This window comes from Pelecanus crispus, chromosome 1 (genome assembly GCF_030463565.1).
Source record: "Pelecanus crispus isolate bPelCri1 chromosome 1, bPelCri1.pri, whole genome shotgun sequence".
Taxonomy (NCBI): domain Eukaryota; kingdom Metazoa; phylum Chordata; class Aves; order Pelecaniformes; family Pelecanidae; genus Pelecanus; species Pelecanus crispus.
Genome location: NC_134643.1, coordinates 76,639,790 through 76,783,968, shown reverse-complemented (window position 1 = coordinate 76,783,968; position 144,179 = coordinate 76,639,790). Strand labels below are relative to the sequence as shown.

Genomic DNA, 144,179 nt, shown 5'->3' with positions numbered 1-144,179 from the left:
CTTCTATAAAGCATTATGTCACTTTAAATAGTTTATATGCTGTTAGAGAGTGATAAACATGTCCCTGTGTTTAACTTAGTATTCCTGGAAGGCCATTGCAAGTTGCAAAATATCCTAACTGTTACTGGGAACTTTTGTACCTTAGTTAAGACAAAGCGTGTTTAGTTGTTGGCTTCCACATACAAAGACAAGAAAAATGCAAGAAAGGAAATTTCAGTTTAAGGAGATGGTAAAAAAATTCAGATTCTGGAGTAGGAAACCAGGCTGTTGGAGAGCACCAGGAGGTAGGCCAGGCTTCAGTGGGAAAAGAGAGGGGTAAGTCACTTCATAAACCGGAGAGTGGTTTTATGTGGACATAAACGCGGCACAATGACTGATTTTGAGGCTTTTCAAGCATAGGGCCATCACAATGCGAGATCAGTTCAGTGGCAGGGTGGGATAGCCCTGCGCACAAGTGCTCTCAGCTCCTCAGTCCCTCTGCCAGCCCCTCACTGTCCTCTGTTCCTGGGGGTTGGGTGTCTCCAGGCAGGCAGGAATCTGCCTTATCTCTTGCCCCAGCAATCACTCCCCTGTCTGTCCTCAATTAATGGGGAGTGGCAGCAGTGCTGCTTTCTGGGCCAGCATCCTTAACCCTTTCCTTTGCTGCGAGCTGCACACCCAGTGGAGGCAGGCAGAGGCAACGGCAGTGGACATGGACATAAAACCACACAACATGTGAAAATGTTAACTTAGTTTGGAAGAAGCAGCAGCAATAAGAAAGGAGATCAATAAGAACTGGAAGGGTGAAGAACCCCAAGAGTCCCTTATTCGGTTGTACAATGTCCTCCATTAGTTTTATGTTCTGTTTGTAATTTAGGAAGGGTTTTGTGTGTTAATTATAAACTGAAATTTAAATCACACTTTGTGCACGTGTGAAACAATGTGGATTTTAAAGAAAATAGAGTTCTATCTCGTATAAGCTGTCTGGTGCCACGCAAAGCAATTCAATAGTTGGTCATGACTTGTATTAATGCCTGTTAACCCCAGCTCTTTTGTAAAATACGGATGGTGAAGCTCCCTTTCCTGCTTTTTGAAGCAAAAAGGGTATTAGCAAAGCAATAGGGACCACATCAGCAAATGAAGCCTTTACAAAACCAGACTGTGTTTTTCTATCAATGCACCAAACAGAAACCTAACATCTTTCTGTATGTGCTCCTGAAAAGGTTAGAAGAAAGGGAAATAGGCTGTTTGTCAAAAACTCTTCTATCTGCTAGTGGTAGATTGTTTTGCCCTTCAGAAGTAGATTATTAAAGCACCACTAACCTGGGGGCTGTTTTGTACCCTTGACCACTCAAGAGCTGTGGGAGACATTTTATTAACCAAGATTCACAAATGCATCCTTCTCACAATCCCAAAGTGGCTTTGCAGGTAAGAGAGGCCTCGGAAAGACATACACTTGCTAATGATTCCCTCATCAAATAAAAGGCCATACCAGTCGCATGGCTTTGTTTATTCAATGGTTGAATATTAGCTAAACTGCAGATAGGAAAGAGTGACTGTCTAGACCAGCAGTCCTTGGTCCAAACTCTTGTCCCCCCTTGAACCTTCCCCCTCTCCCCTGACAGCCAAGGAAAATTCTGGTGACCATTTCAACCCACCATCACTTGCGCCTGAGCAGGTTCATTTTCCACTGATTTGAAGGGCTGTGCCCTACCCTGCCTCTTCGCTTACTCACAGTTTCTTAACAGAGGAAATAGCAATCAGTCTATTTGGTTTTAAATACATGAAGGATGGATGAGAGGATTGAGCTGAACACTCACCACAGAGATTTTTCCTCTTATTACTTATTTGTTGATAATTACTGACTCTTTACAATTAAGGGCTTTATAGTCACATGGACAGTTTGCATTCATTAAACCAGAATTTTCTGCTGCTGTTACCGCTTCCATTCTCTGTGAGTGGTTGCCTTTCTGTTACCTTCTGCACTCATATGAACAGTCTTTGAAGCACCCTGGATGACACACCCCCCCTCCAAAAAAAAAAAAAAAAAAAAGAAAAGAAAAAAAAAAAAAAGAAGGGCCCTGAAAAGCCCGCCTTTGGTTTTCTTACATGCTTCCTGTTCTCCCTTAAATTACACTGCTACTATGCTATTAAGAGCTGAGTTAGAAATAAAGGAGTCAGAGGGGCTTGCTAATAATACACAGCTGTTCCCCTTAACCTCAGAAAGACTTGCACCAGCCTTTGGCCTCCTCCTGAGGGAAGGGGAGAAGAGGGGTACCCCTTTCCCAGTCTCTTGGCTCCGTTTCTTTTATTTACTGCAGTTTTACTGCCACTGGTTGGCTTATTTCAGTTGTGCATTTGTGGCTGCACATACTAATAACTCTTGACTTTGACTTTCACTTCGCATGGGTTATGCCAAGTGTTTTGGGCTCTGTAGTGCATGGTCTAGCAGCAGGAAATCCTTCATTCAGAGTCCCTCAAGGGTGGGACTTATACCTCCAGAGCTTCAGGACAGCCACGTCTCTCGGGAGGCCTGGGCTCTCCTCATGAGCTGCAGTTGTGGCATTCACGTTTCAGGCTGCTGTGGAGCTGGAGAAATGACCAACCGGTTCTCACTGCAGACTGTCATTTCCCCTGCCTGAAATGAGTACCGAATGAGTCATTCATCTAAAATTTCCTTTCTTGCAGATTTTTCTTTCATATTCATGCTGGTCTCAGAAGTATGATCAGTTCCTGCCCAGGCTCCTCTTTCACCCACCGTTAAACAACCTTCTCATTTCCTTGTCATTTTCTGAAAACTTTCTTTCATAACTTCTCCACTTTATATTCCAGTAGTTGTTGTCTTTTAATTGTCATCATTTTTGCCCACCAGTGTCCTAATGTTAAAGTTATTCAGAATAATTATGGTGTTGGGACAGAACGGAGCGTTGTTCCTATTTCTGCCTTTGCTACTGGCAAGCACGGTGACCTTGTCCTTGCAAGCTTGTCTTTGCATTTCCTCCTCTGTGACGTGTTGGTCTTGAAGGTATAAATCGCAAGGAAGTAACTCCAGTGGCCTGTCAAAGCCAATCCAGCCTGGGCTTTCTGCCAGGGCGCTGTGCATTTCCTTATCAGCACTCTGCAAGCAGATTCAGGAGATGTGTCAACCCTGGGCCTGCTGCTGCCGCTGGCTACTGCGGGGAAGCCTTCATCTCCTCCCGTGAGCCGCTGGAGCGGGGCAGGCGCAAGCTCAGCTTTTCTGCCTCAGTAAGGACCGTTTTTGGATGTGACCATCCTCAGTTCTGCGGGAGTTTTAAAAGTACTCAGCAAAGCATTTTTCCTTTCATAAACTGCTTTAGCTCCAGCCATGAGCTATGAAATTAGCTCCATGAAAGATCTGCACCAAGAGTCATTATCAAAATATCAGCTCTGCATTACTCGTGCCAGTAAAGTACAATGGGGCAAGTGGTAAGAATTTAAAAGATTGAGAAGAGGAACACTTTTATTTTAACCAGACGGTTTACACTGGTTTTGTCTCCTTTTATCATCATCTAGTATGTCATACATTTCTATGGCATGATGTACATATAGAGACACATAATTCCATTGGTACTACTCAAAATGGGGGAGCAGATGTAGTATAAAACTCTTGTATTAGCTGAGTTTGTAAGATGTGAAGAAGACTGAAGCATACCACGGCAAGCACCTTTTTACAGGTATGACTGCAATGCCTTTAACTGAGTGGCATCTCTAACTAAAACAGATTAACTAGGGCCTTAGGTGAAGTTCACACACTGAACTGGAGGATGCAGACACTAGGAATGTATTCCTTATGAGAATGTTGGCCCCAGCTCATCCCATCTGAGTTTTGGTTTGTTCCTTGGAGGAGCTTCTCTCTCCATTGCCTGTGCTCCTAATTGGGCATCTCAGTTTTGGGGGCACAAATGTGTCTTTTTGCCCTAATAACTACCAGTCTTCTAATCTTTGATGTACCTTGATAATCCACCTGCAACACGGTACTCTCTGATTCTCCTAAGGGAGCAGTAGCCACTTTTAGCTCTTCTTAATTAAGTGCTTTTCTGGATAACTCTCTCTAGTAGTCTTTTTAGCTGTTTTGTGACTCATATGAGCTATGGCTATTGAGTTTGTTATCAGAGCCTCTATTCTGATGCTCCTAATGGCATTTGTGATGGAAAATACATGCTTAGCCTTCCCATTACGCTACTATCCCAAGGATGATGAGCTCTGACAGCAGCTATCCAGATATAACCAGAGCAGAGGTCTCCAATCTTTTCCAGTATTTTCCCCATGGCACAGACTGTGTTGAAGCTTTTGGTGAACTGATTTTAAGAGCCAAGATCTCATTTGTGAACTGAGTCAGCTCCATTCAATGAAAATAAAGGACATGCTGAACTTTATGGAGCTATAATTATTCAATTCTGTGACCAACAAAGGAGTAATTGTGTCTGGAGTGAAATCAAAGACAAGGTGCATAAAGCTTTGTCCTCACATGAAAAAGAGTACAGGTAACCCAAGAACCAATGATGCCAACTCCTGTGATTTTACCAGAAGTTTCAGGATATAAATAGAAACACATATGTATATAAGTTTTCTTAAAGTCCATGACACCTGGGATTGTGTGACTGTATGAGGAAATCATCTCTTCTAACTTGAGGTTTGAGGAAAGAAAATGGTCCCATTGTACTCTTAAAGAAGCCATCTGGAAGGCAAATAGCAGTTTAATGTTTAAAATTGAGAGGCAAAAACTTACTATGATTTTTTCATGGCAGAGTGAGAATGGAGCAGCTCACCCAAACTTTCATCCTGGGACACAGTAGTGGAAATAGCTGCCATTCCTGTAAGGGATCTATTGCTTTTGCTATTTCTATTTGCTATTGCCCCAGGTACCCCGAGGCTGGCAGAGGCACCTCGCATCTTGCAGTGGTTCTTTCCCGCCTGTCAAGCTGGCAGCTGCATCCTCCTCACATGCAGACAAGATTTAAGAAAAAGGAAATGCTTCAAAAATATATTCTTGGTCCTCAAGGAGCTCTTGTGTACATGGAAGGGGATTTCCAGCAGTGTTGCCAGGAGATTTGGATATCTTCAGTTTGTGGAATGAATTCAGCTGTGCCTGGAGTCGTGGTTAAGGTGGGAATTGAGGGGAGGGTAATCACGCAGGAGCCAAGCAGTAGACCGCAGGGGCAGTGTGACAAGCTAGATAGCAAGGACAGGCAGAGAATGGACTATGGATAAAGACAAGAGAGTGACATTTTCAGATGCATGTCATTTGACTGCTCAGTGTGACAGTGCCTGTGGATTTTGGACCTGGTCTGGTAAAAGAATTGGCAGCCTTAACCTCGGCTCTGGGACTTCCTGTAAAACTTGCAGGAAGAGTTAAGTGGATCCTTGAGTGCCAGCAATCAGGATGGGAAGTTGATGGGAGTAACTCTGGAGTGTGCCAAATCCCTCTGCTCCTTGGGACTTCCCAGGCTTGCTCAAAGGATGCCTGCTTTCATCCAGGGCTCTCAGCCTCAATGCAAATTTTGGTCTTTGTGTAAGAATTCAAATCGCTCTGTAAGTAGTGGAGTACGAAGATGCCAAACATTTTTTCAGTGAACTTTTAAGGTAAAATACTAGCACGTGTTTTGGTGCAGGCACTCTAATCTTGCTTCCTCCTTCCTATATCGAGCGAGTGCCCTAATCAGCAGTGCTGGGGACCGGTCTTTCTCCCTCTCTCCGTTGTCTCTCTCTCTAAAATACCAGAGACACAGCATGACTCAAATTTCATTCAAACTCTCAGAACACAACTCATGTGCTCACTACTTTAAAAATGTTGATAAATATATAGCTGGCATTTGTAACAAACTCAAAGCAGAGCTGCAGTTAATATAGACACTTCCCTGCTGGGAGCAAGGGAGACTTCAATTTAAATCAGAACATTGCTTTTCTTGCATACTGTCCATTGCAGAACAGTTCAGACTCTCCAAGTTGCAAAGTCTTCATGGTAATTAGCCAATTTATGAAGCAATTATGTTTCTTTGTCTTCTTAATTGGCATGTTCTAACCCACTACAGTCAAACTGGTCTGTTACAAAACCTACTAAACAATGAATGACTTTGCATAATTACCCAAAAAGAGTATTTTGTGAAATGTTAAGACATCCACCAGTATATATATATACGTGTGTATGTATATTTTCCTTTTAAAGTATTAAGTTTTATACGCGTACAACAAATTTAAAGAGCACAGAGAACAGTGTGTGCACAGAAACGTGGCACATTTACTCATATCTGTTGCATTTTAGTCCAATGCAGAAACTCGTTTCAGTCCTAGTGAATTTTATCACCCTTTTTATCATACAAAGAAAGGCTAATTCTGATCTTCTGTATGCCAGCTGCTTACAATAAAGGTATGCTAAATTAAATAACAAGTTAACCTTCTGCAGTCTCTTGGTGTTATTAGAATGACATTTTGATATGTGAAGGAGGCTCTGCCTGACTGAGACCAGCGCTGAGAGCACAGCCTTGCACTCAGGATCTTTGAGAGACGACCCTGATTTCTGTCATCAGTCCAAGACAGGGCACGGGGAAGCCAGTCGGTTGGGCACTCACAACAAGGCCAATGGCAGTGAGATTGCTTGCTTGAAGAGTCTTGATGTGGGTTCAGGTGGGCTTTGTGCCTACTTTAAGATCTCATTTGTGGGGGTTAAAAAAAAGGAGACACTAAGTGCTGGGATAAACTGAAGAGCTCTTTCTGATGAGTCGTTCTGATGCAATGTGTGGTACTTTTAAAAAGCATGCTGCTGTTCTCAGGGGACTGCTCAACAGGACACAAAGACATGTTTTCATTCAAAACTTAAGCAAACTTAATTTTGCATCTGCTTCCAAAAATGCCCAAGCTCAGACCAAGAATGAGAAAGCAGAAAAATTGTCTGTGGGTTTTTTTTTTAATCCTCCCAGAAAGTGTCAAACATCTAAGGAAAGGTTAATTATATCAGCTCTGCCTGGCTCATGTTGAAGAGCATCCCCTGTGCACCCTGCCTCTACCTGAGCATACACTGTTCTGTGGCTCAAGCAGGCTGCCAATATTCAGCAACTGCATGCGGTCTCCTTTTGAGGGAAAAACAGATGACAGAGTCAAATATTTCTTTGATACAGTTCAGTTCATTTATAGAGACCATATAGCAAAGGGCTGTTTGCCTGGGCACGAAAGAAACTGGGGAGAAAGACACCTTTTTTTCCCCTCATTGTTTTGAACCTTAGCTTAGAAGTTTCCCAGGGTCGTCCAGCAAGTGTCCACCTAGTATTTTTGCTGTCTCCTGTGGCTTTTCTATTGCTTCCCTTCTGTTGGTCAAAGACTGTCTAGCTGCTTGTAGTTTCATTGACCCTGAACAGCAGCCATGTTTTATGTCCCCCAGCTTCAATGCGGGATGCCCAACTTACTGAGGAGCATGCAGAGAAACGTATCATTCCCCACTTCCCATTCTCCTGTTGTATCTGACCTTGGCAGTATTTTCTTGCAGGGATGCCAGCAAAAGCTTGGAAAAAGGTTAAGACCACAGGGTGACATAACTTGTACTGTCTGATGCTGTCTCCTTGTTTCCTCCTATTTTCCATTTGACCTGCATCCATCTGTTGCGTCCTGCGTGAAATAACAAGCTGCCTGGGCCACCACTGTCTTTGTTCTGCCTGTGGATAGTTCTTGAGGCAACAGGGTCCTAATCCCCATGGGGGCTTATAGGTGCTCTGGGCATACATGGAAATAACAGTGGGGATATTTAAGATCCACTTGGGGCCAGGTGAGCCGTCAGAGTGGCTGCTTCTGACGTTTTGAGAGTGGAAGGTTACACTGTCATTCGAGCACCTGCTGCTCCGTACAGCCCATTATGGCTGATAAAGCCTCCGTGTGCAAACACGTGTCAGATTGCCACTCCAAAGAGGGCATGCGCCTTGTAGAGCTGGCTGCTCTGTGATATAATAAGCAACTATTGGCATGCCATTATACAGAAATTACTGCTTCCAGAGCCAAGCTGTTGTGTAGATCCTAGCTCTGCTGGTAGTCAGGGGTGACACTTTCCCACCGGCTTTCAGTCAAGTGCCTTGGAGTGCTTTACAAACAGAGATTACTTGTGCCTCACAGCACCTCCTGAGGCACGTCATATTACCTATTGCCAGATAAGCAAAGCAATGACACAAACAGGAGAAAAAAAAAATCAGTTGGTGCTATTAGCTGCCCAATCCGGAGTAGGAAAAGTCTGGTTTTCACTGCTGTGCTGAATTTATTTGGGCTGGGGCTGCTCACCACATCTACAGTGTCCCCAAACAGAGGCACCACAAATGAGCAGCTGTTTCTGCAAGAGCTAGGGGGTCTTGCCTCATTCTACATAAAGTCAATCACCTGCTGAAAAAAGAGCCCAAAGCCCTTGCTCAGCTCCCAGCCTCCATCGAGCTTCTGAATGGTGCCTGGGTGTTATGTTCTCATAGCTCCATGTGGGTGCTGAGACATCTGTTACAATTTATTTCTGTAGCAACAAAGCTAGGGCAATTTCCAGCAAACAAGAAAAAGTAAAAAAACCATCTCTCTCTTAAACTTTAGGATGACTGTCAAAAGAGAATAAGATACATATAAGTTACATTCTTTTATGGGAAATTTTTTATTAAGATTTCAGTTGGCAGCAATAGATAAAGAAGGGCTCAGATGAGAAAGGGAATGGGCTGAAAATTTGTCTGGAAACTGGTATGAACAATGAAGTGAGTGAACACAAGGTTTTTTCAATAGTTACATGGAGAATTATATGTAAACCAGAGCTGGACAGCTTTCATCTCATGATATTTACAGCAGGATCTGATGTTTCCATCTGCCCGGACTCCAGGAGGGTCATTTTACCTTAATGCCATTTCATGACTGGATTAGTGTCTGGGGCAGTCTTGTTTAGAGCAGGTTTTGTGGGCCTGGATGGAGGAGGACAACTTGCTTCCTCAGGGAAGGCAACCTCACCCATGGTCATGCCAGAGGCTCCTGTCCTTTCAGCATCCTCCTTTCCATACCCTAGTGGGTCATCCCCTTCCTCCTACAGCTACGCAAGCATTGCAAGAAAGGTTCGACAAATGTCTTAAGCAACGCTCTCTCCTCAGAAACTTTTGGACCAGGTTTGCCTCACACAGCATCCTAGAGGCTTACAGCTTACAACTGCAGTTCCTGGAGATGTCCTGCTGTGCCCTGGAGTGTGGAGAGGTATATTGGATAAGCACAAGTCCAACTGTCTGCAGCCTTATCTCCTTTGTAGCGAACACAAGAAAAATCTAGCCCAGAGGCAGCCATCAGTTGAAACTGACTGCTACCAACGCTGACTTCAAAGGTTGTAATTTTGGAAGATGGCATAAGGCTTTGCAATACAATATTCAGAGGAGGATTTGGCAAAGCATTGTTCTTCTCACTGTCATAATCTATCCATCTCCGAGATGGCAAGATATTTATGTACTAAAAAAAATATAAGACGCAGATTTTTTTCTCTGTCTGCTCATTCTGCATTTTTTTGCGGGGGTAAACCCCAACAAAACACCACAGAAGTTAACATAACATTTCTAAACTGCTTTGGATTGGTCTCTGTTCAGTCCCTCAGTCCTTTGCACAACCAGGTAACTTTTCCTGTGAACACGGGGCATGGCTCTGCTTGGTCTGAATACCATAATCACAAATGGACTGGGCCATTCACAGCAAATTTAGCTGCTCAGGCCTGAGAAATGCACATGCTTTATAACAATTCAGTCACCCATGTGCAGAAAGAAAACAAAATTCATTACCCACATGGCTGATTGCACAGCATAAATAGCAAAGGGCAAATGTTGTAAAAAAAATGCTGAAGTATATATACCATTGGTATGGTACTATCAGCATAGAAATGCTTACAAAGTTAGTTAGCTTACAAACAGAGTTAAGGACAAAAGCATTGGATTAATTGCTGCTGCAGTTAGCTGCATCAGGCAAATGCAACATTAATCATGAAGGTAAAGCACTGCAGGAGTCAAATAGTTTTGGGGGAAAAAAAAGCCGCGCCTTTCAATTTGATGGGTCTATTTTACTAACAGCAAAGATCCTGATCCCTTATGGATCTTCTGTTTAGCAGTATACAATTGATATGGAATATCTGCAAAAAATACTCAAGAGAGGCAGAAAATATATAGTAGTAGAATAAGCAGTTTCCAGAAAAGGTTTCTAGTTCTATTTTTGTTTGCTTTCCCATTTTGTCCTCTTTCTTGCACCCTCAGTTGCGTAAGAGTTTCTCAGAAACAATAACAAGAAAATGGTGTCTAAACACTTCAAGTAATCATGTAATATACAGCAGTAATTCAATCCTGTATTTTAAACAGCCGACACACAGCAATCATCTTGTCTTGTGCCCCCCCGCCCCCCAACACCTGCGTGGGCTGAGCAAAAATATACGACTGACATGAAGGTCAGGTTACTGTCCTGGCATTGCAAAATACCAGAGAAGGAAAAGAAAAGAGGAATCCACTTAAGATGAAGCCATAACCAATCCACACAAGGGGATAAGGATTTTTGTAGAACCCCCCCTTTTTTTTTCTTTCTTTTGAATTATCCAGATACACAGGACAGCCCCAGCTTTCATTCTGAAGAGGGGGTTTCTAGTCTCAGAGTCACTCCCTCCTTCTGCAGGGGAAAGGAAACAAAACTAACAAATGCCCAGATAAATCTTATCAAGAGTCAAACCAAGGGAGACAACAGAAAACAGCCTTAACAAAATTGCAGTGTTTCAAGAACACCGGATTGTTTAACGACTTCAAACAGCAGGACCTGATCACACTACCAAGATTAAAAATAAGAAGTCCCACTGGGTTGTTATGTCCCAACTTACAGCACCTTCCCTGCTCATATACCAGTTGTTCCATAACCCTACTGAAAACACTCCCCATCCTTATTTTCCTTAAAACCTTTTACATCAAGCCTGCGCATCCTCTGGGATGACTCAGCTGCCTGCAGTTCTGCAAGGCTGCTGCTTAAACTTGGGTGCTATGAGAAGAAATCCCTTTAAAAAGGAAAAATTCCCTTATTTTAGAAAAAAAGCAAGGGTATAAAAGTTTGACTCATAAGCGCTTCACCTTATTGGTCTGTGCTATAGTTAGAAAGGAAGATAGGTTTTAGAGAGGCTAGCTCTTAAAAATAGACAGGAGAGTAGGCTTGAACATCGTCTGACAACACAGCTCTGCAGAGAGCTTGCAGCATGAGTGTTGCAAGGGCACTGCCATCTCCTTTGTTCCCCATCTCTGTATATTCCTTTCATGGTTTAACAGATTTATTTTCTTTCATCTAAAGAAAGCATTTCCAAGGTGTTTCCAAGTTAGGTGCACAAATGAAGAAGCAGGCAAATGAAAACTCACAGAAAGGGCCACTGTTGGTCTGCATGGAGGCAGCCTGTGGGTTGCTGCTTTTTGGTACCGCAATGTTTAAACAAGGTCAGGATGCAAGAGGAGGTTGAAAAGGACTTGGCATACGTGACTGATATCTACCTTGACACTATACCAGATAAACGGTTATGAGAAATATATATTCTTATTGGTAAGAGTGAGTCATTTTCTAACTGCCTCAGATTAGTAAGAAGCTTCCTTGATTGACATGTGTCTTCAAAGTCACCTTTTTTATACTTCTGAAATGTTTGGCAATGACTGCCTTCAGAGAAAGCCTTCAGGAAAATCGGTTTGCAAATGGGGATCTGTGGCTCTATGTCTGGATGTGCACATATGTATGTGGGTGTATCGACAACTGGAAAAAGCAGGCACAGGAGGGCTGTTTTGTTGGCTTATTCACAAAGAGTCAATACTTTCACTGACTCTTTTTACTGGTTTGCATATTGAAAAAGTTTGCAAGTTGCAGGGCTCTAAGCCAGTCTGATCTTCCTTTAGAGTTCCCAGGTGGGCCAGGATTTTAGAAAAAAAATTGGAAAGACAATTTGTGGAAAGGTCCCCTAGGAATAAAGCCAGAGCAGGAAGAGCTAATGGAGACGTATGCAGACAGCTGGCAGCATAGTGGGTTCGTATTCTGCCCATCAGATATTCAGTGCTGAGGGCAAGGGTTTTAAAGTACCTTTTATTCCTAGCCAGACATCTGAGGTCTGCACGGTGCCAGTTCATAACCATGTTTTTCCCCTGATGCCAATTCCTCCAATGGTACCAATCCATAAGCACACATGCTTCCCGTGAGGGGCGCTTGGGCTATTGAGGAACTTCAGGAAGAGAGAGAGTCATGTGTGGAAGGCAAAGACGAACCAAAAAACAAGTATTGCACTTACATAGCAAGTTGACATCAACTTTGTCTTTCCTCTTGATTAGCGTATTCATAGCTTGGAAGTATTTAACACAAAAGTAGTGCAAATGAATTGATAGTAATCCCCTGCATACCATGGGAAGCCTTTTGTATATTTTAATGCTGACACCAGAAATACCCTGTGGAGCACCACTTTGCATACTAGGCTTGCAGTGAGTGCTACTCTCTTTTATTAAATTACCCGAGGAAAAAAAAAAGTTTTCAGGCATCAGGGCTTCAACAACAATTGCTGGGTTAAATGCATGTTAAGAACTCTGTCTTTAGGGTTTGTGTGCTTTATATAACTAACAGACATAGTTACCTGAAACACAGGCAGCCAAGGTAGTAATATAGAAAAGATGTGTAACAATTCCTAAAAACAAATATCAATTTACAGTGGATCATAATAAAATATTCACTTCCCCTGCTTGGTATTCATGGCAGATGAGTGGTAGGTGGTGTTGCCAGGACCGTTCCCCCTCTTTGACTTACTCTCTTTGCCCAAGGGGGTCATGAATAACAAAAGCAAGTGAGAAATAATAACCAAGCAATACTAGGTTCTCCTGCTTTACGCAGCTACAGTTGTGTGTGAATGCCAGTGTTTTTAGAAAGAACAGTCATTCCCTAAATGTTTGTGTGAAAAACATTTATGTTGGAAGGGATCTCTGGAGCTCCTCTAGTCCAGCCTCCTGCCTAGCCCAGGGTGACTTTCACAGTTAAAGCCGGATGCTCATGGCCATGTCCAGTCAAATTCTGAACAGCTCCAAGGATGGAGATTTCACAGCCTCTCTGGGCACCTCCGAGAACCTGACTCTGCCTTCTCACTCATGAAGTACTGGAGGATACAGACAGATCTCCCCAGAGACGTCTACAGGCTGAACAAACCCGGCTCCCTCAGCCCCTCCTCATGCATGGTGCACTCCAGGCCTCTAACCACCTTGATGTCCCTCCACTGGTCTCTGGCGAGTTGGTCAATGACTTGTCAATCCATTTATGTCAAACAGGAGGAGTGCAAACCTGGCCACAGGTCTGGATCATTCAGAGCAGGTGTATGAAGCTTTGTAGTCAGGAGAGGATTAACCTTCCTGCAAATCTTTCAAGTGTCCTCATTTGAGGTGTTACAGGTGCTATGCTCAGCTGGCTGCATTCAGACAGCTGTGCTAAACCTATGTGGTCACACCAGGGCATTCACAGGATCTAAACTGATTTTAATTTGTGCCTCTGCTATGCGTATTGCATGATGAAGTTGTGGTTAGAGGTGTAGCATTCGTATACCCATCTAAACTTGGGGTAGGACCTACAATTGAGTTTTAGGTCAAAGATAGTTCAGATAGTGATTATCTCACAAACTTCCTTTGCATCGACCAAATTAAAAAAACCAACACCCTCTAATAATTCCCTCTTTGATCTATATGCATTATACTTTTATTCATAATGCATAATTTCCCCCTTATTATCTTCACTTGCTGGAAACCTTTGCCTAGTCTTGGGCTTGGGTGTCTCCCAGCATTAGCTCAAAATGCTTCTACCTCCATTTCATGGAAGCGCAAGGGAGGAGCGTGTTTGGGTGCAGGAGAGAGATTCAGTGCTGATGGACTTGCAGCTGCAGTCATTGGGGAGGTAAGGGCTCTCAGCGAGATGTCAAGGTGTTGTGCTTTGGCATTTTGCACATTCATTGGTATCTGGTGCTTCACTTTGCACAAAAGGGGATGACAAATGATTCATTTAGGACTTTCTGGGCTGGCCTGCTGATAATTGGAAAGTTTTGTAGCACTGTGCAGCAATTCAGCAAGCTGTGAAGCTGTGAAGGTTCTGGAGGCTTAAAAAGCCACACTGTATTTATTCTTGAATGAGATGTTCAGTTTTGCCTGCCTGTTTTACTATGCTAGTAAAATAAACCATGCTATTAATAAACTATAGTATAAACTGGGCTGAAATGTAATGAGTCGGTACTTAACTAGTTTTCAGTAGATAAAGGTTTATTATTAGCCTAACAATTTAAACATAATATACTTTTTAACTGTATAGCCTTGCAGGGGGCACTAGTCTGAAAAGAGAAGGTGAGAATCCTGAAATTGTCACTACCCAGTTTTGCTGTTTCATCATATTCACAGGTAGGACAGAGGAATCTCAGATGTTTTTCCAGAACATTTTTCCTCTGAGATACATTCACTTCTCCCCTTTTCCACCAGCTGCATCTTGTCCCCAGGGAGAAAAAAGAGTGCTGTCTTATTTTCTTGAAGCCTTCAGGTTTCAAAATTTGTCCATGTGTGAGTGTGCATATGTATCGCTGACACCTACTGACCAAATTAAAAAGTACAGCCTTATCAGATGGGAACTGCGTTCAGCTGTGTATTTTAATGGTAAAAGCAACTGTTGATAACAAAATTTGGAGCTTCCTCTTGTTCGGTGACCCTGAATCTAGAGCCATAGTGTGGTGTTAGGGCATTTCTTCCAAGAAAGCCAAGCAGAAATTCCACTGCTGCCATCACCCAGGCGTTGCTGCCTAGTTCACCCTGTTCATCCCAGTACCTCTGTACTTTATTTTCCAGACCTCTGAGGCTACAGGTCCCTGTAGATGAGCTGTGGCCACTGCAGGGGTGCAAGTTTATGCCAGGGACAGCATGAAAAGCCAGGCTGTGTCCCTGTGGAGCTGTGTGGGAGCAGGTGTGACCTGGGAGGAAATTCAGTCCCAAGGCTGCACTGGCAAAACTTGCATGAGCAAAACTTGCATGAGCTGACATCAGCAGGCTAAGTATCTGATCCAGTTTTAGGCAGACACGTCTCATTCTTGTGTGTTGGTCAATAAATAGGTTACGGAGGAAGTTAGATATGCAGGTAGCAAAACTCTCTCCCAGGTTCCCTGGTTAAAGACCTGTGAAAGTCAGTAATACCACAACATTGGTCATCAAAGCCCATTAACCCTTCTCTGACTGAAGAGTGTACCAAATATTTCAGAAGAAGAGTTAAGAAAACATGTAGTAAACCAGTGGGCCTGTAACATGCCTGTCTGTTAATGAGTTTCACCTCTTCCAAAGCACAAATGTTTAAGTTTTTTCTTTTAAAGCGTCTCTGGAAGCTGTGAAAGTTCCTACAGGAGTCTAATACTTTGTTTAATTATCTGCTCAGTACATAATTAAACAAGGTATTTGACACCTGTATAAACGTCTGTCTTTTTTATAATTTTAAGTCTACTGCCTGTCACTTCATTGCATTATAAGAAACAAGAAAAACAAGCGCCCAACCCCACTTTGCGATATCATCTATTATTTTGAATAGCTTGAATCCTCTGATTGCTGTTTCTGTCAAAAGTCTTCCAGACCTCTCTATTCATAATGCCCGCTATTCATTTATTACTTCTATTTCCTTAAAGGAAAGTCCTGGAGGCATAAATAAATACATTCTAGTCCTTGTTAAAACCAATGGGCTGCTATCCTTATGCCAGGCTCAACCAAAGCACTTGCCAAAGCACAAAGACCGCAAGCCATAAAGACCCATCCCTAGGTACACAGTGCAGGAGAGCTAAGTCCTGTTTGCTGTGTGTTTTCACTGTTGCAGAGGTGCAGAGCTGCTCTGCAGCTTGTGCTGGTGCTTGAGGCAGAAGTATGGCATCGGTCAGGCTGAAAGAAGTGCATACAGAAAAGGACCTTGGGCCCTGAGCTTCCTGGAGTCGAGTAAGGGAGACATTCCCCATGTATGTATGCCTACGTACCTATTTTGAAATGAACAAGTTTAGGTCAAAGTATAAATATTTCTTGCTACACTGTCAGACTACTCCAGCAAAAAAACAATAAGTCCCATGATACCTTGTCTTTGACTCCCTCTAATATTTAGAGATAAGATCACCAGACCAAAAACATCTGGAAAGATGAGGAAAAGGCTTGTACCGTTATGAGACATCGTATTTTCAAAACTATTTCTAGACTCAATCTGTATAAGCAATACAATTTAGTTTGTATTTTATGACTGTGATTGCACAGTGCTTTGAGGTTGGGTTTGGGGTTTTCTTGGGGAAGAGGGCAAAGGGATTGAACATGGCTTCCAGAAAGGGGGAAGGAGAGCACCATGCTTGGGAAAATGGCTCCAGGCAAGGATGAGAAACCCTCTTGTCGGGGAAGTCCAGATCGATGGTGCAATGCTTCTGTGGATGTCACAGAGCAACCTTAAACTCCAGACCTCTGTTTCTCATTTAATTTGCACAATAAATGTATGGTTTGCATCCTCCATGTCATTCTACCAGTAGGAAAGGGAGCGCTTCACTCTGTAGAGTGATGAGTAAACCCAACCCCTGGCCGACCTGAGTTGCACAGAAAATCTTCTCCTCCCATTTAAAAGGATTTCAGCCCCATCTGTGCCCAGCACGACTAATTTGTGTCCCTGAAGGGTGGGCGTTCAGGGTCGGGGATGCCCAGGACCTTCCCCCTTAATTTAGATTATAGTAGCTAGGAATAGCTGCTACTTAATGAGGTGTACGCTGACCTCTGGTGGCAAAAAAACCCCATATAAACTTACGTATACTTCACTACATGTTAGAAACCTAAACTTTTCTCTTACACGGAAGTGACGGCAAACCAGCAGAACAGGGAGCAGAGGACTGGGCAGAAATTTCTGCTCCAAACAATCCCTAAAAAGTGAACCTGATAATTTGTTTGTGGAAGGCTGGCCAGCTGCTATGAAGAAAAATACAATGAGCAGTTCTGTACGTAGTAATTCCCCTACCAAACCTTTATTTTGCTTGTCCTTACAGTGATAGTGATGGATTATAATGATGTCACCTACCGTAAAATGCAACTGTGGATATAATTATTGGAGATATTGAATTACAAGGGCTCTTGGTCAATGCCCTCATCTTCATGGAAGTGACTGCTGATTCATTGACTTTTTTCCTGCCAACAGCTTGACTGTGAGACATTTGGAGATGAAGTAATAAAGGAGCAACCTAGTGTCTTTCACAGAGGGACTGCTCCCAGCCGTGGCTCTATCAGTCTCTGATATGACAGCGCAATAGCGTGTGAATGAACCAGGTTTCAAGGAAGCAAGCGTCTGTATCCTGTCAACATATTCATCTTGTGCTCTGCGCCAGCGCTCGTCCCCGGGTGCGCATCCCCTGTCCTGCTGGCTGGAAGATCCCGGTCCTGGTCAGTATGAACCTGACTTCAGGTCTCCATCTCTGAATTTTTATTTACTTGTACATATGTTGCACAACAGGTTATATTTAAATTACATAGTTACATTTTTCATTTATTATAAAATTATTAACTTAATATTTAATATTATAAAGAAATTGGGGCATGAGCAGGTTCATGGAACAGGAGAGGTGAGAGTGCTTCCCCTGGGATTTCCTGGTACCAAGTTTCCAGACAGAGGAGCGGGCTCTTCTGCTGTGGGCTGTGCTGGGAGAGGGCACGGTGGAGGGGCAGCACACACCTCAGCTCCCTTTGCTCCAGGAGCTGCTGGTGGCAGACATGGCTGGTCAGGGGCTACTGGGAGGCACAGTCCAAGCAGGCCAGCACTGAGGGCAGGACATCATGGGGAGCAGCACAGCATCCCCTGCCCACTTTCCCAGGCCTCTGGGGAAGCTGAGCCCATAGGGGGAGGTCAGCATAAATGGACTGTCTAAACCAGAGACTAGGTGGGCTGTCTATCCCGACTCTGGTCTGTGTAACGAATATTACCAGATTTTACCAGGGTGCGACAATAGTTACATATAATATCAAATGCCATTCTTTGGAGTCCTTGACACCAGATCACTCCACTGCACAGGACACTATAGCCCCTCACTTTTGGGCTGCAGGTGTGGGAGCTTGTGCAGCAGCACTCCTGCTAGGTCCAGGTCTGCTTCAGTCAATGATCAGAACCTGCCCTTCCACAGATCTGCTCAAATCTGTGCAAAATTGACTGCATTAAAATGGCTAATCCAGCTCCAGAATGACATTTAACGAGGTGGATCATTGCCTAGTATGTATAGACAATACACAGGTATTGCCTAGTATATCTTAGCCATATGTTATTCATTTTGTCCACAAATACGAATTTCTTGCTAAGGTCGGAGCACTTCTTGTCAGAAGTAGTCAAGGCCACAGGATTTTCCCGCCTCCACGCAGTAGAGTGCCCTCACTGTTTCCTTGGTTCATAACCAAGGGAAGACATCCTCTGTCCATGGGCACATCTTAAAGCCAGTCTCCACTGGTATTGTTCTTCCTCTGATGGCTCTTCCAGGAGCTTGTTCCTGTTAGCTTCAATCATGCTGGTGAGATAAGTGTCAGTGCTGTTCCTCAAGGCCTTAAGGTCCTGGACCCTAAGAAGGCTGGCGGTTTCTGTGCTGCTGAAAGCTGACCATGGTGTTATGACCATTGACCATGCTTATTTAATGGACTTCATTATTTGTTATATCTTTTTCTCAAAATTCCCAGTAATCCTCAGTGAAGCTGTTTTCAGGCTTTACCTGCCCATATTCGTTGCCTTGTGTTTGATGCAAGCTTCTCCTCTAAAAAAAGTGTAGACTTAACACCTACCCAGAGGGGATCTGAGGAGTCTGCTGAAAAACAAACATTTCCTACAAACCTATTCAGCTGCATACTGCATGCTCTTTAACCCTAACTGTTTTTCTGGAGTCCCACTGCATCCCAGCCTGGTGGATAGGCTATGCTGTACTTGCTGTCCTAGAAGTTGCCGGGAGCGCTGGAAGGATGCTGATAATAAGTGAGGTCAGGACAATTTCTAGGAGAGTCAGGACTGTGGCCAGCTTCTTCCATATGGAGAAAATTATTTCTGTTTGCTGGGGTTTACAAATGAGTTGGCGCTCAGTCTTTGAGACTCCATTCATTTTCATCAAGGGTGCGCCGGCTACTGAAAACCACCATGAAGGGGCAGACATTAAAGTATGCGGTAAAGACTGTGGAAGTTCGTGCACTATCAGTTGGCTTCTTAACAGCTTCAACTTTAAATTTTTCAAAAGACGCTTTTAAGTAATTTACTGAGAACATCCTGAATTATTAAGAACAAGTTAAAAGCAGCATAAGTGGAAAAATACGTCAGCCTTTTGTATCCACACCAAAGAGCCACAAATCTAAAGAAAGGTCATATAAATCATGTGCACAGAGCCTTTTTCTGAAGTAGTTTTTATGCAATGAAAGTGCTTGCTGCAAGTCTACCGAGACCCACCACTAGGTGGTGGTAACAACGCAATTTCCTGTGTGCGTGGGTTTTTTTCCCTTTGAGGAAAGGATTGACGATATTACGTGTTCATGACACGGCGTGAACAGTTTGTTAGATGATGATGAAACAACCGTCAGGCTTCAGATGTGAAACGGAAACCACAGGCTCATAGTCCTAGCAGTGGAAAAGAATGTGGATCCCCCAGACACAGCCACAAACAGCTCGGTTACAGAAACTGGAGGTAGAGTAGATAGTGCTAATTACAGAGCAGCTGACTGTAAAGGGAAACGGTTGTTTTCCTTGCTTGCTACAGATTTACTTTTTAAACGCCTTCTGTATTTAAAGGCTGGAAGATTTAGATTCATGGTTAAATTCCCACTCTTGCACTAGTACCCACTTTCATGTTAGCACCCGCGTGTTGCAAGATTCACGCTGCAGCAGCTTCAGCTGGTGTAAGGTTTAAAACCTGAAAGCCCAACCAAATTCCATCTTTTTTAAAAATACAATTAAATAAAAAATATTATAGAGGCTAAGATAAGGATCTCTCTCACTGCTTGCTTGAGTATTTCTTTGCAGCTTTGGGCCATGAGACTGCTGCTAGGCATTGGTTCAGTTCCAGTGGAACAAAATTTAAGCTAATGCATGCTCAAATGTATCTTGACCAACCCCCTGTTCTTGCATTCCCCAACAGTTAAGGTTTTTCAAACTGAAAACTCACCAAATCAAGAAAATGAATCTGTATTCATTAGACCAATGTCCAAACATTGTACTGCACGAATATTTTCTTCACCTTTGCAGCCTAGTCCTTGCACAGGCAGCGCACTAACAACCATAGTGCAACCAAGGTCTACATACACAAAAAATCATACTGGGATGTAAAACTTGAATTCCCTCTGTGTCTGAATTAGCATATATATCTGCTGGTGTAAGCACTTCAGCTGGTGTAACTACTTACATGTTCATTCCACTTAACAGTGTATTTGATGTTGTAGCTAAAAGTGGAGGAAAATAAAGGGAATTACACTGATACATGCTTAATTGTAATCTGCGATGAAGACTTACTTGATTATTGCACTTACAAAATGAATCCTGATTAAAGAAGCATTTCCATATTCTGTGATCTTTACTGCTCCAGTTCTTAAATTTATGAAGCCTTCTGAGACTCACTTGGTGAGGTGAGTGCATTTCTCCCACAATATGAAAGCTATATTCTATTTTATAGTATCAGACAAAATATCTGACAAAAGAAATAACCTTATATAACAAATGCAGTTTTAAAAAGCAGGAGGCTTTTTTTCCAGTTTCAGGCAAATTGTTCCATGCCCCATGTACTTCATATTTCTGTAATCGTAGGATATGTTGCATTAGAATTCAATTTTTTTTTTATTATCATGAATCTTGCATTACTGTGTGTGCAATGATTACTCAATGTTGTGATTTATTGGACCCAGGTGGCCTGCCACCACAGCTAATCACCAACTAGACAAAAGTTACATGCTAGGAAAATATCAGTCTTCTCAGGTGTTCCCTTCTTGCCCTTTTCCTCCATTTTTTGTCCAGCCTGGTTCCAGTGAAACCAAGCTTTAAAAAAATGAGCGTAAGTCAGGGCTAAGTTTGAGACCTGAAAAATCTGAGCTGCTGGTCAGAAACAGAGTTGAAGCAGCAATGAGTCAGGCCCTTATTTTGTATGCTTGATAGCAAAGCCCAAGCAGCCATGCTGTTTGGAGACATGACTAAGAACAGCTGTGCAAATTGGTCACTGCGTTGCACTGAGGCACCGGGATATTCCATTTAATCCTTCCCATTAGTAAAAAATCCACCCAGAAGAGGTCAAGAAGCTGTAAAAGACGCAAAGCCTCTCCCCTCTGATGCATTCTTTGTGGTCTATTTTTACAGAAATCTCTGTTAGTTCAAACTGTCCTGAGATTAATGGTTCAGGGAGGGTTAGCCAGCCTTCCTGGCCATGGAAAAGTAATCACACCACTCAGTCAGCACAACAAATTGATAAGGTGCCGTGCAAAGTGCTCTTTCATCTTCTGGCAGCCTGGGCCCCAAGCCTGTGTCAAATGTGCTTGGAGGATGCTACAGGAATTCAGCTGAGTGTAAATATCTGCCACAGAATGTCTCCCAATAGCGTCAAAGCAAACTTACTCAAAGGAAATGAGCCCTTCCTATAAATACCACCGAAAAAGCCATTTTACTAGCTGATGGTGGTATTAAAAGTTGTTTTCCTAGGTCATTTACACCACAGCTAGTAACAAATAAGCCAGAGTACACTGAAGCTTTATCATTTGTCATTGCATTTGCCAGGTAAATTAGGGTTTTGCTCAACAACAGCAGCTCTACAAGCTGACAGAGAGTTTGCAGGTTCAGCAACCATGGAGGGCCATCCCCATGCTGCAAGTCCATAGGAGATAAGAGGTTGTGGGGGCACAGCACCTGGGTACGGGCAGGCAGAGTGGGACCCCTTAGCAGGGTCCCTGCACACTTTGGGGGATGAAGTCAGGCAGCACAGCTGGGCCGATCCCCCTTGCTTGTGCCGATCTTGCTCTGTTGTGCCCATCCTGGAGCTGCTCAGGCCCACAAACTGGGCAGAAAATTCCCCCTTTCTCTTTTAGAGAAAGTGCCCCTTCCTCTCTTAGCTCACTGTGCTGTCCGATGAGCTGATGCAGGAAGCGATTCATTCAGTTCAAACCACCGTGTGTCACTCTGCCCTGACACCGACTAGCATGGGAAGTAGAAAGCATGGGTTTCATTACCTTGTCTCTGTAGATTTTATTCAAAACCATCAGATCCAGGCTTTAACTCTTTGAGCACCTAATGATGTTGATAGGCAAGTAGTGCTGCTTTATGAGGGAATCTGAACCTGAACTCAGGTTTTCAAAGACGAAAGAGAGTTTGAATTTCCTGTTAATCAGTTCACACAGCTGCTACTCAAACTGTTGATGGAAAAGGGTACGTATTACTTGCAAAATCCTCACTCCTTGTTTCTGGCATTTCAGGAACACGGATTGCAGCGTCCTTCCTGGAGACCTCTGCTCTAGATGCTTGCTGGCACCTGGATGTTGGGAATCATTAGGAAAGGAAAACTAAAGAGCACAGAGAGCATCATGATGTCCCTGTATGGGTTCATGGTGTACCTTGAACAGTGTACTGTTCTGGTCCTCTCAGTTCAGAAAAGACATGGTAGAACTGAAAGAGTCAGAAACACAACAAGGATGATCAATAAAGTGGAAGGACTATATGAATTAGGACCCCTGAGCCTGGAAAAGCGGTGCCCAAAGGAGCATATGACAGATGTTTAGAAGATGTGTGTTGGCTGGGTAAGAAACCGCTTCTCACTGTCTCTTTACATCACCTCAAAGTGTCAGAAGAGGTTCAGAACAAACAAAGAGATGTGAGAAAGGCAGAGAGAGCTGGTACTGTTCAGCCTAGAGAAGAGAAAGCTCAGGGCGGGGAACTTAGCAATGTATATAAATACCTGAAGGGAGGGTGCAAAGAGGATGGAGTCAGGCTTTTTTCAGTGGTGCCCAGTGACAGGACCAGGGGCAATGCACCCACACTGAAACACAGGATGTCCTGTCTGAACATCAGGAAACACTTTTTCACTGTGAGGGTGACCAAGCATGAGAACAGGTTGCCCAGGGAGGTTGTGGAGTCTCCATCCTTGGAGATGTTCATAAGCTATCTGGACCCAAACCTGGGCAACTGGCTCTAGGTGGTCCTGCTTGAGCAGTGGGGCTGGCCAAGATGATTTCCAGAGGCTACTTCCAACCTCAACCATTCTGTGATAATGTGATCCTTCACAAAAAATATACTTAAGCTGTCATTCCTGGCTCAGCATCTGGTGGATGCTATCAATGTATACATATTCAAAAAGTGATTTGACAAATTCAGAGGACAAAAATCCATCAAAGGCTGGCGTTGTGAGACTACACCTCTGCCTCAGAAGGCCTTTGGAAAGCAAAATGTAGATGCTAGTAGAGCTTCCTGAGGGAGTATACCATTACCTGCTCGCTACACACCCTTTATTGGCCACTTCGGGACATTTTTCTGTGGAAAAGGGCCAGTGTACTTCTGGGTAATAAATAGACAGTGTGTGGACCCATCTCCCAGCTCAACAAAACCTTTTAATAGTAAGTCCTCACAGCAAGCATTGTTGTATTAAGCCATTAAGAAGAGATACCACATTTGATCATAACTAAACCTCCTCTAACCTACCAAGTTAGAGGAACATTTGGTCTGATTGAGTACGTATGCCCTTTTGTTCTTATACGGTGTTCCTGTGTTTTGTTACTCAAAGCACCTGGCTACCCAAGCTATACCCAAACTCACAGCAGGAAAGGATAAACTGAAAAGCAGATTGGGGAAACACTGCAAGCCCTTGCCAAATGCTGAGGTCAGTGGGGACAAAACCTGAATGCCGTCTGACACCATGGTGTCAGGACAAACAGTGATCCACAGACATAGGAATAGAGGTGCAGTAAATAGCAGCAAGGAGCTACAGTTGTATTGGTATGTGACAGTCATGAGCCTGACATGGGCATAAGTCAGAGATTTGTAGTGTTTGCTCTTTAAAAAGAAAGCTGAAAAAATGGGATGATTGAACAAGTGTCACAAAAACTGATGCAGTGCTAAAGAAAATGGGGAGCTTGAGGAAAACTTAAATCCGTTCAGTTTATTGAGGTGTGATTTTAAAAGGCATACAAGTAGTTTCTGAGAGAAAAATAGTCAAAGATTACATTAAAGTGCTCCTTAATCTGACAAAGTCAGAACAAGAGCTGGTAGCTAGCATTGAAGAAATACACATTGAAGTGAGAAATAGAACCAGGATGCCTAATGATGACAGTGATTACCCGCAGAAGCAAACTCCCTCAACAGCTGTGGTACTCATGCCTGTAGACTGGAGGTCCCAGGAAGGAGATTTGGCCTAAGCATTCTTCCACTTTGTCACTGTAAGGGACCCTGTAGTCCTTCCTCATAGGCTTGGGAAAGCAGGCTAGAGATATCTTCACCCTTACTATGGTCTGACACATTTGCCTCTTCCTAGGTATATTGTTTCTGTTACTTGTAACTAATATTTTTGTTTGTGTTACTTTAGCCCAAGATCGCTGCGTCCTCCCAAAGATGAAACTAATTGTTTACCTTTCTACCACTTCTCTCCCCAGATCAAAAAAAAAAAAAAAGGTACAAATATTACTGCTTTTCGTGCTCTGAAACTATGCTACAGAGTTTTTGCAGATGAAAACGTGAATACAACCACAGTGCCTATGTGTGTGTGTCCCTTTCTTCCTTCTCTCTCCTTTGTAATCTTTGAATCCTTTGGCTACCGTCAACCGCAAAGAGCAGAGGTTTCAAGGATAATTAAGTTGCTACAAGTTTTGTGAAAATAAGTATCCAAGTAAAAAAGCTAGGCTTTGTTAGTATTTTTACTGAGGAAAGGGTTGTAGTGTAAGCCTACATTTTTTAAGTCAGTAGAGAACCTGCATAAGAGAGTGTCTTTATAAATAAATGCCCAATTATACACAATATCACCTGGAAATCTTACATCCTTGGACACCAAAGTCAAGTAACTAAAAATATAAAATCCTTATGAATTAGTGTCATTAGTTTGGCTGCTCAGGGAATTGCTTGTTTGTCTTTGAAATCCTGTCTCTCAAAAATGGCAAAAATCTAGATTATTGTTACAATCTCTGATCACATCAAGAAGTCTTCTTCTATGTACTCATTCATATTTGATGTATATATAAAAATAGATCTTCTGTAAAGTAGTAGAGAACATGGCTTTCTGATTAAGTGTGAGTTTTTACATACTTTATTCTAAACTCCATGCCTTTATAAGCAGATTTGTTGACTAGCACTTCTGCAATGTTTTCTGCTTCCCAACCGGAAGAATAGACTTTCTAGTCGCCTTTCTTTGTGGCAAAGGACTCAAGCAATGCAAAAGTATCCTCAAAGCCCCAGGACCACCTGCACTGGGATTTATTTAGTGCAGGAGACAGGGGGAGCAGACTCTTACCAGCATGTATGGTATGCCAGTTGAACCAGCTCAAGGCCTGGTGTCTATGAGAAGGTCAGCTACTGAGCCCATGCATAGCTTAGGCTAAACTGAGGGTCTTTGTCTTAATAAGGGAAATCTGCACTTACAAGATCAAAGAATTGGGCAAGGCTGTGCAGTCTTAACCATTTTTTATAGGATCTGAATTGGGCAGTTGAAACATACCACAAAAATTCCCTGTATCAGGCTAAATAATCTTTTTTTTTAAAATGCGTATCTCCTTCCCTGAGCTGCTCTACTGCAGACTGCTCACCAATTTCTGTCCAAGAAGTGTCACTGGCTTTGATCTAGTGGTTTACCCGCTCCAATATCTGTTTTCCTGGGGTTATAGGACATACAAGAACTGGTCTCTCAGAACTGGCCAGGACAGCTCCAGAGAGCCCCTTCCTTCAGACCCATCCATCATGCATACTGCAGAGCCTATTTTCAGAGACTCCTCTAGCATGGTACATCCTGGAAGAAAATATTTGTGTGTGTATTTTGAATTAGTTAAAGTTGGCACATAAATTGCTTTTGGAACATTAGTTTGTGATTACCATTGTTTTTTAAAATAAAGCTAGCTAGCTTGCTTGCTTGCTTTTTTTTTTTTTTCTTTTTTTTTTTTAAAGCCTGGATGTGTTTAACAGGCAAGTCAACTTTGAAACTGCACTTAGCAACGTTATCTTTTTGTTGTTTGGAAAGAACTGTGCCTCCATCCTGAATAGATGTAAAACCGTGTTTTCTTTTACGTTCTCCCTGTCTCCACTGCTCTTTAAACAAAGTGTGGCCAAATGATTGTGCTAGTGCAGTGTTTCATAACAAAATAGAGCCTTTCACATGGTGTTGGCTATTTCTAGGGCAAAATGTGAGAAATCACTCCTTTCCTTTTATTTCTGTTGGAATCAGATTGAGCCCCTATTACCAAGTGACTTCATACCTCCAGTACCAGGAATATGAGTAGCCATAAAAAATAACACAGATTTGGGTTAATCAAGCTTAGGGCAGGTACTAGGAAGTTGCTTAATTCTCAGCCAGATCCTTCCTTTTTTCACCCATTTTTTAAGGGGTCACTGGTTTCCATCTAAGACAAATAACAGGCAGACCTGGTTTAGAAAGACAAGTGATCCAAACAACAAACTATAGACATGTTGGATTTAATCTGTCCTTGTTAAGGCAAAGTTCTGCATTATTTCTACAAGGACATAAAAAGAAAAACAGAGTTTATTTAACTGATGTTTTGATGACATATTGAACAAATTTATGGCTTGATCATTTCAGCCAATGGCTCTGGAGTGCAGAGAATCATTTTTGTTCATAGACATTGTACACAGCAAAACCCATAAAAAACTTGAAGCTTTAGTGGTGCAACAGAAGGGGAACGGGAGATGTGGCAAGAAGCTGAAGTTATAGAGTTCAAGTCTAAATACCCTTAAATATAGGGAGGCTCTATTGCTGTGTTATTTCTGTACCTTGATTTAAGAGCCTCAGTCTGACCATGAGCTACCAGTTCATTAATATGAACTCTGGGACTCAGACCCAAACTTACAACTGGCCTGTTTATGGTCAATGGCTCCAGCTTTAATTTGCTGAAACAAGGACTATTAGCTGGGGCTTTTTACCTCTTTTTACTTCCTCTTCTCCTTCCCCTTCCCCTTCCCTTTGCCTTTGCCTTCTCTGTCTCCTTTGCCTCCTCCGTCTCCTTTGCCTTCTCCTTTTCTTTTTCCTTCTAGATGTAACATTTTTTTTAACCAGATCAACCCACATTGTGTTGTCATTTGCGTGCTTTGTGAAATCTTCCCACACACATTTACCTTACCACTTCCTTGAGTACATGGAGCCACTAAGAGAAAAAACAAGCTTCAGCATCTGCCAGGTTACAATTTTTCTTTCTCCCAGTCCTATTTTCTTGTTAATGAGTTAGTCTACTCCTTGATATGTTTTAAAACTCTCAAGGATCCAGCTGTTGAAATGCATGTTAACTTAATCAAAAAACAAATAAACAGCAAAGATGTGTGGGAAAGGAACCAACCGTACTCACTGTGAACACAGCAGTGTGCAGGATGGACATCTTTTTCCTTTAGTTCCTCTTGTGATTCAAAGTTTTTTTACCCATGAACCAGTGTAACATTTGATCTCAGTTTGACTTCTGAAATAGGTCACTGTCTGGTTGGGGAGCAGAGATACACACAGATGATGCGTCTGCTTGGAGATCAGCTTCTTGTGGCTAACGGGGAGCAGATAGGAAAGCATAAATCAAAATAAATATCTTTGTCCCTACTGTGGCTGAAATGGGCTCCCGTGGTATCCAGGGACAGCAGAGGATTTGGAAAGAAAGGTTGCATTGTGATAGTATTTTTCCCTTGGTGGGTTACTCAGAATCTCGCATGGGAAGATGAAAGACAGCTCTGAGCACAGACTAATTGGGATGAATCAGTGTTTCAAATTCCACATAGAATAGCTTCTGTGAGAACCGGAGAGGTTAGTGTCAAAACAGGGAGCGCTGGTGTTAGAAACATTGCTGTGTTTTTCAAGAGGAGCGAGAGTAAATAATGCACACAAACAGACAGGCTCTGGGCTCTCATTACGAGCAAAAAAAAGCACAAAGAACAACATTAAAATGGTTTAATCTCCTGTTCTTTATGTTTTAGAAACTAGAGTACCTTGAGGAATGAAGCAGAGAGTGAAGACTGCAGTGTGGAAGAACTGAAGTCTCTAACTTCTGACTCCATTAATGGGATGATGGGTGGATATAAAACTTTGCAAACTGTGAGATGACAAGTTCAGCACCAGTGTTTCTAGAAGTAAAACAGAGAAATGAGTCAAAACCCAATGAAAACAAATAAGTAAATGTCAGTATTTTCCTTCCCTAAGGTGAAGTTAAATACAAGTGTATTTAAACAAACTGGACATACACAAGTCTGATGCATGGGGCCTGATGCATTGCTCCCACAAGAGCTGGCCAATGTCATTGTGAGGCCACTCTCGATTATCTTTGAAAAGTTGTGGCAATCAGCAGAGGTTCCTTAGGACTGGAAAAAAGCAAATATCATCTCTATCTTCAGGAAGGGCAAGAAGGACTATCTGGGGAACTACAGGCCAGCCAGCCTCACCTTGATCCCTGGGCAACTAATCCTGGAAATAATTTCCAGACATATTAAGGACGACAACGTGATTAGGAATCGTCAGCACAGGTTTACAAAGGGGAAATCATGCCTGACCAATCTTACAACCTTTTGTGATGAGATGACCAGCTTGGTGGATGGGGGATCAGTGGATTTTGATTATCTTGACTTCAGCAAAACATTTGACACTGTCTCCCATAACAGCCTCATAGACAAACTGATAAAGTATGGTTTAGATAGGTGGACAGTGAGGTGAACTGAAAACTGGCTGACCTGTCAGGATCAAACAGTTCTGATCAGTGACATGAAGTCCAGTGGAGGCCTGTCACTAGTGGTATACCCCAGGAATTGATACTGGGGCCAATACTGTTTAAAAGTTCTATTAATGATCTGTATGATGGGGCACAGTGGCATCACCCTCAGCAAGTTTGCAGACAATGCAGAACTGGTAGGAGTGGTTGTAGAACAGATAGTTGTGCTGCCATTCAGAGGGACATCAGTAGGCTGGAGAATTGGTCTGAGAGGAATCTCATGAAGTTCAACAAAGGCAGATGCAAAGTCCTGCCCCTGGGGAGGAATAACCCCGTGCACCAGTACACTCTGGGGACTGACTGGCTGGAGAGCAGCTCTGTAGAAAAGGACCTGAGGGTGGTGGTGGTGGACAAGTTGGCCAGGAGCCACCAGCATGCCCTTGTGGCAAAGAAGGCCCACAGCATCCTGGGCTGCATTAGGCAGACCATTGCCAGCAGGTTGAGGGAGGTGGCCCTTCCCCTCTACTCAGCCCTGGTGAGACACATCTTGAGTGCTGGGTCCAGGTCTGCGCTTCCCAGTGTAAGAGAGTCATGGACATATACTGAAGCAAGTCTAGTGAAGGGCCATGAATATAGTTAACAGACTGGAGCATCTTTCATATGAGGAAAGGCTGAGAGAGCTGGGACTGTTCAGCCTGGAGAAGAGAAGGCTTGGGGGTTCTTAACCATGTGTATAAATACCTGATGGGAGGGGATGAAGAAGAGGGAGCCAGACTCTTTGCAGTGATGCCCTGTGACAGGACAAGAGGCAATGGGCACAAATGGAAGTACAAGAAATTCCACTTAAGCATAAGAAAAAACATTTTTTACTGGGTTGCCCAGACAGGTTGTGGAGCCTGCATCCTTGGAGATATTCAAAACCCAACAGGACATGGTCCTGGGCAATCTGCTGTATGTAGTTCACCCTGCTTTAAACAAAAGGTTTAGACTAGGTGATCTCCAGAGGTGACTTCCAACCTCAACCCTTCAGTGATTCTGTATCTTGTCTTATATTGTAGGATTTTGAGAGGGCCATGATATAGTGCAAGTATTTAGTTTTTCATTGGCCAGTGAAAAAATTCCAAATAAGTTTGAGGGAAAGAAGGATAGCAAAGGAGAGTCAAAGAACTAATGAAAGTATCACTTGTCTACAGAAATGTTTGCAGTTCCTGTTTGTGATAGATTTGGTAATCCTGAGGTGTGGCGTGCTATAAAAGTGCTGATAATTTGATTTCTTTCTTATGTTTTTATTGGAAATAATAAATGATCATGGATCCTGTTTTACTTTCAATTGCAAAAGTCTCCATGAAGATTCAATGGATCAAGGACTGAACCAAATGTACCATATCCAAAAAAGTCCATATTGGCAGATATTATTACACTCCAGAAGAAAATTTTCCCCTCAGCATTGAAAAGTAGTGGGAATTGCTTGAATTCTCATAAGCCAGAGGATTATACGTACTTTGAGTGTTTGTTTCTTAACTACTCTAAAAAAAAAAAATCCTAGAAAAGTTGAAACAGAACAAATGTAAGGAAAATTACTCTGCAAAACAGCACTGTGGGATTTGTTCTCTCAGTATAAACTATACCAAGCTCACAGGAAAAGAAAATTCTTCAGTAATTGCTCTTGCAGTAAACCCAGCCTGAGCTGCAGTAATCAGGCTGATATTTTGTATCTATCCAACCATGGGAAACAATACTAAAAAATGTTGAACTGCAGTGTGGTTGGTTTGGTTTTTTAGCACAACAATTTCAGATCTTTTGTAGGTGTCTACCTGCTCCAATTTCAGGGTGCTCGTAGACCTCTGCTCCTCCATCACCTCACCAGCCGGGAGGGGCAGAATGACTGCTCCTGTCTCAGCACCTTCCAGCTCTTGCCTGGCAGGAAATTCACCATGGTACAAATCAGGTAGCTCTGTGCTGCTGGGAAGGTCTGCACCGGTGGGTTCCAGGAGAATGGGAGCATGTTGGCCTGGGCCCATGCCTCTGTAGGCTGCTGGCTGAGGACATACCGCCTTCTCCATGCCAGGAGAAAGCTGGCTAGCTCTGGTCTACAGTGAGCTGAAAGGTGGGGATATCTGCGAGACCAGGTGCTTAGGGAAAAATAGAAAGTGGGGCAAACTGAGAGTAGAGGTGCACCCATACTTTTGTACTTTTGTGAATGCTTGCCTGGCCTTCTGAAGTCAGGAACAGCTGGAAACATCCTGCAGCACCGTGAGGGTTTAGAAGAACTTGGACTTCGGCTGCCTGATGGTGGTCAGTTAGTCACTCACACATCTGTGGGGCTCTCAGCCATGCGATTGTAGCATTTTCATTGCAAAACTGTGGTAGGGAAGACGTCTCACCACCCCGAGAGTTCTGTGGCCTCGCTCCCATTCCTACGGATTAATGGGGCTTCTCTTGGTCCTAGCTAGAAAAAACAGGGATTTTTTTCTAGTTCTTGCTGTGTCAGTGAGTGGCCTGGCACACCTGAGCATGAGAAGGCCATTTTAATGGTTGGAAAAAACAGTAGTCCATGCTGGATGTCTCTGAGAAGGCTCTACTGGAAGGTAACTAGCCAGCACCCTCTGGCAGATGGGGGGACCGAGACTGCCCAAGGAGCTAGTGTGTGACAGAAAAGTCCCTTGCTGTACAAATAGGTGAGGAGATGCTGGTCTGATTGCTCCATGTCATGCTGGAGGAAGAAGCAGCTGAGATGCAGAAGGAGGCTGTAAGCCAGACCACAGGTGTACAGTGAGCCTGCAGCTGTGCAAACAACACCAGCCTGTGTTCAGTGACTTTCATGAGCATAGTCTGCATAGATACGCAAAACCTTTGATTCAAGGCTTCAGGCCAGCCAGGATGTGATACAGTTTACATTTGGGCAGGGCCAGATTCAGAGCTGGTCTAAGCAGAGATGTTCTATGGGCTTAGACAGGCCACCTTGCACAATCTGAAGAACTAGGCCCTGCTAAATAAAAATTTAATCAGGTCTTGCGGTGTTTTTGTGTAGCTTTTTCTGGCTTTCCATCTTAAAATAGGCTACAAATTCTGTGTTAAGAAGCTCCATGATTTAAGTTATGCAGCTGAAGCTGAGTCCTTATGAGTTTATCTGATGGGGACAGAGATTTTTTCATACCCGCATTAGAAAGTGGCACAGATTGACTTCAGAAATACAGTTCTTCCCTGGCCCTTTCCGGGCACTACTTGTGTGAATCCCATTGCCAAGGCAAACCTCTGTGTGTCTGTGTGTGTTCACCTGCATGACAGACCAGCCACCAGAGGCTGCCATCTGCCCAGCTCTGCACTGGTGCAAATCCGGAATAATTTTTGTAACTTCAGCAGAGTTGTTCGGCAGAGACACATGCAGTCAGGGCCATGATCTGTTCCACGTAATTAAATAAATAAAAGTTAAATAACCTGGAAGATCCATTTTCCAGCGTCCTTAACCTTGTCTTTGCTGGTGACCTCCTTATTTATTTATTTACTTATTTTCAAACTGAGCTTTTCATGGCCACTGACATAAATTTTCCAGCTTTTCTAATACGGAACATCTGTGGTCCCTATGCAGTGTCCTCTATAGGTCATGGGAAAGCTTTATCTTACTAATAAGCTCCATTCCTCTATATATTCAAGCCTAATTGACGGGGCCAAGTGTGTTTATAAATAAATATTGTCTTGTAATGACTGTTTCCATATGTCCCAGAGGAATAGAGATTTAGTCCTTTTGAGCTGGCCAGCTGCCTCCTTTGTAAGAGTGAGAACAGTTTTACCCTGTCTGGTTAACATTTGATTTATGTGGAAATGAACTCCCCAAGGTGACAGGCCAGTGATACTGAAGAATGCAATGCTCCCAGCTACCCTTAGTAGTTGGGGAAGATTGTTCATCCAACCACCATTTTTCTCTTCATCAAACAAAATGATGGGTGTGTTTATTGAATATCTCTATTTGTTCCTGACCAGCTCTGTCTGCCTCAGCCAAAACAGGGGCAAAGGCATGAGGAAGGCAAGTGAGTTTCATTTGAATGCTATCCCATATCTTCCAGTAAGAGAAATGACCGTTCATGTAGGACATTGCTAAGTTATGGAACAATATATTTGCTGGGAAATTCAGAGAATGAATTGCAAAAATACCTGGTGAATGATTGGCCCTTCTTACTGGTGAGTGCAACAAGAAATATGCTGCAATGTGCCTTCTCTTCTGAATCTAATATTTCCTTGTCACTGAAGGATGACATACTGTCTCAGTGGCTTATTTCTTAATACTGTTCTATCAGACAGAATATGTTGTATTTCTTACATGAGTCTTGATCTGCTCTGCATCCTCTTCCATCCAGGCAGGAGTGCAGCAGAGGTCAGGATCCATCTTTTAAATGCTTTCAGAAGAAATCCATTGCAGATTTTAGAAGATCAACATACAGGACTAATGTAGCATATCTGTTAATCTTCACTGCTTAAATTGTTCCTTTAGCTACATATATGCATGTGTTTATGTAGATATATATACACACAGAGTAAAGAATGTTTATTCTAATTTTCCACTCTCCCAAAGAGTTGTAGTGCGTGGAAAGGAATGAATGTCTGTAGATTTCTATGCTTTGGTTTCTTGTAAAGCCAGTCTGATAAACAGCCTCCAGGCTTGACCATTAATAAGAATTCATTCCTATAGCTATAATTCCCTCCTATCTTATAGTCTGCCAGAAATAGTTTGGCTGTTTCAGTTGGTGTGATAAACATATTTCCAGCAAGACTTGGCTTGAATCCAATGAAAGATACCATTAAGAGAAAGACAAATGTAAAGTATCTCTGTCTGAACTTCTGTGATTCCTTGATTTCAGACTGAAACAAAAGTATGAAGTTTCACAGTAGTGTCTTACCATGACGTTAAAATCTGGGTTGTCTTTAGATTAAAAAAAACCAGTCTACCATCTTCAGTCAAATTTCAGGCCACAAATATTTAAGAATAAATAGCATTCTGGGAGTGATCAGATATTCCTATCCCAGCGAGAAATAAACCCCAAACCCCTGATCCTGGAAACCTGAACAGTGAAAGAGATAAGACATGGAAACTAAACCTTACCTCCCCTGTCTTCTCACAGCCTCTGACTTTTCAATAGTATTTTATTTTTAATATTTCTTGGAATTTAATTACATCTCTGATTTTTTTTGCCAGGCTGATCACCAGAGAAGACTGCCAATGCTGGGTCACCGTGTGGCACCATGGTCACGTTGCTTCCAGAAGAACTGAGCCAGGCTGTGGCTCCAGACCAGGAGCTCCATGCCGGTCCTGAGCTGCCCACACAGGGACAAGAAGCAGGAGAGGAGAGGGCTGATAGTCAGAGGAAAAGAGGGGGTGTGCATGTGTATGTGGGGGTAACCAAAACTTAGGACTAGACCGAGGAAAGAAAAGTAATTTTCCAGCACTTCCTTTTATTATACAAAGAAAACAAAGAATTATCCTTCTCCTTAGCATGTTGGGATTTAGCACTCAGTAAAGAAATGTAATATCAAAATAGGGCATCTATTTTGGGTGTTCAAGTGTTTCTTCATTTTTGTGACAAATCCAATTTTGGCTGATGCATGAGAGACTAGACAGACCCTCCCTTTCCTGCACACTGGGACACATTCTAGGGGAGAATTCAGCAGTAAACCAACTCCTGTGAATTAAGTTATTACAACCTTATCATGTTTTCCACTTTCTTTCATATAATATAACAATGTATGTCAGAAGGGGATGTGTCCACTGCAGTTTGGTTTTGATACTGATGAGATTTTGCATTGCAATCCTGGCTCTTCTGTTTTAAATGGCAAAGAGAAAGCCATATCACCAGGAAAATAATATAAAATACTGTTTGTAAATATTTATTTTCAGGTTTATGAACTAGATAAAAACAAAGCAAAACAATCACACACACACAAAGCTCAATTGATCTACTACTACTGGGATCTGTTCAATTTTTTGCTGTGTAAACTGTGCGATGGCCTTGCTTTCTGTCAGTGGGAAAGTCTCCTGAGAAGAAATGTGTGTCTCGCTTCCTCTGGGAATGCTCAGTACCCTGGTGATGCTTCTTGCTTGACATTTTGTTTCTCAAGTGGTTACTGGGCCTGAAATTACTGAGAGAAGTAATTTTTCTTTCCCTGACTTCAAGTAGTACATGTAATTATGTAATTGTAAGGCTCTTTTCTTTATGCTTAAGGCTAAACTGGCTTCTGACAGTGGATATACAGGCATTTGTCCTCCCAGTGCTTTTCTGAGCAAGACTGAGCTGAGCTGGGCTGGGCTACTTTGGCTACATTTTGGTGGCAGGTAGCATGGCGAGCTCAGGAAATCCCAGTTCAGTACTGGGCCATTGTCCATCCCTGCTTTCATACATTCTCCCACAGGGCATTTGGGGGCCAGAACCAACAGACTTGAGTGCAAACCAGGGCAGCACACGTGGCATAAGGTGTCAGTGATGATTTGTGCCTGCTGTAACTACAGTGTACTTATTACATCGTTGATCCAGAAACAAACTCTGCTTTGTTTATAAAATGAACACACATATTTGTTCTATCTTCTGGAAATACAGCATAGTTAGTGCGAATAATGCATGTAAAATATGTTGAAATTACATCTGGAAAACCTGAAGTCCTCCACAGAAGACCACATTGTGCCAGTTAGGAGTTAGGATTAGAAAGATTCAGATTATGTTCAGTTTATGTCAGAACTAATCACAAATTTTAGCTAACCTGAACCTCTATTTTCTACCTGATACTCTTTTCTGATACGAGCTGCTTGCAGTCACAGCATTTGGAAGGCACTTTGCAGACTCACAGGAAGGACAGATATAATAAATGCACAGAAGTGATCCAAACAGTGTACCTAAATTTATTTTTATTGTACAGTTTTCACATCTGTCATTTCAAACAGCATCAGTCTGCCCTGCAGGGTCTGGAGTTCTGTCTCTATTGATAAGGACACTGTACTTTCAAAACCAGTACTGAACCATGAGGTATAAAATAGGGAAAAACAAATCTTGTTCACTTACATGATTACTGATGTATTTTTTTTTTCATTATTAATTGAGGTCCTGTTGCTACATAATCTTCATTTTTTTTACCAGAAACCTATGAAACAAAAGTACACTGCTGCTGTATGGAAAGGGCAGCTAGAACCTTACTGCCGTTTTCTTTTCCAGCAGAGGTTGCATTGAAATGCCTAAACAAAGATGCTTGTGTTTGTATGTAAGTTTAGGGTTAAATAACTCCCTGGGGCTGGAAGACACACACCCACGCTGCCTGGGAAGGGCTGCTTCAGGATTAGGAAAACTCCCCTGCTAGACAGATTTATGCTCTGGAGATCCTGCCACTTTTCACTTTGAGTGCTCTTCCTGCCTGGACTCTGGACTCCTAAGCATATATTTAACTTTAGAGGTTTCCTTGAGAATCCTCCTAATTAGGAGGGGACTTAAAGCAAGTGTACAGAGATTGCTGAACTGGTTTGGATTTCAGAGGAGCTCAGGTGCTCGGGTAACAGCATCCTCAGTGTTTTAATTATGTTCACATTTATTCATATTAGCAGACGATACTCTATAGTTCACACTTTAATAGGTACCTATGTCTTATCATGTCCTAGCCAGCACAGCAACTGGAATCCAGTGTTTGCAGACCTCCCTTTCAGAAGTCTTTGGTCTGAAATAAACCAAAATAACATTTACTTTAGTAAAAAGAATAGTACATTTAGTAAGAAATGTTTTTAAAACTGTGAACAGCTGACATTCATTTCTGCTTTCTTTAAAAGCCAGCCGTCCCTTGACTTTTTCAGTGCATTCCCACATTAGCCTGGTTCCCTGGAGGAGCTGTCTTCTCCTCCCTTGGATGATGTGTTCCTTCAAGTCTGCTGCAGTAGTTTGGTCTCTGGTATCCCTGGACTCCTTCTTGCCCAGTCATTGTCTCTTTACAGTACTCCATGTGTGCTGAAGATGGCTTGTCCCACCATTCTTGGTTTTCTCTTTCTTTTGCCCAGCAGCCCTTTGTTGAGCTGATTCACCATAGTGGCACAGGTGACACCGTAGGAACTGTTTCAGTGTTCACTATCCACTATTTATTAGAGAGAATCCAGGTTGTTAATGCTCAGTCAGAGGGCAAAAGGGGCTATTCCATTTCAGAGTGTGTGCAAGATCCTTACATGCAATAATCAATTGTTTGGCAAGAGGAAAAGCAAAAGCCATGGAAGGGAATCAGGAATCTGGTTTGTCTTTCACAGTCCTTTGAACTGTGCTCCGGCAGCTCCGAGCGAGCCTTCCCCAGGGGGACGTTAGGCACATGTTCTTTTGAGAGCAAGAAAATCCGGGGCTGATCCTCGCTGTTGCTGTGAAGTTCGCATGGCCATGGCATGCGACCCAGCTGGAAGCGAGTCCCTGCCTGATGTGAACGGGGAGGCACGCAGCTGCGTGGTCGCTACTGCTTTTCATGACTGAGAGCGCGTGTCCTGCACTGTGTGTGCAGTTCCCCACACAGCATGATCTGTGGCTGCGAGCACTTGTGGAGCTCTCCGGGGCCATAAGTGGGTACTGAGAGTAGGTGTTAGCCTTTAAAAACTCAGATCTCTGAATGCAACCATTTGGTAAGCCTGCCGTGTCTTTGCTAATAAATATTTCAACCCCTTGGAAAGTACATTTGTACCCTCTTTTGTGTGCGTGTCATGACTGATGCTGTTGGGCAGATGGGTCCATATGTATGGCAATTTTACTGAGTTGAACCGCCACAGCCTCTTGATGATTTCATGTGCCAAATTACTATGGGCAAGTTTTTCAAAGGGAGGTGAGAAATTTGCTTCTACTAAAATAACCCTTCCTTTTTCACAAAAAAAGTTCAGGAACAAAACATAAATGATCTTTGCATGTGTACTCGCACACACACACTTGTACATGCACACATTTTTCCATTACAGTTTATTTCCCCTGTGTAATACTCCAAATGACATTTCTGAAGTACTCATATGAAATGCCTGGAAATCCTAATGGGGCAAGAAAAATAACTTTGTAACTGTCCTGCTCTGTTTTCTGTCCAGATGGCACACTGGCATGTACTAGCCTTTCTCCACCACTGCATACATATGTAAGTCAAGTTGAAAACTTCAAAGACGAAAGTGGTCATGTGAAACTCTCTGAGACACTTGACAGAAATCTAAACCAACACATTGCAAAGAGTTACAAACAAAAATCTCTCTCAAAACCAGTGCTTCTCCTGTGACATCATGTCACATTAATCACTGCTACGTTGCCCTAATAAGGATGCAAATTCCCCCTTCACAGCCTATTCTCCCAAACAAAAAAATGCGTCTTCTGCTGTGTCGGACCTTCCTTAATGTCTGCCAAAACAGATGGAGCTGGTAGCTTTGCCCAAAGGTCAATGCAGTTAGTTGAGGCCTTGGATGGGAGAGAAGTTCATCACAGTGACGGTCGTTTCCTCTCCAAAGCACATGAGTGGGTCTCTGAGACATGAGGATTCATGACAGATATATATATAATTCATGTGTGTGTGGCCAGAGACTAAGCTTTAAATGGAAACTTTTGGCTGGAAAACCAAAGTAACAATAACCTGGAGAATTCCTACCATCAAATCTGGCAGTGCAAGCACTTATCTCTTTATATAAATTCATATATATACACACCTATTTATATAAATACCAAGTTAAACAAGCTTTTCTCCTTGGATTTGATAATGTACACAAGGAGAATTTAAATTTAAGGATTCATTTACTGATGAATTAATAGACCTGTGCTTGAAGTGGAATAGGAAAGAATGTATTAATATACACAGATGTATTATGTTGGAAAGGAGTTATCACTCGTTGCTAGCTGTGTGATTTGCAGTGAATTGCAAGCACTGTGCAAGGTGTGGCTACCTACTTAAGGTAATCTTTCTATTTGTGGACATCACTATCAGCCTCTCAGTGAGTGAGTATTCAGATGTTGACATTTGAAATGAGGATATGGTTGACTTAAGTCTTTATGTTTCGATGCTAAATTATTATGCTTGTACATGTCTGTGTATGGTCTCACTTTAAACAACTCCATCAGTAAAGTCTCTGCCACCTCTGCTTTGAAGACTGCTTCATCTTTTAGTCATCTTAACTTCTAATTTCTCTGGTTTTGTGCCTTTAATCTACTAATTGATATGACTGAAGTACATTAGCCCTGGACCTTCTCCAGCTGCCCCTGAAAGCAATGTACAGCATAGCCCTTTGCATTTCAAACGTAGGATTTTCCATTATGTATAAACGTGAGAGGTTTTAAACTATTGTGATGAAATGTTTCAGGGGTTTGTGTATGATTTGGGTTGCACTGTTTCCAAGTTTAGTTAAACAGGGGTGAAACATTTGTTAGGACTGAAGCAAGGGAAAAAAAACCCCAGAAGATGGCCCATTTTGCCTGGAGCTTTCATTGACAGAAGGGTCATTGTGGCTCCACTGGCGGCAGCTGCTTTTACTACCCCTGGTTTAATTTTGTGAGTGTCTTATGGGTGACATATGTAGGTTTTCTCTACCATCCTGGCATTCTAACTTAGGCTGTGACTGAACAAAGCACTCAAGCGTTAACCTGAAGTCCTGTGTGAGTTAACCCTAGCCTACAGACAGCAAGGGTGTAGATATACAACATGCAGTTGAGTCAATGTTATCACACCCATGCCCCTAAAAGAAGGATGGCAACCTCTTACTCCACATCAATGCTTTTGCAGGGATTGTCTGGCCTCAGTGGAACCAGTGAAACTTTGTTATTCAAGCAAAAAATAAACACAGTTTTGATATTGGACATAACTTTACATGCTCAGTGATGGGACAGCTGTCCTTCAAAAGTTGAAGTGTAGTACTGAGCTGGACCTCAGCAGTAAATGTAGTCATGCCCAACTATATGTTTTCCTGGAATCATTCCTCAAGATGTACCATAATAAATTGGATTGTGGAAGGCTTTTTTTTTTTTTTAATCCCTGAAAAAGGACAGGCTGAAAAACTTGGCCTCAGTCACACAGCTTACTACAAACCTTCACAGAAACATGATGCAATATCATAAGCAATTTTGTTGTATTCAAGCAGTTGATCAAAATGTAAACTTACTCTTTGCTTATTGCCTGTTACTTTTTATATTTAACCAGAATATCTGAATTGATATTTGAACAGATTACTGTCCCTGAAGGAAAAAAACCCATGACTGATAATGACATACTTAATACCAATATAAACTGAAGCATACTCATGTCTTTAAGATTAGGTTAAATTAAATATTTCAAGAAGCACATTCAGACTTGTATTGCATTTTTCATGTTGATGTATAGACAGTACAAATGGGATGACTATAAGGAGAGCTTCAGTTCAGAAATCTTATTACTCTCTTAATTTAACACAAAAGATTTAGAGAAGATGGTGAGATTTCACATATGGAAAAAATAGCACATCACAAACAATTTAATCTGATCGGCCAGGACTAGTATCTGTTTATAATATCATTTAAACCATTAGCTAAGGCTGAGCATAGAACATCTTTTATTCATTCATACATTTTTGAAATGCTGAGAGATGCAAAGCTGACCACCCAAGGGGCTAAAAATTATCACTTGCTCTTGCTCAAACTCAGCAGAGTTTCTTTTAATGGGTGTTGCAAACCTTCAGTTTTGCTTTATGTACTGGTCTTGACTGAATCTGAAAACTGTGACAGTCAGCAGAAGCAACCCCTTTTTGACAGACCAACCCGGATCACTCAGAATCAATGACATAACATCAGAATATATACCCTGAAGGATAACAAGGCTGGGCCATGTAAGGATGCAATTAATTTTCGTGGCTATTGTGGTTACAAAAATAGCGCTTGAGGAGAACAGTGACATTCCCTGGGTGAGGAAGACACTGAGTCCGAAACCACGACAGCCCTTTGCAGCCACTCCAGTGCCATTCCTCAGTTTAATGATCTTTGCAGTGGACCTCAGACCATAAAACCAAGAAATATAATTTCACTTTGGCCCACACAGAAGCTGGCTTTCTCATCCTTGCTACTAAGCCAAAACTTAACAGTAGGAAGCAAAGTAAATTCCTGTAATGATCAGATACCCTAATTTTTACAAATTATCCCCAGGGACATTTGTCAGTACTGTTTTAAGGATCCGTGATTAGCACTGAAATGCATTTGTCAAAATAAATCAACAATTTGGGGATGCCTAACCCCCTTTTTTTTTTTCTTTTTTCTTCCCATGATTGTTTGTTTCCTCAGTGGGAGCTTAATTTAAGACTTTTGAATGGGAGGAACCCTTTCTTTTGACCAAAACTCATCAGCCCTCCCTATTCATAAATGTGGAGTGTAGAAGGGACCATTAGATCATCCCATCTGACCTCCTAAGCAGCACAGGCCATGACATCATGCACAGCTACTCCTGCACTGAGCCCAGAAAAGTGTGCTGAGACTAACACATATCCTCCAGAAAACTACAGCATGTTTGTGGGTAGAAGTAATGTCTTCAGTTGGATCAACTCTTTTTTAGAGTAGAAGGAAAAAAAAAGTGTTAAACCTTTGTTAAAGGTGAGGAGAGAATCCATCACTTTTTTGTTTGCCTCTCTGAATTTTTAACAACCTAAATGTTAAAATTATTGCTAGCAATAACTAAAGTATGGACAACGTTTCCCTTGAATGCATGGTTTTCATCTTTCTTATGTTGTAATATGTCTTGATGGTCATAGCATATTCCCTTCACTATTAACTGATAACTCATCAGTGGTCTGAAAGGAGAGTCCTCAGCCAGAAACCTACTGAATACTTAGTACTTTTAAATATTTCGCTTAATCCAAGCCCCTTGGTGATGTGTCCTGACTGTGAGTTCCTCGAACTCAGTGGCTGTTTCTCTTGGACAGCACTGATCTCATCTCTGCGGGCTAAATCTCTCTACACTGTCCAATAAGGGAATGTGGGAACATATTTTATCTTTACTGTCTAGTTATCACATGAGAAATCTTTTTTTTTTTTTTTTTAAAGTTCAAAGAATTCTTAAGGGGAAGTAGGAAACATAATTCAGAGAGATAGGGCCAAGAAGCATTATTAATATGCTAGGGGTATTAGAAATTCTTGCCTATCAGCTTAGATTAGTCTGGATGTGATGTAAACACACATGTATGGAAGATATATTTTAACATAAGCATTTGGGGGAGAAAAAGTTAACTCTCGCCTAGCTATGCAAGCAACCCAGACCAGGAAATCAGGTTTAGAGAAGTGGGAATTTACTGCATCATTTTGTATTTCACTGCCAGCCATCACACACAGCAAAAGTGTCCCCCATCAGCTTGACATGAAGAACGATACCTTCCTGTGAAGGACACTGTCCAAAGCACCTGGGGAGCCACACCGTTTCCCAGTCTGCTCCTGGGGATAAGTCACCAACCCAGGAGGCTGACACCAGGGTCCTTGCTGCCTCCAGCCCCAACCCCGCATCCACGAGCCCCAGCATCACTCCCCATAGAGTCTGGTGACCACAGCTGCTGGAGTCAGCCACCACCCAGCTCACCGCGAATCCCAGCATCACGTTCAGTGACTGCAACCATCCGGACACCAGGCTGCTGCACACTTGTAGGATGCCGTACTGGGGCTACAAAACCCTGTTGCTAATAGCAGCATAGCACAAAATCAGAGTCTAGCAGGACATGATTTATTGCTTGATGGTGCCTTCCAAACGCCCACCAGTGTTTTGAAAATATCAGGCTCCACGTAGAATATAATTTTTTTAAAAATAATGGAAGCTTTGTTCCTTTCATCATATAATATCTAATGTTTTTTCCTCCAGTCAAAGTTCCTTTCTGGTCTTGGACTTTTTCAGCTTGCAGCAACGAGCATTTGATAATAATAATCACTGGAGAGCTTGGAACCTGGTTTCACAAAATGTCCTCAATCTTAGTTTGTGAAGGAAGAAAAGATATGCAGAATTAGCCATGTTTTTTCAGTCAGCAAGGATGGTGTGTGCATACTGCTTTCCAGATGGAAAAGCAAAAGCATGATTCCTTGCCTGAACTTTATACAATATAGATAAAGGCGAGTGCTTTCATGAAATACATTCAAGATGACTGTGAGGTAATTTGAGTCCTGTGCCTCTGAAATGACTTGATGGACTACAGTAAGGTGTGGCATTAGGGTGAAGGCCTATTGCATACACAAGGGATTAACTAAATCTGAATATACTTCTTGCTCTCTTGCTGTATGATGTCTTGAGTATCCCAGAAAGCTTGGGTTAACCCTTCTGTGGATGGAGCCAAGCAGTTGTATTCACAAGGGCAAACTGCTGTGGTGCAACATGTGCCCATGAAGCGATACTCAGGAGGGAGATCATTTTACAAGGCCACACTGATGCCAAGTACTGCAGAGAGGTTCCAAGTGTGGCTTGCAGCAGGCTTTAGGCAGGCTTGGTACGCAGAGCAGGGTGCAGCTGGGTGCTCTGTAGGGTGCCCAGGAAAGGTGCTTTGAGCGGGCCAGAGTGTCATGGCCCTGACGGGAGACAAGTGGCTGTCTGAGCAGCTGTGGGGGCCAGACAGGGTGCCCCAGGGCACCCAAAATACACCCAGTTACTGCTTGTTGAGTCATTACCCCACTTCCATTAGCTTTTAATGCTTAGGTGCCTATCCTGTTTGTATCTTCAGCAGCCCTGCTCCAGCCTAGGCTTGAAGGGCAACCCTGCTGCCTTGCCTGTGGTGCAGACCACCCTGGCAGCCCTGTTTAGCCAAGTTGCCCCTCCAGCAGGCAGCCCCAAACCCCACATAGAGCCCTGTGTGGTTCAGCAGCACTTTCCTCCATGCCACGGGCGCTGAGGGCTCCTCCCTGGAGCCAGACTTTTTGGGCTCTGGGCGGCACTCAATGACCGTACGTTGCACATCCTGGCAAGGCTTGGCTGCAGCTGGGGGTCTCTAGTGGCTGGCTTCACTGTGGGGTTTGATGGCATCGCTCTGGGTGAGAGGAAAGGAAGAGCCCTTGCGTTTCCAGTCTGCCAGCCCTCCTGCAGAGACCTGATTTACCCACCTGACTCAGGGTGCGCTTGCGCCAGGGTCCTGCCTCTGTCCCTGGCTCGCAGCAGATGTTTTGAAAGAGAGTGCAAGAAATCCTGAAGGTGACAGCTACAGAATAACCTGCCAACAGACAAAATTTCCTCCACATCCTATTACTCAGAGGTTGGCTTCGACCCTGGAGCATTAAGCTTTATATCCCCTGTAAGTGCTGTCTGTGTTTGTTTGCTCTCTACATCCCCACCACGGTAACCCTGAATCTTCTGGATATTCAAGGAGAGGACAAAGGGCCTCACTGCCTTTTTTTTTTTTTTTTTTTTTAAATAGAGACATTCTTTAAGTTAAGCCTAGAAAGAAAAAATAAAGTCCAGTCCCAGATGTTACGCCTCTCCTGGAAGGACTTTATAATTACTTTTCTACTCTAAGGAAATAGTTTTGCTCCCCACAAAAGGCTACACCAGCAACATCTGCCTGGTAGGCTGTTCAAAGAGCCAAAGCGTATTAAATGCACGGAATAAACGATGTTGAATAATGCCATTCCAGTTACATCATATTACAGGGGGATGGGAATGGTAGGGACACAAATAAGTGTGAAGGGATGGCAGTCAGATGATGCTTATACATTATTGCTTCTAATTTTCTAAATTATAATCAATGAGAGAGATGGACGGGTAAATGCCAGCATGAACTGTCAGCAGTACTTCATAGAAATCTCAACTATCATTCTTAACTTGACAGTGTACTTCAAACACAGAAAACTTCAAATTTAAAATAAAGCCCTTTTCATCTGATAAAGTTGCCAGGAAGAACAAATAATTAAACATATTGAACCATGGTGCTGGCAGCTCATCCCCTCTTGGCAGGCATGATGCTGCAAAGCTGGGTCTGAAACCTGTCCTTCTGTGAGGAATGCAACCCCCAGCCCCAAAACATCCCCACCTCTCTCCACAGCTGACCTGATGGCTCACCCCACCTGCTTCTGCTGCCAGCTTCTTCCAAGACTGCAAAACTTGCTCAAGGAAGGGGCTTTGCACCAAGGGATTTTCTGCAAAGAGCAGGAGCACAGCACACATGAACATGACATTCACGACACAAGGGTCTGTCTTGCGTATCTGTTCAGGATCCTTGCATATGACTGAGGCGCCTTAGTGTTACCTCAAAATACTGATATCTCTATAATAGCATTACAGGAAAGAGAGTACATTAGGTATAAAGCAGAGAGAAACATGAAGGCAAAATAAAAATTGGAAGGAAGAATGTACTTAAGGAGAAAATGAGAAAAATGGTTGTGGGTAAAAAAAAAATCTCAGCTGAAATACTGAGAGAGTTTTGAGATAATATCAAATTATTATTCAAAAGGACCATGGAAAAGACTGGGATACAAGAAAGACTAAGAGTATAGAAGAATGAATGGAGAATACAAAGAAAAGAAGGGAAAGAAATAATTATTATTGCCACTTTTTTATTTTGTAGAAAGTTTGCTTTTGTACAGCATCTGACAACCATTTATCAAACAGAGAGCCTCAAAGAAATTCACAGCCCTGGAAATGGAGGCCAGAGACAAATTGTATATGCTTCACTGTGACGACTCTTGGAAGCTATAGATGTTCATTGTTTGGACACACAATGGACAGATTAATATCTCCAGATGTTCACCATCCATCCTCCCAGAACATTAATGGGCAGGCCAGGGAATGAATGCTTTTAGCAGAAACTTCATTTTCCGCTACTGCTTCAGATGAAGTATTTTGTGTTTATTTTCTGGAGAGCACCTGCTCCAAATGTAGGGAGCCTACACAACAGAGCTACTCTGTGCCACCACCCAACGTCACACAAAGCCTGCAAACTGTCCATACAAGTGCTGGTGAACTGACTTCCAAAGAGAATGAGAATCCAGCATTGCTTTTGACTATTTTACCTGATAGGAATAAACAAATATTTAAAATTATAAAAGTATTGAAGTGGTTAGGTGGTTTGGAGATCAGCACAGGGATAGTACTTCTCTTAAGCCACAGACTTAATAAGGCAACTCCTGTAAGAAATTTGAACTGGAATTTGTCCATAATTATACTACAATTGTACTACTTATTCACAGAGGAAAAAAGTACATCAATTTAGCATTATCAAATGTGATACAATTAGTAGTCAAACGTTTATTTATTTTTGTAGAAAAACCTGTGATGACATTTTTGGAAAGGCTCTAGATAACAAATGCCCATTTGAATTTTAACAGAAAAGCTGTTTACCACCAATTCTCAATGCCATGTGAAACACTGCTGAAAAATAGTAATTCAGCAGCAGCACCCAAGTCCCCTTGAAAATTGTTCAGATAGATAGTTTTGAAAATACTATCTTTAATATTATTGGCATGGTCCCCTCTCATTCCCATTCATGAATTCCCACTGGCAAAAACTAACCTTCTGCTGAAGCAGACAGACTTAATCCTACAAAAAATACTGTAAGTGAAGGAAGTACACTTGTTCCCTTCAGTGTACGAATCTGTAAGAGAAAACAAAACAGGATTTGGTCTTCCACCGATATGAAGAGGATGTTAAAGAGGCGTGTGCTTTTTCCAACTTGAGTAATTTCAGTGAAATGGATGCTCAGGTGGCAGCTGGGAGGACTCGAGTTTCTCAGCTTGGGCTACAGCTATGTTACAGACGCACACTGTCCCACAGAGGAGATTCGCACCCTGAGAAGAAGAGCAGTGCTCTGCAAGAGGCCGTGCTGTTTCTCTGGCTCTTCTGCTGGTGCTGTGCTGAGCGGCACCAGTTTTCCTGTGGGATGGTCAGGTCACTTTAGCTGACCTGAATTTGCTCTCAAAATGCCTTTGCCATAAACCAACGGGAAGAAAAGATCTGAAAAACTGAAGGTAAAATCCTGGCTCTTCTCCAGTGAAATCATTGAAGAATTTAGCTACTCCTTTCAAGAGAACAAGGAATTCACCCACAAAGGATCGATATCCAAATATCCTGTACAAAATCTGTGGGTGCTGTTGTATGCAGCAGTTTTGAAAAGCACTCAGTTCTTCCTGTAGGTGGGTAACCCACTTATATAGAAAAAAACCCACATTTTGTGACAGCCAGCAGAAAAGATAAGAAAGAGACACTGGATAGGAAAAATAAGATTAAAAAAATTAGCATGCCATTAAAGCAAGTATAAATACACATTATATTACATGAGTGAACTGTGTTTTCTTTAGTGTACGTGCCATTTTTAATTAATTCATACACTAAGTGCTAAAGTGTTTCCTAATGCCATTAGGTGGTGCTTTTTTAAGTAGTAGAATAAATAGTTCTTGCACGGTTCTTTTCTGCATCTGATTCTCATTTTCTTAAGTAAAAGAAAATTTAAACAAAACACCACGGGTGCCTTCTCCTTCCAAAGCCCACTGACCTCACACAGAGCTTTGTATCATGTTTCTGAGGCACTCTGGCTCCCCTCAGGTGTGATAAACTGCACTTTGGGCACGATGAGGGAGGGATTCGTTCTCCGCATGGAGTTGCTCCTCCGAATGGAGTTGTTTCTCCTCATGGAGTTGCGTTTCCGCAGGGAGTTTTGGTGGGACAGCTCGCTCTTCTGCAGGGTCTGGATGAGAATGGATGGCTTCTCGTCAAGCTCTCGAGCACTGCAACGTGGCGCTGCTACTTTGACGGTGTTGCCAAACTTGGAGTAGTCGACTGCGTACACACCTTCCTCTTCGGTGACGATGGGAACAAAGCGGTGACCCCACAGGATCTCCTCTGCTATGTAGGAGGTTCTCGCCTGCGTCGTGATGCCAGTCGTTTCTACGACTCCTTCAAGTATCACGATGAGCTCCAGGTCCTGGAGCACCAGATCAGCAGCAGAGATATCGTAAAGAGGACTCCGCTTGTCTATGACATGACAAATGATTAAGGGAGCCACGAGGAAAATATTGTTGCTTTCAATGGGGTTATCCACAGGGATATCTACTTGATGAATGGGTATGACTTCTCCTTCAGGGGTTGTAGTCTTCCTCACAACCTGGATTCTTACTGAGGCGCTAATGATCATGCTCTTCCTCAGGTCTCCCACTCGAAACATGAAGCAAAGTTTGCCATTTCGAACTGCAATGACCGCCTGCCGGCTGAAAATCAAAGTCTCAGCCCGCCTGTGAGCCTGTGCGGTTTTCATGAATATGCAGCCCAGCATGACTGCATTGATGATCAGACCCACAATGTTCTGCAGGATCAAGACCGTGATGGCCAAGGGACATTCCTCTGTCATCATCCTGCCCCCAAAACCAATGGTCACCTGAACTTCAATGGAGAAGAGGAAAGCGGAGGTGAAAGACCTGGAGAATAAGATTGCACAAAGTTACCTCTAAGGACATCAAACACAAACTGAGAAGCTATTAACATATACTTTCTAGAAACAAACTTAAGGACCTGTTTGTACAGTCCTGGTACTCTTAAGCCTTCTGTTAACAACAGCAGAAGCATTACATGCTCAGTGACCCTGTTTTTTTGTGATCGGTGTAGTGTCTAATGGTGACAGGGAAGACGTCAGAACCTGAACTCCTAAAAGACTGTCTGTAACACTAGGTGACCCTGCGAAGCTCACTAGATCCTCTCTGCAGGAACACATGCTACCCACTGTGTTAGTCGACAGTGCTGTAACACCTGGGCTTTCCCCACCTTCTCCATCCCATGAAGCTCTTGGTGGAGAGCAGTGGTTTTAGCAATAGTGAGCAACCGGCTGGCACACCAGCCTGTGCAGGGAATGGAAATTAGGGAAAATTGCAGCATTCCACTCATACTACCTGTCATGATCCCCTTTAGCAGGATTTCCTGGAGGGAAAGGGAACACACCCAGATCCGTGACACTTCCCAAACCCTTGCTTGCCTTGTGACTGAGCCTGCAGGATCAGGCTGCAGAGAGAGGCCAGTGGCCTCCACAGTCCTCTCTGCACATCCTGGCAGGAGGACAACACTGTCGCCCACTGTTTGGGTTTAGCTCACTGCCATGGCCAGACTAGCTGGAAAATTCCAATACAGGAGTGGGTTGTAGAAGTGTGAATTAAGTTAAACTTCCCTAATACGCTATAGTGCTGGACATCAGAGGATGCTGTCCACAAACTTTCCAAATACATTATTTATAGTAGTCCACAATGCTATATTCCCTGTATACACCAGGGTCTTTCATTTCCTTTTGTAACCAGACACATCCTTCACCAATGTCTCTTATGTCCCAAATCAGTACCCGGGGTTTATCTGGTACACATGCAGCGCATTGGGTCTCATATGAACTAATATCATGGTCACCCTTCTAACACAGTGCAATCCACCAACATTTGAAGCATTATCATGCTCAGCATGGTTTTTCCTATGCAAAATATATGCCCTGTCTATGAGGATAGTTCTAAACCATTCACTGGTTTCGGTTTGCTTTTCAATTAATCTGCTTTTAAATAACTTCTTCTTTTTTTTTTTTCCTAACCATATTTTCAGTGAACCTGAGGTCATGAGGAGACATTAAAATAGCATAGGCAATATCAGGGATAATTTTCTGTAGGATGAAAAAGTTCATCTTTCAGAAAACCAGCCAGTCTCTGCAAAGATATCTTTGAAAGAACTTTGTCCTTTTTTTGCGTTTTCTCTTTTTTTAATCTTTGGCATATTCCCTTGTATTGAGGGGTTTATTTTTGCATTTCATGCTGAAGAAATCAGGGATGAAGGAGTTAGTTAATAGAATTCACAGAATGATTTCTTATGTTCCTGAATATTCAGCTACATGCAGAATGAAGCTTCTGGCTTAAACTTAATTCAGCTTAATTCAACTTAAAGCTCTGTGGAGTAAATATTCTGATTTCCCTTCACAGTACTCCTTTAAAAAAAAAAAAAAAAGAAAAGACAATCCACCTTTCTACAGTGGAAGTAACTGAAGCCGCAAGTTTGTACAGCATTTTGACCATGTGAAAAGGGAGCCAGAAACTCCAAATCACACTATTCCCAGGTCCTTTGCTTTAGAGCTGTGTAACAGTTTTCCTCTTTGGATAACATTTACTTGGTGTGACAAAGAGCTGTGAGACTTAGAAATTTCTGCAGTACTTTGAAAAATTAAAGTGCTGCGCAAGTTCTAGGCACTGGTTAAAATTTCCAAAACCACGTTTCCCTTAAATCTATAATGGCACCTACCCAAGAAAGCTCTCCTGAAATATCTGTGGGCCTAAATCTCAGGAAAGTAGGTTAAAAAATATTTGCCATTATTTTGGCATACATATCATTGCAATTTTAAATATGTTATACTTCCATTAACTCACCATTCTTAAAAATGTCAGCAATCATATTGCTATTTCATGACTTCATCCAAAGCGGTAGCCAGATTTAACAAGATGAAGTATTTCGCTATGAAAGGAAAAGTTTTTCCATGGCTTGGACATGGACACTTGAGCAGCTGTTGGCTGAACCACCCCAGGTACTTGCACGAGGGAGCGATGCGTGTTCTTTGTCATGGGCTAAACCAGAAAGTTACACGGATTCATTTGCTCTGCTTTTTCACACCCCTCCAGGCTGTCCTTGCAGTGCAGGTTAGCAGCCATCCTGGAAGAGCCACCTGCATGGGGCTGCCGCAGCCGGGGCTACGGGGAGGGAGCGAGGGGCAGAGCCGCGGCTGTGGGGCTGCCTCGCCCCAGTGGCACGAAGCCCTTGGCAGCCGGCTCAGGCTCTGCGGGGTGGCCCAGGAGCCCCGTGGGGAGCCCCATGGGGTGGGTCAAGCCGAGGGAGCTGCCAGCCAAGTGGAGGAATGTCCCCCTGGTTGACCCTGAAGAGCCGGCAGGGTGTAGCTACTCGCTAATTCGGGTTGGACAAATCCCACAAATCCCAGAAACGCCAGGGGTGACACCCCAGCGGGTGCAAGCTGGGTCATGACGTCTCATTTAAGAGGCAACTGCTTGTGGTCAGTTATTGGAAAAGAAGTAAGACGGCAACCCCCACCGCCGACCCCAAACCCCCAACCTAATGAAGGTTAGCTTGGAAAAACCCCCATTTCCTTTAGCTTGGACATGGACACTCGAGCAGCTGTTGGCTGAACAGCTTAATGGCTTAATCCCCATTTAGCAAAAAAGTGTCAAAACAAAGGGCGAATGAAATCTCCACTCCTTCAATAGAGTGTCCCTTCAAACTTGGTGAGGTGCCTCAAACCTATGTGCAGGAGAAAGGAGAAAAGGGAAGCGGATACTCTGATGTCTCAGCGGACCCTGCAGCCCCCCCAGTCCCTCACAGCACTGCAATGTGTAACGGCAGCTGATCTGGGGCAGTCTGGTGATAGCGAATCGGGATTTTTCTGCTTAAAAACCTAGTGCTGTAAAAAGAGATTTTACTGATGAGATGATGAAGCGATCTTATTGCTGACCCCCACCCCCGATTAACAAACGCTCTTCTATTCCGTGTATGTATGTGTAAGTTTATCAGTGCCTTGAAAATTGTCATGGCTTTGGGGATGGAAGGTGAAGTACTTTAATGGGTGACATTTAACCTAGTGGTCCCTTAAGCTTTCACTGTCTGACACATCATGCATGTCATGGAAACTGTTCCTCTGTCAAACTGCTGGCCCATGGCTTCATCAAGGTATTTTGGAGCACCCCATATTTAGCTGTCTCATGAGACTCATCTTGAAAGACACCTAGTTTTGCCCTAAGTGGCACTTTTTTTGCTAGCCCTGCCTGACACCCACGGCCAATGCCCTGCGTCTCAGGCACCGCTCTTGGGGCGGCCACCTTCTGCCAGTACAGCGAGTGGCTCGCACCACGCTGGGGATGCTCCCGCTGCCGTAGACAACGTTACAATACATATAACACATACCCACTCTTGTAGCAGGCTCTTATCTCGACAGGCAAGGTATGTTACCCACAGAGTGTGGAGACACATGAAAAGCAGCAGGTCTCCCTCTCTTTCAGATCCTGTAAGGAATCAAAGAAATCTACAGTACAGTATTTTCCAAGCCTGGAGGGCCTGCTGAATTTATGTAATCTAGAGGAAAACACTGCACTTTTCAACTGTCTCAACCAGACACAATGGTTCACGTAAACCAAAAGCTGCATTTTAGGCATCAGCAGGACAGCAGGCAGCTCCATTCCCGCCCCTTCTTCGTCCCACCGACCGTACTTTACCTGACACACGTCACGCATGGTGTCCACTTCGTGCTGTTTGTAGCGCTTTCTGTGCTTGGGTCCATGTCGCCGTGGGCAAAAGCCACCAGCCACCACATCATGGCAAAGAGCAGCCAGCTGCACAGGAAGGACATGGTAAAGATGACCAGCGTGTGACGCCACTTCAGGTCCACCAAGGTGGTGAAAATATCTTGCAGGAATCGCCCCTGCTCACGGATGTTCTTGTGTGCCAGGTTGCATGCCCCGTTCTTGGCGATGAAGCGGGCTTTGCGTGGCCGGTCTCGGATGCGCGGCTTGCGCAGGTTCTCGGCAGCGATCCGTGCCAACACATACTCTTCAGGGATGATACTCTTCCGAGCCAACATCCTTCTGCCACCATAGTCCACTCAGCGAGATGCGAAATGGGGGGTGGCCCCTCTAGTGCGTCTCCGCAGGGCTCACTCTACCCTGCAAAACGAGAGAACCTGGTCAGATGTGTCACCTACGCGCTACAGCGAGAAGCCCCGCTTAGGTGCCACGCACCAACAACCATTACATCAAATGTCACTGTGTGACTACTTATTCTACGGTGCCCTTCCCTCTTTCAGACCATCATCTGCATATGAGCAAGTGGTATCGGTTCGCAAGAGAAACGAAAGATGCTACTTTGACACTCCTTGCAGGAAAGGAAGCTGCAGAACGGTTTTGCAAAGTTGGTGCAAAGTAACGTGACGTACGGCAGGTCGGTTCCTCAGGCTGTTCCTCCAGCAGGTAGCCGTGCCCAGGTGGGTACCGCAACACGGAGCACTAAGTTATTCTCATCCTTCGGGACCTGAAGAATCAGACTTGTCTGGTTTGAACCAAGGTTAGTCTGCCGAGAGACCGTGGAGACTCATTTCTTGCGGCTACAGCCGCGCGGCGCAGCCAGCAGCCCTGCCGAAAGCCCCTGCCCAGCGCCCCGCAAGCATCAGGAGGAGGAGCTGAGCTGGAGGTGCGGGAGGCAGGGAACGGGACTCCACGGAGCAGGCGGTCGCGTTTCCCCTTCGCGGCTCTCCTTCCTTTCCGGGATTAGGCGGGGAAACCCTCCCTTTATTCCCAAACTTCGTCCCCAAACGCGTGACAGAACAAACCTCCGCAAAGCCCGGCTGCCGGCAGCTGCCCGCCGGCTGGCCCGCCCCACCGGGGGAGGGCAGGGGCTGCCGGACCCCCCGCCGCCTCGCAGGGACCCCCCCCCGGCCCCGCCTCGGGGCTCAACCGGCTGCCCCCCGCCCCCCGCCACTTGCCGCGGCTCGGCGGGGCGGGCCGGGCCCGGCCGGGCGGGGCGGAGCGGGGCGGGGGGCGCGGGGCGGGGCGGGGCGGGGGGCCCGGGCGGTTCAGCCCCGCAGCCCCGGGCCGGGGTCGGGCTGAGCGGCGGGCGGGGCGGCCCGGCCCGGCGGGGCTGGGTGCGGTACCTGCGGCGGGTGGGGTGCTGGGGCATTTTAGGCTGGGTCGGGCAAATTTAGCGGAGGAGCGGGGTGCTTACACTGGCTGCCGGTGGCTTTTCGGTGGGGAGCCGGCTCTGCCTGGCTACGCCAAGCCAGCCCCCGGCTGCAGCAGGGCAGCGGCACGCTTGCTTGCTTCCTCTGGTAAGCCAAAAGTTGTGCCTTTTTAACTCTCTCTTACCTGGAATCTGGCGGAGACGGCTTGCAGGCAGAAGGCGAAACATGTGCGTAAGTGTTTGGAGGACCAAAGCCAGAATCTCATGGCCTTTGCTGCTTTTGACAAACTTAATTACCTGTTTCTGCAAGGAAAAAAAAAAAAAAAAAAACCTACCCAAAAAAAACATTCCTTTTTATGGTTCACAGCTCTTGTTGGGCACAGTCAGGCCCGTTATAATGTTCAGCTGGTGTAATGGGCATTGGCAGATGGGTATTCGTAAATGGGACGGGTATAGGAGAAATTACGCACAATGGCAAAAAACAAACAGTGAAATCGCAGAAGTTCTTTCTTTTTCCCACAGGTCGAGGTTTACAGTTTTGGCTCTTGTGTTTAATGGAAACTTGCATTCTTGGAAATCGCAGCTTTTTTTTTCCGAAGTCTTAGGGTTTGTAGGAGGAAGAATAAACAGTAAATCAACTTTAGGAAAAGATCTAAATTTACATTTTAATGAAGCAAAGCACAGAGATGTCACTGTGTTGGATTAACTCCTCCGTGCCCAAGGAATGTGTGTGTGTACAGTAGGGAGGTTTCTAAAGTTTTCTGTGTATCACTCAAGTGAATGACCTATACAGTATAAAGTTTATACAGAACCTAATTCCTTACTTGTCTCTGTAAACTAGAGAAAGAAAGAAACGCCTGACAGGCCTGCTGCAGTCAGGAAGGTTTTAAGTGTATTCAGGCTTGGAAAATTGGAGAAGGTACATTTGACAGGCAGTGTAATCCTCAGCTTGAAGATATCCACCCTGTTGAACGCATGCACGTGCTCGACTTTAAATAGATGAGTGATTCCTGGAAACTTTTCTAGCACTATCCTTTTCTAATACCAGATATCCAGTAGTCAGAAATGACACAGACTCAAAGCCCCAGTCGTAATAGGCAATTAGCTAAAGATTTGTGTATGAAATTAATGTTAGGCAGATGACCAGCTCCAGCCTGAAAAATCAGGATCTAAAACAATTACCTTTAGATTCTAATCAGACTCTGAGTAAAATACGTGATGTCACTTGGGTGGGTATTTGCAGGATAAGCGTCATTGGTGCCAGCTATGGCACTACGTAGCCTGGGCTCGGAGAACCCAGGGTGTTACCCTGCTACAAATGGGGTGGCAGAGACTGGTCTTGGGGGGCTGATTCATTTGTTTGATGCAGCCTCCAAACGTGCATCTCACTCGGGTGTAACTATTCAAAATAATGGATGTAATACACATGCAAAAAAGTTTCTTTTCCTTTTTTCCTTTACCTTCTCCTCTTCCTCTTCATTTTCCCTCTCCTTTCTTCCTTTTAGCTCCTATGAAGTATTTGTTCCATGCTAGGGCTAGAAAGAAGATTGAAGTTCCCCAGTATGGCTGCTAGCTGCATCTCAAAAAAATAAAGAAACAGCTGGGAACTGCCTGGACCCCCCCCCCCCCCCCCCCCCTTTTTCATAAGATCCTTGAATTGCATTCTTTTGCTTCTGACACAAATTTACTCACCTTACATGCCCAATTGCACAGTTTCCTCTGAAGTTATTACTGAAATCCACAGCTTTATAAACAGGGACACGGCGACACCGAGAAATGTTACTTTTACTTACTTGCCACCTTAAAGCATAACCCACTGCCGCGGCTGTGTTCAGCCTCAGCCCCTTCTCGCTCTGCCAAGGCCCCTCAGCTGCTGGTGTGCTCCTTGCCCTGCCTCTCTGCTGGCAGCGGCTGGGACTGTGTGACACAAAAGTTAGTGTGTGGGTTAGCAGCTCGTTTGGCAAAATGGATGAAAATTGTCTTCAGAGGCAGCAAGGAAGGACCTGCCTCAAGCTGGTCAGGTGGAACAGAAACTGCTGCCAGCACTGGTGCTGTCAGAGGCTCCTACGACCTCGCAGCCCCACTTACTCCCCGCTAACCTGCTGGAGGTTTCCTCCCCCTTCACTGGGCACCAGGCAGAGGCCTGATTTTTTGTAGCTGAGATAGGAAGGGGTCCCGCCACCAAACACACACAAATAATCTTGGCACAACCCCAGTGTGGCTAAATAAAAGCTATTGATCGTTTTCCCCGTCGTCACACATTGGAAGAAAAGTGCTCAGAAAATCCCGTCTTTCCATCTCCACCTGTTCCGTACTGAAAGAGCTTCCCCCTCACAGGAAGGGATGCCTTCCTCCTCTCTTACGCTTGAGATGAGCTTCGAGGAAGCCTGCTGGGCCACGACCACCGGGATGTGAAGATCAGGAGCACCAGAACTATTCCCTTTTCCTGGTTAAACATTATGAGACATGATTTTGAGCACAGAGTCCGCTTCCCCAAGTTACAGCGTATGAATATGCTCTGGAGAGTGACAGCAACTAAAAATGTTCCCCTTTGCCCTTTTAAATACTTGCTTGGTTGCCACATGCACATTTAAGTCTAAGATTTAAGTAATAGCTGGGAAAATCTCCCAAAATGTCTCCTAACCCTTTTTGTAAGGAACATAGTGTCTGAGTGCTGTGAACACAGCCTTTTCAGGCAAAAAATGATCAGAATTGATGGCAGGTTTGGGTCCAGTTTTATCACGGCCCGTCATGCGTCTCCCTTCTTGCTGTTTCATTTCCCCTCCACCCACAAGAGTTACTGATATTCACTTTACAATTATGCCTATCTAAAAAAGGATTATATAAAGTGCTTAGACATGAATCTGAAATTTCCACATTATAGCTGTGTCCAGCCCTTTCAGAAAATCCTGCTTCGTAATAAGTTTTGTTTGAAATTCTAATCTTAGCTTAGAGATAGGATGACTTTGCAGGCATCCAGAGATGTCATGCACTCAGCACGAGGCTTCCACAAAGACACAAAGCTGATAAGCCATATTCGGATAGCATGGATGAACTCTTCCCCAGCTGAACTGGCAGTAGATCCATCAAACATGAAAGAGCAGAAACTGCAGACTAAGGGCATCTGTTACCCTGAACCAGCTTTTTTTTTTTCTGTTTCATGCAAGAGCAGCAGGACAAAAATAGTCTTCATCATCAAAATACATGTAACTAGTGCCCCTTGTCCAATATTACTAAGTTGCATAATGAAATTTGTAGATGTTCTGTGGGTTTGCTGGCAGAGGGATTGTTTCCCATTAAAACTATCTGGTTTGGAAATGATACAGCTGCCTTGTTCGACAAAATTTGGTGCTCTGACTTCTCTGTGCGTGTCAGGGTATGGGGTGCAGGCTGTCAACCCTCTGCAAAGCTAGCAATATGTCGGCAGTTCTGTAGATCTCTGTTATGGTACTTCCAGTACTGACAAAGGGGGTCTGGTGCATTTGTCACTGGGAGTTTAGTATTTTCTATCCCCCCGCACGTAGTCACCAGGTAGCAGATGGGGTGATACGTTGTGGTTTATCTTCTGCAGCTCAGTGAGCTGATGGGCACTGCTGGCCATTGCCAAGGTATCCCCTACTTTTGTATCTGGTCTCTGCGTAGCATGGGGAAGAAAGAGACCCACACCATCTTGGGTGAACTGTCTTAAATGGCAGCAGCCGCATCCCCTAGAGCACATCCTTAGCTCTTCAAGCAGGTCTGAGCTTGCTATAGTTTGAACAGCATTAGCCTGACTTTAGACTGTCTCTGCTCACAGCTGGCTCCATGGGCTTGGTGGGCAGCGATGCTCCAGCCAAACCTGCTCAAAGCTGGGCCCTTGCTGCTGCTTGCAGTGCAGCACACGCTCCCTCTCCGGCTCCTGTGGCCTCTCCTAGGAAATGCTGCTGTCCTTTGAGGGCTCCCCTGGTTCTGCAGAGGGTCGGCTCGTGGGCCACTAGCACGTGTCAGTGAGAGAGGGCACGGTCCTAGAGAAATGGATTCAGCCCTGTTGCGTGCGAGAGCAGGCAGGGAACTATTTTGGACTGGGGCTGCAGCCTCTGGCCTCCAGCACAGTCAGCACTGTGGGGGAGGAGGGGGGAGAAGAGAGGAAAGATCATCACACCCAAATGACATAGTTCCTGCAGTCATCCGATTTATGAAATCCAACATCATTTAGCCTCTGTTTCCCTAACTCCACCTCTGCTCCAGGGACATGCCTGAGCCAGGAAAGGGGTAGTTGAAAGAAATGCCTCATGCTCCGGGAAATACCTTACACTCACTCTCTGCCATAAGCCCTAGCCTCATTTCCCTCTAGAGATGACCACATCATATTAAATCCTTGTGCAAAACCCACCAAGATTTCTTGCAGCCCCACACTACTTACCAATCTTCCTATCTTTCCCTTTAATTTTAGCTGTGTGTTTGTTTCTTCCCAGATCTCTCACTTACAGTGCAGGCCGAAAACCAAAGCTGCACTTTGCTGAGCCTTAGTACTACAGAGACTCAGCCTGTCACAACACCTCCATATCAGGAACTCTGGCACCACCTTTACCCAGTCCACTTTGATAGGTCATGGTATCCCCGACTGGCAAAGCTAGGTAATCCTCTCATTTTTTCAGTTCACCGCAGATAGTAGCTCCCACATCCTTCAGTTTAAACCTTTAGCTCAACGTACAGAAATACTGTCCTGTCACATCTGGGACTTACCTAAGTCAGTATCTGCTACAGGGTGAGATGGCAATAGTCAAAGTGGTACAGCCTTTTTCTGATACCTGATGCTCTGAAGTACATCTGTCACGTTACGTGCCCCTTCCTGGAGCAGGAATTTCTTCTAAGGCTCTGGGAAGAGACCAGTTTGGGATTGTTTCTTTGCCTCCCCATGCCATAATTTATGGAAATCAGTTTCCAGGTAGGTTGAACATGGTTACAATAAGTCTCTAGCTGTGTTGCTAATTAGAGTGTTCTTTGCCTTAGGCGCTTCTCCCCTCTGGCTCATTGGCTGTTTCCCTGATGACATTTTTTCTGTGGAAAAACTGGCTGCTGATCCATCTCTCTGTGATGATTCTCATTTCTGAGTTTATGGGCCAGACCAGCCTCTGAATACACTGAGTAGAGATGTGAACTCTTTGCCTCCTGTAGCTGGTGGAGATGTGGATGCTCCTCTTCCCACTTTTTGCCAAACTCTAATGATCCATCATCAGATGGAGGCATCAAATGGTTTAAGTTCACGCACTGGTGAAACCACAGTGTAGGATGACTTCCTACAAGCTCCTAACCTGCTGCACAGTGCCAAGCTGCCTCCCTGAAGCTGGGGTAGAAAAGCTGGTGGGAAGCTTCAGTACTGTACTTCATATCACCAGGGCATTGGGGAAAAGGTAAACGAGGGTTTGGACTCCTTAGCATCTTCCTCTTGCATTCCTCCATTTTTTTGCCACAGGTCTGCCCATAGCAGGCTATACTCAAAACAGCAGAGCTCTCTGAATGTCTGAGCTGTTCCCAAACTCAAGAGAGTCTCAGAGCAAGGTCTGCTAACATGCTCCTCAGTGATCAGGCACGGCTCTGCACTTTCCTTGGTGTCGTTGCCCTCTTCCCTCTGCTCAGTCTCATCTCGGATTTCCATACAACATTTGGAATTTAAGTCTTGTGGGGCAGGGATTTCCTCACTACATGATACCTCAAAGTGTCTAATACCTGAATTTTTTAAAACATCTTCCACTGCAATGTTGTTTCTCAATTCCTCCATGGCAGGGTTTTGGCTTGTGTTGAGTGGCACCCTCCCACCTACTAACCAGGCACAGCTTGGATGTGGGATGCCCCAAGCATGGTCCAGAGACTGTTCTAAATGTGCTGGATGAACAAGGCAACCTTATTTTGGGATAGCTGTGGTTTCAGACACATGGATGCTCTCACAAGTGGGCTGTGCCACTTTTCCCATTTTATTTAGCAGTGTAGGTAGAGCCTAAGAGTTGGCTCTAGGGACAGGTAAAGCTGCCTCTGGCAAAGTGCTGGCAGCAGCAAAACCCCAGAAACTAAGAGAGGGTATGTACTCCTACTGCTGGGACAAATGATAACTTCCGTTTCTCTTCTCCTTTTCTTCTGGTGGTATCTGAAGCAACAAAGCCAGGTATTGAGGGTATCGAGGGCTTTTCATTCCATCTCCTTGTCCAAACAGTGCTTATTCCTTTTGTGCAGCAGGAGCCAGAAGGCTTATGGCTGGCTTCAGCCTCAGAGTAGTACAATAGAATTTTGTCTCCTCTTCTGAGAATTCCAGAGGTGACTCAGAGGGCCATACCACCAGCTGAAGGAGGTTTTTCTTCTGATTTGTGAAATGGAAATTTTTTGTATCTCCATGTTTGTGCTTCCAGCTCCCCTTGCCTGCAGTGATTGATATCTCTGCTGACTGCAGAGTGAGGGTTAAATTAAGTTTATGCCATTGATGGAAGAGAGATGGCATCTCTCATCTTAAGATCACATCACAGAACAACTGGCAAGTCCAAGCCCTCTGATCTTGGATGCTGTGGTGAGACCTGAAGAAGTAGATGGCCCCAAACCTGAATGACTCAGCCATGAAAATCTGTGGTACTCAGAGCCTCTTAGAACCTCATGTTCCTGCCTCTGATGGAGAGGTCTAATGGTCATAGCTGGTATTGCTGAAAGAGTGAGGGCCTAATCTACTAGTATGATAAAAACACATATAACCATTAGATATGGATGTCTAACTTTCTGCTTTTCAAAGAATATGCTGCTTTGGGGCATCTGTAACTGTGATACTGAAGGGTGGTGGTTCTGGACCATGTCATTTACACTAAGCTGCATTAGTTCCTTAGTTACATGGTTAAATATTTTACTGGACATTTGAGTGATATTTATGGATGTAAGCTGGTACAGCCAGGAAACCCTGAAGTAAATTAAAGGGAGAGTTAAGAAATGTCATGGGAATAGCTATGAGACACTCTTATGGGCAGTGCTAGGTGGCACTGTTCATTACTTACTTATACCTTTTATCCAAAGGATGTATAACCATGTAAAGTATTTATATATAAAACAGACTAATATACATACATGGGAGCGAATGCACTGGGCAGTGAAGTGTGCAACATGGTAACATGTGAGCTGAATGCTGCATTATTATATAGTAATTAATAGGATGAAAATCTCTGTGTTCAATGAAAATTAAAGAAGGCATCTTGCATGTGATGAATGTCAATTACATTAAATAAGGTTGGGCTTTTTTTTAATATATCTGTATTTTAGATGGTTGCTTGTTTATAGTCTCTTCAGGATGTGGCTTATTATATTAGAGAAGTAAACAGCTCCTGCCAGGAATGTCTGTTACATCTGCATGGGTAGTGTCTAGCAGCAGACAGATGCTATCAATAGTTAATAATATTACTAGCTAATAATTAATAATAACTATGTAGCAAATAGATTAAGACTCTTCTAAAAATCTCTATTGTCTTGAAGGATTACATTTGGAAGCTTCTCTGAACTCCGTGGCTTTGTACAAGCCAACACTCTAAGCTGTCCTGCCAAAACGGCATCAGCACATTGCTGATTTCTAAGAGTCAGAGAACTTACACTTCATAACAATTTTTTGTTAATTTGAAAACCTGATGATCTTTCCACACAATTCCACACAGAGGTCAGTTCTGGTGGAGAAAAACCAGAGCAGTAAAAAAAAACAATGTGGAAATGATTGGGATGTTTGCATGGCAATGAAGAATTTGATTTACAGTTTTGTTTTCAGACTTTTTTTAGTACTCTCTTAGTTTTGCCTTTGAAAGAATTTATTTCCAAAGAAACTAAAGAGCTTTTTACGTGTCATCATTGAATTCATGTCAGAGGATTTACATAACATATTTTGATTTTAAATTAGGCTTTCAAAAGATACTACTTGAAGATATAAAATAGCAAATGTGCTGAATTAGTTTTTGCTTTTAAATACATGTTATGGGATAATCATTGCTCCAGAGAGATTTTAACGAGTAGCAGTGTGGTTTCACTAGACATTCTAGAACTGATTTCTGTTGGCAGTGTCACACTGGGGACGCTGGGCCAAAGTACTTGCAAGGGAAACACACTCCAACTTTTGCCACTAGATAATAGAAACATGATAATGAAAATATGGCCCTTGTCCACAGCTTTTTTATAAAGGTAGCTGTTTGCCTCAAATACGTTATATCTCCATTTGTGATAAAATGTCTACATAGCTTGTGTAAAATGTACATGTGATGTTTCCTTCAGCTTCTCATGACAGAATGGGATGTGAATATATCGGCATCTTTACACAACAAAGCAAGAAAGCCCATGGCTTTAGGAAGCAAAAAGAAAGGAATTAATTAAATCAAACAATTTATTGAATAAGAAGTTTGAAGACACCTATCTGATCACAATCAAAAGTGATGTCATCTGTATTTTAAGGAAACACAATTCAGTACAATTACTTTTTGCTGACAGAGGTTTTGCATATAATGAGATGCCAGATCCTTTGGGCCATATTCATGTTGGTACTGACTGAATTCAGTGGAGATGTATTAATTTTTAGCAGAGGTATTCTGCTAGTTTACACTAACCTAAAAGGAGCTTATCCAAGCACTGGAGAAGTCTTTGATAATATATTCTTTCAGCTAAATGATACAGTTGGAAAAAGCAGGCAAGCTCTTGCAGATAAAGAGCTTTTTCAGGTCTGCAGTGAAACTGGAACTGAGAACACTTGAGATACCTCTTTTGCATGTCAATTTGCCTAACAAGACAATGATGTCTCTTTGCAAACTTGGCCTTACTTTATGCCCCTGGCTTATCAGAGCTGTTCCAGACTTCTATAGGGCTGTCTGCCTTGCAGGAAATGCTGCTGGATCAGTGTGTCCTCTTTGGTTTATATATGGCTAAAAATCTCACTGATTGTCTGTCTTTACCTCTCAGAGGCTCCCTGAGGCTATGAAGTTAGCGATCAAAAAGGCAGACATCTAGTTCAAGCTCATTGCCTCGACTTCTGCAGGCATTGGTGAGAGTCGGACACCTCCAGTGGGTGAATCATCCTGTTGACTGATGTGACGTGGATCTTTGCCTGGCATTGAAAAAAGCATACTTTTTTTCTTAGAAACCTTTCTTCTGAACAGAAAGGAAATCAACCTTGAGTTACTCGTACCATATGCTGCTTTAGAATAAAAGTTCTCACGTGTGTGTAAACACACACACATACAGACAACTTATGCTATGTCAAATGGCAAACTTATCCAGGTCATTTTAAGAGGTCTTCATAACAAAACAGAAGGAGTATGAATAGTTAGTTATAAGAGACCCTTTGAAATGTCATATAATATTAATCTAAACCAAGTTTGAAGTTACAAAAAATTACAAAAGATCAGTAATAAACTCAGCTCAGAATTCGGAGTCCTCGCAGCCACTAACTTGATTTATTTCCTTTAAAAAAAAAAAAAAGCAACTTTCCTATTCGGTAATGGTATTGTTTAAAATGTCCATTCCAAATAATTGTCACGCTCCCAAAATCCCTGAAGCATAAATAACAATTAGCAGAGCACAAGTGTTTCAGGCAAAGCTATTCTTAAGGAGATTCTCATCATTTTTCAAGCTGCGATTGCCCAGAAAACATCATAAAAATAATTCACCTTAGATGAATCCCAGCATCCACTGTGCTGATGTAGATCCCCAGCAAAACGAATAGATGGAAAGATCTGTTTTAAGCGCTGGATTTTAAGAAGACAAAAGTCTCCCCTTGCTACCTGTCAACAGCATGGCTTTATGGCAGAGGCTTGTGGACCTGCTTAAAGAACTACTTAAAACCCCTACAGTGGGTTTCCCAGCACATTAAAGCTTCAACTCAGTAATAAACACAAAGGTTGTATGGGGTATTTCTGTTTTAGAAGAAGCAGTAATGAGCAGCTAGCTGTTACGAGTCTGATGAAAGCCACGTACAGGATGGGAGCAGTCTCATCCATACCAGCCATTAGACCTGGCTCAAGGAGCGGGAAAGATAACCGGCTGGTTGCAAGTTAAAGGCTGAGAAACACTGTTGTGGATCCACAAGCAGTTGCATTGGCAGCAAGGGACTATTTTGCTGCTTCTGTCTCAGAAACACTTAGCAGAAGAAGAAATGCAGGTGAGATGAGAAACATAATTTAGGACCTCTCACAGGGACGATTTTCCTTCATCCATAGTTAAAAGAAATGTACACACGACCAGTGTTTGCATTCAAAGCTTCTTTGTAAAAGGAAGAACTTAATACTTCTAGCGCATAATATTGCAATAATGAAAGCTTGTTTAGTTTAATGCTTGGGAAAAAAAAGACAACCCCAAACATGATGACACTCGAGTAAGTGTCCCCCTGAAGAGGAGGGGTGTTATCATAGAAAGCTAGAGAAAGCCAGGGGGAGAGGAGAGTGAGTGCAGAGCTGTGTCAGAGAGGAAATAGAGCAGAGGGTACGGAGCCATATCAGGAAGGAGTGGGAGGCCACAGGCAGAATAAGAAGCATTCAGGGATACAAGCATGAGCCTCAAAGAGGGCATGATATAATGAGATGGTGAAGGAAAAAAGAGGCAGGAAGGCTGTGGCAAGAGAGTAAGGGCTGACCAGCAGAAGGGGAGTGTGACGAGTCAAAGAAGCAAAATCTCCAGGCTGATGTTTCCTTTACCTGTATGCACCACAGCCTAAGGAAACTGCTCCTAAAGTGGACACACTTAAGACCTTTACGTGAAATTAAGAGAAATCTGTTTCAAAGACTTTGTCCCCTCTGCACCCTTCTTAATAACAAAACAGCTGCGCGACTGTTGGGCACACCCTCCTCCATTAGAGGAAAACACAAAAAAGCAAAGTTCAGCCTAAGCCCTTGGTGAGATATAACATCATATGCACAGTGGCTGTAATGCAAAGAGATCTGGTATGTCTATAGCAGTTGGTTTATGTTTGCTGTCTCTCTTGGGATTTGTGTATGTTCAATAGGATTAATTGCTTCAGGAATCAAATTGTGCTTTTAAACCCGCTAGGCAGCTGTGGGATATGCTACAGCAATCATCAAACGCTTTGACTACTGTTAACATAATACTGGGGCCAATATTCCGGCACACTTCCATCAAAATGAATAAAGCATGCTGGTAGGTTTTTCTCAGCCCATAATGTATTTTCTTTTCTACGTGTTTCAACAGCAGTGTTAAGTTCTATAGCTCTGGAAGGAGGGATGAGCAAAGAAGGTGCTTCTTACTCCTGTAATGGCTCTGGGACATATGTAAGAGGAAAGAGGTACTAATTATTGGCCCCTCTTAAGTACTACAAGATACCTGATACAATCCCAGGCCCACAGCCAACATTTAATGTAGTGGGAACCGGGATCTCACTGAACTAGTTGGCACCACTTAAATCGGGATTGCATCATCATCAAAGATACACAGATAAACAAGGTTATGTGTACTTCATCTTCATACTGACTGATTCTGACAGCAATGAATCCAATTAGCTTTTCACTGAAGACAATGAAATTAAATCAAGAATGATTTTGGCCTTTTGGCTCTGAAATCTGTGTCACACCATGCGCTTCCGCTGTAAACATCTGCTTTATTTTTTTATTTTCTTTGTATGACAAAGTTCAACACAGGGAATTAATCCAGAAAAGAGCAAAAACTTTTCACAGCAGTAGACGGGGAAATCACAGAAGTACTTCCCCTCATAAAATGTTCAAGACTGAGTTTTTTGCTTGGTTGTGTCACACAGCTTTTATTTCCAATAGTTAAGATGGAAAAAAAAAAAAATAAACCAATGTATCATTTTTACACTACTAGACTAAATGTAATCCAAATTCTAAGCCCTACAGCTTCTCCAAAATTCATGGCATTCTTTTTGCCAGGTACTGTGCCTTATGTTCTTTTCATTACACTAGAAATAGGCTTAAGTGCACCTCGTGTTCTTCCTAAATCTTCTAACAATACATGAATAAGAATCACATTGAATACTACTAGTGAAGCTGATGTCTCAAGCTCTGCCTTTGAAAGTGCCTGTGAAACTCTTTCTGGAGTCAGTGCCCATTGTGCAGTTGTCATGGTTCAGAATCTAGCCATATGCATTTCAAGTGCAGGCAACATTTTCAAAGCTGTATGATGTAAATATGTATCTAAATTCACCTAAATTCTTGAAGATATAGAAATAATTTGAAAATTGTACCTTCTTGGACTAGATCTGATTTAGAGATATGCCAGAAATGTGTAAAGGAAAAGAAAGGTTGTCCCAGAATAAAAAATAATGTGAAGGACTAATGACATACAAAACAATTAGTGGTTGGCTAATTACAGGCCATTTTAAGTAGAGTATTTTAGTGGTCATGTTTAAAAGACTGGCTAATATCAAGTTTATGAATTCAGATTATTTTTAATACAAAGTCTTAAGATACTGTACAAAATTCTTCTATAAGCCTATTAAAACATGCATAATTATAGGGTGATTTGCATCTTTGACTGAAGAAAGTCTGCAGAACTAATATGGTTTTAGGAACTGGCTGTAGGGATAAGCCACCATTGCACTGAAAAATAGTACTGTGCCAACTATCGTGCAAACTAAAGTGAAGGACAGGAAGAATTTCCTTATTTCTGATGACATTCCTTTCCCTCATTCACTGCTCCTCTGCTACAGCTTGAAGAGCAAAGTTTATGCCTTTGGAATGCAGTAGAGTGCCGCAGTGTTACGAGTTTGGATTTTTTTTTTTGCGTTTTTTTTTAAATTTTTCCCCTCTGGGGGCACAATGCTTCTGGGGATCTCTCATTTCCTTGACAAACTGCACGATTTGATTGCCGGTTCCAGCATAGCATATGCAGTTTATAAGAGCAGTGCATTCTTTTGCTCTCTATAAAAGAAAATAAAGTCACTAAAAAGTCTAAGGAAAATGCCAAATTCCCAGGAAATAAAAATGTCTGCCTTGTGTGTGTGTGTGCATGTGTGTGTGTGTGAAGTTTAATAGCTTTTGAATGAAGTGACATTTTTATTGCTTTGAGGCATACATGTATTGCAATAGGTTTTATTATTTTGGAAGATGGAAGTGTGAAGAAAAACACTCTAAAAAAAAAAAAGGTAAAAGTGATGTTACATTGAATAGAAAATATTTGCATTTCATTTGTTTAAAAATAAGCTGTTAAAATGCATCATGCGATTCTTCACATGTCAGCCCGGACAAATGAAGCAAAGATGCCGTCTTCTTGAGAAAGTAGGTTCTCAGGCGTATCATATTCTAAAATGTTCCCTCGCTTCATGACAATGACCAGGTCTGCCGTTAGGATGGTGTGAACGCGATGCTGCCATAAAGAAAAGCATACAGAAGTTTTTATTACAATAATTCTCACTGCAGTTCATTAATGGGCCTAATGCAAGGCATACCAAGCTGGTGGAAGGCTGTCCTTGTTTATAGTGGTATTTGGAGTAGGTCCTTGTACTATATCTTTAATCTGAAGAGATCTCCAATTACTTTACAGCCTCTGGCGCCAAGCCTGAAAATACTTAAGCATGCACTTCACTTTTTGGTCCGCTAATTGCCATTATGGAGAGCACAGCTGTTGGAATAAATCCTATGGCATCACTGAAATACATAGAATCATAGAATCATAGAATCATCTAGGTTGGAAAAGACCTTTAAGATCATCCAGTCCAACCATTAACCTACACTACCAAGCCCACTCTAGACTAATCAAGGGTAGACCAGACTAAACCATATCCCGAAGTGCCACATCTACCCGTTTTTTAAACGCCTCCAGGGATGGTGACTCCACCACCTCTCTGGGCAGCCTGTTCCAATGCCTGACCACCCTTTCCGTAAAGAAATTCTTCCTAATCTCCAGTCTAAACCTCCCCTGGCGCAGCTTAAGCCCATTTCCTCTTGTCCTATCGCTAGCTACTTGGGAGAAGAGACCAACACCCACCTCACTACAACCTCCTTTCAGGTAGTTGTAGAGAGCGATAAGGTCTCCCCTCAGCCTCCTCTTTTCCAGGCTAAACAACCCCAGTTCCCTCAGCCGCTCCTCATAAGACTTGTTCTCCTTTAGAAAATATGGGCGAGAATCATGCTGGGTATGCCTGCACTGTCAGGTGGCTTAGCATCCTGCTCCGCTCCTTGGTCTCTGTACCCTGACTGTCTGCTCTGCATCTGTCTTAGGGCACTCCTGGGCTGTCTCCTTCTGTAAATCAGTTAGCTCCCTCTAAGATTAAATTTGTGGGTGCTACAAGCAATACTTTAGCCCCATAGGCAACAGGAATGAAACGATGTGAATACAGCCAGTCAGGTATAGACACAATGAACTCTAAAAGTGTGATATTTCACTATAAAGGCTGAAGGTCAGGGATTACTTCATGGAGTGGATTCCTCTAACATTATAGATTCAATGCTAGCTGCCTGTCTAAGCTTTAGTTAAATATGATGAGCATAAATAGTCATGAAATTAAACAAACCCAGGAACGATACAATAAACACCTTCTTGCACTGTCATCTCGGAAGTTGTGCAGTAGAAAGAAAGCAGAGTGAAAGGAAACTAAAGAGGTAAAAATAACTACCAAAGAGCCAGAAGTCTTGTGAACAGGGTGGTCTGAGAGAGTCTACTTGTGAGTCTTCACCAAAGTGGTGAACAGGCCGTCCTCTTTGAGGAGTAAGTTTGAGGCAGTGTCACATTCAACTAGAAAGCCCTCAGAAAGGACTAGGACAATATTGGCATCCAAGATGTGAGACACGCGATGCTGGAAAAAAGAAAAGAAAAACAGGTGGGTGAAGGAAGGATCAGCCATGAAGAGAGGAAGGAAATTAAGCCAACTCTGTGAAGAAAGCTAAATATTAACCTGTGCCATTTTGCTTGAGACACCAACTTTGGAAAGGCAAAGCAAAAGAAAAGTGAGATTTCAGTCAGAAGGACAATACTGAAAATTTGAATGGCATGTAACTGAAGGAGAATATGGTTACTGCTAGCATCTTCAGCATTTATACATCCAAGAACCTTAGAGCCTATTGTAAATGAGCTAGGTTAAGTGGTTTGCTTGACACAAACTAGTCACTGACAGACTTGAAACCAGAGTCCAGGAGGCATAACTCTAATCTTTAACAGCAGGACTGGATTCCAGACAAAGCAAATGAAACAGCTGTTGAAACATGTATTTATCTTGTGGATAAAACATCTGTTTGTTGAGTAAGCCTGCCGTCACAAGGTGGAACACTCTGTGTGTGTGTGTGTGTGTGTGTGTACGTGTACGTATGCATGTATATGTACGAACATACATGTGCATACCTGCACAGATATATGGAACTTTTGGGCACTAGAAATGGCAGGAAAACAGGAAAAAATATCATACACCCTTAGCTGAACAGATATTAATTTTTGAGCAGTTCCCATTCATTCCAATTTTTAAAACCTTTATTATAAACCCAACTTCTTATTCTGAAAGAAAACCCAACTTGAGAAACCACACCAACAAGCTTTTGAAATCTCAGCTCTGTTTATAAATTCGTGCCATGACTGTAGACACTACATATGCATAGACTTCAGAGGTAAAATTCAAATCTACATTTCAATAATGGTTTCACCCATGGGTTCATATTAAATTTTTTAGTGAGAATGACTTCAAATTTTCTTGGAGACAGTGTAGGTGCTGAGGTTCCCTGTAAAGTCCTTCTTCAGATCTAAGTGTTTTAGTTTGGCCCACTAGCAAGATAAGAGTTTACTGCAAAATTTCAGGTTGAGAGTATGTGTCTTGACTTGTTCTAGTATCTCGGAATATTCTGACCCTGTGTTTTAGTTTTACGTTTTGATGTTTTTAGTTTTATATGGTGATGTTTAGCTGGTGAAAGGCAAGATTAAGTGCCTGAGGAATGAGGAAAGAGAGCATTTGCTGGCGTCAATACTTACCGCTATTGTTACAACTGTGCGGTCTGCAAAGGCAGTCATCACAACCTTCTGCAAAATGTTTTCCTGTCAAAGGAAAAGGCTTACTTCAGTTATTTCATCCTTTTACATTTTAATTCATGTGTCTTCAAGCACATCATATTCCATACTATCTCTGCTCTGTGCACCAGATTCGCAGTAATAAAATGCCACACGGGATTTGCTAAAACATTTCATCTTTTTTCCCCTCACCATGGGCATCAATCCCCAAAACACATCAACAGCAATGGCTGAAACCACACACAAGAGAAAGGCAAAAAAGCTGTCCATTTTTTCTGCTAAAGAGATCTCATGGCTGACATTTAGGGCAGATGATGCCATCTCTCCTAGTAGATCCATGCATCGATGGTGCTAATTGCTATACTCACTGTGGCCATGTCAATAGATGCTGTGGCTTCATCCATGATGAGAATGCTACTCTTGCGGACAAAGGCTCGGGCCAGACAGAAGAGCTGCCTTTGCCCTACACTGAAGTTCTCTCCTCCTTCTGTTACCGTTGCATCTGGAATAAAATCAGTTACTTTGAATGTCACACCACTGAAATGCTGTATGTTCATACAGTCAGGACCCAGTGATTTTGAGTGCGCACCATGAAATCTCTGGCTGTGCACTATTCCAGGGTCAAGCAAAATCCCCGTAAAAGCCAATAAGCATAATCTTGACTGAACACTGTAATGGAATGATAACCAAGAAAAGTGGGCACAGCTTCCTGGGAAAGGAGCGATATATCATTAAGCAAATAGTTGGCAGAAATAGTTATCAAATCTGGTAGGCTGCAGGATAATGTCTTAGTAATGTGAAATACATTTAATATGGAAGGAAATACATGAGTTTCCTTCGTGAACCAGATCTGAAATGGTAAGGAAGATGCTCTGTCAGTGTTCTAGACAAGAGCTACAGCTCTGCTGGCAGAGCCAGATTCTGCTGAGGTAAAACTGCTGTTTTTTAACTCTTTGTTGATGAGCCACCCCACTATGATGCTGAGGTGCTGCAGGATTTTTCTGTAATGAGTGGAAAACCAGACTACTCTTCAGCTTTTTAGTAAGAATATTCTCTCTAGCATAGAGACAGAATATTCATTAGGTGCCTGTCAACTCTTACATGATGGTTCAGAGTGTAAGTGTAAGAACCCATGTATCTGTTTATATATGTGCATTCTCATGCATGCATAATTTTGTTATTGGACTATGTTCCCAGGGACTTGGTTCAGACATACCAAGGCCTCCTGGCAATGACTTGACCATGTTCTTCAACTGAGCAATCTCCAAAGCTTCCCAGAGTCTATCATCAGTACACTTGCATTCTGGATCCAAATTAAAGCTGCAAAGAAAACCATAACAGGAGCCTTGTTACTGCAATTACAGTTCATTAAGGTCTTCTGCAAAGGAACATTTTGGCATTGTGTATGTCACTTGACTTCCCTTGGACAGACTGTGTGGACAGACTGTGTAGACATATCGGAGTGAGCCAGGAAGGTTCCTTTTACATCCCTTCCTGTTCCACAGCCTCCATCACAAACATGCCATGCAATGCTGCTTGTCACCCCCTGATGGCATATGCCTACCGGATGGAGCCACTGAACAATATTGGATCCTGAAGAATAATGGAGAGTCGGGAACGGAGAGTATGAAGAGGCAATTTGCTGATGTCTATTCCGTCAATCACTATCCTCCCTGTTTAAAACAACATGCAGAAGACATGTGAGGGAATTGCACAAAGCATGTGATCTGCAGGTAGCAGACAGAAAGAGAAAACAGCTAGTTTGGGCTGGACTCCAGACGATGAGGCAGCGTGCCTCTGCGATCTCTCAGCACCATTATATAAACATGGGGAAGGTGAATGTATGTAGTAATGCAAGCCAGAGGGAACCCAGCTTATTAGTGATGTTGTTGCCTTGCTCTCTTTCTCCCCTCCTTCCCCCCTTCCCTTAAAGGAAGTACATAGCTTCTATCCTATGTGATTAACGATAACACCAGAAGGATAGTTTATTATGGGGCAACCTGAGCTTTACAGCCAAACAGAGTGAGAACAAGAGCAACTTATGTAATTAGCCATGTCCTGTGCCTTTCTCTGTTCCCCTTGACTTTAACAGCTGCAGAAGATACTTAATTTGAGATTGTGCACAATTTCTCTTGCATAATATATGTATGTATCTGCAATCCATACATCAGGAGCCAAAACTATCCTTCAAACTGTAGAAGAAATGTGGTAGCATTAACTTTTCAACAAGAGGCAGATCAGAAAAACAAAAAGGATGTCCTACTCCAGGGCATTTTAATACCATTCATGCTGGTTCCTACAGCTCAGTTTCATTTGAGTATTTGGTTGTGAATTAGCCACATACTGTTCTGCTAGCATAAGATTACTGGAAGCAGTCACATTAATCACTCCTTAACCTAGTAGTTCATTCCTTGACAAGAAGTTGCTGCAACAGGTGGGATACTTGGTAAAGTAAGAGGATTTTTCCTTTTCTAGGCACTACTTCGGGTCAATGAGCATACAGATCTCATTTGAAGATCTGTTTTATGATGTGTTGGGTGTGGCAACTGCTGATACTCAGGCAGGGAGATGGGGGAAACATACGAGAGAAAATGGTTGGCTGCTCTGTAAGTAGAAGAGGGTGAGAAGGGCAGAAGGAATCTCTTTGCTTGAATCCTCAAACAAAAGCCAGGAACTACTGACCCCACTGACTTTCCCGGGACACAGAAACTTCCTCTGGGTTATGGGGAAGGGATGGGTCAGGGCAAACTGAATGAGGATATGGTAAGGGGTATTTTCACCAGGCTCACTTCTGCAGTTTCCCTGTGGATTACTTCACCCTAGGAACCCTAGGAAGTACCTAACAGTAAGTTCATCAGTTCTCTCTCCAACAGTGAGACACTAACTGTGGACTGGCAAATACATGGATATTCAAAGCTGTGCAGGTATGCCTCTTCTGTCATTCCCAGTTGTCATGATACTGCATTTTGTAGGTTACTCTAAGTGGCCCTATTCTGATGAAAGACTTAATCTCCACCTAGTTGGACTACCATTAGTCTTAAGCTTTTATTAGAAGTTCAGAGGAACCAAGATTTCATCTGTAGGGTGCAAAGTCCAATTGTTTTCAGACTTCCAGAAAGTCTGAATCAGGTCATAAGCATGAGACATCAGTGGCTGCATAAACTTAAGCAATACCTTTTCTTCACAAATGAGGACATGAGAGAAGGTTAGCAGAAGATGAGGTAGACTAATGAGAGAAAAATTAATATGGCATGCGTTGGGAATACGGGAATGCATTTTTGATAGCAGCCAGGGTGTTCAAGAAAAAGAGAAGAGCAGATGAGGAGACCTAAGGGAAAAAGTAACTTAGAGAGGAGATGGGAAACCAGCAAAGTAATGAGGGGTGGCCAAGCAAGACAGAAGAGAAATGAGAGGTGGTTTGAACAGAAGGCAAGGAAAGGGAAACACTGAAGACAAAAGAAAGAAGTAAGAGTAGGGGATTAACATGGAAAACATACAAATTCAAAGAAATAACAAAGCCATAAGGAACCAAGATGGAGAACATGAATGAAATCTGACTCCAGTAAAGTTACTCGAAATCTTGTTATGTAACTTTTATTAGAGTCAGGACTCCACCCAGAAGTGGACCAGCACAGAGGCCAAATATGGGTCTAGCTGAGAGAGAGAGGGCGATATGCACAAAACATAAACAGAGATTGATTAGAAAAGACTTAGGCATTCCCACTGGGAAAAATCAGGGATACAGAAGGAACAGACAAAGAAAAGATACAGAAGGAAGATTAAAGTAGAAGGAAACTTCAGGTTGGCAATAAATATAACTATTATTTGTTTGCACTATTTATATATCCAGGAACCCTTGTCATGAATCAGAAACCTATTACCATAGATACATATAGGCACAGAACCACAACAAAAGCAAGTATTGGTTACATCAGATTTACTTGTCCTCCCACATCCTACTGGGGTTTCCCTAGCAAACGTTCCACATGCAATGGCTAAATTACAAACATGGAAGTATTTGAAAGAAAAAGATGACTTTGCAGTAGGTTTCCATATTCCTGCAACAGTAAACATGTATATGTATTATAAATGCCAGGGTGCATATTGTTGCCTACCAGTTCATTCCAATTACCTGGGAGAGTGAAATGCTGCAGGAATGAAAACCTAGCAAAATGTTTTCAAAACCTTTAGTCAGTTTCTGCTGTAGTTGTGTGAAACCACAATTTAAAAAAAAAAAAATCAAGGGAATGGACTTGTTAAGTTCTAGTTTCTATTCTGCTAACATTTTGACAGCTATTGTAAGTTAATGCATTTATTCTTTAGGGAGAAATTTAGATGCTCCAGAGAGTTGCATATTTTTTCCTCCTATCTCAAAAATGGCATATTATTTTGTCAGAGCATATGCAAAAATTTTTAAAAAATTAGAAGTATAATCTGTGTGTAACACTTCCTGGAAGAACCAAGCGCTACTCACAATAGGACACTTTGTACTTTGAAGGATGAGGCATAGCAAGCCCTATTCTAATCAAGTATCTTCTGAGCCAGAAAGCTGGATATAAACTATCAAAAAGTCTCCTTGCTTCTTCTGAAGAAATAGGGGGGAGCAGGTCAGGAATGACAACATACTCCAGTGAAAACTAACCGTCAAATATGTCCACCATTCTGAAGAATGCCAAAGAGAGGGATGACTTGCCGCTGCCAGTACGACCACAGATCCCAACCTGCAAAAGAAAGGTAGATGTTGCTTACTTATAGAGGGAAGCTGTAAATCAGATTTGCAGTCCTTCTGGGAAAACTGGACTGGACTGCTCTACTGGTGAGAAGAAAGGTCCTTCTCAATGGCCAGTGGTAGGCACCAGGGAAAAAACAGAAGAGCATGGCAAGCACACTCCTCTTTTCTGCCTCACAGCATCATGAGGACTTGTCCTAGGAACATTTTTGAAACTTCAGCATTTTGACCTGGCTTCCAATGACACTGTATGCTGAAATGTGAGATAGTCGCATTTTTACTCAGTTCCAGTTCATCTCATCTCATCTGGCCACCTAGGCTCATTCTATGCAAGGGAGATGGACTTGGAAAGAAGTGGAACTCTCAGAAGGGAAACTGATCCCAGCCAAGAATAACATGTCATCGGTGTAAGTTTCTTGACCCATGCCCAAGGACCTCAGAGAGGACCATCAATGTATACAGCTGTCACTGCAAATTGTTGTTATTCTTGCTCTTCTGCCACTTTAGAAAAGAAAACACAATAAGGAAGGATCTGCTCCAGAATGAGGATGATAGGCAATTGCTTGACACGGTACCTTTTGTCCTGGTTTGATATATGCTTTAACGTGCTTAAGAACAGGCTTCAGGTTGTTCTCATATCGAACGCACAAATTTTCAATCTTGATTTCCCCTTCTTGGGGCCAGTCTTTTGGGACTTGAGAGGGATCTGAAATAGTTAACAGTAAAACAAACCAAAACGAATGCTATCAGAGGGTCACCTTTTATGACATCCCCATTTCCCCCTGTTTTCTGCCTGGGCACCTTCCTGAAGCCACTCGAGAAACAGAGTTCCACGTCCCTGCTGAGGGGTGCTGGGAACTGCCTGGCAGGCACGTTAGCACTTAGCTTCCAGATCTTGACACATAAGACGAGAGAGCAGATGCTAAAGTGGCTCTCAGAAATGAAACGGGGAGAAGCCAAAAGAGCAGAGAAGAATGTAGTGTCAGCGCAGTGTTAACATGTCTTCAGTCAGTAACCGGCATGGGAAGGGCAGTGCAAGGAAGGATGTTGTTGCTGCCGTAAAACATGAGCTGTTGACATTTTCACAGCTCATATTTCATCCTGATTTGCAAATACACAGGCAGGTTTTGTCTCCAGACTAAGGGGCTTGGCTTTCCAGGGAAGTTTGCTGACCTGCAAGCATTTTGGCCTTGCACTTCAAGCACTTCTGAAATACCAGTCAAAGCCAATTTGAAATATGTGGAGTATGAACAGCAATGACCAGTTCAGGGAAGAGTGGCTGAGGTCTGATTGCCAACGTGCCCCTGTCCTGCAGACCCCATTTGCTGCAAAGCATGTGACTTAGTGCACTTCTAATTTTTATCCACATTTTTGTTTTCTGAATAGCTACATAGATGCATTGTTCATCCTATCTATAATTGTGCCCCAGTACTTCCTGATTGTACTACAGGGCCATGCTCTGTCTCCCTGGTATTTGGTAGGGTTTTTTTTATGTTGAGTAGCATGGGCTACATATCTCATAGCTGCTTGTGGCTATCCTTGTCACTGTCACCAGTGGGAGTTCCTACATGTCAATGAGAACAGGTTTTGGCCAAAGAGGCATATACATTTTGCATGACCAAGTCTACTGTGCTTTCACATTACCACATTAAAAACCAAAAAGATTAGAGTGAATACCCAAGTAGCCATCATAGTTCTCCGACTCCATGTTCAGGAAGCTGTGCACTTTTTTTACTGCACCCATCTGCACTTCCAGATCAGCCAGATTCCTCACCACCCAGTTCAAATAGTTGGTTATCTGCATCACAAAATGAAAACAAGGACAGGGTTCAGCCTTCTGTCTGTTCATCTACCTGTTTGCAAATAAAGGTTGGATAAATTTGTAAAAGTCTTTGGCCTGACTCAGCACAGTGGGTCTCTCATTGACATTACAGCAGTTCTAGACTTAGTGCAACAGCATCAAATATGTAATAAGCCAGTCATACTCCAACACAAACAACCCTGACATAGTAATTTAGTGCTCGGTATTCTCATCCTTGTTTTTTGAAGAAATATGGAAAGGTTGTACCTACAGTCTGAAGATGTGACTGATTAAGGGAATCTCTTGTTCTCAGCATCTAGTAATCAGTACTGAAAGGCATATTCTTTAAACACACACACACAGAAAAAATCCAAATTGGAAGCACTGTTTGGAAAGATTTAATTTTCTAATCTTTCAAAGACTGCAATTAAAGATTAAGACATTTTACTATTTGCAAATATATTTAAAAGATTTGATGGGAATTTAATTTCTGTTTCCTTCTGTGCATATTTAGACACTTCCTTTCTCTCTGTGGAAAATGTGAGGGCTTTTAGCACAGAAATCTATGAGAAAAAATTTATTATCAGCTCAATGGTATTTCCTTCTTGGTTTTTATTCCCATTTGTAATCAAAAAGATTTGATCAATAGTAAAGGTATTACTTGTAGTAGATAATAGTTGATAATTAGTCATCTAACAATAGCCAGTAGCTTAGAGAAACTGATCTCTAGTCAGGACTGACTATTTAACGTTGAAAATTGTAAAGCAATTTCCTAAACACTTCCTAAATGTTCCTAAGTCTGTATTTAGGTGATCATATAAAAAAGAAAAACTGATCTTACTAGGAATAGTTGATTGCCAAGCACCTTTAAAAATTTAGATACTTTACATACCTGAATAAAGGTTTAGTAACTTAACTTAGACAGTGAAAACATCCTATACACAGACATATTCAGAGAAAGATTTTGTCATTTATTTGTGGGACATTGCTGAATCTGCCATATAAGAAGTTTATTCTGAGTAAAACACCCAGTTCCACTTCTTTTCCACTTACCTAATACTGATAGGCATAAAGTAAATAATTTTCACTAAGATTCAGCAATAACATTTGTTGTCAATTTAGAGGATTTAGTCGCTTGTTTTATCCTTAAGATACAGTTATTCTAGGGGGTAGTGTGAAGTATTTTCTTTGTTATTCAGGAACCTACTCATTCCATGTCCAGCTTTTGAGTCAGGAAGTTACAGAAATGGGTACATCTGCAGATAAGCTAAACACTCTGCAGAACTGCTGCTTGCGTAGTAGCAGGCTGCAATCATAGATCTAGCAGATTTGAAACAGAGCCTGGCATCCGAAAGGCTCTTTACCCATTATTTCAACCTTTATCGCAGTTGTGCAAGGGAGTTGGCCGTGTTTATACAAGGGGAAAGAATAAGCTTATGGATGTCTACTGTAAACACAATGTTGGTACAAACAGTTTGCTCTCATCCAGGTGCAAATATCAGTCCTCCTCTTAGCTCCAAAGAGAAATGATACAAAAACCTATGTCAGGGGACATAGGTAATGATCCAAATGCATTCAAAGTTTCATCAGTGATATTGTGGCAGGAGAGAGACAGGTAATCACTTGGTGACTACAGCATTTTTTGCTCTGCTATGCCAGACTTCAGCACATGGCTAATTGACACTAATGATCTGTTTGCAAATACAGACTAAATACAAAAAAGCCAAGGATGATGCAGATGTCTTAGTGTTTCCAGATCTCTGCTAATGAAGCAGGATTACCAGGAATGTTTTCAGAGTGAAGTTGAAGCACTGGGGCTGATTGTCAGTTGCTGGCAGATTCCCACACTGCTGCAACAGCGGCGCAAAGGGGATCTAAGGCCACTCTAAGGCAGCTGCCGAGAACTTTCTGTTGTAACCATAGGCTCGCCAGCATTTACATGCAAAGCCAGATCTCAGCGTTAGAGCCATACCCATACCCCTCCCTCATACCAGTGCTGTAAAGCAGCCAGTTTTTTGCCATGCCACCCATGATATAAAAAATTCTTCCTGCCATTATCCTCATCCTGCTTTTGTTGACACTCTCATGGTTAATTCAGTGATATTTCTGCTCTCTATGGTGATCGTACTCACTCTATGCTCATGATGCACTCCCCCTCTCTCTTATAGCCTACTACACTAAAACACTGTTCCTCCTCCGTGACTCAGCTCAAATAGCTTAGTGCTACTGACAGAGTTAAAATGAATCAGCTAGCATCCCACCAAGATCTCATTGTTCCTAACCCCATCTCCGCTGCTTTCCTACTGCTACCTGTCATGATGAACCATGCCTACCAGCCCCAAAGGTCCCAATCCCCAAATCCATTCAGAATTTGGACAATGTTGGGCATCTGAGTAGTTTCTTTCCAAAGACAGAACTGGCATTTCTGGTTCTTCAGCAATTATTTCATTTGGACTTTGGTTAAACATTACCCAGGTTATGACAGTCTGTGGGATAGCATTTTCTGGCAGGTTTTGCCATACACAGGCGGAACCAACACTGTGTTGTGGAAAACAGAATGCACAGCAGGTCCTCTTACGCATTTTTAATTTTCCTGCTCTGCTTGGGAGCACGCAGGGCCTGGGAATGGTTGTGTTTTTTTAATTGGCTCATAAAACCTGAAGCAAGTCCAAGTTGCCCTGAACTCTCTCAACTTTGGCTTGAATCCATTATTTGCAAGATTTTTTTTTTTCAAGATTAAGCAAGCTGGAAGATAACCATGTATATGTATTTTCCAAAATATCATAAAATTAGTATGTTGGTCTGAAAGTTCTTATGCTTTGCCTTGGTACATACCGTCAGAGCATACAGGAGACCTAGCCCCACAAACCCCGAGTTAGGCCCTTCAGTGATGGAAGTGACAGCCGCAGTCAGAACTATGCAAGCACCGAGATAATCCTGGAACGAGAGAGAGGGAGAGAAAGATTCTATACAACATTACAACACAGCAACAAGAAAATTTCTTCAGATACAGAGCACATTTGGTTTACTAGGGATTATTTCTATAATGACACCTAGACCTTAATTCTGGGTTGTTTTTCCTGGAAAAGGTCAGGGGTTTTGGTGCCCAACCTGAAACACTCTAAAGGAACTTGCTGAACACAAGTGAAACAGGCCAGTATTTTCTGCAAAGCCAGTTGGGCTAAGGTATCTCATTGTGGCCACCCCAAAAAGAGCAGGTATCAAAAAATCTAATGAGCACATCAAAAAAAGAAAAATCGTAAGAATGGCATAATACTGACACCCCTAATTCCTACCACTAAAACAAATCAATTCCACTCACTCCACAATCCTTCAGGTCTTCTCAAACATAGGTTTGCCTCCCCCAAAAAAGAGAAGTATCAGTGACTTCACAAAGTCCATGAAGAATTTCAGTAGAATTTATACAGGTAATACACATGTTTTATGGGCACAAGTGGGCAGACTTAAAGTGTCTATGTCATGCAATGGGGCACTGTGCATGGTGAAGGCATCCCCAAGCCTGCTATACACTCACAGCCTGCAGCGAAACACCATGTGGGTGTTGGTAGCGTGGACTCTGAAAGCAGTATAGCTGTGTAGTTGTGGTGCTGCAAACGAGCTACTAAGCCTTGCTCCTGCCACAGCACTTTGAGTTTCGGAGTGACTCCGTAGTAGGTACCTGAAGGATCTCAGCTCTGTTGCATGGTGATGACTTGATTTACAGAAATTGCTGTGTAGGCTGTATTAGAAAGATCTGACTTCTCACAAGCTTTGCAGGAGCTTGAACCCATCTTCTTGATGTGTACCTCAGTTCTGAAGTGAAGGCCACATGTGATCTCATGTATTTGTCAAGGTGCCCGATTCATGAGACTGCTGGTATTCCCACTCTCCCACTGCTCCCTGCATTATATTTACTTTGGATTACAGGGTTAGCATTTTCCATCCATTTTTTTCCTCCTGCCTGATAATATCCTGCCTGGAATCTTTCCCTCTGAGATCTGAAATGAGGGCTGCCTAGTTCATCTGTCTGTAAAAAGTGTTGATGAGCAGATGACAGATTCAAACTTAACATCTACAGGGAAGTAGAAGCACAATGGTCTTGAGTGTCCTTCGGCAGTTGGTACAGAACTTCACAGTTGCTCTTAAACCCTACAAAGTTTTGAGTGATATTAGTGCCACTGTGCCACTAGGCAGAGCTAAATAAACTATTCTTTGGCGTGACCACGTTATTTCTAATGCTATGATGAAGCGATGCATATTCTTGGATCAAATTCATTCCACATGTAAGCAAGTCTAAGACTGTGAGACATTAGCAGGCATTGTCACAGTTTATTCCAGGATTGGTTGTTGCTCTGTCTTTGATTTGGAAGCAAGTTCAGCTTGATCTTGGATGCTGAAGGAAGCTGAAAGCTTCATGCACGAGGGAAAGCTATGCCATCATAAGAAATCGGAGCACAACTTTGTTGCTCCGCCAGCATACCAGGAAATGAAGGTAAGGATACAGCCTTTGAAGTGAGGATTAATCATGCCTGTTACTATTTGTGTCTAGCAGAATCAGGTCACTGCTCTGTTTATTCACTGCTCTTTTAGTGTCAGATGAATAAAGAAATCACAGTGATTTTGCTTGCTGCCTCTTGCCTTGCAAATCAGGGAACCTCCTCATATGCTGCCCCCGGAAAGCCCCTATAAAAGCCAGGAGCCTGCCTTGCTGGCACTGGCTGCGTTGTGCCCTACTGTCATTTGTTTTTCAGTTGGAGTCTAGTTCTGCCATCTTTCATGATATTGAACAGTATTGTAAATCACACAGTATGGGCTTACAGCTGCAGTAAGGGCACTGCAAATGGGGGCTTTAAATTACAGCTGTGGGATAAAACCTGTTGCTGGAGAGATACCTCAGGACCTGGAAGCTCAATGGTGCCTGAGAGAGCCCTGGCAGAATGATGGCACAGTTCACAAAACTACTTAAAACCATGCTCTGCTTTGAAAGTAGTTCCTGCTGTGGCATGTCTGCAGATGCTGCGCAATAGTAGAGAAAGCCTTATTTCAAGTTACGTAAATGTTTGTTCTTGCACTCTCTTCAGATGCTAGGCATCGCAACAGCAAAAGATGAGGGAGACTTGTATTTTCTTACTCCTGGACAAGAAAGCTGAAAAAACCCTATGGGTTTAACATAAACAATCCCAATCTATTTTAAGAAACAGTGTGTATAATCTCATTGCGAGATTAATTCTCCTTATTATCTTCTCTGCATCAGGCAAAGTCTCTGTTTGCTTCCAAGGTTTCAAAACCATGGCTGGGACTAAACTGAACGTACCGTCCTGACCTCCAGCCATCTGTTGGCAGCCGATAGAAATAAGTAGGCAATGTTGTTCGTGTCCGTTAGTTCCAGCATACGTTGTTTAAATCTGGCTTCATGCCTGCCAAGAGCAAAGTTGTTACATTACAACACATTACACACTCAGGATGAAGGATGAAGCATGAAACTCTTCTCTCCCTCCCCTCCCCCCAAACCAAAACTTTTGGCCCTTCTGCCTTTGCCAAACTTTGGGTTAAAAAACTCTTCCCTAAGGAGCTGTACCTGCTGCCAGGGCTCTCCTTAACCAGGTAGAACTACACGTACAATGGGGAGGAATTTGTTCCACAAGCCATTATATTGGACTAGATTTTGGATCAGAGCCTGTCCCCTCGAAGAGACTGCAATGCCAGGGTGCTAGGGACAAGTTTTACTTCCCAGAGCATATCCACTTTAATAGCTGTGGACTGTGGCTGCTGCTGCCCTCTAGTCCTCTCACAGGTGAGTACTGCCATGGCCCATCTCTTCTTCCCAAGCCACTAGCAAGAGCAGAGGGGTCACCTGTCCGCTTAAAATCTGATTTCAGAAGTTACCTGGCCAGCTGCAGGAGTATTCAACAGGCGTGACATCTCTTAAGGCTTCAACTAATGTAGACTGTAGATTGATCAGTAGATCAATACCTTTCAGCTACTCAGCTCAGCTGTTTTCTGAGCCAGTCACACATTGCTTAAGCAACTCAGACAGCTACAACGAGGGAGAGCTATTGATCATTTCTGAATTACAAAAATGAGCAGCGTTACCTCCACTGTCACTTGTTTCTCTCTCCCCCACGTAATGCCTGTCATTTAAAAACAAGTGCAAGGATATCAGAGCACCTGAGAGCGGAGGTACACTTTGGGGAGGGAGTGGGAAATCTCTGTTGGTGTAAGTGTATTAAATTCATGGTGCCTTGCAGTACTTTAGGTATGACCTGCAGTCAGATGGAAACCTTTTGTTGTTTCATATTCTACTCTCTGTTAAATACCCTAACTTGAATAAATTACCCCAACTTCATTCAGGAGCTTGTTGTCTGTTTTATCATGGCAAGCTCTTCCATTTCAAAGTCTCAAGGCCCTGCTGTGAAGCACCTGTAACCCCTGTTCTGCCAGAAACTTCTTTTTTTTCATTTTTCCTTTTCCCACTGATACTCTGTTTCCCTCTGCACATGGCAAGCAACCTCTCCAAGACAACAACTGGTAACATTAATGACGTGAGGAGGAGCAAAGATGCACTGAATATTCTGCTCGTCTGCCTTTCTGGCAACAAAACTCCTGTTTTCCTAATGGAAAATCTGACATGCTCAATCTGTATCTTTTCATCCACGTCCAGCTCATCTTCTGGGTAGTTTTAGACTTTTATCCTGTCAGATGACAAACAGAAAAGGTCACTGAAATTTGTGTCTGATCCAACTGTGCTACTTTGTGGTAAGTTATGTGAGGGGCTGCTCTATTTTATCCTGGAACATACTGAACTCAAACTGCAGAGAATGACTAACAGGACTATTAGTAAATACAAGCTTGCTGACAAAAAATGGTGGAGCCTTCAGGTTTGGTTGACAGACGGGGAAATGAAATAGCTTTGATTAACACCACAGATTCTGCAAAACTCAAGCGATGGTTACGATGCCTAGTCCTTCCCTAGGGCTGCCTTTTGCTCTCTGCCATCCAAGCCCACATTGCCATTTTGTAAGGTAAAGAAGAGCTGAACGACTCCCAAGAAGTGCTAAGCTCCTTCATCTTTCTCAGGAGATAATGTGATGAAAGGCCACTCTGAATCTCTCAAGAAGCACTCAGCATACATCAGCATCAGGCCTTAATTATGACTTACTGTTTCAATACATCATTCTGTTTGATAGAGCTTGTTACAACATTTCTTGTTGACACTGGCTCACATCTCTTCAACACAGCAACGTCTTTGCTTGTGCTGCCACAGTCCTTACCACAGCACTCTGAACTAATAGCCTAGGTCCTAAAGCTAGCTTAAAGTGATGAAGCAGTCTTAAGCTGATCAAATACGTGTGTAAATAGCAGTGCAGTGTGATCCACACTGGTTTGAAATTCTGCAGTGTACAGAATAAGCACAAGTTACTGGGGGACAACGTCAAGCTGGCACTTTTGGCAGAGTCATGCCAGCTATAATGTAGCAAACATACAAAGAGAATTTGGCCTATATTTCATGTAGTAAGTAGAGAAAAAAATACATATGCATGGAAAGTTGGAAAAATTCTTTGAATCTTCTGGAATTTATTTTTCAGTTTTGATTGACAATGCTAGGTTTTACAATATTAAGATCAAGTTCTGCTCTGCCATAGTTTTCTTGGAAAGTCCCTCTAGTTGCGTACTGACTTTTAGTTGGAGAGTACTGTAGTGATATTTCCCTGCCTGAGGAGTGGGTTATATACAGAAATTGTCTGGGGTCACTTGGATAGCACAGCTTGTAGGATATAGCAGAGGGGTCTGAAGGAGTGATGCCTGTGCCTGTCTGGCAAAGGAGAGCTCCCTGCTGTCCAAGTACGGCATGGTTAAACCAAACACCTTAAAAGTTTAAATACTGTATCCTAAAAAAGTCATCATCTTTAATTCAGTGGAAAAACAATACAGATAAATCAGTGTGTTACTGAAAATATGCACAAGTGTTTAGAGACATGGCAAAGCAACGGGAAAACAAAAATTTCTTCCTTATTTTGAGATAGCTTAATTAAAGCCTACCATATCCAATAATTTGCCCTTAGACATGGTCCAACAAGCTGCACAGGCCAGAGCAGAACCCAAGTCTCTCTCTGATAATTTGTTTTACAGACCTGAATGCTCTGATGGTGGTAAGGCCTTCAGCTGTCTCAGAGAAGTGACAGAGTAAAGGTAGCTGGGTGCTGTCGTCAAGTTCCTGGAGGTCCCTGGGAGTATGAAAAACAACAGGCAGCCATTACAATGTAAACATCTCTGTCGGTAGAAATTTTACTGCGTAACAGACAAGAATAGACATTTTATGTATTGCACATATTTTCAGGATCACATAAAATAGTATTTCTATAGTATAGAAAGACACTGACATGGGAATATCACATTTCTCTTTTGCCATAGGAGCCTTTGAATCATCTCCCAGCCACCTTCACAGATCTAGCCTCTGGTCTTCAGCTAAGCTTCCCTTTGTCCCACAGCCATAATGACATTATCATATCTCTCCTGGATAAAAACCTGTTGATCATTTTAGCCAGAACCTAATTACCTTTTATTCTCAATCATTCTAATTTATTAATATAGTTAATATAATTAACTTCACTTCAGAACAGTTGATTTTCAACTTTATAGCATGTTATTTGTGGCTCTTACATCAGGTCTAAAATAGAGTTTGTGTATCTGCAAGTTTATGTATTTTATTGCAACTCTGTCAGCTGGCCTAACAAAAAGAGTGCCTTTCCCTATAAACTTTGCCTCATTTTGAGTATCTGTAAGTACACAGCATGCTGAACATAAAATATAATAGACTATAGCAGACCTTCTATTTGTAGTGTTAACACCATCAAATTGGTTGAAATAGAGACAGCACTGACAGAGAAACAATATGAATGAGAAATTTCCTCAATTATTCAGCAATGGTATTTGTCTAAAACGTTCCAGTCTCCTGAAACAGGAATGTTTTGCAAACCACAGAGACAAATACATCTTTCTGTAACACTCTGCCATTGGCATAGCAGCCAGTTGTATAAACAGAAAAGAGGCCAGATCATTAGATATTTAAACTCTTTATTAAAATCTTACTAGGTTTGCACACTGTATTAGATAGGCCAGGAAAAGTAACTGCTCCAGGATGCTGAATGTTACAGTATACAGAACTGAATTTGCTGCTTATGTTTTGATGATAAATATGCTCTCTTTCAAATTTATGATGGAAAATACACAGAAGTTTTTGAGAGATGTAATGGAAAATACAACAAAGAGTCAAAGTGCTGCAAGAAATACTGTAAATATTTGCATTTCTAAAAATTAGTGAAGCTTATATGCCTGGAAAGTACTGCATGCAAGTAAGTTATAAATACTGGCTGAAGTTATTCCTTCATCCTACATTTCCCAAGACTATTTTTTCTAGAAATGAATTGGATTTATTAATTTCTATTGTGGATTGAAAGAACACAAGTCAACCCTGGATGCTTCACAAGTGATTTAAAAGAGTTTAATTTAAACAGATTTTTAAAAAAAAGCACCTGCTGATACCAATTTTCCCAGAAAACTGTACGGGAATAAAATGAATGAGGTAGTTATGGGCTTGCAGAAGATCAGTGATTGCAGAGCCAATGGGTGCATGTGTGTGTGTGTGTGTGCTGACCTACAGGGGTGATCAACTTCTTGCTAGCTTGGATGGCATGGCTATTGGTACAGCATGTGGGAAAACCAGCTTTGGAGACAGATGGAGACTTTACTCCCACATATAAAATCACAGAGAGAAACTGTAGTATTTCCCTGGGGTCTAATACATCAGGATTTGCCTACTCTTGTGTATTTTAAGTAAGAAGTTCAAACAGTGTGCACTGCTATGTGTAGCAGGACAGGGTGACGCTCAGAAGACCATAATGCATTTAAGAATGAAAACCAGGTCTCCTGATTCTTTAGCCACCTCGAGACCTAGTGTACTGCCACATACAGCATTAGTTTGGAAACCTGGTGGGGAGACAACAAGTTTTCTGAAAAATCGCTGAGAATTTAAGCAAATTATTTCAGAATTAAACATTTTTGGTTTGTGAATTCTATTATAGAATTTTCTTATGAATGAATCTCCTTGAAAATTCTGAGGAAAGCTGATGAAAAGTAGGCTAGAGTGAAGCTAAATTATTGATATATTGCTCCATTGATTTAAGGGAAATAACTGACCCAGTTCTTTCTCAAGCTACCTAAATAAGAGTATTCTCCATGAAGCTAACTGTACTGGAACGCTTAGTTGAAAATCACTGTGTGTCTTAACTGGATACTACCAAACAGCAGTTAATGCTTTACCATGTGCATACTGCAAAGACAGGGCCAGAAGTGACAGTTGCTAATGATGGTAGGTTATTTTGGTTTCCCTGAATGTCAGCAGGCACCTTGATGGGTGTTTTTAAGTATTAGAAAGTGGAGTAAATCCAGCCAGAAATCTGGCTGATAAAAAAAAAAGAAGCATGACTGATTGAATTTAAGAAAAAACTTTGAATGGCTTGCTTAAAGTATTTTACTAAATTATATAATGGATTTAGCACTAGAAGCATGACTCTAAGAAATCATGACACCCTCTTTGCTGAAAAAATGTACTCTTTATAGCCAGCAAACCATTCTGAATGTGAAATGTTGCTGTACAGTGGAAATGATTTTCTGTGGAATTTGTTTCCCAGTATGAAGAAAAAGCCGTGACTGACGTTAATCCAGGAAGTTATTTTTCATTCTCTACTAACCCTCAAAAGGTTAAAGAGGAACTTTGACCAGATGCGAGCTGGCTCAGTTGATTAACAAACTTCATGCTCATCTGGCTCTACAGCCAACAGTGTACAAAAGTGATGCAACTAGTGTTACTTCCCCAAATAGCCCATTTGTAGTCAGGTCAGCTGGAAACATCCTCCAATGTATGTCTCAAACTCATACCTCAGGATCAAAAGCAGGACACCATGGCCATCTTCCCCTTATACTAGCTCCTATAACCTCACATTCCATCACAATTCTTATGTACAAATTTTTAGAAGAAATTTACAGGACAGTTTTTTAATACGTACTTGGAAGCAACTCTGAAGTATTTCTGGATGAAATAAAATGCTATCCCGAGAGGCACGAGGGCGACAAGAAACCATGGAGTGGCATAGGAGATCATTCCGATCGCTGACAGGCAGAGTAAGGTGGACCGGGTAAGAGACTCCAGGGTAGGAGGAATGTGCTAGAGCAAAACAAAAAACAAACACACGGCAAAAATCACCGGTAGTACCACAATATGCCTTTTCATATAGAGGACCATAGGGAAAGTGGAATGATACCACTGTGCACTCATTGATATTCTCCTTATATCAAAAGCCTTTATGTTTCTGTGGGTCTACTACTCAAATGTGCAGAGGTTAAAAAATGAGTCAGCAGGTTTTTTCCTAAACATCCGTGTTTCAAAGATCACAGGGAAACAGAAGCCATTTCCACCTCATTTATGTAACAGGCAAGAAAGAGAAAATTGTTCTTGATATCTCAAATATTTAAAGAAACATCATGCTCTTTCTCAGAGCCTCTTAATTGTCCTTCCATGTTCCCATCACCCTTACATTCAGGACTATTACTCATCCAAACACTTTAATTCACAGCCATAGTGAAAGCATCCCTTCCTCTGCCTGAATGCTCTAAATTCACATGTGCTACAACCATGATGGAACATCTGTTTGTCATGTGTACTCCCATATAATGTTATTATATTCTACCCTGTTTCCTGTTTTGAGCCCAAAATCTGGTGTTTTGCTAATTCAGAAGCAACCAGTCTGCATATGAAGACATTAAGAGCCACCATCTCCCATGTTTATTCAGTTACCTGCCCTCATTACTACAAACGTGTGTGTACTTTCTATTTTGAATTTGCCTATTACCATTCCCAGAGCCAGTTTTTTCTATGCCTTTCTCTACTGAACATTTTACTACATCATCTTATTCAGTAGCTAAGTGAAAATTTACAAAGCCAGGACGTAATAAAACAGAACATATTGATATGACTACCTGATCAATGATATTTGTATCAGCAGAGAAGCGATTTAGAATTAGCCCCAATGGAGTCATATCAAAAAACCTGTTGAACAAATTAAAAACAAAAAGTTACCTGAAAAGGAATTCCAATTTTGGATAAAAAGCCCAGTCAGACAGAACACAGAGCTCTGTCCGGACATTTTCTAAAACCAAGCAGTAAATACGAATAACTTAACACATCATAATGTCTGCATCCTGACTATCCAAATCCTTCTCTTGGCATTCCCCCGTCCCCCCAAATTTTAAGTCTCCTCTTCCAAAAACCTGCTGTCTTGTCCCCTCCTCTTTCATCCATGCTCCCTCAAGATTTAAGATCCCTTCCAAAGATCATGGCCTGTCCCTGACTGCTACTCAATCTCCTGCATAGTACTGGGCACCAGGACTCAGTTGTTTTCATAAAAACCTGTGATAACTGTACTCATTACGCAGGCACCCTTTTGGCCATCCTGCCGCCTGTGAGAGACTGTGGTTATCATGCACAGAACCTGTCCCTGGCCATCAGAAGAAACTTGGTGTCCACATTGTTTGACCCCATGCCCATGGCTCAGGGTTGGAGCTGGGTGGCCTGGAGCCAGAACTGCACTCAGAGCTTTCCTTGACAACCCAGCCTTGAAGGGGGTGCCAGCTATCTGACACTTTTTAGCCATATAAAAAAGGGGGCAGAATGTCGCGTTCTGCCATGGTATTTTTTCCCCCTGCTCACTTCATTAATTATTTTCACTTTTTGAGGCCTTGAAGAAAACAGGGCAATTACAAGAACTTTTCACAGGAGTATCCTCCCAGTTACAAAACCAGGACAGGTTTTGGCCATGTAGGTTTTCAGGAAGAAGGTTATTTTTGCTGTACCTGATTGGTCCAAGGATGATCTTGTTGAGGAGATTATGGTGCAGGTTCTTGGCTGCTGTGAGGCCCATCCACTCCACAGTCAGAGAGGTGATGAGGCAAAGGACAATCCCTGCTCCAGAGAGGGTGCTGAAGACAGCTACATGGTAAGTCTAATAAAATGACAAATACATCAGTCCTAGAAATAAACACACGTTTTGCTTTTCTGCTAGGAAGTTCCCAAGGTACATGGTACCTATCAGCTAGTATGTCACATCACTTATATTCCATAATTATATTAATATAATCTTTGGGAAATAAAAGAACTATGACGGAACTGCGATTGATTAAGTTCACATAATTAGAAGATCTGGCAGTTCTAAGAACCCTCAACCTACTGATGAGTACCCTACAAGACCCTGAAGTGATAGTACTTAGAACTGTGAAGATAGACTAACTGGACAAACACAAAAGTATGCAAATTGTTAGCCAAGAAACTCAGACAACCGAAGTAGAACCTCTGAAAAATTAAGGCATTTGAGAGATGTAGGAAAGTTCCACTCTAAAGTTCAAGCACCACTAAAATTCCCAGACCAAATCCTAAACTAATCCATCATGGGCTATAACACATTTAAGCGTTCTGAAAGTTTACTATGTGGATTCCAGTGAGATATTTGTATATGAGTCAAATTTACAGCTATAAACAGATTGTATTTAAGTAGTACATTTGAAGACCTTTTTTTTCCCTGGTGGGACATTACTGGACAGCCAGTACTTAGGAAAATGAGGTCATTGACTTAGGTGTTAAAAAATCCAGATGGAAAAGTTTAGTATGAGATTCCTTCCTTTGAAAAGTCAATCATTTTTCTAATCTCAAACATGCTTCTGTTTCAGTTTTGCATGTTTGAAAAGATTGATAAAATTTGAATTGTCTTATGTTTTTTCATAAACAATTCATCCATCCTATATAATAATCAATCTTACTATATCTACCTGTCTTTCTGATCTATCTGGCTTCTAGATGAACAGCAAATGATTACTTTAGAACATTTTTTCTTTTTTCCCTGTCAAGCTCCAAGATATGGCCCACCTTATTTGTGCTCTTAACATCATCAACGTTCCTGAATTCGTTTGCATTGTCCATGGATGTCCACGTAGCAAGCCAATAGTCTATGGCTACTATAACTGAGTGTTTCAACAGCTTTGAGAAAATCATCAGAAAGAGCAAGAAAAATCCTCCAGAGGTTAGGTATCTCCAGCAGGTTTTCCATGGCATCTTTGTTCTGAGCCTCAAGACAGTTGACATATTGTCGTCTTCATCTTCTTCCTCTTCTTCCTCTGTGACTCAGACATTTGATCAAGTTAGCTTGGATTCAGTACTAAGAATTATACCTGGTTTTACTGGATTTGGTTGACTTCTTTGTTTTGAATTTTAATTCTAATGGCAAAATTGAATCTGTCACTTAAAACCAGCAAACAGTTCAGACATATTTTCATAAGACTTCCCCTGTGCTCTCTGAGCAACTCTATAGACTGTCAGTCTTTGACTAGTTACAGTTTTGGTAAAAAATATTTTTGTAAGTCAGGTCTTCAGTACTATAAGTCAGTACTTCAGTACTACTATTTATAGTAGAGACTAGGCCTTTCCCAATCTGTTCAGTTGCTTTTATTATACAGTCAGCAGAGCACTTTTGGTTACATAGAAGATTCTAGAAAGTTTTCCAAAGCTTTCCATCCAGATGCTCTGTCATCTGTTGCATGAAAGAACTCCATTTTTACTTTATTCCTGAGTACTAAAGTTTTGTCTATATAAAAGAGCACAGCTGTGGGATTAACATTTCTTCTAGTCCTACCTTTGACTATGTGATAATTGTTCACATTATAGTGAAACACAATTGGTGGAAGAATTCTGCTATGGGAAATATATATTTCACAGGTCCACAGACATTACATTTAAAAATAATTTTTTTTCCCAGGTAATAAAAATATACATCACAGCCTTGCAGCCTGCATTTGGGGAAGAGGAATGTTGACTGGCTCTTGACAGCCCTGAACTGACAGCATTTCCACCCATTCCTGATTTTGAACATTAAAAATTAATTAGTAAGTGATTTCTTGAAAGTTGCCATTCTACACTTTTTAGGACACAGAGACTTTGTGTACATTCCCTAGCTCACATAATAAGTGGATGACCTAGAATGCAATGTCAGGTTATATTTCTGCCCTGAAGTTACTGATACGTGGTTTATGATCTTCACGATGCTTTTTGCAGGCATTCTGTGGACTATATGGACATATCTTTTTTTCCCTGTGCTTTCTATCTTACCCCACAAAGAAGATACAGGTTTTTGGCAAGGCTTTCTTGCACAGACCAAAAGGAGGAGCTTGGGAATGACCTCAATTTAAACTCCTCCAAGAATTTAACTGATAAAGTGTACTGATGACTGGACATAGTAAGAGGTGTTCTGCTCAGCTCTGCCAAAGAAGCCAACATAACATTTCTATCTCCAGGGCTCTGGGGTCCAGCTCTGTCTATTGTGCAGTGATTGGAAATCTCTTCAAAATGGAGCAATCCAGGACCTACACACCTGTGACTTAAGATGACATTGCCAGATGAAACACAAGTCAGCAGTAAAGAGCCCGCTAATAGCCAGAGTGCATTCTGTGATCACTCCAGCCAACATTGCCATGATAATCCCTGCAATTAGTGCTCCTGTTGAGTTAAGGTGAAGCCTGCAGTTCACCTCTTCTCTGGCACAAACTTACTGCTTGCCAGGACTGACTACGCCATTTAGGCATGGTCTAGCATCCCAGGGATGTTCTTGATGGGTCTTGTTGCCAGCTGCCAATATGCAACCATGTGTCCCCCTCTCCCCCCCACCCCACTTTAAAAGTGACGTGAATCTGAATCTGCAGACTCTAAAACCACCAAGACTTGGGGGGAACAAGAAGCTAAGCTTGAGAACAAAGCCTAAAATTTCTCCCATAAATAGTCTCAGCTAGAAAAATAGCAGATTAACTCCATATCCAAAAAAGGAATTGAAAATAGCTACAAGTTTGATCATGTGGTGATATATCAAGAGCCCAGAACAGATGTCTCATGAGGGACAGGGTTACAGATGATCTAACATTATTGTGCCAATGACTAGGCAGAGCTACCTCAATTTGCATTAATAACAATTCTTACCATTGTTTTACTTCTACCTCACCCCTCACTACCTCCAGGCAGTATGAGTTAGCAAAGAAATTAACTTGTTGTGGTACACCTTATTCTTGCACAATATTTATAGAAATCTATGGAGAATCCCTTAAGTCATATTCTAAACAGGTTGAAGTATTGGACTTTCCACTGTTATTACCAAGTGTCATCAGCACCTTCATACTTCATTGCTAAGAACTGCCAGCTGTTTAAGTGGAAAGGCAATGATACATGGTAACAGAATAAATAAAGTGAAATGATAAAACATACCTTCATCTTCATCTTCCAGTTGTGATTTGGATTCTCTGGGGTACATGGCCCTTCTAAGAGTTTTTCTCTCAAGAGTAGTCTGGTCAGCTTCCATATCCTGTGATAAGAAAACTTATTTATTAATTTGAGAGCTTAGCTGTCTGCCATTGTGGTAGCACCAACAGTAACAGTCAAAGAGACTGTTCAGATGATTTAGCTCACAGAATGCAAAAGCACAGTATTTTAGGATTAATCTTTCAGAAGATCCTGTCTTGTCCACTTTCTTCCCTCTTTCTTCCATTGTTTCATTCCCTCTCTTCTGGAATGATAAAAACTTCAAAAATAGTCTTTAGAGAATCCTAAATGCTCATGGCAATAACGGAATAAAAGGCAAAGAGGTACTTTAGGAAGTCTTTTGGTCCACCCCTTGCCCCAGAAAAGGATCAGTTGTGCACCGCATTTCAAAAGGATGTTTGTCTAATGTGTCCTTACAAACCACCCATGACGGATATGCCACACACTTCCTAGACAATCTATTCCGATCCTTAAAGTTCCTTACAGTTTATGTGTTTTTCCCTAATGTCTAGTTTAAAACTTGCTTTCTGACATGGTTTGGTTTTTTTAGAAATTAACTGAAAAATACTTCTTTTCAGAAAGGTCATCCTTGCCCAAATACTCCTATTTACCTTCTCCAATTCTTGATCTTGGCGATTCATCAAAGTTTTCCAGTGTTCATATAGCTCAATATCCTTGGTTTGGATATCCTTTAGTGTTCCTTCTCTAAGCACCATTCCATCCTTCATTGCTATGATCTAGGGGAAAAAGCATCCAATAGGTCTACTCAGCAACACACATACCATAATCACTGACCTGGATCCTACAAGATATGTCTCAGTATTGGTGAGATTACCATTACGCAAATTTCTGTGTTCACTTTATTCAATATTTTATTAGTAACTTCTTAAGATTGTTGACACAGCTCATAAACTGAAACTTCTAGACACCATGCTTACCTGTACTTGTAAAAAGCATGGAAAGGATATAATAAGTAATAGTCATATTTGCAATTAAGTCATAATTCTCTGGTGGCTTTCAATCAAAAAACCCTACACAAATAATGTAAAAATAAAATTGTTCCTTCTACTATAACAGCCGTATTATGTAAAGTGGCAGTTAGCAACATAACATGGAATTAAGAAGGAGGGTCTCTATTGCAGAGAAAAGTAGTGATGTCATCAAGCATTATGGTGCTAACTTCAAGCGTATGTTCATCATTAGCAAATCTGCATCATGGTGGCTCTTCTCTTACCCAGTCAGCATGTGGTAGATATTGTAACTTATGTGTCACCAGAACAAGAGTCCTCTTGTCTTCTTGCAGAAACTTCAAAATCCCTTCCTGCATTAAATGATCACTTAAGTGAATGTCCAGTGCAGAGAATGGGTCATCCTGCAATCAAATCAAATTAAAAAATATTAGAACAGGATACAAAAATTAGTTTTATTTCTTTCAAGAGTTTTTTAAAAAATAGAAAGCATCTGCCATTACTAACATTTAATCTCTCTCTAATGACTAAGACCTAGTCAGAGGGCTGCACTATGAAACAGTGAGCTAGAATCCATTGCTTTTCAGTTCATAGCAATGGATTCAGTTAATTTTTTGTGTATAGATGTTTGCAGTGCTGGTGCCACACTGACAGTGTGCAGTAATCCTCATCAGGAACACCAGAACTGAAATTTCCCATCCAAATTTGAAAATGCCAGGATCCAGAGCCAAGCTTGGGCCCAATTTTGATGGGAAACTGGCACAGCAAAGATAAAGCAGAGTTAGAAACTGCTCTAATTTCCTCCCAAGTAAACTGCAGATGTGCTTGGTCTTCACTTCGAGTGACTGTGGCTAGCAACAAGACAACATTCAGATAAGGATATTAATATATAAAACACTTTTTCTCTAACAACAGAAGTCCCTGGTTAATTTTGAAGAGGCTCAAACAGCCCCTTCATGAGCAGTAGCCTCCTGAGATTCCTGACATGCCTTGAAATTAGTAACAGAGAAGGAAGTTTGTCCAAATCCACAGCACTCTGCAGGAGAGCGCTGAACCCTCAGTCTGTTCATTGCTCACAAGTAGTTGCATTATGGTGCTCCTTATCAGAAGTCCTGCTGATTTCAGTGGGACTATGTTGACAGTAGGTCACCACTGAGAGTGAGCAGAAGTTAGACAATCTGTTCTGCTCTTCCAGTGTTAATCTCTGTAGGAAATCCCACCTTCATCAGTCTCCCAGCATGTTTTGATGCTGCCTCTGGTGGATGTTTATTTCCTATAATTTGGATTTGGAGTTGAATACATGTCCCTGTAGCTTTCTAAATCTAACATTCTTTTCTAAAGCTAAACATAAGGAATTACAGTTTTATTATTAGCTTTCCATGCTCCATGTGAAAAAGAAAATTCTTACCAAGAAGACAATGTTGGTGTTCTGATAGAGTGCTCGAGCTACACAGATTCTCTGTCGTTGGCCGCCACTTAAATTAATCCCCTAATAAGTATAATGGATCAGAAATATGCATCTTTGAATAAATATTATGATAGGACTTTGGAAATATGATTTTTTTACAATTATACAGAGTTCCAATAATAATAAAAAGCTTTGTTAAAATGCTAATCCTGTTGATAAACAAGCATAATCCTCATACAATATCAGAAGAAAAATGACTATTCAGCAACTAAGCATGGGTAAATGTAAATCATGAAGAGCTTCTCTAAGCACAGTAGGCTTCTTAGATTGAAAAGTGCAACCAATACTAGCATCAAATTCTTTGGGAAAAAATAGGAGGCTGTGATCAAAAAATCACATTTGAGAAACTGCTGAAGAAGGAAAAAATTTTGAACTTTTTTTGCAGTAACCCCTGGTGAATTACAATTATTTACCAGGCTGGCAGCCCAATACAGGCTAGTCTGTCTGACTGACATCAGAGAGTGCCTTCTTAATACATAGGCTAAGCAGACATAAAACTGTCCATATTATTTACCCTTTCTCCAATTTCTGTCTGATCACCAAATGGTAGTAAGTCAATGTCAGGCTGCAGAGAGCACGCATCTGTAACAGCTTTGTACCTGTAAAAACAATATGGTCACTGCAATTATTTAACGAGCCACTTTGCTAACACAAAAACTTCCAGCTCCAATTCACTGCTAAGTTATTATGGCTCCATGGTTGGATAATTGCAGAAATAAGTAGGGCAAAATGATTATTCAGCAACTAATCATGGAGCACTGTAAAATAAGCCTTGTAAAAAAACTGACATATTTATTAGAGATCGTTATTGGCAAGCCTACTTTTTAAAGATTCAGTTACATAAATTATTGAGTACCTTCCTCCCTATCATGGAGCTGTTTTGCTGGACTCTGGAGTATTTGAAGCCATTTTCCAATGAGTTGTTATTCTTCCCCCTTTAGGTGCCTCTTCATTTACTTCAGTGTGACATTACAGGACAAAGGATCCTTACAGTGCTTCTGATCTTGCCAGAATCAGGAAACCACTTGCAAAAACTTGAAATTTGTTGTGAGATTTTTAGGTCTCAGCAGATGAATAAGCAGCTGGGATCAGACTATTTGGTGTAATTCAGCCTTGCCCCTTTGACACGAGTGAAGTTAGGCTGATGGATGCAGTAGCTGAAGAATCTGGTCCCTGAAATTTTACATGTTTATCTGGATTTTGAGATATTTGGTCATTGCTAAGTTTTACTGAGTGGGAATGGAGTCATACATCTTAACAAAGCACACACTGAGAGGAATGGGATGTATTCCTAATAACTTAAACCAAAGAGAGTGTTGCCTTTGAAAACATCAGCAATTTGTTTTCCTTAGGTCAAGTCACTTTTTCCACTGCATTTGTTAGCTGACCTTTTAGAAGGACACATGAAGCAAGTTCTGGATAGGCGCAACAGAAGCTGTGTACCTCAGCTTTCACACTCCTTTCTCCTCAATTTCTAAAGGAAGAATTAAGGTTATTTTCTTGAGGCACCCCATCTTCATATGTGCAGTGTTTTTGTAAAGTGGCTGCTCCAGTAACTTGATCACAGCAGCATTAGCGCATAAACTTGGTGGAAACATGCCTAGTATCACTATTTCCAGAGTCCTCTGGCAACCTCAGGCTCCATTAAACAAAATAAAAACATGTCAGTAGTCTCCAAAGATGGGATTCATCTCACCTGACTTTAGCAGCTTGGAAAATACACATATGGCTTCTGTTGTATTCCATGGAGACCCACTGCCATTGTGTGATTTCTCACAAACTTCTTCGACATGCACTCTGGTTAGAGGGGAAGCCTTGAAAGGCTAATTTAAAACAGAAACCTTCCTTTGAGATGGCTAAAGTCAGGTTAGCTAAATCCACCCCAGGATTAATGTGCATTTTTCAGAATCTACAAACATCCTCCAGAAGGAGAAGCCAAAAACCTCTTTAAAAGAAGCTGCCAGGTGTTTTTTCAAGGGGGTTGATATTTACCTCTGTTTATTAAATGGGCTCCCAAAGATAATGTTCTCCTCCACGGTTGCATTCAGCAGCCACGGCTTCTGAGCTGCGTAAGCCACTGAATATCTGTTTCTATTGTAGACAGATAAAGAGCATTAGTAAAAAGGAAAGCAGCTGAAATGTCTGAGAATCATTTTTTTCAAAATTAATTTTATGAATGTGCATTCATAAAAATATAGGGAAACACATAGGCAAAGCAACTGTTACAAAAGAGAAGGGAAGAATTTTAAATTAGATGCTTTTGTTAGAACAGCACCCACTCTCTCCCCTGATGGCAAAATCTACACTCTAGGTTGTATTCTATTCTACTATAAATGGCTGGTACCTACCTCAATTTAGTAACTGCAATATCAATCCAAAGGCAAATTATAAATAATCAAAATTAATAAATTCTCACAAGAATAGTTCTTTGGTATTTTTTTCTCTGACATCAAAACAGGTGGTGAAAAGGCACTGTTCAAATGGCATCAGGCCACTTGATTTGCTGATTTCTGAAGTTTTAGATTATGTGACTGGGCACATGAAATACTTTTTTCTCAGCAAATGTTTTTTTCCTTTAAGTCTATTAGATCCTCAGTGGACGGACATGATATTGGAAAAGAGAACAGTTCAATACAGATTGGGAAGGAATCACTACAGTCTCCCAAGTACTTATCAGATGTACTTTAAATATATCTAAATACCTAATGAAATGTGTACAATAGGGGTATGAATGTTCTTTACTTCTGGCCATTTTACCTATGTATGGCAAAAAAGGTCATGTAATTTCAGATGTTTTTGCCCGAGATGTGTGAGGAAGGAGGTGTGAACTGGTAATGGCTTGTGGATCTGAACACTTATCTTCCTTCTCAGTCTCTTTGCTGGTATTGCTTCAAAACAAACATATGATATAGCTTTGTATGTAAGCATCTAGGATTTGCTGTTGAGAGAGAGGGTGCTAGGGTATGAGAAATAGCTAGTTAGAAGCAGTCAGTAGTATCCCCAACATTTTAGGAGTTTTAGCAGTTCAGTATGCACTAGTATAAAATATGTCGTCAGGATTATCAGGTAGCAAATCATGGTGTGGCTCCCAACCACAGCTATGTGTGCCACTACTTCTCTATCATTTATGACATGTTATTAGTTTAGCTTGTCCTTCTTTTAAACCTGCAGGCCCTTTCACTGAAGCCAGGGGTGGAGCCATTGCTTGACTTCAGCTGGAGCACAGCCGGTTCCTTTCACACGCTGTGTGCCCTGCTCAGTCACACAGCTGTCAAGCTGGGTTACAAGCAACACAAAACCCAGTGCTGATCAGAAAAGATGCAAACACATGGGAGGGTATACATAATGATGTCTTCCATCTAGAGGCCCTGTCTTGCAAGATACGGGGCACACTAAACTCCCAGTGATGTCAAATGGGAGCTGGGAGCACTGAACATCTTTCAGGTAAGACTGAGGTAGTGGTACAATGGCTGGAGAAGATTGGGATCCACTGGATTTAACACAATCTGTCAGTTAATCCTACCGTAAATTATTATCAACATGGTAAGAAAACACAGAGATGGCCGAAGGGTACAAAGATGAAGGTTTGAGGAAATTCTGAAGAAATGAATGAGTGTATCATGATACACTAGAAACAGAAATAATACCTTCTGGATGCTTCAAAAGAAGGTTCAGTTTCATTTACACTGTAAGTTATGGTAAATGACATTTAGTAAGCAGAAAATATAGAGAATAACATTTTGTGTAAGTTTTCTATACAGGGAAACTGCAGTTAAGCACATATTTTAAGAACTCAACATCACTTTGGGTTTTTTTGTACTTAAAGCGAAAATAAACAAGGTCTAATTAAAAGTATATACCTTTTCTAAATACAACAGTTTCATATCTATAGTGCATAGTGGCTAAACAGGCAAATTATGTTGTTAGGACATGTATTAAAAATGAAAAGTGTATTGTAAAACCTATTAAAAGTTAAATTCTTAATATTGCCTGGGCATATAAAAGGTTGACAAGCAATAAGTTAGCTTCTCCACACAGTTCTGCCAATGAGCTGCAAAAGTTGGTAACTAATGCTGAATTTCTCCTGAAGCAAAGATAAGCTTCGCAGATACAGTTTTGCAAGGTACAAACACACTTTTGCATCAGAACAGATTTGGAACCTGTTTATAGCAGTAAGGCTGCATTAAGCCATGCACTACAATGCCTAGGCTTTTCTTGTTAACCTCCACTTCATAAGGATCATATCCATGAAACACATTTTGAAGAACATGCAATGGCAGTAATGATATGAATGATTTTGCAGCTCCCTCTGTTTGTTAATTGACTTATTAACAGTGTTGAGGGCATGGAACGGCAGTCAAAGCAGTTCTGGACCAGCGATGGTGCTCGTGTCCAGGCATGATGACACATCACTGCAAAGTGCAAAACCTAAAAGAGTAAGTTTATGCCAGGTAAATGGAAACAGACATTAGAAGGGACTAGAAAAATGGTATTAATGTGTTATTTGCCTGACTTAAAAAAAACCCAAACAAACAAATCCTCCCCTCCCAAGTCTATGAATCCTCCAGATGTAATAATTTACTGCTAAGACAGAAATGTCTGCTTGCCTGCTGGGATATCAGTAACTGCAGCTGCACTCATAAGCAGAGGATCCAAGTCTGGCAAAGGGCATAAAAATTCTAATAGCAGAGCCCTTGTAATGCCAGACTCATGTATTAAGCGTCTTCCCAACATGCCAGAACTGAGACAGGTTGCTTTCTGTGCTGCACATCAGCTCCCTAAGAACTTTGATAATTCATGCCTCCTAAAGTGCACAGTGTGTTTCCTTTGTGCACCAATCACCAGAAAAAATATTACATCAGAGATGAATAAGCCCTGTTGGTTTTCTCAGAAGGGTCAGAGAGCCATAAATTGAGGCTCAAGACAGACATTGCTTCACCAAAATTCATCCTTTATTCAGCAGAAGTTTCCAGTCTTCTCTACAGTGGAAAAAAGTTACAAGAAAGCAAAAGATTGAGTGTAATGAGAGATTAAAAAGAGGCCAGAAATTAGGTCAAACCAAACAAAAAAGAAGAAAACCTAAATTTCCTCATTTAAAAAACCCCAAACTTCTATCAGCAGAGTATTGCAATGGTAGAGAAAGGGATAATGCTTTCATGTATACATTTGGGAGTGCCCTCTGAAGTACAATTTTACAAAAACTGGGCAAAAGCCTTGCAAGACCCCTTGCAATTCCATACCAGATTTAATATGCTTCCCATTAATATCAAATAGATTATCCGAATGAGCAAGGACTAATTTTAGGATCTCAGTTTCTTAAACTCTTCTTCCTTGGTTAGAAATTTCATTCCATGCTTAGCTTGACAAATACATTTTAATTTGCACAAATAATGAGTGAGATTTCTGTGAGAACCCACGTTCATTAATAATCTCATGAATAAACACATATAAGACCTTTGCTGAGCTGGGGCCTTCACAAATAAGGGGATGAAATATTTGGTCTTCTACTTTATTACTCTACTGAATCTGAAAGTGCGATGCGATTGCAGGGCATGGGAGTAGGCTGAAAATGAAGCTCCTGAGGTTTCTAAAAAGAGTATTTTATTTGCATGCTGGGATTAGTAATCTCTGCTCTAATTTCTTCATTTATTGAAATGTGGCTATTTATACTGATTTTTATTCTGTACTATAAAATATACATATTCCTCAAAATGGGGTGTGGTAAGTTCAAGTCTGAAATGGTAGGAAAGACCAAACTGATTAGATTGATTATTTATAAGATTTTGAATATATAAGCTGAAATGAACTTACATCAAGGTTTTAAGAAAAAGTCAGAAGAGACCTTGTTGAAGTTTGGACAACTTTTATGCTAACTCTGGACATTTTAAAATAGACTAACACATCGCCAACCAGGTCCAGATTCCCTCAACTTAAAAAACGAAAATGAAGGAGAAAAAGGGGATACAAAATCTCTAGGATACCACTGAATGAACCATTTCCTCTGCTAATATACGCAAGAGCTTTGAGGCAACACAAGGACTGATCATCTACACAAATACTATCTGGCAGTTTGGAGGAATTTATTCCTGTCCCTGCAACCAGCCATAGCAGCACCGCAGCGCTACCAGGTATGCTGACTTTGGCTACTGATATTTATCTGGCCGACCATTTATCCATCTGTGGATAATGACCTTCAATGTTTTCTATGAGTTACTGTGGTTGCAACCTTTTGGTAAGTAGTTATACTTGTAATCTTTCTGAGGGGAGCACTGACTTTTCCTAATTTTTTTTGAAGCCTTCCATAGCTTGAGGGCAGAACAGGCCATTTAGGAGGACTGATTTTGTAATTCTCATGTTTCCCATGTTTTTCACTTAGTACACAACAACCTGTTTGCACAGAAACCAGTTCAATGTACAGAAAAGGTATATGAAGTGAAGGGCTTCCACTTAGCCACTCTTCTTTGCTTGGTGGTCTGAGAAGACAGTTCAGTTAACTGTTTGGCTTAGTATGGATGAGGGGAATACATGTGTCTGCATATTTCCCACATCTGGCCCTGTATAGACTTAATAGCTAATAACTCAGATCTGAAACAGACTTAGCCGAATCACTGCATCCAGCTAGCCTCATGCTTCAGTGTTTAAGAATTCTCTCTAGCTGATTGCTCACTGGGAAAACAAAAGTTCCTTCTCTAAGGTTTGTAATGTATCCGAGGCATGTCTCATATAACTGGGAAGAACTGAGGTCTGGCCCATAAGATTTGCCCTGGCCAAGATCTCTTACAGAAAGACACACTAACATGCTTTCTTTCCCTAAGATTCCAAACCAGTGACAACCCTGGCAATAGGACAGACAGCTCTCACTGCAGTCAACCACAACAGCAACCAGATATTCAAGCCCCATGATGGGCTTTCACAATGATGCATTGCAGGATTACCCCAATATAATTGGGGCTGAAATCTGATCCATCATTACTATTACTGTGTTGTTATACCTGAATTGGTTGGGGAATTCACCTAGCCTGCATTTCATCCCTGGATCAGTAGCTGCGTTAGTCATGCATGTGGAATCACATGGAAAGGGATTTAAGAGAGTAAATAGGACCTTTATGAGGGTTTTGTAAAGTATAGGATCCACTTAAATACCTGAAGTATCCTTCTGTATTCATCTGTCTGTCAGGCAGTCTGAAATCATCAGCAAAACATAACCATGTTTGCATCAGCTATATCACAGTACCACATTATGGTTTGCAATGAAAAAAAGTCGCTCAGTAAGGCCTGAGATGCTTGCTGAAACCTGAGTTACCTGTTTGGTTATGTACAGACTGCTAATGAACTGACAATATCATCTTAATCCCTCTTGAACAATGTGAAACTTAACTAGTATTTCATAATCTTTCTCTAGTATCTTTCTAAGATTTCTCTCTTTGTCTAATCTTCCTAAGATTCCATATATTTCTCTAGGACAAATTTGATTCTTTCTCAAATATACCTTTGAAAACTGTGAGAATAATTTCAAGGTACACTCTATTTACTCCTTGTATTTTCTTAAACTATTCAGAAGAAAATGCCTGATTGTGAAGTCAAAACCTGCATTACATGTCTCAAAGAAATTAACTGTGCTAAGTCACATATTCTTCTTCCTTCAAAGCTTAAACTCACATATAATTAAACTAAAGTTAGTCTTGCCTTGGCTCCAACTGTACCTGCTACTCCAGTGAGATCATACGTTTAGAATAGCAGACAGTGAAATATGGCTGGGGAACAAAAAATGCCACACATACTAACACAGGAAAAACAAAAATATCCAGCCTGCAACACTGCTGTAAGAAAAAGATGACAAAGGAGGTTACTATTCAAGGGATGGGGCAACAAAGTGTTGGTCTCTGTGACAAAATTCACCCTTTCTCCTCAAAAAGCTAATTAAGAAGACTTTGGCTTGGCAGTTTTAAGGAAACAGAAATGATCGTTAAAATAAAAGAACAAGCCTTGGGGTTACAGCACATCCCTTCCACAGCCTCTGCCCTGCCTAGGCTGGAAGAGTGGTTGCTGCCCCACCTAGTCGCCATAGGAAGTTCTCATCCACTGGGTCTGAATCCATGTGGATGCTGAGGCCTGACCCCACTAGCAGTTCCCTCTTCAGGAACAGCTTCTTCCGTCTTTAGGTATTTGGCGTCCTCAGGCTGCTTTCTGAACATATTACTGTGAAGAGTAACACTGACTTACATAGGCAAGCCTTGGGCAGTTACCAGGGAAGGGGAAAAGCATTGCTCTCATGTTATTAGATCACCTTTCTTTTCTGCTAGCAGCAGCATCAGTGAGTGGGAAAGACAGCCTTTCCTGTATGCTGGTACCCCACACATACGTCTCGACTGAAGAAGCTCCAGCCTGTCATGCTTTCGCAGGTGTGTATAGGAGCAGCACAGCAATGCTGTCCTCAATTATAGTGAGTACCGTAAATCTAGAGCTGACTCCCACCACTGAAGACTCTCGGATAACAGGAATAGTATATGCTTTCTATTCAGGTCATTTGCTAGGGCTAATATATTAGATATTAATCACCAGACTATCCTCTTTCCCTTCCTGATGCAGTCCGCTCTGAACCGTGAACAGAACAGCAATGAAAATCCTTCATAAGTTTGCAGGTGATGCCTTCCAGAGAGGATCTGGGTGATGACAATTATTTAACATGCAGTTCTGAGGCATGAAGTTTACATTTCTCACAGCAAAACCCAACTACCTCTTTCTTAAATGAATACAGAAATTAATAGCTATATGAAACATACTTGCTCCAGTGAACTTTTCCCTCCAGCGTCTGCATCTCTCCCAATATAGCAAGGAGAAGTGATGACTTGCCACAGCCAACCTGACCCACAATCATTGTCATCTGACCTGTGATAATAATAATAATAACAAATATATTTTCAAAAAAGAATAAAAAAATTCTACTCAAGTCCACAAGGCCCAACTCGATCCAGTTCTACAGCACTTGAAATGGTTAATTTGTTAGCATCCACTATGTAAATGGGCAATATTGCATGTATTCATCTATGGAAATATACATTAATGGACAGTACACAATAATCTCCAAAGGAATGAGACTATTGCTTTGACAGACATTATCATACATTGTATGGGAGTGTGTTACTTTATGGAAGTTATTTAGGGTCAAATGATATAAAGCAAGAAGTGATTATTCAGTCTGTGGTTCCATGAAAATTTGAGCCGATCTAAAAAGTGACTGCACCTGAAAGAAGATCCATTACTCTTTTCTGCTTTGCTGTACTCCTCCTTTCCCCACTACCACCTTCCTACCTTCAGTCCTACTCTGTAGTGGTAATGGTGTGTCTCAGATCTTCCCATTAACTAACTGAACTCACTAACTGTGCTAGCTAGTGCATTTGCCAGGTAAGCTTCTCACTAGCTGGGGAGTTAATGGTCTCATTCATTCTAAAGGAGGTAAATCTTAGACTGGCTCACCCGGCTTGTAAACCCATGGCCTTAGATTGTAAACTCCTTGGAGCGAAGACCTTCTGCTGGTATTGTATGTTGCACTGGGCCAGCACAAAGAAGTGTTGTTTATCCATGTATAGGACACCTAATGCTACAGTGAAACAAATGATATAGATTTTGGGATTCTGTATAGTACTTTGGAATTACTTAATAACTATGTGATATCGAAGATGTGTCAACCTAACTTAATAAGCTATTTTAAAACTAAGCACTTGATAGGATATAGAAATAAAATATAAGACTATTTAATAACATTAAATACCAACAGAGAGTGCTAGGAATTTTACAGTAATGCTACTACTACTACTGCTGCTGCTACTACTACTGTTGCTACTACTACTGCTGCTACTAACAACAAAAGTAATAATAATTTGCTACTTTTTGCACTTGCTATGTAAGTCTTCCAAAACAAATCAATGTTTTGTAAACCTATGAAACTCCTAGACAAAAGACATTGAGGATGCAAGAGATGGCAGGAGCTCAGCTGGACAAAGAGAAATTCATTGAAAGAGAAATTAATTGAGGATTTCTTGACAGACAAACTGTGTGAGGCTCAAGGAATTCTCTGAGATGAAAATAGTTGTGAACTGGGAGACTGTAATGTTGAAGAATGGTAGGAGAAGTATAATATACTACTGCTGTGTCTCTGTGCACCCACTGGTAGCCACTGCTGGAAATAAAATACTGAATTAGATGGACCCTTGGTTTGAACGAGTCTGGAGTTCTCCCTCTTTCTTTTTTTAATTTGTCTATTAAAAATAATCCTGAATTTTTTTGCAACCATCTTTTTCATATTTATGCTTACTCTTGACTTTGTTCCTGCTATTATAAAAACTATATAAACTATATAAACTATATTGGTATTGTCATGATTTAGCCCCAGCCAGCAACTAAGCACCACGCAGCTGCTCGCTCACTCCCCCTACCCCGATGGGATGGGAGAGAGAATCGGAGGAGTAAGAGTGAAAAAACCCACTCCTGGGTTGAGATAAGAACAGTTTAATAACTGAAATAAGGTAAAAATAATAATAACAATATAATAATGATAATAATAATAACAATATACAAAGCAAGTGATGCACAATGCGATTGCTCACCACCTGCCGACCGATACCCAGACAGTTCCCAAGCAGCGATCGCTGCTCCCCAGCCAACCCTCCACAGTTTATATACTGAGCATGACGTCATATGGTATGGAATAGCCCTTTGGTCAGTTTGGATCAACTATTCTGGCTGTGCCCCCTCCCAGTTTCTTGTGCACCTGGCAGAGCATGGGAAGCTGAAAAGTCCTTGACCAGTGTAAGCAGTACTTAGCAACAACTAAAAAAATCAGCGTGTTATCAACATTCTTCTCCTCCTAAATCCAAAACACAGCACTATGCCTGCTACTAGGAAGAAAATTAACTCTATCCCAGCCGAAACCAGGACAGGTATATAAAAAACATGTAATTTTTTGTTTACTTATAGTACTGTAGGTTAATGATACAGCTATATGACCAATACAGTTCATGACCTTGTATAAATTTTTAACGTTCATTTTTTCTTATAAAAATCTAAATTTGTGGTTATGTGCTTTTTACAAAATCAAGAAATGGAATTAGTAGCAATTTGATTTACACATTTCATGTTTAAGATGTGCATTTATCCTACCTGTTGGGATTCTGATATTTATGTTGGACAATGTAGCTAAACCGCTTCCCCATGAAAAGTATCCATTGGTCACCTACAAAACAATTACCACATGTCAGACACATAAACACATGAGGGAAAAAAGAATGTCTAGTTTGGATTTAAAATATGTTACTAAAATAAATCTGTAATAGATACGGTGAGGTATGCTCATACACAAAAAAGCAAGTTAAGTTAGTAAAGATTGCCAAACTCAGAAAAGTTTGTGAGTAAGAAAAGTTATATACACAAATATATACACTGTATGAAATGCAATAAAGGGATGATCTTGAGTTGAACTCTATTTACCAAATACTTTCATTCTTTCAAGTATAAGATTAAAGACAAAGAATAATGATCACAAGACCTCACAGGTGACAATCTAAATAGCATAGCTTATCAAGGAATGAATCATTCTGCATATTGTGATATATGGCCCCTTGTGAATGTATTCCCAAAGTACAAATTGAATTTTCACAAGGTTTATGCTGGACATAAGAAAAATGTTCCCCAGTGGATCCTAGCCTTTTTGTGCATACTTCCTTTGGAGTTGACAGGGCCATGAAACATTCTTTGCACAGAGCACATACGTGGGGAAAAGTTGGCCAACATGACTGAAAATAATGTCATAATAAATGACACATCATAATAAATGTCACAAAATGACTCAAAAGTTTTTATCTTGGTTCTAAGAGTGAAAGAGAAGTGCATGAAGGGAAAGTCTAAAAAATCTGTATTAATTTCTGCATATCAAGATTATCTAGGTTTTGTTCCTTTAGACTCATGATGCCTCTTTGTTTCCTGAGAAGACAGGGAATCACTATAAAGAGCTGGTCTGAAGCGAATTCTTCTCACTTTATTTTTGGCTAAAGTGCTAATTTATTTAAGCGCTTGTTCTTGCAATGGACAATTTGCCTTTTGAAGAACAGCAGCCATTGGGCACTATCTGGTACTGTTGCAGGAGGACCAGCTCCTCGTAAAGAATGAGATGATGTTTTCAAATCACCTTGATTGCGATATCATCTATCTCCACAGGACGTGTTTGCTTCCTTGTTGGCTGTTCATAGCTTTCAAGTTGATACCTCAAGGGCTGCCTCCTGTTGATGGCCTTAGTGTGCTACATAGTGAAATGAAGAAAGGAGAAAAGCTGGAATTCTCAAGAGAGGACAGCATTTGGTTCCCTATAAAATAGACAATCCACTCCCTTTCCTCCCACCACTCTAGGTCACAAGAAGAAACCAGAAATATGCCTGATAATACAGACACACTACTGTGATGCATATATTGTAATGTTTTAAACACCCTTAACTGAAGCACGGGAAATATCTGATTTTTTGTTTCCCACGCATAACCATCCCAAATTTCAGCTCTGTCATCCTCCTTAAACCACTAGGTAAGTCTGCCCTACCTGAGGTAGCTCCAAACAAAGCTGTGTCAGTAAAACTGTAATGACATGCAAAGTTACCAGTTTGTTTTTTGGGAGCAGAATTGCTGCAGGAGCAAGAAGCATATCAAGTTAGCTTGTGCAGAGTACTTCACTAATACATAATACTGATTGCGGAGCTAGCTCATTCAGAGCTACCTGTGGTATTTGTAAGCGCCACTGTATTGAGCTGAATTGGTGTAATCTTAGTGACTCCTTGGAGCTGGTCTGTCTACAGTGAATGATTTAACTTTTACAGTTATTACCTTTATTTTTCCCTCTCCCCATCATCTAGACTTTGTCTGTTTCTCTGTAGGGCTAGGCAAAAGGTGGACACGAGAAGCAAAGTAAATGCTGAAACAATTTAATTTTTGTTTCCTTAATTATAGCTGTTAAGCCAGAAAAACAAGAAAAATGTTGTTTCGGGTTGGCAAACTAATTTAATTCAGCTCAAAGTAAGACTTATTTTGTGCTAATCCTTTCTTTTTGTTGCTGTCTTCAAGTTTCAGTCACATTTCGAACAATTTTTAATCAGTTTGAGACTGTTGGAAAACGTCAAAATGAAAAAATAACTTTTCCCAAATCATCTCCCTTGGGTTTTTTTGCCCTCAGATTTCACTCAAATTCATTATATGTTTAGCACTCCAGAAATAGCATTTTGGAATGAATTCCTATTTCACAAAGTTTGGTGGTGTTTTTCCCACCTCCAATTCTGAATTTCCCAGAGCAGGAATTTGTCCTACCTAAAGATGCCCAACATACAAGGGGTTGTACTGGAAATATACAGTACAAACCCCATAACCACAGGAAATGCACCTGGGCCTTTTATAAAAACTGAGAAGGGTGAACCTGAACCATATGTAAATGTGTTGGTGTGTTATGGGGTTTTTATTACTACTGGCACTTCAGCAATACTTAAATGTGTTTGGGGACCCTTCATGTCACAGAAACACAAAGATCCTGACATAGAAGAGGCAAAACTGGGCAATGTTACGGTCAGGCTAGAAGCCAAAACTCCCAAGCCCTATCAGCTAATCCATTGGCCTTGTATGAGGCTATATGGCCTCTCTGCTTAGAAACTCAGCGTCATAAAACAGAACTTACAAGTCCTGTGTGCTTCTTACAGGATTCATAAGCTACAGAGCTGTCCCCACCTCTCCAGCTGTCATCTCCAATCTCATCACTCAGGAGAAACTCATTCAGCTTCTGTACACTTGAAAGAAAACAGGACAGTGAGTTAAATAAACCCAGGTTTCCACAAGTACCTTTCCATTTTTGTGCAGTCCAGCCAGCAGGATGTATCAGAAATGTTCCAAAAGAAGTTAATGGGCTATTTCTCATTTCCTATTGGACTGCCTGCCACCCTGATGGCAAGTGAAAAAATATTTATGTGGAAGGAGGACAGATGAAAATGATTAAACATCACACTGGTAGCTGGGAATGAAGGGGAGGGCTAGTCATGTGAGTGCCACTAGAGCTCTGTGGGAAAGGTTTCCCTCTTGGCAGGCTTACCTCTTCTGTGCCTTTCTCTTGCCTACACACAGTCAGGATGCATAAACGAGTCATTCACCCACCTACATCCTCTGAAAATGCCAATGCACTAGGTGCATCCTTAAAGCAGCTTTTGCACGCACTGCATGCGAACAGGACTGAATACTGCACAAATCAGCACAGCCATGGTCAGCCTTGGAGAAATACAGCAAGAGCTTTCTTTGCCTACTTCTTAAAACTGTTCCCTGAGAAGTACAGTGCACAGGTTCAATCCATTCTTCATCACAGAAGTATTTGATCCTCTTTCTGCCCCACTTCTTTTCAGAGTTCCATAAGCACCTGGCTCTTTATCATTCTGGGGAAGGGACGAAAAGAAGCAACCCTCAGTCATGGTGAAGCTATGTTACTTTGCAAAAACTAAAATCAAGGTGCATTGAGCCAGAGACTGAGAAAGCAGAAGGACATAGGACTTCAGATCAGTGATTCAAACATTAATCTGCAAATAGGAAAGCAGTCCTGCTTCAAGGTCTGTCTAAGCATTTCATATGAAATTATCAATACATGTTCAAGCCACAGAGATACTGGTTAGCAAGAAAGCACTGCTATTGTCGTTATTTCCTCCTGCCAGTATACCTGTTCCTATCTCCTCTTTTGAAAGGAAGATTTATGTGTCTAACTCCCATATCAGAATTTCAGTCTTGCATAGGTGCATCAAGCAAGAATTTATCTTCTTGTAGAAGATAAGAGACCTTGTTCTGATCACCTGCCTAAGAAGACATCAACCATTACTTTGCATTTGAATGTGGACAGGTACCCTCAAAAGCTTTCATGGTACTAGAGCTACTCTTTACGATAAAATGGAGATTCTGACCAAAGTGTAAGTACTGAATCATAACACAAACAAGTGCATACTCATATACATGTATTTGATTGATAATAGAGCCATGGACTGGCCAAGCACGCATTCTTCATTCTTCACTTGGGGGACATGATGTTCATGGGAGAAAGATGTTAGGAAATAAGTTTGCCAAAGGGCAAAGTTTGTTTTGGCAAGTATGGTCTTTAAATAATGTCCTGAGGGGTGGCCAGCAGTGCTAAGGAAAATGTACACACCATTTTGATATTAGGGCTATGCTAAACATAGTGCAGAGATGTAGAGGCTGGGATGATTTATAAAGGAGACTTGAGATTTTCCACTAGTCAGAAATAATTTTCAATGTAGGGAAAATCTCTCATGTGGCCCTGCTGCTGCTTCGATAAAAATAAACCCTATTTAATATTTTTTTTTTTTTTAAAGGGAGTGTGGTACTGACAAATGGCAGCTGTGGAGACCGAAGTCCCCTTGACTGCTATTTGTTATTATCGTTACCCACCAAAAAGAGATAGTGGCAGCGGCAATGCAATACCTTGCCAATGGGCCTCAGTCTTGGCAAGAAGGAACTGTGTTTCTGGGTGGGAAGGTTAGTTCAATCTTCACATCCTGCTAGTGCTTGGCATCTGACACATTATTGCCAGTCAGGTGTCAGTTTGTGCCTCTTGGGACATCTTGGCAGTGTGTATGTCTATGCAAGTGTCCCATGACCATGACTCTTCCCATACAGACCACTGACGCAACAGCCAAAAAAGTCTGAAATTTGACTTACTACCAACCAGCTCCCTTGAGATTAAGTGTTCTATAGCCCAGAACGAAGGAAGTTGTTTTGTCGGGCTATTTGCAGAAATAAATGCCTGGAAGATATAAGTTTCCAATGAAGCAACACATTTTATGAGTTCCTTTTCCTTTTATTTTTTTAAATCTTTTCCACTTCATGCCAACTTCCTCGCTGTCCTGCCACACAGATCCCTAACCCTCACAGACTAAACTCCCACATGTCTGCCTTGCCATGCTTCCTCTCCTGCGTCTCTTTACTGCCATTCAGGGGAACAGCATTTCCTCTATAAGGGAAGTCCTGTACGTCTCAGTTTCCCTTGAGCAACCAGTGCTTCAGTGTCCAATGTTCCTCCATCCACACCCTTTCCTAAAAAAGTCCATACTAATGTTAGACAATGAGAGGGAGGACAATACTTAATTCTCACTTCAAGCACAATGCACCCTTTGTGGAGGTAGAGTTCAACCAGTTGTTCTTCCTTACATCAGCAGGGTGAGTCTTGCTAGATAGCTTCACACACCACTTCTCTCATCTCCCCCTGTGTTGACAAGAGCCCAGAAGAGTACTAGGTGAGAGCGATGGTGGGTGGTGTCGTGGTTTAGCCCCAGCCAGCAACTCTGAATCTGGACTGCCAAACTTGGTGAAATTATAAAAAGAATGAAACATTTCTTTCTCTCTGTATCATGCAGTAAAGAGAAATGGTTACTCTGATTTCTCTTACATTTTTGAACATCGGAGTCCCACCTGTAAATCCTCTTCCACATGAATAGGTAGAAACAAACTTTTTCTCCAGCACCTTCCCTGTTGTATTACTGAACATAGATGTTCAAGAGTTGGAGAAACTAGAAGGGCTGCTTACCTTATGATAGCCTTGACTGCAAAACGAACCACAGTGGAGAGCAGGAACAGTGGCGTGACCAGGATGTGAAACAATGACAGTGATGCAAAGGCCTGGGCGGGCTGCAGTGGCTTGTCGTTGGTATACGCGTAAGTCACAAAGGTCTGTCATATCAGAAAAAGAGCACATCAGGATAAACACTCTTGAAAAAGATAGACAAAGACAGCAAGCAAAATATTTTGCTCAATTAAGGGCAATAACTATATACCTCAATTTATTGGAAATCCCAGTAAACTGAAGAGAAAGGTGTCTTCTATTAAAGTGAAAAAGATTTTAAAAACTTGCCAATGATTTCAAGAGATTTACACACTTAAGAATGAAAAAATCTTCTTTGTAAAATCAATGTATTTAGTTTTGTAAAGTTTTGTAATTGACCCCAGGGTTTAGAGGAAACACACAACCCAGAAAAATCAGTAAGAATCTAATAAATCTTATGGGTTTTTTTCACAGATGCAGAACTATGGTCATATTTCATCCAATTCTGGTACACAATGTCAGCATACTCTGAGTAATGCCCTCATAATTTGGTCTATGAAGTCTCCTTACTGACTGGCATGCCATAGTTCCTCTAGTGCGTTAAGCTGAGATTTAAACCTGGCCAGAGGACAAGCAAAATTTATTTCTACTTGAACTGCACAGTACCCTTTCTTGAAAACTGAAATGGTGGCTTACAATGTATTTTGAAACAGGGATGATTTTGGCTGCTAGACAATAGAAAAGCAAAGCCACCCAAAAACCCTTCAAAATGAGAGCTTCTCAAAAAGGGGTCTTCTTTCAAGTTGCAATGATTTTTTTCATTCTTTCTTATAGTAAAAATTTATATTTATTTTTGTTTTTACCAGTCCAAACCACAGCTGGTGAAATACCAGCTCTGGGAATGGGCACTTCCAGTGTCATCCTATCCTACAGTTAGCAGGGGCACATTAACTCATCTTCCGCTTCTATGAGGAATATGTCCTACAATAGCAATGGTGTCTTTTCATTCTTTCTCCCCCTCTCTTTTTCTCTCCCTTTTTATAAGGAAAAGTGAAAAAATGTATCTTACTGCAAGAACAGCCGCTATTGGTATGGCCGCATTCATAAAAACTGTGAAAGAGAAATAAAATAGGCATCAGATCATATGAAATAAGAAAAAACACTTTTACAATTAGTTGTATGGCACTCAAAGAATACAGTTATTTCCAGTTCAAGTAATTAAAACTCCCAAAGGAAAATTCCTCTGCAGGAAGAAATTTCCTTCCATGACAGAGAGAGATCTTAAACACACAAACAAATAAGCCAAAGAATTATCTCATTTGTATACTTTAGTGAACTGGGATAAAAAGTTTTATGTGCATAATTATTACGCAACACGACTAAAACATTACCCTCTCAGCTCTTCTACATTACAGCAATACAATTTCTTTCAGACACTAATTTATCTTTGCTGTAATCGGAGCTGCTAATATTATCTGGAGCCCCCTTACTCTAAAGCAACTCATAACTGTAATGTCATGATTAAGGTGACAGAAAACTTACTAAAAAAAAAAGAATCAACAAGACATGCTCTATATTTTCAAATTTCTGTGTTATATATTTGTCATACCTTTTTATTTTAATCACATTACACACACACACACAAGTGTCATAGGCACAGCTGTATCTTGCTTTAGCTGAAGTCAGGAGGAATGCTGACATGAATAGGATCCATTTCCAAGAGCTAAAAACATAGTTACTTACTGGAAAGAGATGTATGAAGTGCAAAGGTTTTGAGACTGGTGAGTTCCTTCATTCTCGTTTCTTCCACACTAGTACAAAATATGTGCTCCCAGGCATACAGCTTTAATAACTTAATGCCTTTTAGTATCTCATTCGTTTTCTTTAATCTCTCAGTAGAATAGTCCTTCATTTCAAAAGAAAACAAGGATAAGAAATTGATAATGGTTTGTAGGTTTAATAAAAATGTTCTTTTCCATTCAATTCTGTTGTAAAATTCATTAAAGATTTATAATTTCGTTTGTTTGGGATTTTGTACAGGTTTTCAGTTGTCATACTGAGTAAAACAATATACAATTTTGTGGTTTTTGGAGATATTAGAGTGCTTACAATCATGAGGGGAAGTTAAGTGACCCTGCTCTGAGAAGAAAAATAAAACAAACCATCCAAATCCCTCAAACAGAAGGTGAAACTCAGGGAGGTGGATTACTAGGTCAATGGTGTCTGTAACAACAGACAGATGACTATATGTATGTAATTGCTGATACAAGATTCATTCAGGGATTCATACATAATGGCCACGAAAATAGGTGATATGTTTATTGATATATTTAGCTAATTGCCCCTCACCAGAAAACAGTAATCATAAGTTTTGGTAAAATCATAATCCAAAAGATGTTATGAGTCAAAAGAACTCAGGAAAGAGCAAAAATAAAGATTCAGACTATTACCAAAATTATGCAAACATAAATCCTCTGTTGATATAAATGGGCACAACTCAACAGGATTGAAGTGTGCTGAAGATTAGATCCACGTACGTATAATTTGCTTACTGAACACTAAGATAACAAGGATCTTTAACTATTTGAAGACAAACATCAAAGGCTGATTTAAAAACTTCAAGGATCACGAGAATAAAGTTAAAAGTTAGACAAAGTATCAGAAAAAAATTGGTGAACTAAATCAGACACCAAAATAAACTTACAGCACTGAAGAACTTAAAATAGATATTAATCCAGCAATTCCAGCTGACTTTTAGGGAATACCAAAGCTTGCGGTGAGAGCATAAAGTCTCTAGCCATTTCAGAGCGGGGCTGTACACATTCTTTAATAATGTCCTCCTATAATTTATCAGTCATTTGTACTGTTTGCTAGCATTCCATGAAATACAATATCTGAATGCAGGAATAATACCCTTTCATAGAATTGAATTCAGATGAAACTGTTGTGTGAAAAATACTCTCTGCAGAGAAGGCAGGTCAAGGCCCACATACTTCTTTCAGATTCTTGTCTGACAAGTATTAGGAAGGAAGAGATACTGAGCCACAGAAAAACAAAAAGGGAGGGATGATGGAATTAAGGGATAGCTTGCCCAAACCTCTGCAATGAATATTCACTGACACCAAGAACCCCTGGCTCCCTGTCCTCATTTCTGGATCACAAATGTCACTGAAATAATTTACTTACGAGAGTGCTCTTCTGAGCCTCAGCCAACTTCGTAGCTATGAAGTACTGTATCGGAGCTAATAGTACAATGACAGCAGCACCAACTAAGGCGCTCACTCCAAGTAAGTTATAGAGTAGGATCACACCCATTATTATCTATGAAGAAAAAAGCAACATAGAAAAAAAAGTAGATTTCAATATGCCAGAATGATAGCAAGAAAAAAAAAATTGTTCTTCTAATAAACAGTTAAATGGTTCATAGGAATCAGCTGAGCCTGTACTTTGAAGGTCATGTTTGGAAAGTGTGGGAAATGAACCCAGAAGCCTTTATTTTTGACATTAACTGCATAGTTTGTGTTAGTGCCTGGTAGTCCTAATTCCAGATTATGTTTCCACAGAACTAAAGGAGCACTAAAATGACGGTGCTTGCCCCAAGGCATTTTACAGAATCACTGGCCTCAAGTCTTATTTACACTAGAGCTCCCTACATCATTCTGGAAGTATTCAGAGGTCTTAGGATGGTCATGAATCACAACTGCATTCTGTCATAGTGGTCCTCTTGAAACTGCAGACAGAGGCATATCTAAGACAGGCAGTGAAGCAGGCAGATATGCTGGGACTGACACAAACCTAAGCATGTACATCAATACCATGTAGCTCTGTAGAAAAGCACCAAGACTACCTTAGCGCTACAAAGAGTCTGGGAACACTTCCCACAAAGGTTTACCTGGGAATGGCTCCGACACAACTACTGTGATTCTAGTTCCCATGTTAATACAAGCTCTAGAACACAAGTATTTTTATAAAACGCTCCACTTTATGGTACAGAGATGTCCTCAGTAACAGGACATAGAGAACTAGTTCCCTACTTTGTATTTTGGTCTCCAATACGTCAATTCTGTCTTTAGATCTGCCTTCTTATTCTGCAGTATCAGAAATACGAATCAGTGGAGTCCAACATTTTGAAAGTATTATTTAGCTTTTCAGGCTTCTGTAATGTAAATAAGCATACCTACATGCCATTTTCTTAGCAGAGTAATACAAGGCTACAGGTAGAAATTTATACTTGGGGTAAACTGAAACCCTTACTGAGGGCCTGATCCTGCAATGAGTTTTTCTTCTTGATAACAGGCCATAATTGGTGGATACAGAATATATTTTCTAAGATTCACCACAATCTTCAGCAGGCTATGGCTATATTGGCTCACACTGGAAAGATGTAAGTTCAGTATTTGCTACAAGCTGTTCTGCTTGAGGAGGGGGCAGCCTTGACAATTGCTATTTCTTGGGACATCCCTTGAAGCTCAAGTCATTTGCATAAGGCAAGACAGGACAGTCCCACCACCTTTTCCAGAGTGGTATAGTTATAATCCAGCTCATAGTTACCAAAGGTTAGTTTCTTCCCTCTTTTTTTCCAAAAAGCAGCCTATTGAGCTAATCAGGCAGAAACACATATTACCACAACACCAGCGTCATTGATATCTGCTGCATAATACTTTGAGAAGGAAATAGTAAGTATTCTCCTTTCAATTTTATTGTTGGAGCAGAGGTGTAAAGTAATCGCGATGAGCTAAAGAGCAGAAGGAGCCCTCTATAGCCTAGGACACAGGTGCTCACTCATCAAGTTCTTCAGCAGGGGCAAATTCATGGGTGATGCTATGCTCATTCCCAGACAAAGCTATGGTCAAGCTACCCCTGTATTCCCTGTCTCCTGATTGCCTGAAGGTGAACTACAGAAACCAGCAAAATCATCAGAAGCTTCCTCAAACCAGCTTTTTACAATAATGGTGAGGAAGGCCATTATATTTCTACAGTGGCTGAGACAGAGACTTTATTAAAGAGACAAATGAGTGGTGAATTTAGGCTACATATAATTATTCACTAGCCACAGAATAAGACCACCTGTTCATTAATAACATTCAAAGTATCAACAGCAACATTTCCAAATAAACCTGGATACGAAACAATGACTTAAAATGCTTAAAATGAAACACTCTGTACTATTTCTAACTCCAGTTACCATGCAAACTTTTTTGTCCTTTTCTCCATAAATTATTTTATGACTCTCTAAACCCTACCTGATCCTAAAATAGACACATAAATCCAGTATTTGTTTCCATTAGCAGTAGTAATATTGCTGACTATTATAACAGATTCCTGATATAGTTCCAGGAATTTCAGCGAAACAGATCTACTGTAAGAGTGGCTTCTATTCCTTTTTAAGCTTGTTTAATGTCAGCAGGATCACCTGTAGGTAAGGACCACACCAATCCCACCCCAAGCTAAAATTCTGAAGGTGCTACAGGAGTCAAAGCTTCATGGAAAATCAGCGTGGCTTAGGTCATTAAGTCGTTTAGCACTTTTGAAGATTTCTTTCAGGCTAATAATTTTTACCTTTCCTTCCGGCAGATTTGCCTACAGATCTTTCCCAGCCTTGTTAAGAACCAGATGTTCAGAGTAACTAAGCTTGTTTAGATGAAAGCTCCTCTGAGCATTTCGTGCAGCGCACTGTCAGTGCTGCTGTCAGTCACTGAGCAGGATTCAATTGCTTTTTGCTCCTGACACAAAAAGCAGTTACAAGTGGGCACTGCAAATGCAATACTCGGCGCTGGTCAGATGCCTGTGCTGCTGAAATAAAAGCAATGACTTGTGTCAGTAGTGGAAGAAATATGAGCAGGCAAAGGATGACAGGTCATCATTCCTAAAGTCACAGACCATATCCATGACATGGAAATCCTGCTCAAAAAAATCCTCTCTTTACTGGCCCTCGGAGAGACAGCTTTCCAGCCCTTGGAGGAGATGATGGGCCACGTTTCTGCTTCTTAGTCCTCCTGGCAAATGCGTGTGAAGTCCAGGTTCCCCTCTGGATTTTGTAGTAGTCTAACAGACATACACTCTTTTCAACCAGGTTGGAGGATCTCTGAAATCAGGCCCTTACTTTGATGCTCTACCTGAACAGGCATTGCCCACAGATTGGGGCACAGGAACAAGAACCACATTAATTGATTTGTTTCTATGGCAACCAAGTTATTGATTTGTCCCAGCGTCATCTCTCCCATGGACAAGTTGGATGTGGAAAGCCTCAGGATCTTATTATATATCATTGCCTGGGGGAAAGGAATAAAATGGAAGATATGAAAATGGTATCATTATAAAACAACAGTAGCAGCAGGACGTTCCAAATGGCAGTATCAGTCTTTACCTAAGACAGCCCTTCTCCCAGTCTCTTGCCTGAGACAGAGAGATGGATACAGTGAGAGAAAGCACAAGAGAGAGAACTGACTTTAAAACTCCAATTCCTCTTAAAAGGTTTGTTGCTTAATGCAGACCTAAAATAGAACCAAGTGACAAGAAAACATCAAAATTTAGGAGACTGGGCAAAGATCTGTTTTAATAAACATTTGTTGAGCCTGCTTTTCTGTGACACTGTCTGTCAGAAAGACACTTGTTTCTGATAAAATAGATAAACTCATACTATGAAGTTTTGATCAGGGGGGTATGTGGGTATGTGTTCCTTTGGGTTTCTCTCCTTTACCTGGCCATCTATTTCCAAAAGATTTGCAGGAGCTTAACAGGGTTTAAAATTAATCAGGGCTTATATCTGCCAGAATTTTAAAGAAAAATATCATGAGCCCAGTTCACAGTTAGGACCAAATATCAAACACTGCAGCTTCAAGGAAGTTTTAAAAATAATTTGTGCTCTTTGCCCTGTTTTGTCCATGAGCAAGGTAGATCCTGTAGAATTAATCAGAAATTCCTACAGACCATGATGAATTACATCAGCTGTATATGGTCCTAAGAGTCCCTATTTTGGCAAGTGGGAGTCACAAAAGCACAAGGAAATAATCAGGTACTCTTTCTTCACCAAGTCCATACCATCTATCCTGGGAGAAGGCAGAAAATCTTTGAAACAGCTACACCAATCACAGTGTGCACAAAACCCAGAAGCTTCCAAGCTGAGATGATACTCCTATGGTTAGATACACCTGGCAAAATATCAGTTCCAGCTTCTGTTTTGCACACAGTGCCGCTGCTGTCTGTGGAGTTTGGTCTGTGGAGATCCTGGCTACAACCCACCCACGTTCTGAGCTGGAGCTGCTGGCTCATAACGTAAGTTCATAAACAATACTTTCACAGAGGGTTAATGGATGCCAGTTTTAGAGACACAGTTTTGGAGATGAATCACTCCTGTCCCATCTCACAGGGCTCTGTGCAAAAGGGCATAAATATTCAGAATTACCACTCAAGATACATGGATAATGTTCCTGTAAAACATAGCTTGGCCAAAGATACTCTGCAGATGACTCTGTTCACAGTCAGCAGAAGTAACCTCATAAGCAAATGAACAAAGCAGATGCAGAGCCAAAACAACACTGCTTATCTTCATATACCTAACATCACCTGTAAATATATGTTCTTATACACACCGAGTGTTAAACTTCTACATGTTAGTAATGATGGGTTTAGTTTTTAACAAAAGGAATTGCTGCCATCAGTTTGACTGTCAGTGATATTACTTTTTCCAGTTTTCTGTACAAAAATACAGTGCATATCTTCTCTCAAACAATCGTTAACTGAGTCTTCAGATAAAGAACAAGACAAATGAAAGTATGAAGTTGGAGCTATTAGTGAACCTCTTGGCAGATCATGGGAATAACCTTGCTCACCAATAAAGCACCTCGTAGGTTAATGCCAGTTTCTGTAGTCACATAGTATGATGCCTGCAGGAATGTCCTCTGCAAAATAAGGGCCAGGAAGAGAAGAACTGCCAAAACATAAACATTCCTGAGGAATTCCTCTGAGGAAAGATATGAATTTGATGGATCCCTCACCTGAAAAGAAAGGAAAAAATTATGAAAGTGGCATAGGAGGGATTGTATATTCTTGAGACACTGGAAACAAAGAAATTCAGTCATTGCATTAGAATAAAAAATATTGATGGTATTATGGGAAAGTTATGGAAATCAGATTTCTCACTGACTTATGTATCAAAATCATTTGGATACAAATTAAATATTCTGCTCATGTTCCAAAGACTTAGGATCTTAACTTCTACCAGTTCTAAAATGAATTGTTTTTAGCAGGAAAGCGACAATGAGATCACCATGTTTGCCTTAGTTTTAGTTTCTCCATTGAATTCTGGTGATTTATATCATAGAAATGCTACTCAGTTGAAAATAAAGCTCATTCCACTTGCACCACAAAGAAGCTGCAAGAAAATATTTTTTGTTATATGGGATTAGTTACTTATGTCGCATTTGTACATTATGGAAACAATTCCTTCCAGAAATATAGTCTATGATACCTATGAATTCTGAATAAAATAAGAATATATATGCCAGTATCTCCCACAAAATGAGGTTTAAATGCCTCAACAGGGGAAAAAAGAAATCTTGTTTAAATCACTTTATTTGTTTCCATTTTCTAGTTTTTATGTTCACTGTGCTGCTCTGTTTCAGGCAGAAAAGGAAACAAATGTACCAAAATACTGCAAGGAAGGCTGTTGCTTTGGTATTTCCGATCCAGCTGGAAGCAGGATGTACTGAAATTCTTACAAAAAAAGAAAAAAAAAAAAAACAGAAGAAGGAAGAAAGCCTGTTCTACTGAAAAACCCAGCCTGATTCTGAGATTAGAAGTTTGGGAAATATTGTAAAGTAAGCCACGTACCTACCCTCTTGAAGATTCCTTCATCACTCTGGATTACTGTCATCCGCCATGAGACTGCAGGCAGGAGAGAGGTGCTCCGAGCCATCCAGGCTCACCTCACTGCAGTGACCCCAGCCTCTCCACACCATATACTCATCCCTCTGCCACAGGCAGCTGACACCCAAAAGTGTCTATAAGCACCTAACAGTATTTTCAAAAGGTCCAATCTCTGTAAAACACCTAAATCCCACTAAATCGCTCAACCAGCCCAAGACTCTTTGAAACAAGGGTTGCTTAAGCGCACGATTGGTCAGATAAATATATTTGAAAACTCTCATCTTAATGTTCTGCTGCATCTAACTTCCCCACGTTTACATAGTGGGGATATCAATAATAAAATAACAGTTGTAGATACCTTTATGAATGTACACAGAGTTCTCAGGAATTAAGGTGGAACAAGCATAAAATTAAATTAATTCACATTAATTGAAACTAGAGAGAAATTAAAGGAGAAACACATAACAAGAACAACCAAGAGAAAGTTTATCAAAACCCACAAATTACAAGCAAATGTATTCTGAAATATATCCAAGACAAATAGTGACTGTCACCAAGCCAGGCTCTTGGAGTGGTTTCAAGTTCTCCAATTATTTTAATCTTCCCTTCAGCCAGTGTTGATTAAAACTTAAAAATCCCCACAACTAAAACCACTACACTGAAGAGTACAAAAGATAAATGAAGCAGACAAGGTACAGATTCCTAAATTTGAGATCTAGAAATGATCATTTTCAAGCTAAAATACCTTGTTTGTTCAACATACAAAAAACCCCCATTTCTGAGGCAAAATATGCACTTTGCCTTTTAACTCTGTGGCTCAAATCCAACATGTAGAGGTTCAAGGATGATAAAGAGCTTTATTTGATAAGCTGCACAATTAAACTCTCCTTCTTCAGTGCAATGGCTGAATGAGAGTCTAAAGCCAAATTCAGACCATCAGTCAAGAAAATGAATGTCAGGAGTGAGCAGCCAAGGAGATGTTTGGATAGCGATGATAGTCAAATGCTTTATCTGGAAGGGAAAATGTTATTCCATTACATACCTATCTGCTCATTCAAATACCGAACACTCACTGCATAAAATGTATGGAGATGTTTCTGTATCAGAAGATACACATAGGAAAATTTCTTCATCATGTCTTCTCTGCTGTCAGCTAGTAAAATAATTTTACCTGTATCTTTTCATCAGTTACTAATAAATTCTTTTTCTTATGATAGAAAATGTTCTGTATCAGAGGCTTGCTCAGTGCTTAGAGGTGGTCTCTGAAAGTTCAGTCTCGGTGAAACTTGAAATGAGCTGTGAACTAGCATCTTTTGTGCATCTCTAGTATCAAGAATGCCATTGAATAAAGTAGATGCTTTTCAACTTCTCACATGTGCCAATGCATTTAATCACAGCAAAAAGCAGTGTAATAACAGGGGGTGACTACTCTTGGCTTCCCAATGGAAAACAGATTTCAGAGAGCTCAAACCTGTCAACGAACTACAAATGGACAGATAGACAGAAATTAAGCAAAATTCCCAGACTCATCCTTGCTGGATGCTTCACTGAGGCACCACCAGTGGGTGTTCTGCCTGAAACGAGGAGACACAGTTGAAGAGGAGGAGAAAAGCTGGTCCTTCTCCCCAGAACAGCAGGGATGACTTCACCAAGAGGCAGACAGCTGGGCAACTGGGGAATGCCTGCACTACCTGTGTTGCATTCACACCAAAAAACTTCCACTACTCAGGTTTATAACTTGGCCGTCTCTCAGAAAAAAACCCTCAATTTGCTTGAAAGAAACAATGAAATAACACAATGCTGATCACAGATATATAAAAGCATGCAGCCAGATGTATTAAATACCTGATATGAATCTAAAACTAATACCAAAGTTTTTCAATCCATGTTGTCAGGTTACCTTTTCTGTTGTATTTGTATTATTGGTCGTATTCTGGAAGCCCTGGACAATGCCAGAAATGCATAACGGCCCAGCAAAACCCAGCAAGTCAGCCAAGTAACGGAACGTGCTGCTCAGAAGAATTGGTCGTCCAAAAGCACTGTACATGGCTAACCATATGGAGGGACTCCGATTAGGCTGGTCTGCTACCTTTTTCTGGAAAACAGAGAAATGGGTATCAATGCACCAAGAAGAGGCCTCCCTGGCTGTATACAGCAACTTCCATTTCGTTCCTGTCTGGATGCCCAAATGGCTCCTGAAGGGTGTTTTAGAGTAGATGAGGTATCAAACATGCTGCAGATATCAACAGATTGCAGTGTTCACAACAAATTCAAATTCTGCCTCCTCTTGGTAACGGTGGTTCCTCGCCTCTAAATCCTAACACTTTTCTGAACCTGTGAACATAGGAATGCAAACACAGATAATCGTACTGGCACGTAGCCATTGCTCCTTGTCACGTGTGCGCTCAGGAAAAGGTCTGACCTTTCAAGCCCTTGCTCATATGAGTTATCTTGACTTTCACAGTAGCTGTGAAACCACTTGATCCAGTAAAGGCTTCTGATGTGAGAAAGAGATTGAAGGAAAAAACATGGACAGACACCTACAAGAATATAGTTTAACTTAATTTATCTGGATTTTTTCTGTGTCTTGGATGCTTTCCTGCAAGGTACACTTCATCTGATCACTAATTACTGGGCTCAAAAAGGTGAGAATAACAGGCTATGTTGAGAAGTAAGATTAAATCAACCAAGGGTCCTTTCTAGCCTTCAGTTCTGTGCATCTATGCAGTATCTTGCCCTAAAACACCAACCAGCAGATATCTCCATATCTAGTCAGAGGAGTTCTGATATTTCTGAGGTCCTTTCAATCTAAAGAAGAAAGAGTTTTACTTAACAGATCCACGGTCTGCAGAGTGCTTCCTTGTGCTTCAGGCAGCAGCTTTTGACACTTTAAAAAAGCATCTGTCATTTTTCAAGTAGCACAGATGCCTGCAAGTTGTAACCCAAGCCAAGGCCTCTTGAGTGTTTGCAGAGACATTTTAAGTATAGCCCAGTAATAACACCCCCTGCCCCAGCAAATTAACCAAAGCAAAGCAAATATGCCTGTACCCTGCCTGTCTGCCTCATGTCTTTTTTCCTCTTTTCTCATTTTTTCCTTTTATGCCACTTCAACAGTGAGATAGAATATGTGCATGGTGCCAAAAATGTACAAGTGCACAGGAGGGCCAGATAGCTGCTTACTGGCTTCTAGAGATTAGGCCAGGCTGGTCATGCCCAATGCCAAGAAGCTTAATACAGAGAAATAAGCAGCATGGGGACAAATTAGAGCTAACATTTCAGAAAGTGGTAAGCATGAAACTGCTTCTTCTGATGAGGGAAAAAGCACAAGGGCCTCGTGTGAGTTTCCCAGACAAAATGTTCTGAATTTGTTGCCTAAAGTAGTAGTTCACTACTACTACAATTCATGTAATTGTCATCACTACATGAAATCTATTTACTTTTCATTGGAAAAATATTAATTAAATTAAGTTAAATTACCTAATAATCTCTATTGCTAGACACTGTTGTTTCCTCTTTTTTAATCGGGACTTCAAATTAGCTGAAGTATCTAATCAGGAGGGGGGAGAAAGAAGAGTGGATTTTTCTTCTATTCTTAAGGTCTTTTCCAGAATGGCTCTTGAGGCCCAATGTTATGGGCTTGCAGTATAGTATGTTGTATGTGCCAACGCTATCCTTTATTTAGATGCTGAAGGATGATCTGTCAATCATAGCTCTCTGACGACCACTGACATCTTTCAGTAAATCCACAATTGAAAGTTTGGCCATTGTTATAAGAATTAAATAAAAAGCTCTGCCTGGGCTTCTGCATCAGAAAAATGTCATCACCATTATGATAATTTTTTGCAGTTCCCCAGTCCCTTTAAGCCTCTGTGGCTTGGGAAGCCACCTGAAGCCAAGAGCCTCTCCTCCTGGGCACAGGATGGAAAGACATACTTTCCTTTTGGAAGATGAGAAAAAGAGTCTTAAAACATAATGTTAAAAAATGATCCAGTTACAGAAAAGGAGGGGAGCTGTATTAAAGACAGGGAAGGGTTGCAGAAACACAAATGTGAGCTGGATCGGTTTACACAACTATGCATCTTGGTGCCTTGTTTAAATTTGCAAGGATTATTTTTGTTGGTATGGTTGGTAGCACTTGTTATTGTGTGAATTACCAGGCTGGACCACTGTACTCACCTGTGGCACTTGCCTAGGCTTTTCTTGTCTTTGTCACCTCCCTTTTAAATCACTGTAATTTTGTCTACCTTGGGCACTCAACAGTTGAAGTAAGGGCAGTGAGACAGCACTTGCTGGTAAATCAAGCCACCTGTAAGGTACACCTCAATCAATACAGAGATCTGACTGCTCCCTTAGTGCTGTAGCTGACAGTGTCAGCCTGATGCTGAAGGGCAATGCTCTGTCCCTGTGATTCCCAGCTATCTAACACACTTTCTTTCCTCCTCTTTTTGCCGTAACAGGTAAGATCCACAGTGGCACATGAATAGCAGGTATAGGAAATTCTCCTGGTCCTTGACTTTAACAATTGCATTTTCTATTACACCATCCCAAAAGTAAAACTTTCTATTGACTGTCAGAGCGAATTACACGGGATTTTGGTTGATGGGGTAAACCAAATGTAATATCAACGTGCTAAATCTATTTTGGGATACGTGATGAATGATGCATTAGTATGTGGTTTGAAATATCTAGAACACTTGTACAGAAACCAAAACAAAAGCCAAGCAACAACAGAAACAGGATCCGATTTTTTTGCGGGGATGACGTGACAAGTACTACCCACATATATATAGTACATTGGTCCACAAATCTGGCTGTCAGAGTTTCATTGCATATAATTAAGGACTTAATAATCTTCTTAATCTTACTAAAGAATTCTTTATCTTCAGCCAAAATGTCCATTAATATAGTAGGAATTGTGAACGTGTATTAAAGAGAATATATGAATTTAAGGTCATGAGTCTAACCCTATGTGTATGATGTGCATCACTGGTTATTCTGCAGAAGCAACCTTCCTATCCACAGTTAGAATTTCTCCAGGATTCTTAGAAAGGTATGATAAAAGTACTGCAAGATGAGGTATTTCTGTTTCTATAGGAGATTCTCCAGAAAAGCAAGAAAATACAGCATGTCCAGCTTTTAGAATATTTACCGATATCAGGCAATAATGAGATAAGGAAAGCCAATTGTAGTGTGGTTTCTTGGCAACACTTTGTTTAGGAAAAAGCTCAGACAGCATATTTAAGTAAGCTTAATTATCAAAAGAGCTTGTTTTACCTGTAGTTTTATAGTATCTTCTAACTGAAAGAATGTATGCTATGTTGTTTTCATATGATATGCTGTGTTATGCTATGTTGCCCAACACAAACTATCTACAAAACCAGTAACAAATGACCTGTATCTTATTGTACGAGTTGGAATGCGTTTTGCAGTAGCAACTACCAGACTAATAGCCAATTACAATGTTGATCACTAGTTATTTAGCCTTGTATTGTGTTGGTTTATATTACTTAATATTACAATAAAATTACTGATAACTGGCTTTAAAAGCCTATAAAATACCATGTAGCATAAAAGTGATATTAAAATTAAATTACTTGATGCTTTGAAAAAATTACTTATAACTAAAGAATTTTAAGTAGTGAGTGTATTCATAATGCTAAGAACTGCTTGACGAAAATTTGAAAATGTAAAAAAGCACAGAGCAGAATAATGAATTCAGATTTGTCACCGAGAAGTGTTAGCTTAGCTCTCATGTGCCAGCAGGCAAACCTTCATATGGCAGGAGCCAGAAGAATTCTGTCTAAATAGCTGAATATGGATTTCAGGAGTTGTCCACTGACATCAAATAAAACAAGAAAAGGTTCCACTCAGTGTTTACAGACTTCATGGTTACTCAAGTAGCAATATGCTATTTTAGCAGAATATATCAGCCATAAAAAGTTAATTTCAGACCCTCTAATTTACACTCCTGTATGCTTGGACACAGGTTTGGAAAACAATGAACTTGAGAAAACAGTAATCAGAATTTAACCTGACTCATTTCCCTTGTGCTATTATTTGGTAGAGAACCTCAGCTGGTTTCAGTTTTCATAGCATGCAGAAGGGACAGCAAGACAATGTCATGTGAGCTATCTCAAAGGCATTTCACAATACAGAATATCCATGGTCATGTTCAGCATCTTTCATCAAGGCGTGATAAGAAGGGTTTGGAAAGGAACAGAAGCCTTCTTTCTGCAGGGCCATGGAGCACTGCTGAGATCAGCTATCTCCAGGCACAGGCAGGGGTAACCCCACTTAATCCAGAGGATGCTGGGGAGCTCCCCTCACCAGCTGTGGAAGATTAGTGTAAAATACACCCTGGCAAAAGAGACACTGACATATCATCTCTTCCAGATTGCAGACCATGCTTCAACCTGAAGAATTTTCCTAATTCTGTGGCTGTTTTCTGGCCCAACCATGCACAAACCAACACATTTCTCTGTGGGAGTGAACTGCAGTGAGTTCCACTGCCTGGCTCTTTGGATTGGTTTTAGCCCTTTGGTTTACTTTAACTTTATCTATGAAGTATCAGTTTACTTTAGGGTTACGGCCTGTTTTCAAATATTAGCACAAATGTGCTAGAGTCTGTGGCAATCTCGAGACTTTAAACAATTACGGAAACCAAAAAATCTGATGTAAGCCAGCTTTATAAATGTAGGTGCATGTAACTGCTTGGGTATATTTATGCAATTCTTGATACATGCATGACGCACACCGAGGGAAGCTACACACTGAATGTTTGTGTTCATGCACATGAGCAATAGCACTCTTAACTTGCCTTTTGGCATCTGAACTGCATATTTTTGCAGGCACACACAGTATCTGCAGATGTAAATGAGCTACAGACAAATGCTTGCACCCAGTCATCATGCCTGTCATTAAGAATGGCACAAAGACTCAGATCCTCAAGGCATGTAAGTGCCTAAGACTCTTTGGTCTGTTTAGTAAGATTTAGGCACCAACTGCTTCTTTAAGGAGCTGGCCTAAGGGATGCACTTTGCTGTGAAAAGCTCAGTTTCAATGACTCAGTAGTTTTCTGCTTAAAGCAGAAGGTTCTCGGTCTCTAGTACTGTAACCATAGACTACAAAAGGAAAAAGAAGCAACCTAAATGTATTAAAATAGAAACAATTCTACTGACTATGGTTTCATTTCAGAGGGCACAGAAAGGAGTCTGCAGCTCCATCAGTTGCTGGGAGCAGATGGAGCTGCTCCTCCCAGCTTCCCCTTGCATTGGCAATTCCAAACCACGCACTGCTTGGAAACACGTTTAGCTGGTGTGTGCAGGAACAGGATTTATATGCTTTTGTCCTACATGCTACATTTTCCAAAGTGGCCTCTGAATGCCTGTATTTTCTCTGTTTATGCTTGAGAATTGATATGTATGCACAAATCAGGGAGGCAGGCTCTCGAATCCTCCCTCCTTTCTGCAAAACAAAATATTTCTTTTTCGGGCAGAAATCACCAGCTTTAAGCACAAATGAAATGTCACAGGTTTGCCTAAATGCATCCGGAAGTTTCTCTGGAAACTCCTGGCCTACCCAGTGAGTTTGCCCCACCATGACTTTTGTACCGGGTCTGGCTGGGATGGAGTTAATTTTCTTCATAGCAGCCCATATGGTGCTGTGTTTTGGATTGATGACTAAAATGCGTTGACAAGACACCAGTGTTTTGGCTATTCTTGATGTGTGTTTTGGCTATTTCTCTTTCTGGATAAAAAAGTGAAGATGAGTGTTTCCAGCTGAAAATATGGACAGTATGTCTTCTAATTTAAGATGCTGTCATAAGTAGCTAAAATTTAAACAAAGCTTTCACTTTTAAAATGAAATCTAGCAAGTGATCAGTCTGCTACAGTCAGTTGCTCTCAATCTGGCAACTCTCCCCTGCTGTAAATTCACTTTAAACCAAACAGTAACCATTGCATTGGAACTTCCTAAGCCAAGCTTCACCTTGGAACAAACAGTCCTAAGTTAAAAAATCCTAAAACTAGGGTTTCATAGAAGCACAAAAAATCCGAAGTGACACTATAGTTTCTTAGGCCAAATAGTGACATGAACATCTTTAGTTACCTTTTGCTCCTCATACGCTTCTTTGAGACAAACATAATTTGTCAGTGCTCTCATTGCAATTGGAAGCTTTCCGATTGCCTTCAGGTCCACAGGTTTCTTGTGAGCAGATATAATAAGAGTATTCATCCACCAATAAGTTGCCTTTGAGAGCAAATTGACAAATGGCTGCAGAAACCTCACCCCCAGGTCCTGGAGGTCCTCTGGTGGCTTTACTTTCTGAGGGTTCATGAAAAATACATACCTCTGGAGAGGAGAAAATAGACAGCATGTGCTCAGGAATTATCTTACTAACAGCAATTTTTAGTAAAAATTGTGCATAATACAACTACAATGTCAAATTTGCATTTAAAGGTAATTATACATTGAAGTTAAATGCAAATTTTCATGTAAATAGGAGCATTTCCGTTTTGACAGCATAACTGGCAAGAAATTGAGCAATATGGGATGTGGGCACATCTCTGTAGCCTACCAATACTACCTATCTCTATCTGAACAACAACAAAAAAGAATTCCTCGAATATAATTATATTTTAAATTATCATGGGTAAGAATGTATGCTAACTTATACATACACTAGATATATAGATTTTCTGCATTAACATAGCATATACTGTATAGATTACATACACACACATATACCCTTAACATGCACAAATATGCATGTATATCTATCTGTACAAATATGTATGAACTCTCTGTGTGTATACGTATACACAGGCACACATACATACCAAGTCCAGGGGACACACCAAGGACATATATTTTAAAGAAATGCCAGGTCCCATTGATTTCTATAGAATTAACCAGACTTTTACGGCTAAGCTAAACTTGGGCCTAAACTTGACACAAGCCAGAGTTACTGGGACTAAAGACCCATCTTCATGCCTGAGACACTGCTGATATATTTTCGGATCCTGATAAAGAAACCACATACCCTAACCCGAATGACATTGATCTCCACAGCCATCAGCAGCCCATAGAGAATGACCATAATTCCAGTGATGCAGAAACGCAGCTGAGAAAAAGGCACACCATCCTGGCAGTATCTGACAAGCTTGATCGTTTTGGTGACAAAGGCCATTATCCAGTAAAGAAAGAGAGCTGTAAAACAAGTGCACATGCATAATTTAAAAAAAAAAAAAAAAGCTATACGAGTGCTGCATAAGTTTTAGCTCTCTCAAACAGAAATATTCCATGGCTTAGTGCAATGCAAGCATGGTTATCCTCTATATCACCAGCCTGCAGGCTGGCACAGTGTGATGTCAGCCCAAGCCAGGAACTCGGTTTTGAGAGATTTACTTTGCGCTTTCTTTTCCCAGGTCACTATTTTCTTTCCTGGGCCACCACATTTCAAAGACATCCACAATGGTGGGTCTTCACACAATTACAAAAGTCTGTTCAAGATAGTCTGAAGGGTAACTTTGTTATTGAAATGAATTAAAAGTCACTTAACTTGACAAATACCATACTGCCTCTGTGAAAAAGCAGAGTGCATTGCATGGAAGCTCATTCTGAAAAAGACTTCATATAATTTAATTATATCCTGCATCCTGGTTTGTCAATGGCTAGTTCAGGTTGTTGAGTTATAGGTAACTTGGACCATACACTTCTATGAAACATCCTGCAATGTCCAGTCAAATTCTTCTGACCATCTCCTGGCTGAGACAGATATCGTGAATACCAGGTAGCAGTTTCTCAAAGGTAAAATTTCTCCCCCTCCCCACTTTGGAAAAAGTGAGAGGTGGCATTCATCATTAGACTGGGTAATCTCAGAATCAACTGCAATGGATGCTGAGAAACAACAGCCATCTGAACAGCATGGTCTGTGATCTGATTACTACTAAAAGTGGCCTTTTAAAATAGCTCTTTTGAATGAAGACAGGTTTTTTCTCAAAATAATGAGTGGTGTTAGAAATACTTAAAAGCTCATGCTTTTCCTTTTGTGACAATTTTTAAAAATAGTTTTCAGTGTGTACCTTATAAAAGGTGTAATAACTCCTACAATAATACTAGTTAAAAAAGCAGAGAATTATTCCTCTCATCAATCTAAGCAAGCTGACTCTAGCTAATCTACCGGGTTTGTAAGAGTACATAAATATCAGACTTAGACTTACCCAACAGTAACTTTGGAAAGTTAGATGTTTCAATATTATGGTAATAGACTATGGATACAGTGGCAGCCACAAATCCCATTATAGCTGGTAGAAAGAGATGAAGATGGCGAGATTTCATTTGTCTGAAAATAAATAAGGTATAAATTAGTGAATTTAGTGTCTTTTCTCACCATTGCTATATTCCTAGGTGTTCTGCTAATCTATTTAAGAAGACAAATACAACTTTCCTGGAGACAAAAAGATTTTTTCCTTGTGAATGCTTTAACTTCTGTCAATATTTACTCATCGTTATAGTTTGAGAGGAGAATAATGATGTGCTAAGAACAATCATTTCGTCTTCGTCCCATTAAAATCTGGACAGTTCATGAAATGATGCTCCATTTTTTTTTGGGAAAAACTCCTTGCACCTTACTAGCCATCCCATCACACATTATCAATATACATTACTGAATGCAATTAGCTTGGCTATCCACCAAACACCATCACTTACGTATCGGAAACTATGCCCTCTGCTATTTCACACACATGTACAAACAGGAGGGTGAATGTCAGGATCCACCGCAGGTTGTGTCCAGGGAAGTGCAGCCAGGTATTGTGGTGAATCTGAACTTTGGAGCTTTGGCTTCCCCAGCCTAGGAAATAATAGTAATGAAAGAAGAAGGTTATCACACAGCCAGCTAGGGAGTGATCTGGTTATCAATTCCCTATTCTAATCCATAGGTCACACTTAATAGTATATAATCAACACAAAACCCCTATAAGACTATGGAGGCTGTTGTTAGCAATAACATGCCTCAGGAGCGTTTGAGTTGCCATGTAGTCCCCCGTAATTTAGACCTGACCCTCTAGACAACATGACAACAGACTTCCCACAACTGCAATCAAAGAGATGAGGTCCCTGGCCAGAACAAAGATGACAAAACCAGAAGAAACATCCCACTCTCACCCTCGCACAACAGGGACTGACAGATCTTAAGTGATTGCATCATTGTGTCTTTCCCAGTCACAGACAAGAGCCGGCAACTTTTCCAACTGATATAAAAGTTGCATTCTCCAATGAGGCCTCAAAGAGATATATTTACTTCAAAAAAATAACATTTATTATCTCTGCCTCAGGCCTGGTTGGGAGCGCTGTCTCAGGGGATGCTGAATGGTGATTTCCCAGTCTCTGCTCCTCAGGCACAGCCCAGCCTCCTTTCCCTGTGCATTCCTGGCACATTAAAGCTTCCAGCACAGCACCAGGACTCAGCTGATTTAATCAACAAATTAATCTTGAAGCCCATTTTCATGACGTCACTTCAGATGGCACCTATCCTTTTCAGGCAAGATCCCCTCTGAAGCCAGCAAGTTGGCAAGAAGGGGGACACCAAGGACCTGACGGCCGTGACAGTGCTGGGGGGAGCTGAAGACCGATCACAGGTCAGCCTCTCATGGTGGCGGGGCTTCTCCTGCATGTTGCTTTGTCCCCTGTCCCTTCCCACCCTGGTACAGGGCCGTCATGAGTCAGTCAGCCCAAATGACCGTACATGTCCATCTTACTTCAAGGCAACTCCTGGAATTCCCTGACAGACACTTCCCAAAGCCCACAGAGAATCCTAAGAACAGGACATTTCGGAGAAGTAAAGAAACAAAACAGAAGAAAACAAAAACAAAACCAGAATTGTTTAACTAGGGCAGTGGGCGTTGCATCTGTTACTTTCAGCAACTGCAGAACTGAGTTTAAAACCCATGATATGCTTTTGATACACAAGGATGCAGCATCTCATCATGCCTACAGCCTCATCAGGTGACTCTGAAACACATAAACCAGAGCCCAGGTTTATTAATTCTTGGAAACTGTCAGGATTTCACCATTCCATCCTTGTTTAATATGTAAAGTACTGCAGAAACAAAATGTTGTCTCTTCTCCATATCTATCTCAATCATTTTCAATAGTTTCCTGAGATCTTCCTAATCTAATATTGCTTTCTTTGACCTTGCTCCTATCTTCGTCTCTCCCAAGCTGCTTTTCATTTTATTTCCTCTGTGCCCATACATCTGCACAAACACAGTTCATCATCAATTTTCAGTTTTGGAGTCAGTCAATACTGTGGACTCCACTTGGCTTTTAATGCTCTGTTCAAAAACTATCTGTCCTGATAATCACGGTATAAAATAGAAAAAAGAATTACATACGTACATACATAACATAAAATTTAAGCTATTATGTGTTTTTCCTTAAATTGTTAGAAAATAGAGGGAATTTTCAGTGGCTGCAATACCATTCCAAAATTAATTGGCTAATACCTGTAAAAATATTAAAGCAGCCTGCTACCACTACCTCTGCATAACAGAGAATGTCGTAAAAGATTATCTCTGCCCTCACACCTTGCATTGAGTTTCCATCAAACACTTCTGCAGAAAGCCCTGTAATTCAAGGATGACTGGCATCTCATCTCAAAGAAAGAGCCAGCACTGACGTAAAGACCCAGCACCGTTGGACAGAGTTCTCCATAACCCTTGGGTTTTTTTCCAGTCTTTAGTTATTCTTTTGTTAAAACTTGTTTCTTATTCCCTTGCTTAATTATTTAATTAGTTTTCAGTCACTGGATCTTGTTATACCTTTGATTGCTAGGTACTGAGTGTCATAGCCCACAGGTTCCTGTAGCCTATTATTCAATCATTTCAGAATCTTTTTCCATAATGGAAGTCCTTAAATCTCTAGTTCGAATATAGTCCCAAATTCAAAACTTCCTCGTGGAAGAAATGTATTACTATCTATATACGTGACACCAGGAAGGTAACAGGGAAGAATTGACATGCCATTTCTCATGTGGTTGTCAGGAGAATATTTATTTTTATTAATACTTTCTGCCTTTTGACAGTTATTCAAGTGTTTGACAGCTCTGAAAAAGCATTAAATTGTATTTATTTAATCACTGCAAAGAACTGAGACAAAGAGACAACTATAGAGAAAAGGTATCATTAGAGTACTAGTTTAGATGGGGCTTTTTACAAGAATACGTAAGTTAGAGCCACTCCACTGTCCTAAATTCTTCAAGAGAGATTTATCACTTCTTATTTTCATTCCTGTGGAAAAAAAATTATCTCTTTTGCTCTACTTCTGTTTACAAATGTTGGCAAAAGAAGTAATTATTCTGCTTTAAAAGTTTCCTACACTTCTCCTAGCCTTAGATCCAAGTTGCACATTTTGGATATTCTCTGAAATTCACATGACTCAAAGGGAATTCAGACCCACTGTCCTGAGTCTTCTAATACCTAATAATAGCAAAGGTTGCAAGTTGCCAATTTCAAATCTGAAGAAAACTTCTCCAGAGAAAAGTTTCAAAGCATTTGGATCTCATTTCTCTGGTTCTCATCCATCTTTTCATGCTGCTTAGTTCAGATTTATATCTAAAATTCCCAACATTTCAAGCGGGTTGGCTTCACGTCCTCTGGGTCAAGCCATTCTGTCTCTTCTTTTTTAAAATTAATAAATACAAAGCATCCAACTGTTCACGCCACAGGCCTCCAAGCACATATAAACATGACTGAGTATAAATACATGCTCAAGTGTTTGTAGGATTGCACAGCAAGATTGAACAACTCACCAATGAACAAAATTGGGAAGGTGATAAATAGCAAGAAGACATGGGGAACCAAGTTGAGGGCATCCACAAAGCAGACATTTCTTAGGACACCAGCACTGATGTTATAGGCTGAAGCATTGTCGTTACCACAAAATGCGAGCCTCATCGCTTCCAGAAGACCTGATTCCTACAAAAAAGAGAGAATAGTTGATTGCCAAGATTGCTAGCATTCTCTTTAGCTAAACACAAAATAAATAAAATAAAGAGATACAGAAAGGAGCACACTGAACAACCTATGAAGAATAATTCAGTTGTGCGTTGAAAATTCTTTTGGGCTCTGTCAAGTATAAATGCACATTAGAATAAAGGTTGTGTTTATATTAACTGTACTATTTATTGTAAGTACTGTTTATTAAATACACTATGCTATGTCTTCTAGTGTTCATTATATGCATGTTATGCTGCAAATGCTCCATGAGAATATAAAGAACAAGAAAGTTTTGAAAAAAAATTATTTCCATTTCTCATAAGAACACTCAAATGCACATAAGCTGACTCCCCTGTGTTACTGCTTCTTTGAGGAGCCGACATTCCCCGTGCAACATCTCTGTTCATATGATTTGTTGCACTACATTTTCAGTGCAAGCTCTGAACCTTTGATATTTGTGATCTGGCAGCTTTGCATTCACTGATATTTTGTATTTCTTCATTGTCCCATCGAACAACAATGGTCACATACACTAGTCATTACACATAATTGCCAAACTCTTAATCAAAGTAGGTTGTACTGAAGATTGCATAGGCAGTAAATCAGCATTTATGCTTGATCCTGCAAATCCTTATGCACGTGCTTAGCCTCATCTAAGCAGTTCTCTGACTTCCATGATTTCTTATGAGATTATCTTTGTACACCAAGATAAGCTTATGCATTCGTGCTTGCAGAGTATGGGCCATAGCATGACCCAAAGTGATAGCCAGCTTCTGGCTTTTATCAGCCTGTGCATCGTTTATTTATTCATTCTTCTTTATAAAAAGATGAAACAAGATTGAAACCAAAATGTTTCCTTGCTGGTTTCTTTGCCTGAGACTTATACCCAGCAACATAGTGCCATAGAATAGGTTGTGTAAACTCATTTGCTCACATCTTTTTTTCCAAATTTTACATACTAAAATGGAAGGAACATCTTTAATTGGGCAAAGTATATGTATACTTTGGTGAATGCCTCTTTCTGCAACAACATTAGCATTAATGAGTTTTGTGGAATCAGAACAATATAGACATGCAAAAAACACATGAACATAGTTTAAAAAAAGTTACTTGAATGCAGAGAGAAATGCTTTCCTTCTTTCCTCAGATACTTCAGATTAGTTTTATGAGCCTAGTTGTTTAAACAAGGTAAGCATAATAAGGTAAGCATAAACTACTGAAGTACTCCCTTAGAGAGAACAGAAACATATAGATCTTCAAAAGAATACAGGCACTTTGAACCTCTCCTAAATCCCCTTTTTGCTTTTAACTAACTTTTTGCTGGATCTGAAAAGCGTAATCCATACTGAAATACATCAGTGAAATCTGTAAAGGAGTTTCATTGAAAAGAATATGATAAATGCAGTCCATTTTCCAAACATATCAGCACTACATGGTCTGAAATTTTCCAGAAGTTAAGCATGACTCAGAGTCATATGGTGGACTGCATCCTGCAAAAATGCATGCATGTACTTACTGTGGTGCAAAAACTGATGGGCAACCCACTCAATCTTCAGGAGAACACAATTTGATGGAGAGTTTGGCCCATTCTCTATAATGAATAGGGTGACGTGACCACTACCATTCTATCATTTTATTTTTATATAAAAATACATTCATAATTGCATATGACTAGTAACACAAAAGAACTAGTATGATAATATAAATTCTGTCTGAATGGGCTTAGGAGTTACTAGCAAAACAAATACAGAACTTTTCAAAAAACTACACAAAGATTGCTTGATTTTAATCTGTAAAATCTTGGCATGTCTCCTTTAAGAGAAACATAATGGTAATGATAATCTCTTGAAAATCAGGAGTGTTGTTTCCTCATTTTTATCAAAGGTCAGAAGCCCAAGGGAGTTCTGCTGGGAATCTTCCTCCCTTTCCCACAAAGAGGACTCTGACCACAAAGATGCTATTGTGGTCTAGTGGTTGGACTGGTACCGAAAGGCAGGAGGATTCTGGGTTCAAATGAGCACTGAATCATTGACTTCCAGTGTAGCTTTTGGCTTCTAGTCAAAAATAAATGTGGGAGAAATTATTAAAACAATGTCCAAGAGAAGATAAGGGAACTGTTGGGTTTTTTCCATTTTTCTGGAAGGGAAATGGAACATAGGCAGTAGAAGTTCCTGTGGAAGAAAGGACTATTAACTGCATGGAGAGTGCTATCTGCTAGCTAGGACCTACCATCAGTTTGTAGAGGTTTCATATTACACGTCAAACAACAGTCCCTAAAAGCTCTCAAGAAAGATGCATCTTTCAAGAATCACATCTGCATCTTCACAAGAATCTGTGCTGTGCCTCGTTTTGTGGTGGAGTATGTCCAATAACACACTCTTACAACCAACTGTCCTTTGCACGTTGGCAGGGCTGAGGGAAGAATCTGTCCTATCATTAATACTGATGTACAGAGACAGCACCCATCATACTGATGATAATTTTCAAAAGTAGGTATAAGCAGTCTTTTGTTACAGGTTCATTTTGAAAAAGAGGTAGAATTTTATTGTCTTCTCTTAAAATGAGAGAGACAATCGAAGAGCCTAGGTTGGCTGGTTTGGGAAAAAAAAACCCCAGAAAATCAAAAAGATTGCATTGCCAATGATATGAGATAGGGTAATTGACAATAAATTCCCAAGTTTTTAAATCAGAAAACACTTTGTCATTGAGCAGCACACCCAGTGACCATGTTCATTAAACCTCCGCAGGCTTAAAATCTCTCAAAACATTCTGATCAGTGTCATGATGCTATGTTGACCCAATGCAGCTTATAATTTGGCCTCATAAAACACTCACCAGGTACAACTTCCCTTTTTAGCAGCATCCATTTCAGGACACACATCTAGTACAGTATGGCACTGATAGGGAATGGAAAAGATAAGAACTCTAGAAGCATTAATAGTCCAGTAATACTTCTTTCCTTCCTTTCTTCCATTGATTTGCCCATCACCACTGTGCTAGAAATGAACTATGACTGGAAGTGGAGGACTCATGTTCTGCATCTGTTGACGTATGCCAACTTTCACAGACACTTTCTGGTGTTTACACAGCAGGCTGCTAGTAGTTCTCTGCATCTGCAAGAGTGGCATATGAAAATACACTGCAGTACATTAGAGCTCTAAGAAATAATTTTATCTCCAGCGTGCCTCACATGGAGCAAGAAACAACTCCATCATTCCCTTCCCATCCATTTCTGGTGCAGAAGGCAGATCTGATGCACCCTCCACGCTTTTGCCCATGTGACTCAAACCACTGGACCTTGCTCTGTTTTTTTGGAAAACTTAAGTACACAGGAGACTCTGGAGATGCACAGGCTCATCACCCCAGGCATAAAGCATGTCATGTAGTTTCTACTTCTTTGCTTAAGTTTCACAGATAGGGGAAATATATTGGATAAAATTAAACTGACATGTAAGGGAGAATGCTTTGCATTTATAGCCAATGCAAGTGAGACTCCCATTTGGTTCGAAGCTGAAATTAGCCATTACCTTCTGCTGCACCAGGGCATGCCTCCAGAAGCTCATTTTCATTGGCCTCAAGGTTTAACAAGCTGTGTTCATTTCCAAAGAAGGACAGAAAGAAAAGCCCCTAAGGCAGAAGAACAAGTCCTTGATTTCTCTAGACAGTATGGGGCATTTTACAACAATGCTCATGCAGCTCCACCAAAGTTAACACCATGACATGTTTCCAGATGCAATTGCTCATCCAAGGAAACAGTGTAACCTTCAGTCTTCTTCAAAGGAAAATTTAATTATATAATGGCAAAATTTCTTGTGCCTACACTCAGACCCCATGCTTGCAAAGTTTACCGCGGCTGCAGATGAACACATTCTCAGGGCTGCAAACAGTGCAAGAAGCATGTTCAAAAGCTTCAGACTAATTTGAGAGTTTCAGTTGCATTTTCAAACAGTAGTTCAGTATTGGGAGTTAAGGCTAGAGAGATCTTTAAAAATTCTGAAAATTTTAAAGAGTTTTAAAAGCCCTTAGCTATACTGACTTTTAATGGGTCCCAGTTTTTAATATTTTCACTGAAAAAACTGAGCCTGGAGATGAAGACAGTTTGGAAGATCTTGACTGCCCACAGCCAATGAAAGGCAGAATGAAAAGGCACTATTCCCTCCTCTTCTGTAAAACCATAAGATTTCATTTCATGAAATGAAAACGTGAAATGTAAGAACAGCAAATTTAGAAAAAACATGAAGAATTGCAGTTGTGCTTACTGTTGTAAGTCATCAAAAACTGCAGCTGGATTTAGAAAGGAAGACGGAACACTTCTATGACTGATCACTGACCAAAATTGGTTCCCTTAGTAATAATTGAACTATTCTTCCATTTGCTTTAACTCTTCTAGTAAGCCAATGCTGGGCTTCAGTCAGAACTAGATCTGTAGAGAGGTGAATAGAGGTACCTTGCCTATGCAAGGAAGTGTTTGTTTCGCTCAGTGCTGAGCATTGTGCAAGTACATAATTAAATGCACTGAAGACTTTTTATATTTTTCCCCGAGTACCAGTTGTTGATCATTGCCAAAGACAGAATGCTGACCACACCAAACAACAGTCTAACCTGTAACAGCCACGCTGAAGATCTTTGAATTAGCCCCAAGCTAAGTCAGAATACAGATCTGACTCAAGGTTTCCTATGGTGTACTCCTTACCAAAGATGAGGAGACAGACTTTTTAGGCCACAGTAAGTACGCAGGGAGAGATCAAAGAGTAAAAACTGGGCTGCAGAGCCACGTGAGGAGAAATTTGAAGAGACTTCTGTTGTCAAGGGATGGAAGAGATAAAAGCAATTATTGCTGCAACTCAGAGAGGTTATCACATTCCACAGCAGCAGTTGCCCTCCTACATCTGCCAAGACCCCTTCCTTGGTAACACCAGCAGCAGCACAAAGCTGGGCTTCCTGGAACTGCACATAGGTGAATTAAACAGCAAAGCCAGATGGTTTTATCATCCTCAGCAGTCTGCTGCTGTAGGCAGCTGTCTGCTTCTCTGTAGGCTACACAGTCTAGCAGAAAGTCACACAAATAATTAGTTCAGCCTCAGAATTAATGGTCTCAATCACTATGGTGCTGTTCCCACGATAAGAAGCCCTGCTCACAGCAAGCTTGACATCTGTGCTGAGTTGTTGCAGTTGCCATACTTCTATTCCAACGTTGGCTCATGCAGGACTAACTCAAGGACCCATGAGCCATAGGGCATAACAGCAGAGATATGTCCACTAGTTTCTCAGCAAATCTTTATCTACGGGTCCCAAAGGAAGGCATAGTCACTGGAAAGCAAAGGCCTCTTCTTCTCATATGGATTGCCAAGACCTTTTCTCTAAGCTCATGTTCAGCTTGGAATCTTTGGAACTGAAGGCTTCTTTACAGGCAGATGGCTCTGTCTAGTGAGCAGCCATGTCTGCAAAAAATGGGAGCAGTCTGACTGCCACATTAAAACAATAAAATGCATAACCCAAACATGAATATTCAGGAGAGAACAGATGAAAGGTTAGCAAGTTGTTTTGAAATTTGTTGGTCATCTGAAGTTACTGACCACTGCTTCTCATCAGGCAGTAGCAGCCTTTCAGAATAACTGTGGAGATCCTCATATATTCATTTAAGAAGACAATGTTATTCATAGTCACAAAAAAATGGCTTTCCCAGAGGTAATTTCGCTTTCTGTTGAAAATAATAGGCCACCAAATTATGCTGGGGTCATTACACCAAAGTGAGTACATCACAATATATTTGCTTTGCTACTAATTACAGCAGGAATGTTATACCTTATAATAATGTTGCCAAGCATACTAGGTTTAACCTAGCATTTCAGTCAGGGGAAATGCAGTGATGTGATGAAGATTATCTGATAACAAGCTCACGCTATCCGAGGGTACCAGCTACATCAGCACCCCAATAGGGGTGCCAAGTACCAGGCAATTTTTTGTTTTAACACTTGTAGGCTGGAAGGCCTTTGTCCTTCAAAGTTATTGTCAAATTTCTCACTTTAACTACAGTCTTTACAAACTCTAGAACTGGTCAGAAATTTTCAGAGGCGGTTTTTCTTTCTCCCTTTGAAAATGGCCTTTGCTGAGCCGTCAGCTACAAGCTAAAGCCACAAGCAAAACTTCACAGAGGGCAATGGAAAGAACAATCAGGAGGATGGGCCCATGATGGTGCCAGTGGAAGGCAAGTTTCAGCTCTCCTTTACATCATTTGGGAATCTGATTCCCTGTTGGTTTACCTCAGTGAGGATGTGAACTATCTGAACAGCAGTTCACCCTGCAATGAAATAGCTGAAAAAACTTACGTCCTTTAAGCATTTAAATTTTCACGCTAAAATCCCCATCACTGGCAAGTTGATACTTTCTGGTTTTGGGCTAAGGTGTACAGATATAGTCATAATATAATAAACAGAAAACAGTTCAAAAGAGATTCAGGAATATTCACTGTGAAGAAGAAAAATGTTTTGGGAAGAAAAAAAATAGGGCAAAGTTGTAAACATGAATATGACGTAGCATTGAACCTAAACACTTACAAATCTCATTTTAACAAGCATAAATGGGGATTCTCAGGGCACTAAGCCAGTTCCTGAGATATATTTTCCATAAGCAATTGTGAAGAAGACAATGGGAAAACAGTGGATAATTTAAATTTCCATAAAAACTATGAGAACATCCTCACTGAGTGCAAAACTGTAAGAATTCTAGTTAAACACATTTTAATTACTTTAGGGTCTTTTAAAGTGGACTTAAAAACCTTCATATTCAAGAGTTTCATCTTACCTGGATCATCACTCTTTTAGGCATGCTCTGCAAGATACTCGTGACTATACAGAAAAGAGTATAAATACACTCCTCAAGTGGACCTTGTTTGGGGGAAATAATATTCTGAAAAACATTGTTTCAGTGGTTCTGTTGCCGATATTTAAAAAAATATATAAATTAAGAGCTGAACTTCCTAATTAAAATATATCCTTGCAGAACACACTCAGGTCTCCGTTTAGACTTTTTTTTGTCTTATATATAATGTGCATTATATGCCCCTATATGCATATATACACGTATATATATACACACATATATATATTTAGATATGTGTATGCATACAGATGCAGGATGGAGAAACTACTCAGACTTTTACAAAAGTAGTTACTTCTTATCTTCTGACTAATTAAGTCATTACAAAAGCAAGAATTTGTCTTTCCTTCTTGAATTTCACAGAGAAAATTTTAACTAAGGACAAATTATGAATTTATAGGTTCAGATAAGCACAATGGAAGGCCTAACTCTGAGTTTTGCCACAGATTTTAGGTTAGTGCTCTGAATCTTTTTCCTTTCTAGGTATAAATCTACTAGTTTGTTCTTCTTACCTTCCTAAAAGCACCGCACCTAACGCGATGCATGTGATCTATAGTGTCTGCATTATTTGCAAAGAGTTCTGCTAAGGTTAATGACAAAAAGTGCTGCCCCTTTAAAATCAATCTATTTTATAAAAAATGACCCAGTACAAAATACCATTTTCCTTTTCATTCCTATTTAAGCTGTGACCACCTATTCTGGATAGACCCTGCTTCCTTGCTAAGCACTGTCCCAGTTATCTTGGGCCTTAAGGTGATGAATTACCTCTGATACTTGTCAGCATTCGCATCGCTAACTGCCATATACCAGCAGCCTGATCCAAACTGAAGTTTGGAAGTCAATGCAAAGAATCTCATTGACCTCAGTAGGTTTTTGGATCGGGTTCCAAACACAGAGAAAAATCACAACAGCACTGGTGCTAAACAGGCTATTGGCACTGAAAAGCATTTCACACAAACATCTGCAGTGGTCTCACACATCTAATACATTGCTTTTTTCGGTTTTGGTAAGCTTCTTAACACAATGCGATTTCAAACATCAGCGTGCTATACTGCCTGCTGTAAAACCTTCGACTTCACATGCCAAGACAGGACAGTTTAAAAAAAGAAACGTAACCCTGTGAACAGCAGCAAAGAAAACATCAGCAGGAGGGGACGGTAAAGGCTGAGAATGCCTGCAAATGGAAAAGGAAAAGAAAAAAGAGATTGGAGTTGTAATCCCAGGAAAGAACAAGGAGCAGCCCTGTCCCACAGATATAAAGGGAAGGAGGAGGAGGTGGTTAGTGGGAGATAATGGGGGAGGGTCATCGCATGCCCCGTTTGGTTGCTGAATGTTAGAGCAAACTCTGTAGCTTACCTTTGTAAACACAAAAACAAAATACCAACCCAAACTGTCACTCGGTTGTGCTATGTGATCAATATCATCCCGATGGCAGGATTTTCCTCCACTTAGTGAAGCTGCTCCAAGCCCTGGAGTGGATTATTTTTAGGCTGGTGATGGGAAGATCAGCTGCTGCCTCCTATCGAGTTTCCAAAGTGCACAAACTCTTCTTGTCTTTCTCATACGCTGAAGGGGGCAGGAAACTGGGAAGAGACAGGCAAGCAAAAAGCACCAATTTTTTGCCTCCTGAAGCTGCAGTCCCCTGGGATTTCTTCTGTTTGCTTTTATTTTCATTTTTCCCTCACTGGAGTAGTAAGATTCCAAGAGGCTGCGTTACAGCGCACAGACTATTAGCAGATGGTTATTCTGAAGTAATTGATTTAGACAAGGTAGTCTAACTTCTGGCAGGCTTGGGGAGCTTCAGCTTTTGAATTCTTTTGAATTAATCTTGGATAATTTGAATTTGACAACATAATTTTGCACGTCTTTCATCATCTTGAGCAGAAGAGAAGTCTACTCAGTTATTTTACTTTACCCTAGATCCCTCCAGACTATTCTGCTTAAAATATAGACCAAATCTCACTTTTTGGTCACACAGATCTGTTTCATTTGAAATGGATTTTTTAAAACTTGAAATAAAATTCAAAATTAATTTGGTGCTCATACCAGGAATATTGTTTTCAATACAACAGCCCTTATTTACAAGGGATAGTACTTTTTGGATGCAAAATACATTGTATATGCTGATTTAGAGTGAAAGAAGTCCCAAGAGAGCCTACATGCAGTCAACTGGTTTGTTTGCTCATTTTCTTTCAGTGCCATTGAACCAAGATATACCAAGGTTCAGACTTTCCATCATTATAGTTTCACTCAAGCACTACACCTCGAGGCCAGAAATAGCAAAGATCCGGGACTTGGTGGTGCATCACAGGACACATGGTAGCGCAGGGTGGTTTTGAGCACAGCTGTTCAGTCGTTAGGTGTCAGAGCTGGAGGCCCTTGGGACAGAGTTTGCTTAGACCTTGCAGAATCCAGGGGTTGCATCTAGATCACTAGAGAGCAAACGGCTTCCAATGGATCGTGGTCAAAGATCTTTTCATGCCATGAAAGGGATTACAGTGAGCTCTGAGCTGAGAATGCAGTTGGATGGCTGAGGCCAAACACTGGCAGGGCTCATCAAAATCTTGGCAAACCCAGCTTGCTCCTTTCTCTCTGATGTTTCTTACCTTATGATTGTAGGGATAAGAAAGCGGAAACCTCAGATCTAGAGAAAATTGGCACCTTTTGTTATCTCCCGTTGACTTGAAACATCAACACAGCACTACACTGAGCAATTGAGACAGTCCTCAACAGCTTCCATGGCACTTGAAATCTTTTATTTGTATTTACTTTTTTCTTCTTTTTTTCTTTCTCTTTCATGTATTAAAGTTCAATGCTTTAGAAAGGAGATTGAAGGCTTCTGAGTTCCGCGACATATCTATGTTTCATTAAAGAAGATAAAAAATAAAATCTCTAACCCATCTAACGATCATCTAAAATAGCATTGTCATGTGATATTTCTGAAAAGACACATAATTTCAGACAGAAGTGAGTAGCATTTATGGTCACAACATTCTATACCAAAAAATGAAAATTTGGTTCATTGCCATTCAGCTCTGTCATTTCTGC

The 144,179-nt window shown here is 41.3% G+C and overlaps 2 protein-coding genes across 3 annotated transcripts; both read right to left on the bottom strand.

Annotated features, from left to right (window-relative positions):
• Nucleotides 1–47,289: 47,289 nt before the first annotated feature.
• KCNJ8 (potassium inwardly rectifying channel subfamily J member 8) lies at nucleotides 47,290–52,371 on the bottom strand. Its single transcript, XM_075715061.1, has 2 exons — nucleotides 52,007–52,371; nucleotides 47,290–48,190 (listed from the first exon to the last, which is right to left on the bottom strand). Exons 1-2 carry the CDS (start codon nucleotides 52,369–52,371, stop codon nucleotides 47,290–47,292), a joined length of 1,266 nt encoding a protein of 421 aa, XP_075571176.1.
• Nucleotides 52,372–66,635: 14,264 nt separating this feature from the next.
• On the bottom strand, nucleotides 66,636–134,210 carry ABCC9 (ATP binding cassette subfamily C member 9). Of its 2 annotated transcripts, none has more exons than XM_075728107.1 (38): nucleotides 134,066–134,210; nucleotides 130,966–131,107; nucleotides 130,476–130,597; nucleotides 129,296–129,462; nucleotides 128,362–128,604; nucleotides 122,156–122,350; nucleotides 119,220–119,384; nucleotides 117,504–117,659; nucleotides 114,574–114,708; nucleotides 113,131–113,293; nucleotides 112,457–112,497; nucleotides 111,373–111,515; nucleotides 108,478–108,586; nucleotides 106,957–107,067; nucleotides 105,933–106,005; nucleotides 103,556–103,661; nucleotides 98,420–98,458; nucleotides 96,765–96,863; nucleotides 95,287–95,371; nucleotides 94,713–94,793; nucleotides 93,571–93,708; nucleotides 92,948–93,073; nucleotides 92,283–92,379; nucleotides 89,922–90,151; nucleotides 88,838–88,986; nucleotides 87,965–88,034; nucleotides 86,995–87,152; nucleotides 84,061–84,153; nucleotides 81,243–81,345; nucleotides 78,764–78,865; nucleotides 75,805–75,925; nucleotides 74,703–74,833; nucleotides 74,041–74,119; nucleotides 70,963–71,071; nucleotides 70,615–70,718; nucleotides 69,767–69,900; nucleotides 69,363–69,425; nucleotides 66,636–66,773 (listed from the first exon to the last, which is right to left on the bottom strand). In XM_075728107.1, the coding sequence occupies exons 1-38, from the start codon at nucleotides 134,208–134,210 to the stop codon at nucleotides 66,636–66,638; spliced, it is 4,665 nt and encodes a 1,554-aa protein (XP_075584222.1). The 2 variants fall into 2 exon arrangements, with proteins under 2 accessions (XP_075584222.1, XP_075584221.1); XM_075728106.1 differs by lacking the exon at nucleotides 66,636–66,773 and adding an exon at nucleotides 68,065–68,202.
• Nucleotides 134,211–144,179: the final 9,969 nt, after the last annotated feature.

Bases quoted from the DNA above. Each gene is read 5' to 3' on its own strand.
- KCNJ8 (XM_075715061.1), bottom strand. From the start codon at position 52,371: ATGTTGGCTCGGAAGAGTATCATCCCTGAAGAGTATGTGTTGGCACGG. The intron at 48,191-52,006 runs GTAAAGTACGGT...CTTATTCTCCAG, and splicing joins CCATGCGTGACGTGTGTCAG to GTCTTTCACCTCCGCTTTCC.
- ABCC9 (XM_075728107.1), bottom strand. From the start codon at position 134,210: ATGAGGCTCGCATTTTGTGGTAACGACAATGCTTCAGCCTATAACATC. The intron at 93,709-94,712 runs GTAAGAATTTTC...ATTTGATTGCAG, and splicing joins ACACCAACATTGTCTTCTTG to GATGACCCATTCTCTGCACT. The intron at 74,120-74,702 runs GTACCGTGTCAA...TTTCTTTTGCAG, and splicing joins ATATCAAACCAGGACAAAAG to GTTGGGATCTGTGGTCGTAC.